General features: G+C 41.4%; 3 protein-coding genes and 1 long non-coding RNA gene across 7 annotated transcripts; 1 reads left to right on the plus strand and 3 right to left on the minus strand.

Annotated features, from left to right (window-relative positions):
- Positions 1 to 23,899: 23,899 nt before the first annotated feature.
- On the plus strand, positions 23,900 to 40,423 carry eva1ba (eva-1 homolog Ba (C. elegans)). The gene is made up of 4 exons (XM_049583034.1): positions 23,900 to 24,209; positions 37,282 to 37,445; positions 38,905 to 38,999; positions 39,112 to 40,423. Exons 3-4 carry the CDS (start codon positions 38,933 to 38,935, stop codon positions 39,534 to 39,536), a joined length of 492 nt encoding a protein of 163 aa, XP_049438991.1. The 5' UTR covers positions 23,900 to 24,209; positions 37,282 to 37,445; positions 38,905 to 38,932; the 3' UTR covers positions 39,537 to 40,423.
- LOC125892801 (uncharacterized) lies at positions 24,228 to 37,186 on the minus strand. The gene is made up of 3 exons (XR_007449787.1): positions 31,745 to 37,186; positions 31,477 to 31,640; positions 24,228 to 28,916 (listed from the first exon to the last, which is right to left on the minus strand). It is a non-coding gene; the product is annotated as an uncharacterized LOC125892801 (long non-coding RNA).
- Positions 40,424 to 49,195: 8,772 nt separating the features above from the next.
- Positions 49,196 to 66,806, minus strand: sh3d21 (SH3 domain containing 21). Its single transcript, XM_049583017.1, has 17 exons — positions 66,642 to 66,806; positions 65,902 to 66,059; positions 65,739 to 65,796; positions 64,709 to 64,818; positions 64,125 to 64,215; positions 63,982 to 64,043; positions 63,863 to 63,902; positions 63,301 to 63,395; positions 62,818 to 62,919; positions 62,399 to 62,450; positions 56,976 to 57,026; positions 56,761 to 56,878; positions 55,655 to 55,820; positions 53,171 to 53,251; positions 52,853 to 53,049; positions 50,122 to 50,185; positions 49,196 to 49,986 (listed from the first exon to the last, which is right to left on the minus strand). Exons 1-17 carry the CDS (start codon positions 66,643 to 66,645, stop codon positions 49,954 to 49,956), a joined length of 1,482 nt encoding a protein of 493 aa, XP_049438974.1. The 5' UTR covers positions 66,646 to 66,806; the 3' UTR covers positions 49,196 to 49,953.
- Positions 66,807 to 72,329: 5,523 nt separating this feature from the next.
- Positions 72,330 to 94,061, minus strand: thrap3a (thyroid hormone receptor associated protein 3a). 4 transcript variants are annotated; one of them, XM_049583000.1, is made up of 11 exons: positions 93,831 to 94,051; positions 87,578 to 87,722; positions 83,857 to 84,786; positions 81,375 to 82,058; positions 80,965 to 81,134; positions 78,722 to 78,833; positions 78,325 to 78,409; positions 76,776 to 76,957; positions 76,470 to 76,650; positions 74,883 to 75,029; positions 72,330 to 74,746 (listed from the first exon to the last, which is right to left on the minus strand). In XM_049583000.1, the coding sequence occupies exons 2-11, from the start codon at positions 87,697 to 87,699 to the stop codon at positions 74,507 to 74,509; spliced, it is 2,853 nt and encodes a 950-aa protein (XP_049438957.1). In that variant the 5' UTR covers positions 87,700 to 87,722; positions 93,831 to 94,051; the 3' UTR covers positions 72,330 to 74,506. The 4 variants fall into 4 exon arrangements, with proteins under 4 accessions (XP_049438957.1, XP_049438958.1, XP_049438960.1 ...); XM_049583001.1 differs by lacking the exon at positions 93,831 to 94,051 and adding an exon at positions 87,817 to 88,017; XM_049583003.1 differs by lacking the exon at positions 74,883 to 75,029 and having other exon boundaries at positions 93,831 to 94,061.
- Positions 94,062 to 123,885: the final 29,824 nt, after the last annotated feature.

Genomic DNA, 123,885 nt, shown 5'->3' on the forward strand with positions numbered 1-123,885 from the left:
GTGGTAGGACGGATGTAGGAAACAGGACTGAAGTCTCCAGATGTCTGTCGTTAGGGCAGATTATATCCATGTTTGGAGGTGCACTGTGTCTGCTACCTGGCTGTTCTTACAGACTGTTTGGGTTTTTGGTCACATGGTTGCTGTCAGTCATCCTGGAGGTTTGGTTAGTTAGAGATCAGTCTGGAGTCTCTAAGAAGCAAACAGTGTGTTTACGTTGTGCTGCTTTATCTAGAAGATGTAATAAAACATAATCTTTCCTGTCAAACTTTGCTAACATCACAGTTGTGTTAACACTTCCCTTACACGCATCAAGCTGTGTTACATGTATTATTCATAAGACACACTCGCTGTTTGAAAATCATTTAACATTTTGACAGAAATAGCTGACAGCATGAATTACAGCACACACAGGGTGTGTACTTTGGCTCTGTTTAGATTCAGAAAATTAAGACCTGCTCTTTTCATGCCTTTATAAAAATGGGCTCTGCCTTTTGCACACTCTTTTAAAGGCAGCAGCGGCTGAAGGTCCTGACAGGCTATCATTTCCCCTGAGAAAATGAATGTATTTGAGAAATGTGGCAGCAAAGCTATATCATTTCTGGAAGTGACGCACAGTGTTCTGTGTAATGTACACTGAAATAACATGGATAAAGGAGTAGTTTCAGAAGCCTGAATATTACACAGATAACATCTCTTCCTGTGTTAATTGAATTCAGATACCAGCAGAACCATTTCAACTCTGGGAACACTTTAAACTCTAATGTGCCCCTTCTTTGTGTATTTAGTCTAGATGCAAATGCTTTAATGTTGTAAACACTGATGTCACCAAGTGACTATAGTCTCATACAATTACAGAATAAGCGTATAGAACAATGATTGGACGTCCAGAACTTCAACACCCAGTTGCCTAGATATGTTTCTGCAAACAACAAATACTTTACATTTGCATGTTTCATGTATATTATATCAACATTTATAAAGTGATGTAGTATGTGAGCTGACTTTGTCATTGGGGGTGGAGGGGATGTAGGATGACGTGGCATTTTAAACGGGATTTATACTTGTGCGTCAGCACAATGCGTGGTAGCGTACGCACGTGGCCTATGCCATTGTGAGCATTTACACTTGTGGTGTGTCTGTGTCACTCTGCAATTACACCTCCAAAACACTGATTGTCATTGGGGTTTCTGTGAAGTGCCGTCAAGTTTAGTTGATTCAAAACACACATTACACATGGCTTAATAGAGACTATTTAAAACACAAGTACACAAATCGACTTCACTATAATTTGCAGCATTCACAGACTTCTGCTGAACACATTTTCCCCACAAATACAATATGCTAATGTTTTTAGCTCAAGCCTATGGTATTTTACATTGTATAAATTAGCCTAGCAGCTAGCAGACTTTTCCTCTACTCATATGAATCCAGGGACAACGGCAACATTTAACAAAGGTAACGTCACAAAATTTGGCTCCATTACAACTCACAAGGTTCACTGACAAAACAACTGTCTTATACTAAACATATTTTCCAAACACATATGATATGCTAATGTTATTAGCACAAGCCTATGGCATTTTACATTGTATAAATTAGCCTAGCAATGAGTGGAGATTTCCTCTGCTTGTATGCTGCCAGGATAAATCACGCACAAGACTTAAAATGCTATTTTGTGGAGGCTTTATTGTCTTCACAATTTATTGTTTCTTATCCGTGAAATTAAAGTCAACAAAAGCTTTGTCTCCACTGAGGGAAATGGTTTCAGTTTACAAAAATAGAGGTCTGTGTCGCCACAACGTGTTGTTACACTTCTCAGGAGGTGCACGTCAGGCTACAGCATAGGGTACGGCATTGATTCAACACACAAGTATAAATCCCGCTTTATGCCCACCTTTGACACTGTCGTTTCTTCATAGCCTCAGAGTTTTGCCTGAAGTCATGCACTGCTAAATTTGTTGGCAATGCAAAGGCTTATTTGGAAAATACTGGTAAGGCATTGATTCAACACAGTAGCAAGTATAAATCCCGCATAAGTGAGACCCCTGCCAAGCTGCAAACCTCTGCAGACCACTGTTCAAAACCAACAAACAATAAAACCAGTTGGGTTTAGCAAGTCATTGTTTTCAGTGGCTTTTTAAGCTCAAGTGGGTTTTTTGTAGCCACCCATCAATGTTTTGTCAGCTTGTTTTTGGGCTTCAGATGTGGGTGTTTTGTAGCAACCTGTGGGTGTATTTCCACCAGCTTTTTAGGTCCCAAACGTGGGTAGTTTTGTCATTATTTTTTCTTTAGTGGCTTTTAAGACATCACTGCATTTCCTGCCAAGTTTGTGCCTCCAAAACTAGGTATTTTAAGCCAAAACATGATTTTTCCTAACCGTAACCAAGTGGGTTTTGTGCCTAAATCTAACCACACGTTAACCACTGCATCATGGAAGTTTTAATCTATAAACTACATAATAATGTGCAAATATAAACTATCTGAGTTAAACTAAGATTAAACAGAGATAACTGCCAAAGAGCTCCACTTCACTCGTCTTCCGAGCTAGAAGTCTCAGTGTACTCATGGAGTCAGACCTAAATGTTCACATTTAGACAATTACAAAATTGGCCTACTATCATCTTAAGAATATGCTAAGAAAGGACTGATGTCTCAGCAGTAGGCTTGACTACAGTATGTGTCTTTACAAGTCTCTCTAAAAACCCCATCACTCAGCTGCTGCTAGAGTTCTTACATTGAGTAAGAAAATTCATCACATCAGTCCAGTTTGCAGCGGCTTCCTGTGTGCTTTTAAAACATTACTGTTGTGTCATAAATCACTGAATAGTTTAGGGCTGAAATATGTTTCAGATCCGCTCCTGCATCACAAACTGTACAGACCTCTCAGGTCATCTGAGACAGGATTGCTGTCTATCCCCAGAGGCAGAGAAGCATTCGGTTTCTCTCAGCGCGGTCTCATTCCGAAGTCGTCACACTGACGAAAAAAGCCATCCTTTCATGTCGGCATGATGCGTGGCTGGGTGACATCAGTGTGCCTGAAGGTGCCAGGGAGAAATGCAGTGGGAAAACAAACTACGTTCAGAGGGTGGAAAGTCCGAGTTGGTGGACAGGTCCAACAATCACCGACTTTCACCTGGGAGGCTGGTGTTCACTTCCCATATGAATGTAAAGCCGAGCCAAGTTGTTCTATTATTATTTTGTATGTTTTATTCCACTTCAACTTCCTTGCCTTGATTGGTAAAGAATGCATCAATAAATCAGAAACTGTAATATCTGAAGTCTCCCCACACAGTCCTAATGAAACTTGGACTCCCATTTTGACCTCAACAGTAACGTCTCCTCCATCTGTGAAAATGCTTTGCACTAAAGCCTAGAGTGCATTTTTCCTGCAGCATTCTTGTTGTAAATGATCCCCAGTGCTGTAAAATAAGCTTTAAGAGGGCCTGACTGTTATTTATTATAGGCTCCCACTGATCCCACTCTTCCATCATCTACACACTCGCCACCGCAGCAGCAGGTTAAGAGGCCTTTATTCCAGATACCTGGAGCATCAGAAGGAGCAGCAAGGACCGGGAGAGATTAGCGTCCAGGGAGAGTGGTGTTGGTTCAGTTACACAGAGAGGAGAAAAGGAATAACTCAATGGGCAACAACTCAAGCATCTCTCTGAAGATCGGTTGAATGGTTTCTGAACTGGTGTATGCATTTAGGCATTCATATTTCAACCCTTTTGCCAGAAGAAATGTTGTATCAAAGGGGTTGTATGTTTCTGCAAAATGCAGATGTGTTAAATTTGCACATTATTATGTAACTGATACACTGAAACTTTGCATTTCAACAATGCTGTGGTTAATGTGAGCAGGTTTGGGCTTAAAAACCACTTGGGTATGGTTAAGAGGAGATCACATTTTGGCTTTTAATACCTGGTTTAGGCTGCTATCCAGGCAGGAAACGCAACAATGTCTAGGTAAAAAAAACAAAGGCTTTTTGTGCCACTATCCAGGCAGGAAAAACAGCAATGTCTCAGTAAAAAGCAACAGCTTTCTGTGCCAAAAACGCTGCTGAAAACACACCCATGACTCACTAAATCAGAGCCGGTTTTGGTGTTTATTGGTCTCAAACAGTGGTCTGCAGCTTGGCAGGCATCTCGCCCAGGTGTCAGCTCGTATACTACGTCACTTTAGAAATATTGATATGATGTAACACATAACACACAATGGCAACATTTTCTCCTGGCTACTGGGCTAAATATTTGCAGGATAATAATGTATTTTAACTGCTTAACTGGTGGACCCTTCAATCGACATGTTTATATTCACAGGGTGAGTGATGTGCTGGCAAATTAGTTGAATTTTTTTCCAACTCTGACAAGGTGTCAGCTGTGTTTATGTCTCAATATCTATTAAAACTGGCACAACACTCTGTGGTTTAGAGTTCAAGGCTTCAAGCTGTGTTTATTGTTCCCACTACACACTTGTATGCATCATCCCTCTCACCCTCTCTCACACACACACACATACACACACACACAAACTGCCCCAGTGCTTCCAGTGAATACTTTGTGAGCCTGTAATGGTTTATTTTCTCCCCTCATATGTCCTGGGGTGAACTCAGCAGTCGAGCTCTGCAGATTGCACGTCTGGCTTCACTGAGCCTCCAGGCTAAACATTACCTCCTATACTGTACTGTCCAACCAAACAGTCGTTGAGTCTATTTCTGGATGCTGAAAATGATGCGACGGTGAGTCAACCTGAGCTAAGAATGCTCAAAATACACACTGGCGTCGACCAAGAACGCGCTTTCGATTTTAGGTTAGTGTAAGAAGTATTTTTGAGCCCATAGAAGTACATTTGGAAGCTGAAAAGGAAGCTGGCATTGGGAACAAAACCCACACACATTGTATTAAATGGAAGGTCTTTTTTATCCAATTAAGATTCAATGAAACCTAATCAGAGGAAACTGTTTGCTTTGGAATCCATATGAAGGCATGCTCAAGGTATAGTCATTATTCTTGGACGCTGAAGGCACATTTTACTCCATCCATTTAATTTCCCGTTAATATACCGGCTTCATACTCACGTTACAGCCAAAGCTGCAGCTACTCAGATTGGATCCAGGAGAATTCAGATCTGAGAGTGAGTGGAGTCCGTGCTGTGAGAGAGGTGAATCGTCTGGGGGGGAATCATGCAGTCTTGCCCTGCTTGCTTTGTAGTCGATCGCCACAGCTGCAGTGCTGGAATGTCATTCTCTCTGAGGAGATGTTTATTACATTTCAAGAAATGAGGCAAAAAAGCAATATCCTTAGATTGAGTGCGAAAAACATCTGCATTTTTCATAAATCTGTCACACTGTTACAATACTATAGTGTTAAACACACTAACAAATCGTCGACCTGTCAGGGCTCACCATTTTATTTCTTTCTACAAACATCCGGAGGACACAAAAGCACCTAAAAGAACCAGTATAAGTGATGTGAGCAGCTTTTAAATGTGGGCAAAACATTTTTTTTGGCCGTTCCCCAGATTGCAGGTCACTCATTACATGAGCGATAAGCATCACACTATGCTGTGGCTGCGCAGGCTCTGGGGGATTGAACAGGAAACTGATTTATGAAGTCTTGCCCGTTAGTTTTCTTCCAAGCATGCAGCCTCAGTGTAAACACCCTGACACTGCACAAGCTGATTACAAGTGAGGCAGATGGTTTCCACTCCAAGGGAGTCATGTTTTTGCATTCCCCTGTCATGGGAGAGCTGAAAAATGCCATGCAGCGCACACGCCTGCACGGACACACAGTGCATTCATAAGGATGTGAGCACAGACTCACACTCCCTTACACTACCTGGACTCTCAGGTGTTGCTATCGTCAGTGTGCTTGAGGGGACTTTATATTAAAAAATAATAGCTGCGAAAAGAGATTGCCAGGGCGGATGTTTTTGGGCGTTCACAAAGTGTTGGGTGTGCAGAAATTTGAATCCTTTACCGTAAATCACCAAGGTTCAAATCTGAGCCTTGAAGATGAGTCTTTACATTCTCTGTAAATATATCATCTTACTCTGACCTGTCTGTGCGACAGACATGCTATCATGCTTAGAACAAATGGTTCATGAACTCTCTGGCTCTTCATTTTGAATGACAGTAATATATTCTCGGCTGCGCCTGAAGGAAGCAATAGATTATGGTGCTTTGATATGGTCTGACTGTGCACAAAAAGATGAGATTTGTCATGTACATGTCAGCTCTTGCTCTCGCCCCTCACAGGGAGGAGTAAGTCATTAAGTACTTCAGCTGCTAACTGGAAAGGTGTGCACAGCTCTGCTGAAGATCACGACTAGATGCTGATGGATGAACAGTTTTCAGAGCTCTTTCATTTTAACATGCAGCCATCGGCTTGCAACAAAACAAATTTCCTGCTGCTCTTTTATTTCCTTTCAAAGAAAGGAAGGTCACACTTATCTGCAGGGTAAATATGTTCTCAGAGAACAGAGCAAGGACGGACACCTGCTTCCCAAAACCCTCTTGGGCTTGAAAACAGAACTTGTGACAAACTTGTTCTGGCACATTTACAAGCTGTTCATTCACTTTTTGACACCATTTTGCTCCACCGACTGAGCGTCGGTGTCAAAGTGCTTGTTTTCCAATGAAAAGCAGCTCAGCTTGTTATCACAAGTGTCAGTGTGTGTTGACTATAGCTGCAGGGGTTTGTTCCGGTGAAGAGGTAAATGACCAGCAGGCCACAGCGGTGACCACAGTCCAGATGGATGCCTCTAACCCGAAACTGTTGATTTAGCCAACCATGAGTCAACAGTTCCCAGCAGAGGGGGACGACAGGATGGAGGGGACAGAGGAAAGGAAGTGCAATGGTGATGAACAATTACATGGGGCTTAAGCTCCTGGGGTGAGGGCCAACAGGAAGCGGATGCCTGAGTGATTCAGAGGCAAAAAAGCGACCAACTGATGTTGGTGTGGACTGCTGTAATTATTATGGTGTTGGTGGTTATTTCTGTGTGTGTGCAGGATTATGACTGTGTGCGCAAGTGCTTGTGCACATAGGAAGGAATACTTCACTTAAAATCTACCAAATATGCAGCCTGCAGGCTTGCAAAGTTTATAGCCTGCTCTTTAGAAATTAGTTAATGAATAAATTGAACAAATACTCAGTCAGCTTAAAATGTCATGGCAGTCTGAACACTCATAACTTTATGTTTAAACAGTTCGATATTTTTAAGGTATAATGAGCTCCCATAGAAACTTCTTAGACACCTCTTGCAGTTGACCAAAATGTTTTTGTCAACTGCATTTTCCAAATAAGCCTTCACATTGCCGACAGATTGAGGGGTGTCTGACTTCAGGCAAAACTTTGAAGCTATGAAGAGATGATAGTGTCAGAGGTGGGCGTAAAGCGGGATTTATACTTCTGCATGTGCACCTCTGCAAGGCATGTAACAGGCAGAACTTGTGTTCCAGAACATCATCATCCAGCACACCCAGTGTACCTTGCACGTCGTATCTGGATGTGGAAACTCCATGACCAAACGTTGATATTTGATGAAGTCGGAGTGAGAATGTGTTGAAAATAGCAACATCTCTGAGCTTCTGAGTGTCTTACTGTATCTAACTTTCATAACACCTAGGTGACTCAATTGGTAAGTCTAAAGTGTGTAGAAACTTACACACAGTGCAAGGCACTGCTGAGTCGAGTCTATGCAGTGTCATTATGTTCTGCACATGGGACGCAGGAGATCGCTCAAATCTTCATAGAAAAATACAGCTGGCCACATTGATTTTAAATAAATAAATCTTAAAGTCAAGATCATAAAGTAAATTTCTTTGCATTTATTTGATTCCCAATCAAGACACTCTGTTCAGAATTGCCTCACTGTGTAACTATGGACTTCAAAACAGTTTGAAATTCAAAATAATGAAATTTTAAACCTGTGCTGGGCATAGCGTTAAACAGCCCAATAAACTGATGGAGCAGCTGATTGATGGAAGGGAGTCAGCTGATAGATCACATGATTCCTTTCAATGCAACCAATTCAATTCAACTCATTCAGGGCGCCCTATTTAAACTGCTCTGGTCTGCCTACTGTCGCTGCTTCCTCTACAAGCCACTTCCTCCTTTTTGCGTTGTGTCTGACTTATCAAAGTCATTTCTGTTTGTCATTGATGCTGCTCTGTTCTGTTCCTGGGGGGTCTTTGCTGCTGCTCTCCCTGCTTTGGGCTTTCCATGTAGGCGCATGGAAGGGCAGGGAGGTTTGCTCTCTCTGCCTCAAGCTTTCCTTATTTGCACACAGAAGGGCAGAGAGGTGTGCTCTCTCCGCCTTAGGCTTTCCACCTAGGCGTGTGGAAGAGGCTTTCTGCATAGGCCCAAGGAAAAGCAGAGGGGCCCCAGAACAGAGCCATACCTTCAAATATAATACTGCAAATGGAAATTAAGTTTTCTTTGACTAAAGTGTTCCTGACTGAAATGTGATTAACCCCGACTGATTACTAAAATTCAGCAGTTAATCATGATTTTAAAAATTAATCATTTGACAGCTATAGTTGAAACTATGTTGGAGAACACACTGAAGATATGGATGAATGGTGGGGAAGAGGATTATGCTGCAAGAATGGCTTCAAAATGTTCCAATGGAAGTTTTAACGTGATTTTGTTGTACTTCTGTACTTCTTCGTTGGGATTCTTTGTAACTGTTGTAAATCCAAGCCGATCATGGCTGCCATTCTCAGCGAAGAGAAAAGCTGGAGTCTTTTCAGAACCAATGTAAAACCTAACAGGCAGTGAATATTTTTGGATATCTTTCCTTTATTCGTGCACCGCCATCATCCACCTTTCACATCTGCTCTTTCATTCTCCTGTTTCCCAGCCTGTTGGGTCCTGTCTTCAGAATGTGCTGTCAAATAAAGCTGCACTCTGACTTTCAGCGGTGTCGACTTCCAACCTGTCTCAGCTCTGCAGTCCCCATCAGCAGCTGTGTGTGCAACTGTGTTATTATCTAGATTACACTCCTCCAGCACACTCCTCCGGGCTCCACCTTAATGAGAGGGAGGCAAAAAAGACAGCATCTAATGGCTGCAGCACACATACTTTGCATACACACATCCAGGACACATACTTGCATGTATGCAGATGGTATACACTTATACATGTGCATAAACACACAAATTAAGACACACACAGACACTCACATTTGACTCAGGTGTTTTTTTAATACCCATCTTCGTTGTACAAAGCATGTGCTCACTGTGCATGCCGGTGCGTGTGGTACAAATTCATAGCAGCCCCAGTTAATGTTAGACCCCTCACTGTGGGAAAAGCATGAATGGAAACATATTGTTTGTTGACATATTATCAGTGCCAGTTTCTATGTCATTATGTGCAGGCTTTTGAGAGTGCTATGCTCCCAAGGCTGTACAATTGCTTGTGGTTTACAGAAAGAGCCGACCGACCCCACATTTCTGCTTGATGTTTCACTTCAACTTGTTCTCAGCAGTCATAAATACCAGTAAGGGCTTGTATTTTTAGTTCATGCCTGTGGGATAGTTCAAGCTCAATTCTGAAAAGTCTATCTATCACCGTGCGCGCGCGTGTGTGTGTGTACAGTGCATGTAAGGATAGGAGTGGCTGTTTTTATAAAGTGGATGACTGTGAGGCTTGGCATCCTTTGGGAAATGTGGGGTTTCAGGATGTATATCATGGAGGCACAGGCTCACAGGGGAAGGGGCTGTGTGGGTTTATTTGGCACCTGATTGGCAGGTTGAATCCCAGGAGTGCGACGATTGGTCAGAGGGGGAGACTGGCAGGGTGAATGAGGGTACAAATATTGTCTGTTTTCACAGTCAGGCATTTTTAAATCTCCCTGCCATCGTTTTTCCGTCTGTGATAGCTCGCTTCAAAATGAACCCAGCGACCTCGTCGTGCACATACTGTAGTTATGCAAAAGAAAGAAAATCGATATCTCTTTCGTTCTGCAAGAAAAACAGAATCATCATTAGTAGTCTGTTTGTGCCATTAGCACTTTGTCATCACGAGATCCTCACAGCTAGAAAATACTTTAGCCAGGATGAATTGATGACACAGTTGCATGTGTCTGAGCCAGAGCCTTGAGGAGGATCGTTGCACTCCAACAAGGGACTCTTTAATTTCTTTTTCAGAGAACTTGTCAACAGGGAGACACTGGGCCCCATAAAATACAAAATCCTTTGATGATAACAATCAATAATGTAAGACAGTGGTCCCAGTGTGAAAATTTGGATGGCGGCACAAGATCTGACACAGTTAACCAAGGCACAGTCTAATGGCACAATGTAACACTGTGTTTTTGTATTTTTTGCTTGTAATGCTTTGACCCAACTATGAGTAAAAATAAATAATGTTGCTAACATGATGTAGGGTAATTGGCTCCTGTTACCTACCACCCATACCACCATTTAGTAAGTGAAAGTAGCCTAAAATTAAAATGAAAAACTATAGCAGGAGATTCATATTATATAATATTATATCACACTATAGGACAGTTTAATATTGTAGTGTAGCAGTGACTGGTTTCATGTTGTTGCTAATTGGTCCGGTCTAATTAGTGGGAAGTGATCACAAAGTTTTGTTTTGTCTACCTGATACTGTCAAGTACAAATCTATGAAACAAACTGTAGCATCTTAATCATGCTTCATACATCATACTCCACCTGAACATCTAAAAAAAAATAAGAACTGTGCTGTAGCCTCCTCAAAGCACTGGTCCACCCCCCTGGTCTCACCATCAAAGGGGAGAGTCTCTAAGACACTGTAGCATTACACTGGACAATAACTTCAGCTTCAATCAGCATGCCATGGATATTTACAGGCGTTGTCAACAGAGACATACAGCCATCCATAAATTAGATCACCTGTCTGTCCAACCCCAGCTTCTTCTGTACCGTAACATTATCGAGGCAGTTCTGTACGGTGCCATCTGTTTTTGGCTGGACCGCAGCATGCGGTGTTAGCCCTATGAATGCAAAAGTCTGTCCATGAGTGATGAAGTTACACAATTGGTCAGCGTGAGTGATTAAGTAAGTAAAGGTATTTCTCCATTGGCCGTCGCTCTTTCCTAACAATTAGGCGTTGACAGAGCTGTGGGCATTGACAGTCCTGTATTATGTCCTTAACGGGGTGTCTGTTTACAGTCACACTGTTTAATGAATGCTGTTATTGTTTAGTATATCCTCATGGGGAGTATACAGCTGTTCTGTGAGTCCGTTCATTCAGAATCTACCACACGCCACAATGGTGGCTGATGGCTGTGCAGTTCTTTCATTCCAAATATGTTGCACTCTATCAGTGCAGCCCCACTATATGCAACCAGAAATTCACTCTCATTCATTGTGTATTTGAAACGACTAATTTGCTACACAAAGTATGCTGGGATACCTGTGATGCAGACCAAGCTCAGGCCGCCCAGACAGTTTTTGTAGTGGCCAAACAGTGTAATGACATTGTCAAATGAAGCCTTAAGGCTCAAAAATACCTTTTCCCATTCATTTACATGGCCTAAGAGACGTCTGTAAATCAGTTGGTAATCTTTTTTGAGCTTTACTACCTCTGCAAAATGACTTGTTTTGCGATCAGAATTTGATCCATTTGGTCTGATAACATTTGGAAAGTCTAAGGGAGCTGCACGATTGAATAATTTTTGCCTATCTAAGTAAATGGAATGCTAAATTGGATGTCTATAGCTTTAGTCTTCAGTGTACCTGCTCTCTGGGCCACACAGTTTGGATGCAGTGTTGATCATCCAGGTACTATACACAGCAGTTGAACTTTAGTGGCTTCATGCGCTACTGAGCAACTTTCATAGGATTGACAGTGACACTGTATCCAGTTCTCTTGATACATCCAAGACCAAGCTGGAGGTGCAACAAGAGGACGCAACAGCTTGAAATATTCAAACGGTGCTCAAATCAAGGCAGTCAATCAAACTGCAGCCTAAAGCAACCCATTTGGCAGGGCGGGGGTGAGTTAAGGCGAATTAGTCATGTATAGCCACCTGAGACCTGCACTTTTTTTTTTCTTTAAAGATATTTTTAGGGCATTTTTGCCTTTAATTGATAGGATAGTGAAGTGTGAAAGGGGGAGGGAGAGAGAGAGAGACATGCAGCAAAGGGCCACAGGCTGGAGTCGAACTCGGACCGCCCCGACCTGAACTTTTGTTTGATATGCATTTTTAATTTCTCCTAGCTATTTGGGATCAATAGGACCCGATAAGTATAAAAAATGAAACCTCGTCAATCATAATTATGTCCCAATGTCCTCAAACAGGACGATAATAAAGTCCCAATGTCTTCAAATAAGTACTTCCTAACAGTGTCTTTCAGCCATAACATGTGATCAGGTTTTGGACCTTGTCGACTTTTGTGTCTGGATCGGCTGCAGGCTGACTTTGCAGAGATGGTCGCCATCTTGTTTTTACATGCATTAGTGTACAGTGCTCTTACTACCACTAGATGGTATAAAAAAGTGTCCATGAACAAAGACAACAGGTCTGAGTTAAGTAGAATGAAGTATAAGGTTCAGTAAACCCAAGATGTGATGTTGTGATGTCCTCATATTAGGACAGAAGATCTCAGGAGGATAGCGGGTCTACACCGTATGATAGTGGCTAATACCTGCGCAGCCTCCACAAGTCACACTGACTGGAGCTGAAGAGTGGAGGACTGTTAAATCGAGCAAAAAGGAGGTTTAAATTTACATTAATTTGTTTGGCTGGACAGCTGCTACTTCCTGTTTCAAATTAAAAGCATGCATTTCAGATTCAGCCCTCTGGCATTTCATTGAAGGTCCAGCCATATTCTAGGTTTTGATGTGTTGAATGCCAATCCAAGTCTTTGACAAATAAACTTTCTGCCTATACTTAAAGGATAGGTAGTTAATGCTGTCACTGAAGTTGAATTTAAGTTGGTTTACAGACGTTTATGTTTTGTACGGTATGAGGTTGACTCAAGTTGCAATATGTTACAATAATATTAAAAAGGATCAGAAAGACTGAAGGCATAAATGGATAAGAAAAACCTTCTGTTGGAGCAGTGTGCAGTTGCAACTGCTTCTTTTGTACAAATGTTTACCAGATGTGTAACAAATGTGTGAACACCTCATTTATAATAAATTGGTGAAACGTGTAAGGCAGTCCAACGTAATAGTTTAACATTCAGAAATGAGTTTTGAAGCGTTTAAGTACCATTTGCTCACATCAACAAATTATTTCCATACACATTAAGTTACGAGGGGCCTCTAAACTAATCTAAACTAATCTTTGTTTTTCTACTTTTCCTTTTAAAGGGTGTTACATTGTGGAGCAGAAACAGTTAAGTGTTCAAAACAGGCTGCAATTGCAGTCTTGTAAATTGGCCTGAATTGTTTATGTGTAAACTAAATTGGTACCTCTGAAAAGCCCTGCGGCACCTACACTGCGGAGTGGAGCTTCCACTTGCAGCATGGGTGGTGTTCAGCAGTGCCTGGACATTGGCAGGGACAGGAGGGTGACAGCATGTAGAAACTGAGGAGGCCATTTTTTTTAGGCTGTATCTAAAATCTACAGCAGATTCTCATGTCTCAAATGTCTTGACCTCAGAATTCAGTCAACCATGTAGACATTGTTAATGTAACACTTAGAACATGCTTCTTCTGTGTCTGTGTCATCTGATGTTACATGAAGTTAACTGAATTAAGACACATGATGTCAAAGGTCAGCAGAGTAATCCGAGCTCCTGTCCATTTTTCTTTGTGTCCCTGTTGTTTTTCCTGCTCGGCCAGTTTTTACACTGAGAGATTTGTCATTGTGTTTCTATTTTTCTTACGAATCCATCCGTCAAAGTGTTTAGAAAGTGTCTGCTTTTGTGATGCCAGAGGGAACGGGGAGGCAATGGTGGGATGGAGGCCAGGTCAAGGGTGGAGGCAGGGTTACAGATGATAGGCTGGGGCCGAAGTAGCAGAATGCTCTGAAAGTGGCAGCCAAACAACAGCAGTGTCATTTTGATAGTCAGCAGCTGCTTGCTTGTTTCCTCTGCCTCTCTCTCTCCATCGCTGTATGTGTGTGTGTGTGTGTGTGTGTGTGTGTGTGTGTGTGTGTGTGTGTAGGACAGACAAGCAAACTGGCTCCAGCTTGCTCTGGGACTGATGCCTTTATCAAACCATAATCACTACTCTCGCCGTTTTTAGTGTCAGCCTCAAATCTGATACTGTAAAAGTGTTAGTGGCCGTGGTTATGCCTCATAATATTCTCTGCCGTTCTGTTAAAACAGCTGTAATCTTTGGAAATAGGCAGGCTGCGATTTTCCTGCCATGGCAGCTCAACGTTTGATTTCAGTGACGTCAAATGGAGCTACTGAAAAGTGTTGTGTGTCACAAGAAATGTCAAAAAAAGAGAGTTCTGTAAAGGGAGTTCAGAGTACGTAAAGTTCCCTTGTCATTTTCTAAGCTTTTAGAAAAGATAATCACAACACTTTCATCTCTTTTTGAAACAATAATCCATTATTATAATGTGCGTACAGTGTTTTATATTGTTGCTGATTTTTCTTTTATGACTGAAAAAGTGTAACTAATATATTTTAAAAAGCTCCACTGTTTTTGTTTCCATCTAAAAATGTAAAGTAGTGTTTCAGTAACCGAGCGTCACCAGTCAAGTTTGAGCAATTTTATGAAGGAAGACATAAACACAGTGCAACATTGTTCATGCTTATTTTGGGGCATATACTTAGCATCACTTAAAGTGCCTTGTAAAAGAAAGCCAGTCATTATGCCTCATGTGTAAACAGATGGGGATTTTCGGTGTTGCTAGGAGTGGTGCTGCTGGCAGAAGTGGCCAGAGGTGGAAATAATTATTCATTGTCTCTGCAGCTGACCGTTTTTCTCTTGTCTGGATGTGGCTCTCTCTTCGCTCCACGCAGGCTGACAGTGAGTTAATGTGACTGGCCGTTAATAAACCTGTTGTTCGGGACCTAATCCGAGCTTATAGAGGAATCCACTGCAGGGCTTTACCACTATATCCGCTATATCCACCACTTAAAGGCGGCCAGAGGAAGCTGGTCAGTCACATAGTTTCCACGTAGTACGTACTGTAGTCGCATGCACACAAAGAGCTTTTCTTAAATATGCAAAGAAGGAGACGGGTTTGTAAAAGAGCCATTTCAGCTGTGGCCTCCTGCGCAGTCGTGAGGTTGTTCAGATGTGCACAGCTTCAGCAATAGAAACATTGTTTGAGAGGAATGCCAGTCCTCTTTTAATCAACATATGCACTTATATAACATTTGCAAACTGCATTTATGTTTCACTACATTTAGCAAGTCAAAACAGGGATTTAGACCAAAAACAGACCTGTGTTAAATCAATGCAAGGGGCTGTATTTCTTTAACAGTCAATCTGAACGTAAGTGACTCTGTGAGACTATAATAGTCATTGCAAAGAATGCTGAACTGTGACAGATGAAAGTTAAGGAGAAATTTGTTTAGGAAAGCAGTTGTGGTGAAATCAATTCTAATTTATAATTGGTCAGAGGGTGGTGTCACAGTAAAAAATGGAAAAGGTCCAGGTCATGTGCTTCTACTGTTGAATAAGTCTTCAAAGATACTAAATAGAATTTAAATCAGTAAGAGAGCAATAAAATAGACAGCTCAGATAAAATCAGGATATACTTTCTGAAAGAAGTATGTTTTTAGGGGAGACTTAAACAAAAACGGTGACTCAGACAGCCTTATATCCTCAGGCAGGTCTTTCCAGAGCCTTGGGGGCCCTGGTTGCAAAAGCTCTGTCCCCCTTAGGACGGATTCACACTGGCGCTATTTGGTCTGCTTTAAACAAACACTGGTCCGCTTCCATGGATAGTTTGGTTCGTTTGGAGAGGTGTGAACGCTCATTCGGACCAAACAAGCGAACCCTGGTCAGCTTGAAATCTGGGGGTCTCGGTTCACTTGCAAGTGAACCCTGGTGCGGTTCGCTTACAGTGGGAAATGCAAATGGACTATCCAGTGAACCAAAGAGAGGAAGTGACGTATAGCACGGTGCATTTTGGGTAGAAAAAAAAACAAAGCCAACAGCGTAAACTGGGAGAAGCAGAGGTAAAAAAAAAAAAAAAAAAAAAAGTTGGAAAACGTCACGTGGGAAGACATGGACGAGTGAGGAGGTGCATGTGCTTATTGATATTTGGTCAGAGGACTATATATTGCAGTTGCTGGCTGCCAGCTGAAGGGGATGGATATCTGTTTTTGGTCTTGGCCAATCACTGAGCGGGGTTTTCTTTTTCCTCATGCTTTGTTTCTTCCTGGTCAGTGGTCGTTTCAGGCAATTGCAGTGTAAAAGTGAACTGTATCAAAAAAGTTATGAAATTTTTCAGCATTTGACTCCTAATTGATCCGAGTCCCCCAGACTATTCTGGTATGAATGCACCCTTAAGGTGCGGACACACCAAACTGACATCAAAGAACTAGCGGCGACGAAAGCCAACTGTTGGGTCGTCTACGTCACCTCATGTCGCCCTGTGTCAGTTGCATTTGAACACACTACACAGACTACATCCGACGGCCAAGTGGCACGTATGTTCTGCCCCTGCGTGAGAGAGAGCGGAGTGATAGAGTGGTACATCCTGTCAGTAGCTGTGCAGCCGGGTACCGCAGCACCTCCACGGACTATTACATTCAGACGGCCCCAGTGTTTCCTCCCCAGGCTCCACTTCACTCAGCTTCACTCAGCTGCCCGATAAACCCGCTGCTTCTTCCCACTTTAACCTGAATAACAAACCAGGGCTCGGTGCTCCGGTTGGATCCAAACGGAGAGCCAGGGCTAGCTCAGAGACTAGCGGAGGCTAACTGGCTGTGCGTCCCTCCGTCATGCTGCCGCTCTCAGCTAGCCCCGGCTCTCCGTTTGGATTCAAACGGAGAGCCAGGGCTAGCTGGGAAGCTAGCGGAGGCTAACTGGCTGTGCTTCCCTCCGGTCCCAGCTAGCTCCAGTTTGTTATTCAGGTTAAAGTGGGAGAGGCAGCAGATCTGTTGGGCAGCTGAGTGAAGTGGAGCCTGAGGAGAAGCACCGGTTAGCCCCGGTTTCACTACAGGCAGATTCACTCACTACAGGGGCGAGGGAATAAACAGCCAATCAGAGTGATCTCTTTCACCGACTCCGCCGCCGATTCAACATGGTCAGTTGGCCAAAAAGCAGCCGACACCGAAGGGCAGACGGTGCGGGACACACCGCAAAAACTAGGCCGATGGATGCTGATGGCCCGACTTTGGTCGACAGCTGACTGTTGGCTTGGTGTGGCTTGTTCAGGTATTGAAATGAACAGCTTTATACATATTTACACACTGGTGACTATTTAAGATAAACCAGTTGTTCCCATACGAGGACATTTTTTTTCATTAACTGCTTACTGTTCAAGTACTATGCTTAGTTTTTCATACATATCAGGTCTAATTGATGCCAAATAGCTGGAAATTTCAAAATGCATACAACAAAAGCTCAGGTCCCAGGAGGCTAATAGTAAATCCCTATATATTTCTCAATATTATGTGAGGAACTATTATTTTTTATGTAAACTTTTTGTTTATCATTATCATCATACCTAACTTCAGTCTTTCATTTTAGCTTGTTAGTATGTTACCACTAGATAGCATACAAAGTTGCACATAAATCAGAGATTTCTCAAGTTATCAAAGATCATGTATGTCTGCACTGTAATACATCCAGCTGCTGAGGCATTTCACTGTTAACCACAAATGTCAACCTGCTGTTAGCGCTTGAGGAAAAGGAATCACCCTCTGGGCACCATGAATACCTGTAGAAAATTTAATGACAATCAGTTTAATAGTTTTTAAGATATTTTAGTCTAGTCTAAAGCGGTGGCTCAACAAAACCACCAGCCATCTCTATCCCTCGAGCAACGGCGCTAGCAAGACTATGGTAGAAAAAGCTTACATTCCTCCATTATCACCTCCACAAGCATTTAATAGCAGAGTACGGACTTTCAGAAATTCATCTTCATATGCAACATGACACTGCCTTACACTGTCTCCTATTTTGCAAGGAATGCTCAGCACTAAAAAACATAAAACTTCACTATTTTGATTTAATTTAATAGCACCTAACTTGACACCGGGATCATCATCACGATAAGATGAGCAGGAGGAATGTGAGAGGTTCAGCTAAAGTACTTGGATCCTCATGACTTTTGGCAACTCACTGTCACGCACTGAGGCAAAAGAGTTGGAGAGGAGGCAGCGAGGAAGGGAAACTATGTAAGTGAGGAGGCAGGGAGAGCCACGATGAGTTGCCAAGGTGTTGAGATGTTTATGTAATCTCACCCCTCCTCAGTTTTTGCAGCCCCTCCGTTCCTCCTCCACTCATTTAATCTCTGTCAGCCCCTCTGTGTGGAGTGACAGAGAGTGGGGTTTGGGTGAGGGCGAACACTAGAGCCTTATCCTGGCCCTCATGGTGGATGGACCGCCTCTGTGAAACCCTCGACCATTTCCTGTCCCAGGCTTCCCGCCTAATACCAAACAGACCTCTCCCTCAATCTCCTTTCTATTCAGCACACTGCATGGGTGTGCCGGAAGTGAGGTATTAAACTTTTTCTTGACATGATTCCAAAAGCAGATAGTGGACAATATGATATACTGTACTGCCAGGCTTCACAAGTCAAATGCTTGGAGAGACGTTGACAACCTAATTGCCACTTGGTTCCTAACCAGTTGGATATAGTTAGGAAAAGATCATGTTTTGGCTTAAAATACTTGGGTTTGGTGCCACATGCAGTCACAGCTGGAAATGATGCAATGTATCACTAAAACACAATCATTTTTGTTGTTTTAGTCAAGAACAGTGGTCTGCAGCTTGTCAGCCATCTCACGAAAGGGGTGATAGGATATTTATGAACCCTTTAAAAATGTAACGTATCTGTGGTTTGCAGACTGTGACAAGACAGGAGTCGATGATACAAAAGCATTAGAGTAAACTACCTGATTTCATTGTTCTGTTGGCAGCCAAGCTAGTGAACTTCAGCAGATAGCAAGCTTTTTAGTTTGCAAAGCTTTTCTCCACTTCAAAACAAATCTCTTAATCAAATGAAATAATGTATAATTCCAAGAACAAAATGTTGGGGGGGTTGGATAAAACTTTGGGGAGATATTGTGGCTGATGAGTATGTTCTGGCTGCCTAGTATTTTAGCAGTCAGCTCGCCAGCTAACACACACATGGTTAGGTTTAGGAAAAAAGAACAGGGTTTGGCTTTAGAATCTTATGGGACATGAACACCACTCTCTTGGGTGAAAGTCAGTGTTTGTTGGACCCATCCACCACCACTCCCGCCCCTCCAGTGGGAATTTAGCCACCTTAACTTTCGTCCTTGTCCTGCCGCGTCCCCTGACGCCGCCGGGCACTGTTATACTATAACGGCAACTGGCCGTGTATCATGCAGTCATTAAAGGACGCCTTTTTGTCATTGGTTTCTGATGCTGCAAGTCACTGCCCAAGCGCCGGATTTTGACGACTCCAGAGTGAGACCAGGCTTGTGTCTCAGCCAAAAGTTGCACCTGAGAGCCAACAGCCTACTAGCACTTCTGTTCTGTGCCTGCGTGAGAGACAATAACTCTTCATACCAGCAGGCGGCGGTAGTCTGTATTCCTCATTCAAAACAGGAAAGGATGGACAGGATGGCTTCAAGATGCTAGTTAGCCAGTTAGCACATTAACAACACAACTCAGAGCTGAAAGAACAAAGCATATTATTATTATTATTACCATGCGCTAACGAATAACAACACATTGGGAAGCGCTCAGCGGTTTAGCAAAGTAATCTTACCTAATATAAAAAGTTTGTTTTGTTTGCTTTGAACGCACTCTTGCCTTTAGCTAATTGTTTGCTTCCCTCATTTCTCTTCTCCTGCACTGAGCTGAACTGCCAATCAGAGTGATTTCATTCACCAATGGGCTCCGCCCAATCTGACGCTGATTTGGCAGGCTAAATTTGCTGAAATAGAAGCTAATAAGAGCTGACAAGGGCCAATGGTGCGGGAAACTAGGGTGTTGCATGGTCACCAATGGCCGACCTTTGGCTTGGTGTGTCAGAGCTTTTATGAGCAGTCTTAAAGTCACTTAACTATTATATCATAGAGCTGGTAGCAAAACGCTCAGAGACCACTATCCCCAAATCTGAGCAAATAAACCAAAACTATCTGAATGGCCACTAGAGGTAAGTAAGAAAATATGTATTTTTGTAATTTGGGCGCACTGACCCTTTAAGCTTGTCATTAAGGGGGATGTGGGTACAGCAGGCATCACACTGAGTCAGTCCATATGTACAGCACATCGTGTGTGCTTTGAAGTCTCTATACATGCATGCTGGTGTGTTTCTATGAGCCTTCATATGTGCATGTGATTTATTATTCATACATGCAGAGTGAGTGGAAAATCACAGCAGGAAGAAGATCAGACTCATGATCACAAAACAAGCCCCGTGCACAGGAGCTCCCCGCTCTGGGATCCCATCTGTCCCATAAAGAAGCTACTGCTGGCAGATGCCTCCAGTGAGCGTTTTTATGTGGGGGCACCAGGGGCCAAAGAGACATGTGTTTTCATGCACTGGAAAGAGGGAGTGGAGACTACCTGAAGGTGAAGACCGAGACAGGATCCATCTACAGGTTTGCAGAGGAAGTTTTAATGAGCAGTTAGCGAATGCCAAAGTGTTTGTACTTTGACAAGCTTGTTGATAACCTACATTAAAGAGTGACAAGGAAAATGTTTTCCCTCCTCTCTCCTTTTGTCTTCGCTCAGTTTAGTTTTCTGTGTTATTTCCTCATCAACATTGTCACTTGACGTAAAATATCTCCTTAGCAACATGTGGTTTGCAGTTTGATATTTCAGTATGTTTTTGATTTAAGAAAGAACAATGCTAATTCTCCCAGGGCGCCCTCCGTGGTATTAATTTCGGTGTGCAGAGTACAGATGAGTCATCTATGGGTGGTGTTTTTTTTTCTCTCTCTCAGAGATTGAGCAAGCAAGATAAAACTTTAATTATTATTTTTCCACGTCAATTATCAGATTATTAGCTTTCTTGAGAAATCAAAATCACTGGTTTCCTCTAAGTGGATTGTCTGCTGTTTGCACTTCAGTTTTTGTTTTTTTTTTAGCCTGAGCATTTCTATTCTTGGATCTCCGTGCTTTGTGATGTGTCCTTACCAGCTTCACATCAAAGGTCTCCATGCACCATTCATTCACACGGCATCCCTACAGTACCAACAAAGGCTCTGTGTGGCAACCTTTGGAAAATGAGTGGGTGAGGCGACTGTCATGAAACGCCCTGCAAATATTAATCTAGGTTAACAGCGGTAGTTAGCTTTTGTTCCTATGAAACCAGCTTGGAGCGTATCGCCTCGCTTCACCCTGGCAGCGAGCTTTGTAAACGAGTGCTATCTTGTTTAAAATTTCCCTACCATCCCCCTCCATCTCCACACACACACACACACACACACCTTCACTGCTTGTTTCATCCTTTCCCACCTGCAGACAGACCCTCCCCGGCCATCAGCTGCATATCTCCCCCCTGCTTCCGCCTCCGCAACGGCTTATCATGATATACTGTGTATTTACATCGAGCAGCGCACATGCTTAGGTCTGTCTGACATGATCCAAGAAAAGTCTGCCTTGAAAGCAGTAGGTGCCCTGTAATTAGACCGCTCTCATTTCTCTTTAAGCCTCATTTTCACCTCCTGTCTCTTGCTTGCATTTTCTTTCTTCTTCTCTCAGTCTCTCTCCATTCCCCTATCCCTTACTTATCCACCCTCATCAGACCAACCCAGTGCTTGCGTATAAATCAGCCCCGGGGACAGGTGGACATCTGCCAGCCATGAGGAGATCCAGGCAGGAATGTGATCACTGATACAGCTCAGAGAAACATTTAAACTCTGGCACTTAAGGGACTCAGCTTCTCCCAAAACCCCTGCTCCATCCCCTACACCTCATCCTCATTGATTGAGTTGAAAGGGGGAGATATTGGAGAGATGCCTTTTGCTTTTGTTTTGTTTGCATCCAGGATTTTTTTTAGTGAGGGGATAGGGAAAAGCAGAAATTTGAGAAAGAGGCAGTGGGAGGATGTTTGATTTGGAGTGATGAGCCCTGAAGTCCAATGGGTCCAATATGCAGTACAATTTCAACTGAAGAGAGTCTGCTCAGGTTAGCGAGCGGGTTTATGAGCGAAATATGTGGGATAGAGACCAAGATGTTCTTTCACGTCCCAGCAGGGTGTAGCACAATAACGGCTCTGCTCTAAAGTTGACCCTCTCGGAGAAAAAAATGAACCCTTGATTTCACTGCTCTCGGCTTTTCTTCCCTATTTTCCCATGAAGAGTAGGGGCAACGCTAATGGAAAGTGTCACTGTGCCCTCCAAGGAGTATGGCTTTAATAAAATTTGGTCGAAACGGGGTTTAGTGGCCACCGAGATTTACGACTAAGCCCACTGAGATGGTATACAGCTCTCGCAAGAAACTTTGGTTGTAAAGCTGGTTGCAAAATATGACAGTGAATTCAAACATATGAGACATATACAGCATCCAGCATCCAGAAACGAGCAAAAGATCATTATCGTCAGCGTTGAGTCAGCTGTGTGGTCGATCATTGATGCAATCTAGAGGAGTTTTTTCAACTCGCAGCTGTTAGCAATTAGCATGTCATCTCCTCCAGCATGGGAGTTTGACATATTATTGTGATTACATGTTTACCATGTTTTGTGCGAGGCTGCTTTCACCAAAGCCATATTGGCCTCTCATTACAGCTGCACACTCTAGTTCTTGGAGGAACGTGACTCTGTTAATAAGTAAAATGCTCCTAACATTTCTGAGCTTAGATTCAAAATGTAAAGTGACATGAAACGTAAGAGAATCTTCATGGTATTGTTTGCGTCAGGGCAGCATAAGACTACTACTTGCAACTTCAGACATTCTGGGAAAACTCCTCTGTCAGCACATTGTAGTTTATACTGCAGGAACACACTTGCATGAGACTGTATGTGAAATATCTAGAATGTGGGCCATAGCCAATGCCAATACAAGAAACCTGTCAGCTTTACAAAGTGTTCTCCGCTTTAGCAACTAACAGGAATAACAAGCCTCTGCCAATCACAGGTGGTATCTCACACAGATCACTGTCATAGGTGCTAGAATTGACCGACAGGCTTTGTAGCGTCTAAAAACACACTACTTCGCTGGGAGTGACACGTTCACTGACATTATGGAAAGCTCAGTAACTGCCATAACAGACCTTTTTACTGTAGCTGAACATAAAACATTCTCAACAGTGGCAGAATCCGTGCAGTTAACATCACGTCAGCAGGAGGATAAATATGTTCTCTTACTTAAAATGATTGCATTTTTCATCCACATTAAACAGAACCATGTATTTTTTTAAAGTTCATACATGATAAAATGTCCATTTTAAAAGGATAGATTGACATTTTGGGGAATACAATGCTTTCTTGCCAAGAGTTGTACAAGGAGATTAATATCATTCTCACATCTGTCCAGTAAATCTAAGGCTATATCCAGCAGTTATGTAGCTTAGCATAAAGACAAAGCATCTCACTTGTTGTAAAGAGATGCACAGCTACACATCAGCAACACCTTCACAATACTGGTCAGTTAGTTGTTGATGTTATTTTCCTGTCACGCTGAACTGTGCATGGAAAAAACTTGCTTTCCTCCGTTTCCTTAACAACAGAGAAAAAGCCCCCCCACCCACCACACACACACACACACACACACACACACACACACACACACACACACAAAACCCCTGCCTTCCTCCCTCCCCTCTTCCCCGAGCTTGCCCTTTTTAGGCTGTTCCTCTTTTTTTCCATCTGAAAAGGGGGATAGTATGACAGCTTTTCCTGCTCCTTGTGGACTGGAGCCGGGAGAGAGAAAACTCTGTTACTCACTCCGTCTCCAACTTTGAGAGGAAGTTACCACCTCTTCCCCAGACTCTGTACACACACACACACGTTCAGGCAGACACACACACACACTCACACACGCTCTTTGGGACTTGACCACAGCAGAAACAGGGAATCAACTGAAACAGTCAGGACTGCTTGTAATGCTGCGTCTCTTTTCAAAATTTGGAGGGAAAGAAGGGCAGTTTGCCTGAAGCTTTCTGTGTGGACTGAGCACTTTGAGAGAGACGTTTCTTGTCATCACAGACCGGTGAGTTTGACAGTTTGTTTCAGTGTGTGTGCAGTGCCACAGAAACCCCAGTGAACCGCTGCTTCTCTGTCACTGTACTTTTACAAAAGAGGAACTTTCTCTGTTGTTGTGTGTCTGCAGTTTTAATGCTCTGCATCTCAAGTGAACTAAATCATTAGTTTGGCAGGCTTGTTTAGAGGTGCATGTGTTTGGGAAAACTTCAATGTGCTATAAACTTTGATATCTGGTTTCCATCACAGTCGCTCTAGTAAGTTTTTACTCCACCTGAGCTTCTTGTGTAAGTGTTTATATTATTAAATAACCATGTGTGGTGAAATATGACAGAGAAGTGAATGAGTTTTGGTCACAGCAGCGTTAACACATTGATAAAGCTGTTTTATGCATGATGTTGACTTTCTTTTACAGTAAAAGTCCTGTCTTATTGCAGCAAAGCACTATGTTTTTGCCACCCAGTCCGCATACATCTAAGCAGAGTCGGTGCATCATACTGTAGTCCTGCTAACAGTGTGTGTTTATCATGTTTTTAGTGAACTGCTGCCAAATAGGAGCTGATGCAGCACTTATAGTTGATACAGGACAGGAGAGCCTGGGTATGGCTTTCCTGTGCAGCTGCACATTATTGGCTAACCTTGTGGTGATGAATTAGTTGTCACCTTGCTACAATCAAAGCAAACATCCTGTCGCTTTTTGTATTTTTTCGTGCGGCCAAAAAGAGCAGACGTCACATAATCAAAGTGAACTGAGGTGGGAGACGTCACATGATCTCAAAAAGAGGCATGAAAAGTGCACACATGTTGCATATGGCTCTGTTTCTTTTTCAGCTGTTCCCTCTCTTTTTGCATGAGCTCATAGGAACACTGCAGGACAGCAGCTGGCCATATGCGCGAGCTCCCATAGCGCTCTCTCTCTCTCTCTCTCTCTCTCTCTCTCTCTCTCTCTCTCTCTCTCTCTCTCTCCGCTGGACGTTTGTGGTTGACACCTCTTATCAGGGAGAACGCGAGGTGATGGGTGGAGGCAGGATAAGGCTGGGTTGCTCTCAGGGGTCTCCTTTAATTTACACACTCTGAGTGGGCTGGCAGCACTTTAGCTATGCCTCCTCTGCTCATCAGATAACCTTCCATAGGATGAGTGTGAATGCTTGGTTAAGTAACCCCTTCAAGTGCGGCTGGAAAGAGCTGACTCCTGTGTGACCTCTCTGAACTATTCATACCAGCCAACTTTCCTTCTTCCACTGAACTCACTTATCAGTCGGCCTGTCTTATCTGTCCTGAGGATGGTTGTTAACTTACTCTATTTACCCAGGAGTCAGAGGTCAGACTGTGCTTGTCTAAACTCCCAGGGTACCAATCTGTTTGCAGAGGGGAGATACAGAAAGTTTCAGCCTACACAAAGCGGAGATAAGTCAAGAGAAAAGAACCCCATGTAGACAGATTTACACAGTGACAAGGAATGAACACAATTGCTCACAAGAAAAGAGGTGAATGTGCTCTTATCACAAGAATAATGAAAAAAAAAATTGGTACACAGTGATGCCATATTGTAGAAGTCCTGGAGCAGCACCACAGACAATGACTTTTGAAGGCTTTCAAATGAGTTTTATTCTGTAGCAGTGCTGTCTTATCATAAGTTAGTTCCACAGGAGGTCCTCATACTCACACTCATACAGCGGCTCCTTTAATTCTTCAGTTTCTCATTTAGTGTCTGGCTTAACGAGAGGAAAACTTTATTAAAAAATCAATCATCTTGGATTGTTATTGACCACAGAACAGTAATAACAACAAGGTTAGTTGAGACTAAAGTGTCAGTTCAGCAATTTAGGTTTTAATGTACATATATATATATATATATATACAGTATAATGTGTCTCTTATGTACTTAGACACGCAGAAAATTCTGCATCTAGAGTTCACCGCTGGTAGGTCAGATTCTGTGTTGCAGCATTGTTCAGAAAGCTAGTGCAAACAGAGTAGATGGAAAAGCTTCGCCATACATAAATTAAAATGATTTGTTTACTCCCTTTCACCGAAACTCTTCAAGGCTAGCTACAGCATTACTTACAGTTCAGCTGGGCTATTTGCAACACTGTAACCAGGCTCACTTACACACCCCAGCAATTTGTGCTTTTGCAGAATGTAACGGCTCAGTTTTCACCACATCACACTGACCTTAACTGACCTCTGACTCTGATTGGCCTCTACTGGAGACAAAGGACAGTCATGACAGGTCATACAAGAACGATCAAATGCGCATCACAAACAGACTGTGAGCAATTAAAGCATGAGAAGTTAAAATACAGTGATAATAGATTTCGTGGTGCAAACTCAGACAATAACATGCAGCCATTCGGCCAGATCAGCTTATCATCAGCTGATCTCTTTGAAGCATCTTCCTACAACAGAGGGATCCATTCAAACACATCTAATTGACCCTGCAGGTTTACTACTGGTGCTGCTGACTGTTATCTCTCACTTAGTGCTTTGGAGTTGCATTTTTGATGTATGAAAGGCGCTATATAAATAAAGTTTGATTGATTGATTGATTGATTGATTGATTAGTTCCTGCGATGAACTGCAAACTAAAAGGGCATCCTCGTGTTCTTTTCTTTAAAGCTCCAGTGTGTAGGATTTAAGGGGATATATTGGCGGAAATGGCATATAATACAATAAATATGTTTTCTTTAGTATATAATCACCTGAAACAAGAATTGTTGTGCTTCTGTTACCTTGGAATAAACCATTTTATATTCACATAGGGAGTGGGGACAAACCAAACACTGCCTTTAGTATTTGGTTTGTGTTTTCACGTCGGCCATAGTAGTAAGCAGCCCCACCATCAGAGCCACACTGATTTTTTTATGTGCTTTATTCTGTGTTTTTAACGGTTCAAATCACTGGGTCTGTTTGTTTTGGAGAGTAAAAACCTCTATGATTAATTCAGCTCTCAGTAAAAACCTCTTGAACAATGAACATTAAAGGAATTCTAACCAGAAGTTTCAGCTGGTTGCAATATGCAATCCTCGCCACTAGAGGTCACTAAATCCCCTTAAAACACTGCTCATTTAAGGGGATTCCTGATCTTTTGAACCATGTGTCTTAAAACAAAAGGTATTTGCTCATGGCACTGGCTTCCATCATGCAGCAGTTGGGCTTGATTCATGCCTTGTTCAAACCCTTGTAAATATACAGTGCCACGGTCATCAGAGAGTTTATAGATAGCAAAAGATTTACTCAGTGCACTTCCCTGTTCGTAAATGTATTGTTCAAATATGAATGGTGACGTTATGAATCTTCACAAGGACATAAATGACAAGAACTTATGTTCTGCTCACCGCAGCTCTAATCTCACTCACATTAAGTAACCAGGATACTATTTTAGAGTCATAGCGAAAAAGGGAGTTTGATGAATGACTTGTCTCAGGAACTGTGTTTAGCAAAGCTCCCGTCAACCACTGATGCCTTACAGAGCTCAGGGCTTATTGCTCTCTTTTAGGAGCTTCACTGGTCCAGACACTCCCCTGTTTAGGCTCGGGCAGATGTTTGACATGCTAAGTCCAGTGGGTTTGCCTAAGCTTACAGTCCTATCTGGGCTACACACATGCACACACATATAAAGAGGGGCAATAGAAACTAAAACACACACAAAAATGCGCTTGAGCATGCACAGAAGTGGTTGCCGTTTATTTTGTTTAAGGGAATACTTTGCCCACAAAATGGTCATGTATATATCAATTAGTCATGCCGTGTTACCGTTGAGTTTGTGAAGAAAACTTTGTTTTTCTTTCATGCCTCTGGTGGATAAAGAATCCAAAAGTGGCAAACTAGAAGTGGAAGCACTGAAAGTTTTCACTTTTAGTCAGAAAGGGCTTAAGGCAAGGTAAAGCAACATGTTTGGGAAGCACTAAGCAAGCGACTGAATAAATGAGACCTGGATTATACTGTAGGAGTTGTTTGAGAGTTTGAAAACAGATGTTTTGATTCAGTTTTTGCCGTTGTTCATAATGGTCCCCATTGACTTCAGTTTATCAGCAATATTTGCTGTTTTTGGATTCTTGTTCATCATGGTTGCATGTGATTTAAATAAAGTTCTCTTTATTAATTCAAAGTAACACTAATAGTGTGTTAAAAGCAGGCAGGAGTCAGCACCTCCAAATCTGAGGCCATGGTTCTTTGCCGGAAACCAGTAGATTGTCCCCTCCAGGTTGGGAGAGGGTTATTACCTCAAGCAAGGGAATTCAAGTATCTCTGTGTCTTGTTCACGAGTGAGGGTAGAATGGAGCCAGACTGTCGTGGTGAAGAGGGAGCTGAGCCAGAAGGCAAAGCTTTCGATTCATTGGTCTGGTTAGTGACAGAAAGAATGAGATCGTGGATACAAGCGGCCAGAATGGGTTTCCTCCGTGGGGTGGCTGGGCTCAGCCTTAGAGATAGGGTAGGGAGCTCGGACATCCGGAGGGAGCTCGGAGTAGGGCCGCTGCTCTTTCGCGTCAAAAGGGGTCAGTTGAGGTGGTTCGGGCATCTGATCAGGATGCCACCTCCCGTTAGAGGTGTTCCAGGCACGTCCCACTGCTAGGAGGCCCAGGGGCAGACCCAGAACACACTGGAGGGATTACATATCCCATCTGGCCTGGAAACACCTTGGGGTCCTCCAGGAAGAGCTGGAAGGCGTTGCTCGGGAGAGGGACATCTGGGGTGCTTTGCTTGGACTGCTGGCCTGGATAATCCGATGAAAATGGATGGATTGATGGCATGAGTAATTGTTATATATAACAATATATATAGATCAGAACTCCATGTGTTTGGTACATTCATTGTTTAAAATTATATTAGCAAAAGAGAGTTGACCCAAGAGTAAGTTAGTCACAGTCTGGTGGTAATATTAAATAGACGATCAGAAAAAAAAAATCTACAATCTACTCTAATTTAATGTCCTCAAAGATAGACAAAACAGCAAAGAGATCTCATTTTTCCAGACCGTACTCTTGTTTTGGAACAAAATCTCTCCAACCCCCAGCTCCACAAGCTAACAGCCATCACACGACATTTCACTCGCAGCCACAAAAAACAAACGACAGTATGATCTTCCCATGTGATAAAGAACTTTTCAGTAGACATTTGGATCTGCTCTGAAGAGTGTATTTACTTCTCTCTACTATAAAAAATATGATGACATTGTAATTCAAAGGGTATTATTACAGATGACAACACTGCTGATGTGTTTGTAATTACTACTGGTCACTAGCAGAGGTCGGTAGAAGTCATACAGGCCACTCAAAGGCCTTTTAAATAGCTATAAAGATACACCAGCTTTCCCTTTTCCAGCACAAGCTTAGTTCCTGTCACGACAACATCTCCTAAGTCTCATGGAGCCACCACGTTCTTGAGCTGTATAGAGTAAATGCTACGGAGCCAATCATACAAAGGGCAAACACATGTTTTGTGTCACAGAGTAATCCGTAGGGTCCATGTAATTGATACAGTATGCGGCGTTGGTGTGCTGCTGGATGGTGGCCCAGATCGATGAGAAGGGTGAGATCATGACTCTATTTCTGGAGCTCTTAGTTTAGAATGATCTAAAGCCCCCTGTGCTTTAGAGAATCATAGAGGAATGTTCATACAAATCAACACCAACATATAGGAACATACACAGACAATCAGTAACTACCAACACACAGACACACACAAACAAACCCTTCCAGCAAACACACACAACTGTGGTTCCAATGTGGCTTCCTACTGCCACGAGCGCTTCTGGATTTGCTTGATTGAAGCCGTGATAAAGCCAGTAGGAAGATGGTACATGGGATATCTCCTCTTAATTTACATAGTAAAGCATTCGGACTCTGCCTCACATCAGGAGCACATCTGGGTGCTATTAACCACTTGCCCTAACCCCCAACCTGGTCCCGTATCTCCATTACCCTCCCATTACCTGCCAGAACCCACAAACCATGCTCTTCACAGGGCAAGCAGTGCACTGCGGTTCACGTTTTATAACATGAGGATACACAAGGATTCATCAGGGCAAGGGTTGTAGTTACTCTGAGCCAAGCTGGCGTCAGATTGGCATACTGAGTCATGTTGAATTTACAACCCTTGTTGAAAAGTGCAGCGTGTAAAGTCAAATAATAACTCGCTGACAATGCCTGACTGGTTTGATTCTGTGTTTACTCCTGGAAAAGTTTTTTTTTGTCTTTGAAAGAAAAGCTGTTGTTCATTGAGTCTATGTCAAATAAAGTGCATGCCCAAAGCCAAATACATCAACACATGACTAAACAAAGCTCTCTTTCAGCTCTATATCAAACACTAAACCATATTCAAGGCATTTGGATAAGATCGAGTCGTCTAATGGGAAAAAAATGTTCAAGTTTGAATGCCGAACAAACACCACAGGTTTAATTCTGTATTTATTCCCAGTTAAGACCCACTTGAGAGGAAACTTAATAAAAGTTGGGCAAGTTCTGACTTTGCATTTGTTGGAGCTGTTTGTCTCCGCTGCTGGCAGAACACTATAGTTCGGATGAGGGTCAAATGTGATTTCAAATGTTTGTTAGTGTTTACCTGCAGAGAGCGTTACATGGGTGCATGTTTTTCACATCAGGATATTCAGTATCACAGTCTCTTAAACGAGAAACCAATACACTGTCTCCAAAGTTCTTTTTGGGCAATGTGAGAGTAATGAATAGCTTCTTTGAGGTGCTGACGAGACAATCTTCTTCTTGTGAGACTGCAGATGATCAAACTTCTCACGATTATGAACATCTCCAGACTTTGTGTCCTCGTTATGTGTAACAGTTGAGACTGACAGTTGATTGTTGAACTTGGAAACAGCAGTTGATGAAAACATCTGCACTCTAGGATGTCTTGTTATCTGTTCTGTGCTTGTCTTCATTAGCAGATGTCTCCGAGTTCTACAACAAGTGAGCAAACTTCATCTGCTGACGAACACAGTTTGATATGTTTGAAAGCACCAGAACGAGCGCCCGGACCTTTGTTTGAGATTGTTTTTTCAACTGCTGTTTTTAAGTATTTGAACAGGCACGATCTGCGTCACCCAATTTTTATGACCTTTCGCCGAAGAGGGGAGAAACGCAACTGAAATCTGCATCACGATCTGGAAAATACTTGGCAAAAATCTGCTCTGAGTGTTTTTTCTCCTGCTTCTCATCCCACCTTTAGTCTTCAATCTAACTTGACTCTTTTTACAAAATCAAACAAACTCTGAAGGTATTCCAAATACTCTCTGACCCAGGTCTGCTCAAGGTCACCCTCACCTGGTGCTCCATGCCTCTGTCCTGATGGCAACCACATGCCTGTCTTGTGTCCAAATGCAACAGTTTTCCTCTCAGTCAGATACTCTGGCAGGCCCTGACAAGGGAGGAAGCAGCACTAACGGTCCGCACAGCTTGAAACCCAAGATCTTCATGTCAAGAGGAACCTGGGGAGAAATACACTCTTACTTTCTCCAGAAATGTGACATGTCCTTTGCAACCTTCTTGGATGTGAAGAAAAGAAATTGCTGCAGCTTCAGCAAGAAATTACCTTCATCCTGTGGAGCTTCGTGAATGCTTTCACAGACACTGCGAACACAGATCTCGGTTTGGACAGTGTTTCTGTTTACCGAGTGGAAAGTAATCGCCTGCACCTCTGCTGTTTTGGGGGGAGCTTGAAGTTCCATTATGTTTTAGTACTTGGAGACTGTTTTCTGGCTTGATTACAGGTATGTGATAGATAGCTGGTAGAGACATCCAGCAGATACTTTTGTCATACAGTTTCAAACTCTTTGGCTGTTTGGAGGTTACTGTTAACCTTTCATCAGCTACTGAAAGAATTTCTTCATCAGCGAGAGAATAACTGAGCCAAGACTGAGCTTTGAATCAGTATATTTATTTAAGGGGAGCACAGAGAGTTTCAGAATGTGCTCTGTGAGCTGAAAATAGTGTCTAAACTACCCAGATTGGCTTGTTTGATGTTGTGCATCATTAAGTCTAGACTTTTTTTCAGTAGCAGCCACAGAATCAAAGCAGAGACATTTAATGAACACAATCAAGAGCAAAGACACTATGTAAGATGCCATAAATTCTAATGGCAGCCTCTGTGATCTCCCTCACCAGAGTCTGTGTGTGGACTTAAGTATGAAAACAATGAAATGTGATTACATTCAAATCTGGCTATTTTCATTCTGTGAAGCTTTGTCCTAGGCGAACCACAAAAAGACCATTCGTTGTGCCAGGAATTGTTGCGGCTACGGTGAAATTCTAAGTATTAAAAACATTTCTTTCCCTCTGCGGTTCGGCGTGTGTCATTACAATGAGGAAATAACACCGACTCGCTCCCTTGTGTAATCTGACCTTTTCATCTTCTGTGTATAAATCAAATGTGGCTTGACTCCCCGCATAAATTCCACCGAAGGGTTATGACTTTGATTTCTTCATTGTGGAAGAGGAGTAGTGTGGTCGGATGGTTTATGAAACAAGTATTACTGCTGAAGTATCTGGGGAAAAGTGCATCTATTCTGCGACGGACTCTCGCTTTGGAGGTCTGGCCCTAATAGGGCGCAGCTGATGAATTGGCCAGCTGACATCTGTGTACAGAAGCCAGCTCAGTCATTCTGTCATACTTATCTTAGACAATGGCGGTGATGCTGAAGGAATGCTCTGACCTGGATGCTGTCTCTGCGGAAAGGGACAAACTGTGTGGGAAGGAAGGGCCATTGTGGTTATCTCTAAGTTGATAACGAAAATATCACACTACATGATAGTTTGGAGCTTTGCTTCCTCTCAGCTCCTCAGTCCAAACCAAAGTAAACAATGCTCAGTCAGAAATAGTGTTTGACCGCTTCTCAGGCCACCACACCATAATGTGTTTGTGCTGGCGTCTGTCTGAACACATTTTCTGCTGTGACCTTATATAAATAACTCCTCGCTGACTGACAGTTTTTTGGGAAGACTTTGTTATGCTAACCTTTATCACTTGTAACTGGTATTATATTTTGTTTTGATTTAATACGAGATAAAGAGATGTAGACATACGTTTCCCACACAGATTTAGCTACATCAGGATGGGTTAAATGATTATTAGATAGTCAGCAGCGTGCAAAGGACAGAGGAAGGGGATTCCTGAATGTTGGACCTCAGGATATGCGGCCAGGAAAGAACAAATGATGAGATAGCAGGGTCAAAAAATAGCACCAAACATTAACGTCACAGGAGCTCAGATGTGGCGCAAAGACATGTGCTGCTACTGGTTTGGCTGGGTCATTGGAAAATAACATTTTAGCTGTCTTTTATCTTTCGTTTCATGCATTTGACTCTAGATATGCAATTACTATTTGTAACTAAATAATAAAAGGCTGCGGAAAGCTTGTATTTAACACCGTACATGACGAGTTCCAACCAGAGTTATTATAGTTTGGTATTTTTTAGAGTGGGTTTGCTCATTTTAGTTTGTTTTTTTTAAAGATGTTTCAGTTTCAGTATGAGTTTGTTTAGTATGAGCGTTTTCTTTTTAATAATATAGGGGGTAAGGTATGGTGAGTGAGGTGAGGTGAGGTGAGGCGAGGTAAAACTTTAATGTCCTCGAGGGGCAATTTGAGATACAGACTGTAGTCATGAGTACAACAAAACAGACAGTACAGTACATAACACACATAATCCAGTATCCCACTCTATCAGGGGTAAATCAAGGACAATTAGGGATCACTGCAGGTTAAGATAAGCGATAGCAGACAGGACAAAGAACGATCTGTAGCGCTTAGTGCTGCATTTAGGGAGGCAAAACCTCCGCCCTGATGGAAGCATCTGAAACTCATGGAGGGGATGTTGCAAGTCTATGATTGTCTGGGGCAAGATTTCAGAAGCTCAGAACAGGTATTACAATACAAATACAATATTCTGTGAAGGCACTTAACTCCAATTCATGTAGACATCCAGTCTCACTAAAAGATAGTGATATTTCCTGTATATTTTTTATTTAATTTTAGTCAGTTTTGCAATCTTGTTCAAGTTAATTTTTGTTTTTTCTAAGTCCAGTTTTTATTTTCATGTATTTTATTTTATTTTTTTTATTTATTTTTATAAATATTTTTTTAATTTATTTTATTTTTATTTCAGTTAACTTAACACCTTATTTTAGCTGTTAGTTTAGTTTTAGTTCACTCCAATAACCTTGCATTTGAATTTTATTTTTTTTTATTTAAAATTTGTGCAGGTTTGCCACACAATAACACCATATGGTGCCTTGCTTCTTGAATATTCTCACATTTAACACAGAGCAGTTGGTGTGAACGCTCCCACCAGTCAGCACTCCTCAAAAAAATTACAGTTTAGAGTGTGAGAAGTGAAGTGAGAAGCTTTGTTTCTTTGTTTGTTTATTTGATTTATGCCAAAGTGCACGGTCTTAGCCAAAGTGACGAAAATATCATTTGGAGTTTGGTTTGTTCTGTTTGCTTTTTTGAGCCATTATTTGTGTCTCATTCATAATATTTACCACCAGGAAGTTTCTAATGCAACTCAAGTTTGAGGAAAACACGATGGGACAAAATGATACGTCAAATTGCTAATGCATGACTCTTTTGTTATAATTAAGGGCTCATATTCAAGGCTGTAGGGCAGGGCAACATCTGCAGTAGAAAAGCAAATTGGGTCACTTCGAGAAAATGACTGAAAGTTGAGTCATGGGATCAGTACAGAGCCAGGGAGGAGAAGGTCTGTTAATAATTTCCTTCTGGAGGTAAAACAAAAACACAACAAAACAACAGGGCAGGGTAATTAATGTTTAGGTAGGCTTTAAACAGGTCTCCAGTTGTCATGTACCACCAGTAACAGATGCCTGAGCTCTGAGGAAGCTCAAGTTTGCTGCATTCCAGTGTGAGAAGAGGCCCGTTCCTGTACTGTAGGTGTCCAGTCATTAGCTTTGACCTTGGCTTGAGGAAGGACTGTAGTCATTTGAGCCGTTCACTTTATTACCCTCGAGACAAAAACAAAATATCTCATTGAAAGCCCAGGTCTGCTTGGATAATGATGAATAGATTCCATTTGTAGGGAGGGATCAGGCTCTGCGGGAGGGTGGAGATGAACTTGTCCATAATTGAAAAGGAAGGAAGCTCGACGGGAAAACAGCATGTAGGTTCATCCCTACGGTGCGACTGCAGAAACAAAAGGCCCATCGTCACGCTCCCGTGGGGACCGAGGAGGTGGCCTGGAAAGCACGTTGCCATGGTGAGCGCTCTGTCACTTAGCTCCGAGTACTGTCTCGGTCAGGCGCTCTGTAGTGTACATAGGATCTGCCAAGAGTCAGCAAGATCAAAATCAGCCCTGGAAAGCACAGAGGCTCAGTTAAACCAACTACAGCTGGCAGAGGAGCTTTTTCCTAAACAGGGCTACAAGTCAGAGAACTTCACAGCGCAGCATTTCTCGCAGCCCTCGATCCCCCACCTGGCATGTAAAGCGCTAACCCCCAGCACATTATAGGCCCTTTATTGAGTAAAGGAAAGTGATTCTGGGGCTTGTGTTGTCGGATTTTTGGCAGATTGTTGTGCTTTGAGCTGCTAGAGATGTGAAGGAACTTTGGCGTAGCAGGGAAACTTCAGATTTTGTCATATTAAACCAGATGGGATGTTTTCCTCCCGTTAAATGGAGGTACATTATCCGCAGAGGTCTCTTCCTTTCTGAAACAAATGGACCAGGTGATTAAAACTGGTAAAACCACTGAATGAAGCAGTTTCACATTACAGTGTTTCTCCTATACACTGTTCGGCTCATTGCAGATGGGCTGCTAGCCCAACACCAGCTTATGTGTGCTAACCTTTTATCTCTGATAACTTAAGACTCAGACGTTCAGGAGATCTTTACCGGGAGCCGAATTAACTGCAGAGGTCTCTTCCTCTCCAAAACAAACAGAACAAGTGATTAAAACTGCTAAAACCACTGAATAAAGCAGTTTAATGTTACAATTTTGTGTTTCTCCTATGCTGTTTGGTTCATTGCAGACGGGCAGCTAGCCCAGCACCTGCTAATGTGTTGCTACCATTTTATCTCTGATAACTTAAGAACCAGATGTTCAGGAGAGCTTTACCAGGAGCCGAATTCTCCGCAGTAGTCTCCTCCTTTCCCAAACAAATGGACCCGGTGATTTAAACCAGTACAAACACCAAACAAAGCAATTTTACAATGAAAATAATTGTTTTTCCAGTGCTGTTTGGCCCATCACAGAGAGGCTGCTGACTATGGTGTCGAACGCAAAAAGTCGAAAACAAAAACGTGAATGGCCCTATCTAGAGCCAGTGCTCAGTTTGTCCGTTCTGGGCTACTGTAGAAACATGGTGTTGCAACATGGCAGACTCTGTGGACAAGGACCTGCTCCAAATGTAGATATAAACGGCTCATTCTACGACTTGGCTCTTCAACGAAAACACGACAATTCTTATACTCAGGTGATTAAACACCAAAGAAATTATACTTGTATTCCATTTCTGCCAATTAATCCCCCTAAATCTTACACACTGGACCTTTAATTTCCAATCCTGCTGCAAACAGCATTTTTTAAAAGTCTCACTGAAATTAACTTTTTCCATGAGAACATACAAACCACAATGAAACAGCAGCTACTAGGCATATTTTTTCAAATTGTTAAAAGAGGACAAAACTGTTCTGGCGCTGTCATCTTCAGTGATATGCTACTGATTGTGGCATAATGCAGTCCAGCACAACAACACTAACTACAGCCTCAATGTTAAACATGTTCTGACAGTGTCCTAACTGGCAGATCCTTTGTATTAGATTGCAGTGAATTGTATAGGTGTACCTAATAAAGTGGCCATGGAGTGCACATTCCTGTGTTTTTTGCGGTATGTGCATTTTACCCTAAAGACATCACAGTCAAACCAGTGAAAACGGAAAAGCCTGCCTCTAGTCTCTAGCTGGACCGTGTATCCTGCAATAGGCCTGTCGCTGTTTGCATTGCAGACGCCTCACCGAGTTTGGATCTAATGTGGCTTGACGTCTGTCTGTGTGTGTGTGTGTGTGTGTGTGTGTGTGTGTGTGTGTCTCTGTCTGTGTGTGTGTTTGCTCTTGTCTCAGGGTGGCCAAATGAGCTGTTTAGCCTGAGGACCAAAGATCACAGGCCCTGATTCAACAGCGAGGGAGAGAAAGGGAGAGGAGTGTGATCATTTCGCATCCATTCTCCAACTTCTCATTACACTATGAGCTGGGACTGAGGACGGGCTTCATAGTTTCATTTTGTGGTAAGTTTCATACTTGATCTTGGCTCCACTTTTTGTTTACTTCTGCTTTTACAGGAGAATGTTTGTTGTGTTGTAAAGTTCATTAGTGTGCCACAATACATATGGCTTACATGTGTGGTTTTATGCTTGAATTTTACTAAAGGCAACATCAACAAATATGCACAACTGTTGCATAAATCACATCATGATACAAATCAGGCACTGAGGTTATCAGTGGGTGCAATTTGGAGGTAAACGCAAACACAAACATTGTGCAATTTGAGGACATCCATACGATCTGTGTGTAGGCTTCGTGACATGTGGTTCGACTTAGCGAAAAGTGCGCACACGTAAGAGTGGGACGGCTTCAGAGTTCATCATCTCACATGAACGGCCAGCCACAACACAAAGCACATGTTAGAGGGGAACAGCGCTAACACTTAGCTGGAAGGATTAAAGGCACCTCCTTTTTATTTTGAAGCGGTCTCTCCTCTGTTGCCATCAACACTCTCTTATGTGTCTCAGGGTGCAACACCGTGATGTCATCAAGCCAGGGAGATGGAAAATGTTCACAAAATGGCAAAGCAGAGGGGAAAAGCACGAGTCAGCAGGAAAGGGCTGCAGGGTGGAGGAGGAGGAGGAGGAGGAGTGGAGCTAAGAAAAGGTTGACGGAGGAAATACAGAGAGACCCAGCAGCAACACGACCCTGATTTGGTATTTCATGCAGGCAAATCCAATAATAATTTATTTTTAGATGAGAAACAGACTTGCTTCTTTTGAAGACAAAAGCTAGTGAGCGAGGAGGCAGCATGAAAGAAACACAGCCAATGTAGATAATAAGGAGAATGACTGTTCTTGTATCTCATCTGGTGCACGGCCCCACGGATTTTTACTTTAAGAAAGACTTCCTTGGGAGTGTTTGGAGCCACGGCCACACACGGAATGGCTCAAAAACACAATGGAGCTCCTCAGACTGGCAGGATGCCAGGAGGACAGACAGCTTAAATGTCAGGGATACAAAGTCCAAACAATACAAGTCAACAACACACTGCTCTTTAGCTCCGTGCTCCACAAATTGATCTGGGAGTCCCATCAGGCAGGAAGGAGTCCTTTGTGGCTATTTGGAAAATTGACTCTTGACCTCGTTTATGGAGGGGCTGTCATGGTTCAGAGAGAATGGCGGAGGCAGTGTGCCATGTGCCAAATGCGTTATGATGATCCCAGATGAAGCCAGTACTTTAGGAGGACACAGAGGAGCTTTTGTCTGACACTTGGAGGCCTCATCCCACCCACCCGAGGGCATATGAAGAAGTACCGTCGTCAGTGGGTTTGACATGCAGGCGCTGCACAGAATGTGACACTGGGGGAAGACTGCTCGGGAAATATTTCAAAGACTTTCAGCACCTTGAAGAGTATTGATACGCTGTCTGGTTGCATTATACACCGAAGTCAGATGAGTCATATGTTTGTTGTTTTTCAGGTCTGAAGAAATAAAACGTAAGATCACCATGGATGTGAAGAAAAAAGAAATGGACCTCCTGAGCAACAGCATAGCTGCATATGCACATATCAAGGGTAAGTCACACCGCAGCCCAGTACGTCAACCTGTGTTCATGATTTCTACCCAAACAAGTCAAGTAACAACATTTTACTGTTTCTGAAGTTGCTCATTTTGTCCTTTCCTCAGCAAACCCAGAGAGCTTCGGCCTTTACTTTGTGCTGGGAGTGTGTTTCGGCCTGGTGCTGACGCTCTGCCTCTTGGTCATCCGCATCTCCTGCAAGCCGCGGACCAACGTGGCCCCCTCCACACCTGAGAAAAAACAATTAAAGGACATCAGTGAGGAGGACGAGGAGAGTGAGGATGATGAGGACGAAGACGGGGATGATGTCGAGGCACCTATCACTTTGCCCAGCACAGAAATCCCTGTTGGTAATCACACCAGCCAATCAGACGGGACACTGAGTGTGAACGTATTTACTTCAGCGGAGGAGCTGGAGCGGGCGCAGCGTCTGGAGGAGAGGGAACGTATCATACGCGAGATCTGGAGGAACGGCCAGCCGGACATCCTGGGGTCAGGGACAGGGACTATTGGAAGAGTGCATTACTACTAAGATAAACGAGGCTTCAAGGGAAACACTGTGAGCTCTGTGAAGGACGGACATAGACTTCTGGGTGGGCTCGATGTCCCTGAGGCCTGTGAGACTTGTGTTAGATACAAAGCAACATCGTGGACGGCAATGATGTGCCAACAGCTTGGACAGAGCTGAACTATGTGATATTGCACTTCCTATGTAGCAATATGTCCAACTGACTACATGAAATGAAACCAAGTGGTGTCTTAAAGCCTGATTAATGCGTATGGAAAAGATGCAGTATGAATGTGGGAGCTGATGGACACTTGAAGTCTATTGAAATGTATGGCGCTTATGACAAAAATGCACACATCTGTTTATGTATAAGTGGAAAAAGAAAGCATATATTTGGACAATGTATGTACTGTATTTTGCCATGAAGATTATTTGAGTTTGCGGGGAAGAGAAAACACTTTCAGGTGTACTGTTAAAGGAAATTACACTATTTGAACAAGGGTCAGATTACATAGTCTAACGTAAAGACAATTAAAATCGGAGTCTTTAATTTATGAGTACATTAACCCATGTCTGTGTTTTCAGGGATAATTCCACCAAAGGAAATGACCGAATTAAAGCATTACGACGAAACCGTTTGCTGTTGTTTCTCTTCGTAACCCCCAGATGTCAGACAAATATACAGCAGAGCTCATTTTCTGTCTACCTTTGGGCCATGGATTTATAATCAAGATAAAGACAGAGGGAGACGGGGGAAATTTTGCTAATAAGATTAATGGAAAGGTCATTCTTTGTCATTTGTTATTACTGCTTAATGTCTCCCATGTGTGCCTTAAAAGGTTAGAAATACAGTTTTCTAATAAAATTTCTGGGAACTCCAAAATGACAGCAAATGTTTTTACAAGGCTCTGGTGGAGTCGGACATTAGGGTTGTTAGAGATGTGTTGATAACAGAGAGGATGGGATAACTTAGAGTGAAATTAATTTCCTCTCTAAAAAAGTCTGCTTCAGGTAGACAAATCAGATTCTCTGACATATCATGATAAAACATATGGCTGAAATTTCTGTTTCTGTCACAGATTTTGGTGTAACACTGGCTGTGATGTACCCTACTGTGTGTTCCAATACCCATACTACCATACTATATCCTCCTGAGACCCTGTGTCCTCAATTGAAGACATCACATTTTGGGTTTACTTGACCTTCTACTTCATTTTACTTAACTTAGACCTGTTGTCCTCATTCGTGGACACTTTTTGTGCCATCTAGTGGTAGTAAGACCACAATACACTAAAAACAAGATGGTAGCCATCTGTGCCAAGTCAGTCTGTAGCCGATCTCGACACAAAAGTGGACAAGGTCCAAAACCTGATCACATCTTATGGTTGAAACTTGTTTATTTATGATAAATAACGTTTGTAGTTTCATACGGCAACACTTTGACCAATTTTAGCAACAGTAAGCTAAGACGATGTTAATTAGGAAGTACTCATTTGAGGACATTGGGGCTTTATTATTGTTGACAATGTGTAGCATTTTGTACTTACTGAGTCCTACTGATCCCAAATAGCTAGGAAAAATTAAAAATGCACACCAAACAAAAGTTCAGGTCTCTTCAGGGTCAGTCCAGGTCTGACCCACAATCCTCTGCACAGCGAACGTTACGTCACATCGACTGAGCTGCAAACATATGACAGCTGATTGACAGCTGATTGACAGCTGTCAGAAGTCCCAGTGATGGATGACAGGATATTTAAGTAACAGTGGGTAATAAGCAGGCTACAACATTTGTGTCTTTCTCTTCGTTTCATTTTTACCAACATGGCAAGACAGTACTCACACATCCCACCTTAGGGGTACAGCAACTTCACTTCACTGTTAAGCACAAGGCACCCACTCTCTCTCATGTCTCACTCATACCTGTCCCCACAAAACAAGGGCAGGTAGGAACCAATTAGCTCATCCCACTGCACATGAAAATGCAAATGAAACAATATATAAAGTGCTTTAAGTGACAATGAAATAATAATTTACCACCGACTCAGTAATGCTGAATTCATTACTGTCTAAATATAAATAATGTACCCATTAATGAATAACACAGTAACTTGTGTAATAAAAATAACCCCAAAACATAGTGTGTGCAGGAATGATGGTTACAATGGGAATATTAATTGTTTAAGTGAACAAAATAATCATAAATATTACAAACAACAACAGGACTTAACTATGAAAACAACAATGACAGATGTAATTTGACTGCTGCAATTATAATATGTTAGAATCTAGAGTCTGTGCAGTTATAACTTTAAAGTTAAACTAAATACATCACAAAGTACCAACAGCAGAGGTCTTCAGGTTCATCTCCAGCCTCTGAAACTCTGTAAGTGGCGTTTGTTTAATCACCATGGTAACGTATATAAAAGCAAGAGGGTCACAGTTCAGGGCGTAATGTTATGAGACAGTAGTGTGTCCCGATTGTGCGTATACTGCATGCAACAGTATACATTTTAAGGGCAGCTGTGGTACCTACTCAAAGTAAAAAGACAAAGTAAGATATTCGGAACGCACCCCGACAGTCTATGACGCGCACCCTCTGCATGACGTCGGCCCATCTAATCTGCAACACCTGCTCACAGGTTCACAGCCTCTACTGCAGCCTATGTAGTGTTTCCCACTACAAGTCCAGTATTGTCACTTTAAAACGGTTTTATGGATTAAAAATGAAGTAAAGCAAATGCCATGAACATCAGCTGTCAACACACCACTTCAAGCCTGAGTTTTTCTTCACCAACAGAGGACCGCAACGCCTCCCTGGTTCCCCGTAAGATAAGTTGCTGCTCATTCCAACGTGTGTATTGTGAAAGATGTCTCGCCTGTGTTAAGTTATCGTTTATGTGCTTGGAAAATGTTTTTAGCCACGCTAGCAGCGACCGAGACTCCTCCCTAGTGCTGGGTCAGTATCTTAACAACTATATCACTGATTGCCATGATATTTCGTACACATATTAAAGGGGGGCACCACCTAATTTAAGAATTCCAGTGTGTTATTAACGTGGCCCAGGAAAGTTCAGTCAATATCTGTGAACATGAGTTTGTCTCTCTGAAAGCCAGAAACCATTTTTTTCATAGATCCTTTTTTAATTGAGAGAAATTCATAAAAATATGAAACCAATTAAGTATGACAAAAGTTAATGTGAAAAGTGTATGCAACAGAATGTCAAGAGAATTGCATGAGATTAACATACAAAACAACAACAACAGCAATAAAAAAAGAAGAAGACGATAAACAGAGGTAAAAAAGTCTACTCAGTCAGACGATACCTGTAAAACTTCAATTAATAGCCCGGGCTATTATTTGCTTAAATCGCTGAACTCAACAGGCCAGTATTTGGGACAGGCGTTAAAATCTTTCCAAGACCCTGTGTCTTCGAATGAGCACATCACATTTTAGGTTTACTTGACCTTATACGTCATTCTACTTAACTTAGACCTGTTGTCCTCGTTCATAGACACTTTTTTGTGCCATCTAGTGGCAGTAAGAGCACAATACACTAATCCATGTAAAAACAAAATGGCTGCCATCTCTGCCAAGTCAGTCTGCAGCCGATCCCGACACAAAAATGGACAAGGTACAAAACCTGATCACATGTAATGGTTGAAACTTGTTTATTTATGATTAATAATGTTTGTAGTTTGATATGGCAACAAATTTGATCAATTTAAGCAACAATAACAAGCTTAGACTGTTAATTAGGAAGTACTTATATGAAGACAGTAGGACTTTATTATTGTCTTGTTTAAGGACATTGGGACTTCATTATCGTTTTGTCTGAGGACGTTGGGACTTGATTATTGTTGACAGTGTTTAGTTTTTTATGCTTATTGGGTCCTACTGATACCAAATAGCTAGGAGAAATTAAAAGTGCATACCAAAGGAAAGTTTGGGTCTCAGGAGGATATGGGACAGGCCTTTAATTTCATTGATGCAAAACTGCTCAGCAAAAACTGGGAATAACAATCAAATTGTTAATTTAAACCAGTATGAATATTACTTGTGTCGTTAGAGGTGTTCTGGTCCCCTTGGTGTCCCTAAGGAGGAGCTGGAAAGCATTGCTGTGGAGAGGGACGTTTGGGGTGCTTTGCTTGGCATGCTACCCCCATGACCCGGCTCCAGATAAGCAGATGAACAACAATGGAAATGATTATTCCTGTTCACAATGTGAGGATATTAGTTTGCTGACATTAGCAATTAGCATTTAAGTAGAGTTGATAGCGTGGCTATAAACTGGTTGTGTGTAGATGGTAACCACAGATTTGCGAACCCTAACCAAGTGCTTTAGGTGCCTGAACCTAACCAGACCAAAAACTGTAGCTTTATAACACCATAAAACAATGAGACAAGAGTGTTTTGAAGCAGCTTGCGAGAGTTCTGCAAATCTAGTGTTACCATTGAGCCATGACCCAGTAAACTTTACGCCTTGCCAAGTTGTCTGTCTTTTGACCCTGCTGTCTGTTTGGCATGGTTTTGAGTCTGCTGGCTGCTAACTTCCGCTGCTATGCTGTTGATATTTGTCTGCTGGCTGAATTTGCTCTTGTCTTGTTCAAACTGTGTATGCCTGCTTTCTTGTCTTATGCTGTGTGTATTCATCTGCTGACTGAATTGTCTCTTATACTGCTGTACGCTGGCTGTTAATTTCATCTTTATCCTGCTGAAATGTGCTGGTTGTTAATGAATGCTCTTATGCTTTTGATATGTGCTGGCTGTCAATGTCTGATAACTATGTGCAGTGTGTTTGCACTGGTAGTAGTTGTGAATAACTGAACCTCTTCCCTGATGTGACTCAGTTGGTTTTTGCTCTTAGTTGTTTGGCATGTGCACTGCGAGGCTTTGATGCTTTTTATAGGGGCTTAATTGCTTTTGTGGCATATTTCCTCCTGTGTTGTTGACATTATTTTTGTCAGTGCCTTCTGGCTTGTACATGTAACTGTTGTTTTGCACACAGCCTATTTATATAATAATTTCACTGGCTTCATGAGAAACACAGCACGGCTTTATCACGCACAGGACAGCCATTTTCACATTTTCGTCATATCTGGCTTAAAGTAATTTTTCAGTGGGGTTTGTGTTTGTTTCATCGTCCAGGTCAATTAGACTATGATCGCCATTCGGTGGCTGGTGTTTGGGGCAACTGGCTATTATGTGTTCCACAGTTTATAGCGTCGGTGAAGATTCTCAGTCATCCAGGTCATGGTAATCGTAAAATCGTAGGCAACTGGACTTGCTTGCGTTTCTTGAAGACGTTTGGCCTCTCACCCAAGACGCTTCTTAAGTTCTAACTGACTGGTACGAAGTTGCAGGCTTTAAACCCTGTGTGGGTGGGAACCCTTGCAGAGTCGTAGGGGTCACGTGAGCTCTTAGTTTCAGAGAGTTTGTAGTAGATCCCTGTATTGTCCAAGAGACCACATTTTTGCATTGCTGCCCCGAGGCGTCCTTTGCCTGTCCTCAGTCGAGCAAGGCTTGCCCATCGCTTTCGGGGCAGGTGCTGGCCGGGAACATCTGTGGGGTCTTCAATGTAGTGGTTGAGTCTTGATAGTCCTGCTAACTTCCACTGGTCCCACCTTCTTGCCTTGACCGGGCAGGCTTAGAGGTATCAGATGGTGTTGTACGGAGCAGTTCTTGGGCGTGTGTGGCAAAGGGGTGCCAGGACTTGAGACTGGCTGCTTCTTGTCTGCAAATGGACTTCAATCACCAACAGTGTTTACGCACAAATCTGTGCCTAAACCATGTGTACAAACGTTTTAGTAAAATTCTGGGGTTCATCAATATTTTCTTTGCTGAATTTGTTCTGCTCTACAAACAGATTTAGAACGTCCTCAGACCATATGTACGCACAAATGAAAACTAAATGATGCATGTAAACATAGTCAATGCTGCTACACTCAGCTACAGTCGTGATACTGATGGTAATCTGCTGTTAGCCTCTGCTTCATAACATTTCAAAAGAATGCTGTCTCAGTTTATTCACGGCTTGGAGGTGCTTTGTTACTTAATGGCCACACAGGAACCAGGTGCTCACTAGATAGTACATTCTCTTCATTGTGTGTGGTGTCTTGCAGGGGAATGGACCACACAGAATAGACTCCACATAATAGCCGGTGTCAGGCTCTGTGTCTAATATGGTTTTATGGGGAGTGTATTATCCTCACTTTCACAATTCTGCTATTCTGACTTTGGTGACAGGGTCACAGCTTAGGTGGCCAATATCAACTCTGCATTCACATAATATTTCTGTTCCACTTCCATGTGAGATGGAGGATGGAAATACTGTTTGGTTGCCAATAAAGACTCACAGAACATTGATGGTTTGCCCACACTGGGTGAATGTTTGTGCTAGACATTATCACATGTCAGTCTTTTAGTGGTTTGAGGATTTACAAGTTATAAAAGTATGAATTCTTGGCATGTCAATAAAGCCTTACAAAGCAAAAAATATACTTAATACTCATCAGTGTCTGGCATGTGTTCACATTCTTTCTGTTGGCCAATGTGGAGTCAGAAACGGCTGGTGTAGCATTGCTCAAAGGAAAGTCTTGGTTGGAGATGGAGGCAGGCCAGGAACTTCCGCTAGAGTCGTCCTCAAAGTACAAACTGTGCTGGAGGAGCAGACAGGCTTCAGGTTTGCCTTGGGCCCCGCTCTGTTTTCAGATGGAGCCCACACTGAAGTCTTCTCTGTTGAGGTCTTGGAAGAGCCTCTCATGTGGTCACGGGTTTTCAGAAATCAGTGGCGCTGATGGCGTGGACTCTTTGAAGCAACTGAGTAATTACATTTGTATAAACCTCTTGTGAATGGCGTCAACCTCCAAAATCGTAGGACCCAAAATATGTTTCGCTAGACCCACGATTCACTAATAGTGTCTTTTTCATTTTACAGGATGTAATTAGGATGTAATTAGAAGCGCATATCTCAGCCTTATTGTAATTACAGTTATGAAACAATACATCAATAAAATTAAATGAACATCATCATGAGGAAAATCCAGTTATGGAAAGCCATAAATCTGAACCACAACACAGCGTGGGAAAGACGAACATAGTACTTCAGGCTGTCTTTTGTGGTTCTTTGGCTGATTCCAGAAACCAGCCTTTACAGATAATAACATCTATTGGCTACATTCATGCTGCTGAACTACCTCTTTAATTAATCACATTTTGTTGAAATGGCCAAAATCAAACCTTTTTGAGTCTAACATTGCACAAACCATACAGTTCTAAGGGTTATGATTCCCCTCAGTGAAAGGCTCCTTCTTAAAAAGCATTTTAGATATGCGGCAGATTTATTGCCATTTCCGATGAGGTCACACACATGATTTGTTTCTGCATCTGCCCAGCTCTTTTCTTTGACAGAGGCGAACTGTTCTTCGCCAGTTCAGCTCCTTTTTCTCTCTTTCTATTTTTAGCTCAGAGGGGTTTTTTTGTATTTGACCTCTGAGCTCCAAAATGCTTCAGTTCTCAACACTCAGTGTTCCCAACAGTTCCATGTTACTTGTCTTACATTCCTCCCATATCACAGTACACTGAGTCTAATACTTATGCAAGCACTGTGTTATATTTTATAGGAGAGCCTGTAGTGTCTGTAAAAATGTTGGTTCCTTAGCAGTTCTTGGGCATGGGTTGAGGTGCTTTATAACACTGCTGGGGCACAAAGAACTGTTTAAGCCTCACTGTGGTTCTTTAAAGGTTTCTCCAGTAGAGAACCTCTAAAGAACAAGACAGGCACTTAAAATGTTCTCTACAGGTTCTTCAGCTTAGTTTAGTTTAGTTTAGTTTACTGGGGAAAGAATAAAAATGCCACATCAAAGTAGCCTACAAACAGTGTATTTTCAGAGGATACTACATTAATGCAGTGGCTGTCAACCTGTTTGTCCTCATGTGCACAGAAATATTTCAGGATTTAAAAGGTAATGTATTGTGTTTTTCAGTAAGTCTTTTGTACAAGCATGACAGAGACAAGTAGGACATGCTCCTAGATCAACATCCCACATTCCGATCCCTGACCAACGATGCGACTAACCAATCAAAATGGCAGGGATCACGGATCAACACTAGCACTGCAGTCTTGCAAAAACTAAAACATGTTTTGAATAGTCTACAAAAATTGCAAATCACCAACCAGTCTTTGCAATTGAAAAATGTTATTATCTTTAGTCTTTAATATTAGTGAACAATATTCTAGCCTATTAGCAAGCTAACTTGTTAGCATAGCCTACCTACATAACTTATGAATGCTGCAGTGGCACATAAAGATTTCGTTCAGTGTCACTGAGAATTTTGTTAAATTGTACTAACTTAAATTTGGAAAACGCAGCTTAGCTCTGAATTAGCACGAAGGAATTTTGACATGTACAGAAGCAGCACGCTGATGATGTCATTGGGGTGTGATTGGTTGATCGCAATGTTGAAGTTCATGGCTAAATCATGTTGTGCTTTAGTGCACCATTCTGGTTCTGGGTCAAGATTTCTAAAGAAATTACTAATGATCATTCACTTTTTAAGAGTGTCATATAGAGCAGTGGTTCCCAACTGCTGGTTCGCGGTCCAAAAGTGGGTCTCGGGCCCATTCTAAAAGGACCCCATGTGATGTAGTTTGTAAAAATCACACTTTATTTTTAAGTACAGTGAATTTCCGGCACAGAGCTTTTATTTTGAAGCTACTTGACAGAGACAGCAAACTAGCCTGATGAAATGGCCAAACAGACCTATGCTGCTAAATGTATTAAATGTGTGGACCTTGAACTAATGACTAAAAAGAAATCTGGACCCCGTGGCTGGACCAGTTGGGAACCACAGATGTAGAGGAATATTGACTCGTCCAAGGAATTATCTGACATCATTTAAGAGCCCGAAGGCGTAAAATTTTAAAGCATTATACTGCTATTCGGTATCTTTCAAGGGTCTACATAGCACTATTTGACAAAGGCACCGTGTAGCACCTGTAGAAGATGTGTGCCATATAGTACCAAAACATGATTACAAGCCAAAGAATCACTTTGGGGTACTTTATAACCCCATTTCTGTTAAGCTCCCTCATCATTACTGACATTATTAAATATTTTAGAGGCCCTTCAGTGAAAAAAATCTTTGCTTTAGTGTGCAGATCTGTGCAGAAAAGGACATTGACACTTAATATCTTGCAAAAATTGTGCAATATAAACTGACCCTTTTGTTTGTTTAGTTTCATTTATTTCACCCCTCGTCCGAGAGGGAATGTGCCTGTAATGACCATTATTCAACACAGTTTTTAAAAATAGTATGTTCCCATGGAAGTTTCAGAAGCACCCGGTCCCTGATGAGCTCCAGATGTTGTCCAGATGTGCTCCACAGTGGGCAACACTAGTAGGCTTAGACAGGAGCGCACTACCACCGCCACCGCTATACCACTTGGAGCCAAAACCGGATTCTTACTGTAAAGATGGCGTGGTCAAATTAAATAGCCCTCCCTCTGGTGGGTGTAAAGAATTTGTTATTAGTTCTCTTCCCACGTTCTCTGCATCCATCGCGATGACTCACTGTGTTCAGAGTTTTCAGTGTGAGTCAGTTTTTCTCAGAGTGACACAGGATGCCTTTTCCACTTAACAGCAAAAAAACGCAGCTGACCACAAACTCTGTTTAACCCCCAAAGTGTTTTCAAGATTTTGTTTTATAAAAGCACAGTCCATTAACATCAGCCATTTCTGTATATCTCAACACATTCACTCTGTTGAATGAAATATGTTTTACTAATGTGAGGTCAGTATTGCCTGGTTACGTCCACCAACACTGACTGAAAAGTTAAGCACTTCTCTTTATGTATCATAGTCATACACTACCCCCCAGTGGATTTATGCAGCATTACATTCTGGTGTAGAAAATCACCTGCATGTCAGCCCATGTTTTCGACAGTAGTATCTCAGGTATGAACATTCATGTAACAATGCCCCTTTGGATGACTTATAATTATATTTTAGTTCTTTGCAAATGACATCACAATATATCCTTCTATGTACAGCTGCATATATTACACACTCTGCCGAGGCATTAACTGTGTAAATGTTAAAAGTACAGTAATGATAAAAGTAAGAAACAAAACAATTTAAAACAACCCACTTAGGACCAATATTTGTGATTTCCAGCATTCACATATGTAAAAACTTTAACAGTACATTAAAAAGTCTTTTGAACAATCAAGTTTCTCCGGTCCAGTGCAGGATGAGCTTGATCCAACTATACTTTCTAATTCAGCCCTCGCTTTGGAGTCTGCGGTGGGAGAGCTCGCTTGTTTTCTCCATCCCCATTCCACGTCAGAAAAATGTTCATCTTGTTTAAAATTGCAGAGCGAGAGCCTGCATGGCACAGTGTCAGACAGACAGACAGACAGATGGACAGCTGTCTGCAGTTGGATTAATGCTTCATCCTCAAACTGTGAACTTCCTCCTGTATGGGAAAGACATTTTTCAACGATCAATTATACCACGGTCATGATCATGATCTGAACCACAGCTTCTCTATTCTTTTCTTGTGGCGATATGCGGTAGGTGTAAATCACGAATGCATGCAAAACTCTCTGACCTGCAGTGCCTCTCGTTTGCTTCTCTCCTCCCTCAGTTCTTCTTTCACTTCCTGCATGTCTCGGCTGATCAAAAGACATAGAGACAGAGACGATGAGTTTGCAGACATGTCTAAATAGGTCAGGATGCACACTTCCTGTAAAATGAATGTTTATTAATGTAGATTGTTGCTTTAGTTGTGTGGATAAATGAGATTGAAACAGAAATGACCTTGATATTGATAGCTCTAATGAAACACCTGAAATAGAAAATATATTTCTCTGCAATCTGCTGCTCATTTTAGCTCGTTGTTTAGCCCGGAACTTTTCTGTTGTGATTCAGTCTCACCAATCTTGTAGCTCAGTTTTCAGCTGCATCAGGCTGTACTCACTATACTGGAGCATTGAGCAGCTAAAGAGCCAGATATTTCCCTTAGGATTTAGTAGATGCTAGCATCACACAAGAGTTATAATGGACTTAACTTCATCAGGTGGCCAGAAACATGACTCCAAATGAATAATAATTTTGTTCTGTAAGTGCCTCATTTGTAAATAAGTAGTTATAATAACAGCAGTTTACCATATCATCTTAAAAGGTAAAGATATGTCATCATGTGTTTACAACTTGTTGCTGATGCCCCAAGTGGCCAAAGAAAATCAGTTATTTCAAGTTCAAATACAATCATTCAGGCCTGATGTGGCATATGCAGACACTCACAACATAGAAAAATGCACCGGACTACACTGGGTATCACTGTGAGAAATAAACGATTGTTTTACAAATACCTTGCCAAAACATATAAAGCATTGTGCCTTGACCAGCTACAAAATCAGATGATACATTTATAAGGGTCTCTAGCTTGATTAACATCAGCAGACTGTCTGTTCCAGACATTAGAAATAGTGTGATTCAGCAGTGCAGAGAGGACATTAGGTTTGTGTTTTGGGTCATGTGGCATCTCAGAAGCTTTATAAAGGCACAAAAACAGAAGATTGACATCTCCAGACTGAATCACAAATCCTAATTGAGCAAAAAAAATGTGAGCTTGCAGACTCGTCTGGTTCCCAGGCAACCAAAACAGGGCACAAGAGGCTAAGATTGGATTCATTTTTGTTTTTTCAATAAGATAAAATTACAGTTCATCTCCAAAATGTTAAAATATGTTTGAAAATAGGACACCTAGAACATATCAGCATGTATAAATGGATGTCCTCATGAAACATTGACATGAGGAAATAGCTACGTCCATACCTTTTTATGTAAAAGCCCTTAAGGCCCTGCAGAGTGCACACATCATCACAGGTGTTATGGTTACTCTTGATTAGAGTAACTGATTAGACCTTAGTAGAGCTTTGTTCAGCCCCAACGAAATGTGTATTTAAATGGGAACGATGGTGCATTGAAAACCCTGTTGTGTTACACAAGCGCACTGCCTTTTAATATAACAGGGTTAAATTGAATTCAGAAGGGCTTCACATGAAGTAGAACCAAAACTGTATGTAGAATGAGTGAAGATTTACTATAATTCATTTTATACGTGTCTCTGCCGATTGGGTAATGCCTCTAACACACCCACCAAACGAGAAGAAATGTACCTCAAAGCCAGTTGCGCACCATTTTGAGGAAATATGTCGTTCAACCTAGAAACTCTAGCAAAACGATGCACACTGTTTTGAGGTTGAACATGCTGTAATGAGGATTACATGCTGTTCCAAAACTCTACGGGCCAATAAGAATGTAAGGGTACGTTCACACGTGCAAATTAGCATTAGCGAATATTCGCCTCCCATTCACTTGCATTTCATGCGAGGGAAGGGGCGAATAAAACATTAGCTTTCGATTGGCAAAGCAAATTGGCATCTTCACATTGCGTGGGCTCCAACTTTGGTGACCTTTGACCAGTGACATTGCAGCCTCAACCAATAGCAAAGAAGTCTGTGTGGATGATCCCACTTGACTGTCACTGGCTGAAGGTTCAGAGAGAGCCAAGATGGAGGAGACATTAATTGCTGACGTGTCTAACCAGACAGTATTGTATGATATTGGTCAGCAAAATTACAAACTGCTCCACATTAGAGAGACAGGCACGGAGTGTAAAAATGGTGACTGTACCAATAACATCATATTGTGGGGTATTCATGAGCAAGCTAGCTACCATTCATTTGTCATTTGTTGCAAGCTAGCCTTCCGTGTGAGTCACATCTGGCACTGCCCACATTCAGTACGACCTGGCCTGCATTTACTCATGTGTGACCGTGCCCTTGGTTGTGACACAACGGCACTAACAAGAGAGTAAGGGGGAAGTCACTCAGGCCCGATAAGCTTTTTCAAAATACATGAGCCTGTGGATTCACTTTAAAAGCTCCTCTGGTTGTAATCACATGTTGACTCTCTGAATAGCCTCAGAAGTTCAGTTGCCAGTGAATCATACGTCTACAACTTCACACAGCACGGCTCATGTTTAGCAATCAAGCCTCTGTGATGTGTCATATCAAAGCAAATCAAAGAGATGCAAAAGATCTAACACAGTTTTTTTCTGGATGGAGCACTTATGTTTGTACACAGTTTGTATTTCTGTCTTAGGTTTGATTAGTCACTTCCTGTGTGTGCTGGGGGCCACAAACAACACCCAGAATTTATTTAGGATAGAGGGTCTGTCTACACGTCCTCCATAAGAGTTCAAAAGGACAAGACAGTTTTATTCATATCGTTAATGTTCTCAAATGCTCACTTTAAAAATGAGTAATACTCACTCGTGTCTTGTCTGTAGCAGCTCCAGAGCCATCCTCAGCTCTTTGATCTCAGCCTGCAGGCTTTCCATAGTTGCTTCTCCTTTATGGGTCACATTCCTGCCATCCACAACTACTTTGGGTGGTGTTGGTCGAACTGGGGGTGGTGTTTTGGGTTGAGGATCAGGCCTTGCAGGCGATGGCAGAAGATTTTCTGTACCCTGCAATAAATCGGGAGGTTTTGCATAACGTTGCACAGACCTTTAACATCTTGTATGGGTTTTTTTTAATTGAATAAACAACACTGTGCTGTGTTGTATCTAGAAAGTCGATGTCACAAACCTTTTGCAGTCCAGGTAATTTCTCTGTCTGGAACTTTTTTGGCGATAGTTCTGGTTCTTTCTGGTCAGTGGCGCCCTGGGCCTGCAAAGGAGCATAAGACATACTTTAATGGCAATTATCGCTAAAAGACTTGGATGGTATCACAGAACTACGGTATACCTGGGTATTTAGAAATCCCAAAGCTTATGATTTTTAGTACGGTCAAAAATATAGGTGCCGATGTCTCTATGAAACTCATTGTGTAGTGCACATCAGGTGCCACCAGAAGTCAATCTCTGGTCTTTGCTGGTAGAAAAAAACAGGCAGGTGCTGACTGACACTGAGTGGTGGCAATAACGTCACAGGACTGTAAACAGCCACTCAGCAACAGCAGAGAAAGAGAAACCACGAGCAAAAACAGCATATCTTTACATCTGCCTCTGTGAATTAAAGTTTTATTTTGATCAAATCAGAGTTGGTGATCGTTGGAACAGAGGACTTAAGCCCCGTTTCCACCAAACACTTTCAGGATGGTACCTTTGGAACCAACAGTAACCCTTCAGACATGGTACCTAGACCCTAGTGTTTCCACTGCAAACACTACTCTTTCATGTGGGCAGTGTTGTTGTCACTCACTGCTCCGTCCAGCACTCACTGTGTTTCCGCCTTTTTCAGTCTGCAAGTTGTTTATTATCCACAGAGCGAGGTTACACACCGACATTTTCATAACAAAATAAATCAGGCTGCAGTGAGAGTCTCTCTCCATAGGATATTTAACTGTAGCAGGTTTGTGAATTTAGTCCTTCCCAGGCAAGCTCAGGGGTTTAGTGTTGCTGGAGCCCACAGCTTTTTGTAGAGATCCACTCATTAGTAAAAGTGTATGTCATCCAAGAGAGACAATAAAAACGAAAGTTATAGTCAAAGTTGTTGCATCAAAATTTAAGGTGTGCTGATGGATTCACGTCATCAACTCATGCATTGAGTAACATTACAAGTAAACATTCCACCTTAAAAGTTGCCGGCAGTCAGCCCAGTGAATTAAGTTATTTTTTCTCAGACCCCAGCTGCTGTGAGAGGCAGCAAAACATCCTTTCATTTTATAGTTACAGTTTACTAATAAAAGTCTCCACAGTATGAACAGTGGTTACATGAGCCTCAAAACCAGCCACAGCTCAGCCCTGAGCAGAGTGACCATCCGCCAGTGAACAGACTGCAGTGTTCACAGCTCCACCTTTTAGTACCAGATCTGTGTGCTAGGTACTCCAACAGAGGGGGGGACCAAAAATGGCGACAGTAAGGAACGTTTCCATTGGTACCATCCACAACTTTTCACAGCATACCGAACTGAACTGCACCGTACTGGACTGTTTGGTGGAAATCTGTTTGGTGGGCTTCATTAACTAGATGATTCACAAGACTAACTAAGAAGGTTTTGTTGAGTTTTATTTTGTCTTTGTCTGGTTTTAGTGAAGTGTTTTTCACGATAAGTTAATGAGGCAGTGAAGCTAACATTAATGGTTTGGTGAAAGGGAGAAATGTTACATCAGAAGGTGTACTGTTGTATGTCTTTGTTTGTAAGAACCGTAAGTGTAAGAATGTTAACTTTCTTGTCATTATGTGAGCTTATATTGTCTATTTATTACACTGAAAAAGCTAAGAGAGTGGGGGTAGCATAGCCACACTAGTAAATACCATATTTATATACCAAGTATCCCAGGGAAGTTTCAGGAAGCTATGAAAAAAATATATACCGCCCAAGCCTAATTGCTAATAATCATCCCTCACAGCCTGCCTTAAATACTTTTCTTCTCCAACTATACAAACTTAACATCTGGCTCTGTCTTCTGGGGCAGCCAAGTACAAACCATAAAAGGAGACTTTTGGGAATGAATTCTTTCATTTCCCAGAATGACTTTTGATAAACCCCTAGAGATCAGGCCCAAACTTGTTGCTTCCAGTGTAAAAATGGCCTTTGGGGCAGCTCATGAAAACTTGGGACGTGTCTATCACTAGGGCCTCTTCTCTTGCACAAACACATCTTATCTCTCTCTTGCAGTGATTTCTCTGCTGAACCTTTGTGCAAAATGGTTGAAGAAAAGCTCCTTCTCTAGCATTTACTACTCGTGGCATAGTTTGGAAATTATACTCAGTTATTGAAGTTGTGCTTGCAATAAGTTGACACAGAAATATGTCACCACAGAGAAAAAAGAACCACAAAATGTGTTCAGTTCCATTTGAATAAAGTAAGTGCCTTTACCTTGCAAGTATGCACAAGATAAAGTAGGGAGTTGCCTCATTGCTGCAGTGATAATCTTAAGCTGCAGAGGTCATCTACAGAAATGACGGTTAGCACCACCAATGTGGTTTAGCTGGTTGTCGGCAGTTCTTGCCTCACTCAGGCTTTTATTTTGTAACTCCTCACCTCTATATTGTTTATACCTCAGGCAAAAGTTGCCAAATTAGAAGTGATAAATCAATATTAGTCTTTCACTAATGTGAACATACTTGTGTTGCTGAACCGAGGCCTGATGGCGGTCTCCTCTGCGGCGGTTTGGCTCTGTTTGCTGTAGGATGGCACAGCTTCTCCGTCTGCACATCCACTCCATCAAAGCTGTTGGTTTCTTTCTCCTCCGCTTGTTTTGGGGCAACAGGAGCCACATCACCATTGGTTCTGGTGAAAATAAGAGTTTAATGTTAAAAGATTTAATTTTTGTTGACTTGTTATTGAAGTAAATGGAAAGTGGGGAACATAAGGGGGGAAGTTCTCTCAAGAATTCTCTCTTGGTGGAAGAAAAGTGGTGCACAGGCTGCAGTTCACGTTTTCAAAAGTGGAAAAAAACACTTTGAATGCGGTTTCCAATTTCCTAAACTCAACTGGGTGCAGGTGCAAAGCATGGCAGCTGAAGGCTTGAAGTCTCTCTGTATGTCTTAGTTTGTACTGGCACATGTTTCACTTTCACAGCTTATATGCAGTTATGGCAGATCCCCAGAGTCACAGCTCAACATCAGTCACCTTTTATGCATTGTTTAAATCTGATATGAGGTTTATAAATAATCAGCCTTGAGGTAAAGGCCTCGAAGATTGAGCTTTTAAAAAACATTAAGAGGGAAGCTGGATAGTTGTCCCGTTAAGAGCTATTTACTTGGAAACAATTTTCAGAAAAAAGCTTGCTCTCCATTAGCAGCCCCCTCAAGACAGGGCTGTTTTTGTTTTCCCCATTTTGTGTGAGTGTGTGTGCCTATTTGTGTGTGTGTGCTCAGGAAACAGGAAATGGGCTGCTCTCGTCTGTTTAGGCCCGATCTGACTCATCCCAGAGTTTCCACTGAGCTGCTAAAGGTCGGGCATCCTGGCATTCTTCTTTAAGGACACCATGGCAACCGGTGGCGGCAACCAAAACCTTTAACATCTAAAGGCTCAGCTCCTGGTGCCAGACCAAAGAGGAGAAAGTGTTCCTGACATTTCCTAAAGTCCTTTTTCTTTAGAAAGGTTGCAAATGAATCACTATTCAAGTCTCTGACTTGGAAGACATATTCCCCTGGTAAGTCTTTGGTGGCTTTGCATGGAGATTAGTCGCGAGGCACGACATCAGAGGTGCTTTGGCATCACTCACTTGGGTAAAACCTTGGTGGGTTTGTCTTTGACTGGAGGCGGGGTGGGCTTGTTGAGTGTTGGCAACTTGACTTTGGTTGGGGGGTTGCTTCTCAGGTCCTTAACCTCTGGTTTATCATCTGTAAAGCAAATTCAGCATGTTACTCCACAACACTATTTATCTTTCCAAAGGAGTGTTATATAATGATTTATGATAAAAGCGAATGCTGTTTGTACCTTTTGTCTTTGCTGGCCCACCTTTCTCCATCGCTGAGACTTCTGTCTTTACTGAAAAAGCAGCAGTGAGTGAGCTGTTACCACAAAGTTGCATCTGATGTGTAAATAACACAGCTGCACTTTGGACAAAATATAAAGTAGTAGTATTTTTATTTTCTATTTAACCTTTATTTAACCAGGAAGCCTCGTGGAAATTGAAAATCTCTTTTACAAGAGAGATCCAGCCAGGGGAGCAGCCAATTACAAGGCTACAAATAAAAATACAAATAAAATCATCAATGGATATAAGTGTTTTTGATTTTAGATCTTTCTGAAGATTGTTCCATCTCCAAGCATATGTTAAAACCGGGGGTACATTAAAAGCAACCACTAGGAGGAGCGTAGCTGGTAACTACCCGAGCTGACAAACAGAAGGATGCAGAAGTAGGCCGGATGTTTGCCCAATATTGCTTTAGTCATTTATTTGATTTGCTGCACCAGAAAGCAGTGGCATCCCATGGAGTGCTGCAGGGATGACATTCTTTGTAGGTTGACGCAGAAGTTAGTGTCACTCTGGTTCCCCCATCAAAAAGCCAATGATTTCCTCTCGATTTTGGACTCACAGAAAATAAACTCTGTGGCAAAGAAGAGTTTATGTTATGTGAAACTTCGCCACCCTCGCATGACTTAAGATTGCCACTACAACAAGGGTGTAAAGCCATGTTTGATGTGATGATTACGTTCTGTAGTCTCATTTGGCAACTTGTTAGCAACCACCTTTTAAAGATGCTTTAAAGCTTCAAAATTCTTGAGTGAGGTATTTACTGATGTATTTTATGTCATAGAACAAAACGGGAAAGTCTCTTAAGCTTGTGTTAACCACAGACCTTATTTCAAGCATCTAACCATTCAAAAAACCCAATGACTCCAAGAGGAGGTGCGAAAATGTTAACTCGTTTCCGGATTTTGGTGCTCACTTTTGCACCATCAGGCAAATATTGTCACTTTGAGTCCATCGGCCAGCTTAAAAAATGTTTCCCTAAGCATCTACTTTGAAGGTGCTCTCAATCTGCAGGGTCCCAGCTGTCATTGTGTGTAACAACATGAATATAGAGCAGGCTGTTGCTAAAATAGAGTATGCACACTCAGCAAATCTGCCTTGGATAAATACAACATAGCTTTCGCACCTAATGCAGGTGTAGCGTCTCCTGTAATATATGTAAGCACTGGAACACACTACTCATTCTCCTTCTATAGACAACACTATTGTTAATGTAGTATTGTCTTCATTGTCATGAGTGAACTATAACGCAGCTGATGTATTATAGTAGTCAAAGAATTGTATATGTTTACCCCAGAAATGTGGCGGAGAAAAAATACGACTAGTCTTATAATTAAGCCGGTATCTATTTCATGAGCAGTTGGATGGGAAGGCAAAGATGTGCACATCACTGGAGCAGACCCAGTCACAGCACTACAGCTCCCAGGGGTCTCAACAAGTTCAGCAGGGACAGTCACTCTGCCTCAGCTCATAGAAAATAAAAGAAAGACAGCCCTCGAGAGGACTCTGCTGTGGAGACTGCAAGAATAGATGCTTGAATTATGATCTTCAGTGAACTGAAGTTAATGTGAGAGACTCCTGTTTGCCATGCAAGTCAAGTGTTTATCTCAAACACAGGAGGCTGAGGGACCTGGTTACAGCTCTACTGAATAAATATAAACACAAATCTGAGACGTAAAACTGCTCTAATGCACAGCACCAAAACAAGCACAATACTTTGCATAACGCTCAGACCCAGAGATGAGTAACGAATACAGGAAGCCTACCTTGAGTGTTCAAAGCATTGTGCAACATTCCCTCTCAGCCAAACCATCCACACAGCAGTAGTAGCTCAAGTGCTGCTTCTTGTGCTGGTTGTGAAAATCCCTGTGACAGAGCTCTCCTCCACCTCCCCCCCCTCCACCCCCTTGTTTCCTCCAAGACTCCTGAACTGTGTCACATGACCAGTCTAACCATCCCCCATCTCACTATAGTCTGAGACTTCCTGTGAAATTCTTCTGTGTGATAAAAAAACCACGCTGTAATGACTTTAATGTGGTGGCAGCACAAATCATGAGACTGCGTTGATGTTCGGTTAGTTCAGGTGACATCTGTGAAAAGCTGAGCATGTTGTACAAGACTGTTTCACTGACAGCAGATGTTTTGATAAGCATGTATTTTCAGTTTCCAACTGAGTTAGACATCTAAATTTGTATTGTAATCTGAATTTGATAGTAAAAAAAAATTGCAGAATTTGCAACTTGCATGACCCGCAACACTCCTCAGCTGAAACTTGACAGGAAGCCACATCCTGCTTTGTGTCTCACAGATTTAACCTCTACATCTTCTTGTTATACGTGCTATTAATGTTCCTTCACTCTTTTTTTATCACCAAATTTAAAAAAAGTAACATACTGGCTGCAATAACTGAGAATATATAAATAATTACAACAACAATTTGTTATTGTGGGTCATATCTCCATTTACGCAGTATAGTAAAATTTTATTAAGTTTTTTTAGTGGATCAAATTCTTTTTAAACTAAAACTGTGGGCTCGACGATACTGTCTATCTGGTTTGAATAAAAACAGCATTGTGTTTTCAACTGTTCAGTTTTTCTGTGAGAATTCTCTGAGAGGCAGCACCTGATGTATGGTGAGTTTACTCATCATGCACTGCAGGACAGAGAACGTCTGCCGACCTAACATGGTGACTGGGTGAATACTTGTAGTCATAACATCTGAACGGGCAATATCACAGACAGCTTGCTTTCTTAGTCAGAGACATGTTGGCGCAACTCTTGAGTTCGGATCATCCGCATGTTGGGTGAAAATCATCTTTCCTATTTAATTTTTTTTTTGCGTTTACATAATTTTGTTTTCGACACAACTTGCAGGTATACATTAACCAATACCTGCTGTCAATATCACAACACATGTCGATATCAGGGCAATGACACACAGTCAAATAATTTGAGAAAAATTTGAAACAAAATTGTCTGTCCGTCTCTCAATAACATCATACCTCATAAAACACAGCTCTGCTGTCATGTCAAAGACAGTAACACACATAAAGAAGTGGCACTACATATACACCTGCACCTTTTGATCATTCATCAACCCTGACCGTCCCTGTCCCCATGAGTCTTTCTCTAAATTCTACTATAAAAGTTCTCAAACGTGCACTGTAGGGTAAAAATAAAGACAAAATATAGATAGAAATTAATTTTCTAGCTAAATTGAGTGCCTTAAGCACAGTGTAACCTGCCCCCTTAATCCTAGCAACAGAGAGCTCCACAGATAAAATCTCTATTAAAGAGTGTTTCCACTGCGAAAAGAAAGACAGTGTGGTTGCTTCCACATAACATCTTTTAGCAGCACTGCATGCTTATAACCACTGCTGCCTTTGAGTGTGATTAAAGTTCTGCCCTGAATCATCATTAAGTAGCGTACATGCTGGAGAGCAGTCAATCTTTACACCCAAAATCTCAGATAGACATTATTAGTTATTTGCTCCCAGGACCTTTTAACTGATGGACACTCCCACATGATATGTAAGAAAGTCCCCAACTGATTCAAATCACACAAGGTACAGTTTGGAGAAGTAGATATACTCATCATGTAACGCCGCTCTGGTGTCAAATAAGCTTGAAATATGAAATTCAAATTCATTTATTTATGATTAAAGTTTTGTAAGGAATGGGAAACATTAAAAATAGTCTTTTCTCACATGTAATGAAGAATAAACAGGGTGTAAAAACTCAGTTATTTAGGCCAAACTGATGCAGTGGTGAGAGAGGTACTCAGATCTTCTACTAAAATATTATTAGCAATACAACAGTGTGGAAATATTCTGTCACAAATAAAAGTCTTAAAAAATCAATAAAGTAAAAATACATAAGTATTATGTTAATCAAAGTGTACTTAAAATAAAAGCGCTCATGCAGAATGACCCATTGATGTGTCAGCATTACTTTAATGTAGCTTCTGGTGGAAGTGGGGTTAATTGTAACTACTAAATAGGGCTGCAACGATTAGTTGACTAATTGATGACTAATCGACTATTAAAATAATCGGTGACTATTTTAGTAGTCGACTAATCGGAGTCATTTTTCATAGAAAAGTACAATAAAAGTACCCCAAAATACTCTTACTGCAGCTTCTTAAGTTCAAATATTGGCAGCTTTACACACTCTCCCATGACGGTGAACTAAAACCCTTTGGCGTGAGTACGAAACAAGACATTAGATGACATCATTTTGGAGTTTGAGAGAGACAGACCGACATTTTTCAACATTTTAACAAATTTTTCGATAAAATGACTAGTTGACTAACCAAAGAAATAATCGACAGATTAGTCGACAATGAAAATAATCGTTAGTTGCAGCCCTACTACTAAATATCAGGGGTGGGAATCACCAGAGGATCCACGATACAATATTAACATTATACTTAAGTCACGATACAATATTATTGCGATTTAAATTTGTTGTGAAATGCTGAGTATTGCGATAAAATCTATTTGGATTTATTACCTTTTTTTTTTTAAACTGTAAATTATATCACTGAAGGGAAACTTTGTCAACATCTGTTTTATCTAATAAGATAAAGTTTTCACTTAGTTCATCTCACTTCAGTTCACCATTCACCTTTTTTTTTTTTGCAGTAAAATGTATGTAGTGGACTGAAAGAGCAATTGATTAAATTATTCTAGTAGGCTACTTAAAGTATAATTTGTATTTGCCATATTAATTATTTATATAAAAATATATAAAAAATCGATACTTGGCACTGTGACAATCCGATATTGCCACACAAAAATATTGCGATACTATGCTGTATCTATTTTTCACCCCAGCTGAATCTATAATAGGTCATCATATTTTGTTTGTTGATAATATTTTGTAATAATAAGTTGAATCTGCAGAGTAACTAAAGCTGTTAAAGTACAATATTGGCCCATTAGTTAGTGGAGCACAAATATACAGTTGCATAAAATGGAATAACTCTAGTACTAAGACGTCAGAACTGTTATGCAAGTGAAGTTGATGAAAATGGCACAAACATAAGTATCATTAGCCAACGGTGTGAACTGACATGTTGAATCATACTGAAACAGCTTCAAGTTGCTTCAGCAGAAGTAATGACAATGATCAGGGGACCATTTTGGCTGCTTTTACACCACATGCTGAAAATGACCCAACCAACGTTGCAGCCAATTTCTCCAGCTGCTAACAAAAAAGTATCCATCGCGGTCCAAACTGTCAACACACTGCCAGGCTGAACACAACAGCAGTCAGTGAGTCAGAAGAGAAGCTCTAAAACATGAAGTCTAGCTCAAATGTCAAACAGCGCTTGTTCCTGTGCTGCTGTGTCTGATCTGTTCTGAACGTGCTGTTCTCTTACCTGAGAGTTTCTTCCTAATGGTCCGTGCAGGCGGTTGGCTTGCGGTCCCAGACTAGAGGAGGAGAAATGGAAAACTCAACAGGTTGGCAAGTACGTCCCCTTGTGAATTAAAGGCATCTCAATTATATACACTCTTTCCACTCAGGGAATTTTCAGTGAGTAATTCCAAAACAGAGGATGTTAAAGAGGATCCTGACTCACTGCACGTGGGCTGCTAAAGTAACACAAATACCAGCCAGCTACAGATAAAGTGGCAGTGTTTACTTTGCATTTTAAAATAATAAAAAGTATAGAACATATTAATTACTATAAAGCATGTCCATGGTTTCATGGCAGCAAAATGCAGTTGTCAGATCTTGAATATGGAGAAGTTGCCGTCCAACAATGATATTCTTGAGACTGTGTGTTAGTCCACTCACTTGCAGGCCGTCCATTGGTGGTATCACCATGACAAAGTTATCAGGAAAGAAGCCACAGCATCCATTTAGCTCTCCCTCCCACCAGCCTTCATCTTCTGTTTCCTTCAGATGGAGATTAAAGAGTCACATTCAAACATGCCAGTGTCCTGTGGGACGCCAAATTGCTGCACAAGAGGTTACCCAACGGTCAAGCAAGATGTGACTGCCTTATTATCAATCTCGGAAATCTTTTTTTTTCTCCTCTATGATACAATATGATTTGGCCAACTGCCCCATGTACGTCACTAAAACACGCGCGTCACCTTGCACACATGATTTCCTTGAAAGTGACACAACTGGTTTGGCTGGAAGAACACCATAATACACCTGCAACCACTTTGTGAGAGAAGCAACTGCACCCGAAGGAGTCTTTTAAAAGCATTACGTCATGGGAAAACATGTTGAAAACAGTGCCAGAAAAATAACAATAAAATGTGCTCAGACCTTGTTCAGTATCACAACAACGTCGCCTTTTTTCAGATCCAGCTCATCTGCTGCTTTGGCCTTGTAGTCAAACATGACTTGGCAGCACTCGGCCACTGAGGAGACATAGTTTCAGAGATAAGAGGGTTACTAACCTTTTAGAAAGTATTACAGAACAGTGTGACGGGATTAAGAGGTTTCAACAATGATGACTCATCTTATCAGCCTTGTATACACCCTTTACAATACTAAGTCAAAGACTAATCAGATGGAGGTTGTGACGAACTGGAGATAAAGGCTGTAAACCTTGATCCCTGTGGGATATTTCACTCTGATGTAATCCTTTGTGAAGTGATTAATCAAGCCACATTGCTGTAAGTATTTAAAGTAAACTCCACCCATGAACCTTTCAGGTAAAATTACAGGAATAACCGCATGTCTGGGTATAAACAAACCTGTCTAGTTGCCTTTGAAATGCTGTTAAAAAGCGAAAGTGTCTGAAACGACTCAAGCATTCAGTCCATAAATGTGCAAACAGTTTGAGAAGTAACAAAGCTTTATAGCAGGTTGTTATATGACTTACCGTTTTTTGCTTTGTTCCTCACACTTGCCCTTTGAGATATCTTTTTGAGGACAGAAAGTACATTAAGTCAAAGGTCAACAATTCGTAGGTTTCAGAAACGTTATTTATGCGTGACGTACCTCCTTGTTGAAGACTGCGTCAGTCAGCTTGGGTCTTGCCTTGCTCTCGTTGTACTTGCCTTCTGTAAAAGCAGTAAAAGAGTGTTATCGGCAACTGTTTTTTTAAGAATAAATAAACAGAAAAAGGATTTGGCTTCACCGACCTTTAGGCGAAACAAAAATTTCTTTGACGAAATTCGACGGAAATGCTCCCACTTTGCCACATTTCACCCCCATCCACCATCCATCTTCAATCTGTCATGTAGATTATGTCAAGGAGAGATGGCAAAAAAGTATGTGAGAAAACATTTAAGAGAAAAAGTACAGACACACTGTGCTTATTAACACTCGAGCTAAAACATTTAACACCCAGTATACATTCCAGAGATTACAATTAATCTGATTCAGATCTGTGATCACATGTTGGCATGAACGTCTGCGAGAACTCTCAGAACTAGTCAGATCAGTTCACAAGTTGTAATATGTCTGGGACACATGCTTTGTCAGCCTGGCAGCATGATATAAAGAGAGAGAAAGACCCGAACAATCAATGAATACCTTATGAAAAAGAATCTTTGTTTACCGAGGGCAGACTGGCAGAGCAAACATTTAACCAACGCCCAGATTTACATACAATACTAAGGTTTTGGCTACTGAGCAGCTTTATCAGCCAGCAGGAAGACGCCTGAACCGTAGGGTATCACAGCTCGTTTGCAGAGTGTCACTGTTTGGTAAGAGGGGACTCTACCTCTCTGATGATCTCTATCGTCTCCCCAACAACCAGATTCAGCTCATCTTCATTCATGGCGCTGTAGGCGTACGCCACCTCGCATTTCCTCGTCTGTTTCATCCTCTTCGCTGGAAAGACAAAGAATCACCACATCAACACGCAGATGTAAAGTTTATAGTCTACTTTGAGAAGCCAGAGCTCAGTAGTAGTGTGTTTAGCTTGATACGGAGGCAGAAGTGGTCAAGTCTCAACAGGATAGTGCTGACACTGCAAAGCACTTGACGCTTCTAACAAGTCTAATCCCTCAAAGACGCAGTTTGTTTTTATCCGCTCCTTTTTCATACATTGTAATTATGATTTGTGCAGCGAGGATGTGGTAAACATACATTTACAGTTGGCTCGCTCGCTGCACTGTCTTGCTGAGTGCATGCACCACACCAGCCTCAACGTTTAACACTTCTGTTTTCAGACCAAGAGAGTGAAAATAAAAAAAAAAAACTACCTGTTTTGAATGTCAAATATTTTCATGGTTTATTTTGAGTCAGCTCAAGCTGCAAGCTGAGATAAGGGCCACATGTTGCAATATGTGCAGATGTTTCAACAGGATGATCATTCTTTGTATCTGCGTGACTGACATAATGTGCCTCATACAGCGCCAGAAGGCAATTACCTCAGGATCTTTTACACATACAAATTTAAATAGTGTAATTATATGCAAATAAGGTGCGTCAATCCAAATTGAGGTATGGACCATTTGAAGTAATTGGTACCATTTCCCAAGAAATTGATATGAATCAAAAGTTCACTCCATTGTGGGTAAGGGTTAGGGTTACAGTTAGGTTGTTGTGTTTTTGTAACGTTTGAATAATTGGCTGATATATTGGATCCAAAATGCTACAATAATGCTGCAATAATAAAACAACATTTACAGGACTTGACAGAATTCCAAAATGAAATCTTACACATGCTATTCGGCTATTTTCTGATTCCAAGGCTGATAACAGAGAAGAAAAGACAAAGTGCTGAGACTTTATACTTAGCATCGTACTTTTTCTAATGCTCCGTGGTTCCCTATTGCTGTCTCCCATCAGATACACCGGCACCTCCTGTGATGAAAAACCAAAATGAGGCATATTTTAGCACACGTGGATGAACATAAACACACAGCATAGTAAGAGCACACTGCTTTGGGCTATAAAGCGTTAGCAGACCTTGACAAAGTTGGCAGGGAAGATGCCTCTCTTTCCCCTCAGCTCCCCCTCCAGCCATCCCTCCTCGCTGGCTTTGGTGACGTTTTTGACCACATCCCCCGTCCTCACTGTGATCTCGTCTCCCATGGTGCCCTCGAAGTCGATCAGCACCAGCACCTCTGCAGTGGCGATGTAAATGGGGCAGAAAATTAAATTCTTTGCACAAAGGCTGGAGTGTTTGCAAGTGATGTGTCCTGACATTTCAAAACCAAGACAAACCTCTACGTTGTGGAGGCTGTGCCCTGTGCGAATGTACAGTACAGTATGACAGATAAACCATACAGTTTTATTCTGTCCTTAATCATTTCTTACAAGTGGAGAAATATGTTTTTTAAGTCAGTGTTGTCCTGCAGTGTTTCAAGAGCTTAACAGAGGAGAAAAATCAACAAATGTACAGAAAAGTATAGAAATAGATCTCTGGGTACATAGAAAAAATAAGATTACCCTCATGTTTCAGCAAACGCAAATGCATATTAATGCTAAGTTATGCAATGGTATCCACATACCAATACTTTACTTTCAAATGCATGCCACATTAAAATACTTTTGGGAAGACACATAACAACTCAATCTTTTTCGATATTTCACCTTTACACTTTGTTTTACCATCAAATCTCCAGAATCTCAGCAAACAGACAACCAAGAGCATTTTTTTTTTAAATTCCACCAGTGTACAACAAACAGCGATAACACCAACTCACCCATGGTGTCTTTCTGTCTTTCTCCCTCGGATTTGATGTAATTCCTTCACAAAGCAGCAACAAGCTCCCAAGCAGAAAGAGAACTGAAAGAGTGTGGTTGTGTTGTCTAAGACTGAGCGAGATATGGCAGCCAAGGCCCTTCTTCCTACTTGTCAAACATTAACATTGGGCAACTTTTCCTGAGGCTAGTCACGGCAAGTCAACAGCAAGGAGTAGGATGGGTCATACAGTGGAGAGAGAGAGAGAGGAGGAGAGACGAGGAGAGAGGGGAGGGAATGGGGGAGAAGAACAGGTAAGACAGGTTTATAGTGAAAGAACAAAGCATATAATGAGTAAGACTTAGAACGGAGCCTAACGACGTAGCTTATCACAAAAATAATAAAAGATAAAAGTAAGCATTCACAAGCACAACAATGATATTAAACCCAGATCTGCTGCGCTCTGTCATACACATTGATGCTGTGTGGTGTGAAACAGCTACAGACTGAAAAATTCAAACACAGTACCTTGTGTGTGTTTGTTGGGAGGAGTTTGTTTGTGTGTGTTAGTGTGTGTGCACGCATGTGTGTGTGTGTGTGTGTGTGTGTGTGTGTGTAAGGTTGTTTCTGTACACCCCTTGAGGCGGAGTGGCTGGCCAGTTACAGAAAGCAGAACCAGGGAGTGCAAGACTGAATTTCACAAACCAAAATAATACGTGGCCAAAAACAGTAACAACATCCGTTTTTATTTTTTTATTTTATTTTTTACATAGAGACAGAAGTTGTTGTAGGGGAGACTGACTGTGGTTGTAACAGCACCACTCTCACCATGAAGGAATGAACTAAGTGTCCTATACCAAATGTTCTTGTATGAACTTTCATACATAGCTGTGTGAAGAAGTGTGCAGATGTTACCACCAAAAGACTGATTATCAGGTATCAAAGTCATGTATGGAAGCAAGTTTATATTTTGATCAGTACCGGATACTGTTAAAGTTATTTTATTTTTAATTTGTTTTAGATTAGTGAGTAGTCCTTGGGTAAAATGTGAGGCAGTTTATCTTCGTTCAGTTCATAATCCAAGTACTTTTGTTGAGCTAAAGATTAAATGGCATATCAGTATCAGCACTCATTCCATTTTACATAGATGAGTTTGACATAATAAGTTCACAGATGCAGGAAAACATGAACATAAACATGGAAAGAAGACAAAACGTAGGTGCATTACATCCTCCTGCGACCCTGTGTCCTTGTATGAAGACATCACATTTTGGGTTTACTTGACCTTATACTTCATTCTACTTAATTTAGACCTGTTGTCCTTGCTCGTGGACACTTTTTTGTTCCATCTAGTGGTAGTATGAGCAAAATACACTAGTCCTTGTAAAAATAAGATGGCAGCCATCTCTGCCAAGTCAGTCTGCAGCCGATCCTGACACAAAAGTGGACAAGATTCAAAACCTGATCACATGTAATGGTTGAAACTTGTTAATTTGTGGTTAATAATGTTTGTAGTTTGATACGGCAACAAATTTGAACAATTTTAGCAACTGTAACAAGCTAAGACACTTAATTATTGTCTCGTTGAGGACATTGGGACTCTAATGTCGTCTCATTTGGGGACATTTGGACTTTATTATCGTTTTGTTTAAGGACATTGGGACTTCATTATTATTGACAATGTTTAGTTTTTTATACTTATCGGGTCCTACTGATCCCACATAGCTAGGAGAAATTAAAAATGCATACTAAACAAAAGTTCAAGTCTCAGATGAATATGTGCATAGCGTATCCTCACTTGGCTCAGACATCAGACTTGTATTTTCGCACTAAACATCTGACCGTTACAGGTTAGTGAGTTAGGTCTTGGTAGGAGCTGGTTATTAGTGTGTAACTTACCCTGGTATTGTGGCAGCTTGTAACAATGGAGCTGCTTGTACTGACATTAGTACAAGTTGGAGAAGTTAGAAACATTGCTGTTGGTAGTAAACAAATAAGGTTACTTTGTGTAAAAATTACTGTTACTTACTATTAAATTACTTTTGTTCTTACACAAAAAGTCAGCGAGTCATAAGTGCTGAGACAAAATGTGTCACGACCTTACTGGATTTCCCCTGACTCAGGCTCTGTCCAGCTTCCCTTTGCTCAAGTCAATATGTTAGGTCACTAGGCCAAGACATTACTCAAGTACTTCCTCATACTCCCTAATAAATGTTAGGGAGTGCTCTCAGTCTACTCTGTAACATTGTGTAGAATAGGACGTTGACCTTTTGTCATGTAAAAGTTTTTTTGTGGACAGAGACTGCTAACTGCTTTCTTATAGAACAGCTCAAATTATAATTTGATAAAGTTGAAGTAGTTGGAACAGTCTTTCTGGGCCTTAAAAAGCTTTTGATACTTTAAATCATGATATCCTCATTCATAAACTCTCCAAACAAAATGTTACAGTGTTTTCAGTTGTATCTGTCTGACCAAGAACAGTGTGTTATCATCAATAATGAGGACTCTTCTCTTTTACAGATGAGAACAGTACCTCAGGGTTCTGTTCTTGATCTGCTTCTTTTTAGCTTATACATTAATGACTTACTACAGTCATGTGTTGGAGCAGGTTTTAAGATGTATGCGGACAAAACAGTCATACATGTATCTGCTAAAACTGCTCTGGCAGCTTCCATCATGTCACTTTCAATCCATATCAGCATGGTTTGAAAAATCATATCTCACATGTTAGAAAACGGTGTCAGTTTGCTTTTCTGCCCGGGCTCGGTCATCAACAGAAACTATTGTGTTAAACTAAATATTAATAATATTGGACAGCATGTCAAACGGGTCTCAGAAGTCAAACACCTCGGCCTCATATTAGATTCACAACTTAAGTTTGAGAAACATGTTAAGATGGTGAGCAGGGTTGCAAAAACAAATTTGCATACTTTTAGACTTATCAGAGGCCGTCTCCCATTTCATGCTACAAACAGTTTCATGCACGCTATGATTTTTTCCACATTTAAGTTTCTGTGTAACCTCTTGGTCACCAGCAGCATCTACAATAACTAAGCCTCTTATGATGATATGCAATCATACAATTAAAATTTTGGACAGGAAACAGATAACAGCACATCATTGCCATGTTGTTCAGAAACTAAATATGTTAAGTTTTGATAGTTTGATTAATTTTGCCAGTTTCAAACTCATCCATAAATGCCCACACAATCAGGCTCCCCAGGTGCTCAGTGACCTCATGGCTCCACTTAGAGTTTCTGGCTCAGTAACACGTGGAGCAGCCGATGGGAATTGTGAGGTTCACATGTGTAAATCCTCATTTGGACAAATAGCTTTAACATGTGGAATTCTTCACCTACAGAGCTCAAATTGGATCCTGATTCAGATCACTTTAAACTCTTTAAAAGAGGACTCAGTAATGCAGTCATGAATAATGTGGTGCTTCCTATTCTGTGTTGCTAATTACGTATTGCAGTTTTATGTCTTCAGTTTAATGTGTTCAGTCTGTACTTTTATTGTTGGTTGTACTTTGCACTGTTACTTTTATTCTTGTTGCTGAGTCTTTTGTATCCTAAGGCTCAACTAGGGACGGGCATTGCAAATTTGCTTAGGCCATAAATGATGTGGTGTGTGGCATTTATGTATGCTACATACTTGTCCCTATACAAATAAACATTAAGTAAATAAATAAATAATACATTAAGTTACCGCTGTTAAAAAAAAGTAAAAAAATACACAGAATATGTATGAGCTAGGTCCAAACTGCCCCATTACCTAATTAAAATTGTACAATGCAAGAAAAATGCTTTTACATAATAAGACATTTAGGACCAGAGGCTTGGTGGACAGAGTAAGAAAGTTTTTTTTTTTTCAATATAATTTATGTTTACAGTAAGTAGCCCAAAAATGTGGGAGGGCGGAAACTGCAAATCAGGGTGGAGGACATGCACAGGTTCTGAGATCATCTGTCTGATAATCGTTTAATTAAAGACTACCTGGAGACTCCAACGACTTTCAAGGCTCTGAAGCAGGTGAACTTGGCCTTCTGTTGAACAGAGTGGTAACCAAATCAGGATCACTTGCCACACCCCAACATGCTCTGAAGTACAACATAAAAAAAAGAGGAGCTGCACAGTGTGCATGGTTCAGAATACCTTTGTCAAAGCCTCTAGCAAGCTCTGTGCAGAGATTTGGCTCTTCTTGCTGTTGTCTCATGCACAGGTATGTACATGAATTAACCTAAGCTGTAACATGTTTAACATAGCTGTGGTGAGTGATCCTGCAGGGTTAAGAAAATACTGATTAGGGCCAACAAAAATGGTCTGAATCTCATAGTTGCATATGCAACTGCGTGAATGATTTTTTTAGTCCTGAAAAACAAGATGGCAGTATCATCAGGAGGCTTAAGTGTTTGCTGTGCAGCTGGGACGCATTCATGTAGTACAAAGTAGGGATGTCCTGCTCAAGTGTTTTTGCCCCGGATCCAGTTAATTTAACACTGAGTATCTGCCAACACTGAGTCCCGATCCTATACTTCTATGTTCCTAGATAGTACAGCTGCACAGTGCACACTGCAAGTACATTCAAGTTAATAAAACCAGTCCAATGTAGAGCCTGTGCTTGACAATTGAAAAGCTGTGCAATACATTAAGAAAAAAAATCTTTGCCTCCAAGCTGTTCCCTAATGTTTATTTATCTATTTATTTATTTGACAAAACTAAGTAAGTAAGTCTAAAACAACAACAAACCCTCCCTTGAATCTTTTTGGCCTTGTCACTGTCTCGAGGGAATGTATCTGTCCCTTTAAGAGAGTAGCCTTATCTCCAGTGTTTGTTGCTTCAGTGCAGCCTTTACTTGAGTTACCTGAATGAATAGTATTTCATTTAGTGTTCATTTTTATTGTCTGTACATCTTTTTTTGCAGATTAGGCTACTTAAATGTAAAACGGGGGGCTTTTGTTGCACTTGCAGTGGCGTGGTGAGTGTGGTTGTCCTCTGTTCTGCACCACTGTCTGTCTCTCCTCCACCTGCGGATGAACACAATGCACCACAAACACAAGACCTTTACAGTAAGCTGAAATCAAACGAGTTTTTGATGGGAAAAAAAAAAAAACAGTGTCATACTGATTTTTTGCTGTCGTATATGGTGTGTTGTGTTTTGCCGCAGGTGGGGCTTATCTCCTGCTCTAACACACACGTTAGCTGAGTAGTGAAGAAAAAGAAAGCGGAGAGTTGGAGATGACTGCACTCTGCGGATATAAACACCTGTGTGACAGCTGACGTTAAAGGATTGGATCCTCTATATAACTCAATACACCTGATCCTGATTACTTAAAAAATGCCTTGATAGGCCTGATCCTGATGCTTGAGATCAGATCAGGACATCCCTATTTCTTAGTTTGGCCCATGTCCCATCATTTAACATGAAGGGGTTGGGATTTATGACCTATACTGCAGTCAGCCACCAGGGGGACATTCAAATGTCTTGGCATTAGTCTTGGAGAGCTGTCATGTCGTCCATCTTTATACTGGACATAGCTGTCCAGCTAGCTGTGGACATAAATGAAGCTCATGTGTCACATATAAATAAAAAATAAATAAATAAAAAGAAAAACTACATTTATTACCATGAAGTGGCTTTTCAAATGATAAACCTGAAATGCTCTTATACCTTCATAGAACTTACAATAAAAAGAACACATCAAGGCGACTGGTATGGTAATCAGTGTCTCTTTAATTTACAGTCTAAGAAAAAAACAGTAACAACACCTATTTAAAAAAAGTACTCCCCAGTCCCAAGCAGGTAACCTTTAAACAATCAAATGTGACTCTCAATCTGTATTGTACAAATAAGACGAGCGGACGCACAGCAAGGCACAACAATTGTTTTTCAGCTGTACTGGCGGTTAGCCAAACAGACATGTCTAATCCTAGACTTGAAATAGTTCGAGCTATGCACTGACATTATAATCTTATTCTAGATTTACACATATGTAATTCTTGCTCTACAAATTGTCTTGTATTTCTGTCTTACAACTACAGACTAAACAAATAGTAACTTTAAGCCTTTTACAGTTGAACACAGCTTACGCAACAGATTAACCTCCTGTGACCTTGTGTCCTCATATGTGGACATTGCATATTAGGTTTGCGCCACCTTATATTTTATTTTGCTTAACTTAGACCTGTTGTCCTCAATCCTGGGTGCTTTTGTGTGCCATCTAGTGGTGGTAAGGGCATATCCTAATCCTGATTTAAAAAAAAAAAAAAAAACAAAAAAAAAAAACAAGATGGCAGCCATCTCTGCTGAGTCAGTCTGCAGCTGATTCCAACACAGGAGTGGACATGGTATAACACCTGATCAAATGTAATGGTTGAAACTTTTTTTTACGCTTAATAATGTTTGTAGTTTGATATGGCAACACGTTTGACCAGTTGTAGCAATAGTAATGAGCTAAAATGCTGTAAATTTTGAAGTACTCATTTGAGGACACTGGGACTTTATTATTATATTATCACAGCATTTTACATCGGCCAATTAAGTGTGACAGACTGTTCCTACAGACAAAAAGTACAGTCCTAACTTGGAGTATGGAGCAAGTAAAATTCATAGAGGTACAAGACAAACAAATCACAAGGTTTTTATGCTGCGTTATTTGCAATTTTACTTTTGCACTTGTTCAGACATTGAAATAAGCAGGTTTGAACAGTTTCTGACATGACCCCTAACCCATTGAAATACAAAACATTGAACATATGTTGCATTGTCTGCAATTTTCTTTTTGCACAACAACGTTCAGGCATTGAAATAAACAGTTTCAAAAATCCATCTTCCCCATATGAGGACAGGATTTTATTCCAGAACTGCTTACTGTTTAAAGATGAGTATTTTACACTCACCATGTCCATCTAATCCCAAATAGCTAAGAAAAATTAAAAATGTGCACCAAACAAAAGCTCAGGTCTCAGGAGGTTATATTCTCATTGACAGGAGACAAGTTTGCGAACAGCAATTAAAAAACACGTCAAAAACTATGGCAAGTCCTTTACAAACAAAGTCAAAATCCTGCCCAGCCAGGTACAAAAACTTAAATGAATGTCTCTGGAGAAAACAAAATACAATCACTATCAATATTATATATTGATTAGTGGTACCAAGATCAAGCAAAGAGCTACTGTAACATAGAGAAATCTTTGACGGCAAAATATTTAATGAGCAACATACTAAATGTACAGGTAGTTATCCTTATAATAACAGCCTCCTATGCTGCCAGCTAGTATCTTAGATCTGTTGGATGGTGTATAATGAAAGACTGCAGAGCATAATAAGCTTTGACCCCATACAGTTTGGTCCCATGTCACATCAGGGTCATTTGTAGGACTAGTTAAACAGTGACGTTTTATGTCAACATGAACTACAGTGTACTTATTGCTTTAAATCTAGACAAGAAAAGGCTCAAAACAAGCCTGCACACACAATATTTCTTCATTTGCACAAGTATAAGGCACAAGCTGATTTGATCTATGATGTGATTTTTTTTTTTGTTACTACTTAAAAATACAAGTGAATTTTTTTTTGATCATTCCTGTGACAAAAGTGTAAAATTTCCCTTAACCATAAAAAGCAAAACAAGCGTGTGACGTAAATCTGAATTCTTACGCGAAACAGCAATTCACCCTCAAACAGTGCTTCTACTGGTTATAGGTTCTATCCTGATTGGAAAATAGTTGTGTCAAGTCAGAGTGAGTATCCTACACTGAAAGTAAAGCATAATGAGAGTCTTTAAACGTTTTAATCTGCATTTATGAATCCACTGTGGCGGATAAAATCACTGAGTCAGATGCCGTAACAACACAGAAGAATATTAAGATTTCACTGCTTCACTGCTCAAGTATTCTCCCCGTCCATTTCTCCGTCTTTATGGTCCTGTTCTGTCTCCTCTTCCCGGGCGTCACCTTGCTCCCCGTTGATTTGGAACTTGTCATGCGCCCATTTGGGGCTATTGGTGTTGGGGCACCCAGTGGCTTTGCGGATCATGAATCGCGCCCTTCCACGCGAGAAGCCTCCCCGTCCTCGCCCTCGGTTGTCCACCCATTTGTGCTCCGCCTCCCGTTCTCTGTCATCATGCTAAGAGACAAAGGACAGAGGTGTGTCAAGAGAACAACTTCAGAAGTACTAACTTGAGCTAGATTAGACTGAACGACAACATGAGGCTAATTCAAACAGAGATGGGAGGCATAAATGGGAAATAGATCGACCCTACCAAGTAGTATTTTCTGCTTTTGGGTGTGTACTCTGGGTCCCAGTCCTCATTTTTTGGGTGCACTGCCATGTTTGCCATGTTGTTACTTTGTGAGCAGTTTCCCTGATAATTGGCTCTGTTCCAGCCCCTTCCCCGAATTCGGACTTGCTGTAATTAGACATAAGACATGAAAAAAAATTAAAGCTGCGAGCAGCGATGGACGGGCCCTTGCACCTTCTTCCTGTGTCCACACTAATCATATCTTGCTGTCCTTCATGTGGAAACCACACCATGTAAATTTAATGCCTGATGATCTCTGTCACATAAGGCTGACTTCCTGTTGTCAGTGGGTGGCACTATCAGTCAAAATGGGCATGTCGATGTCTTCAGACCTGGACTCCTATCCAACATGTGAAACTGGGACAGGTTAGACTATGTAAAGTCACGTTACAACAGTTTTGTGTCATGGCGAAACATGCAAATTGCTCACCTCTTGATGTGTTTTCACAAAAGCTTCACAATTAATTTGGCATTATGAAGTTCTTAGGATTCTGCTGCCCAAATTTGAAATAGACCCACTGAGTCCTCTTAGAGAAATCACATGACCTGAAATGACTGCCAAGCTATCAAGTATTCTAGCGAGTGTTACACCATCCAAATTTGAATCGAATCTGATCAACTTTGTAAGACGTGTTTGAAAAAGTTCGCAAAAATACAGGGAAAATGCACATAATTCAAAATGGCCAACTTCTGGTTGGGCGGAGCTCATTAAACCTCATGAGAAATATGTCTGAAATGATGAGAATAATGTGCATACCAAATTTCGTGACTAACGGAGCAACTTTGTCCCAACTGAGGCCTCCCACACTTTAGGGAACAATATGATGCCTGCTAAACACACATGAAGCCAGTGACTGTATATTGTCACAATGTTCACAGCTTTTGATGTGTGTGCCAAGTTTTGTGCATTTTCAAGTATACCAAGGGTGTCAAAAATGTGTTCAAAGGCTAAAAGTAATTATGAGCTCTATAGAGCTGACATGCCACACCCAAGCTCAATTGCACCACCAAATCGTAATAATTTCTGGTCTGAACATGGCTGCAAAGTTTTGTGAGTTTTTATGCATCTTAAAGTCATTTAAAGTTTTCGTAAAATGAAAACTAATGCAACAGAATCCAAAATGGCTGACTTCCTGTTGGCTGAAATTTTTTTCAAAAAAACTTAACATGTTCTTAAAGATGAGAAAAAGGATCTGCTCCAATTTTGTTAACATCAAACACACTTTCTTCTAACGTTGTTTGGGAACGCTATGGAACCCGCTAGCCTGAGACCAGTCACTGCAGAACATTGCAGTTTTCACCAGTTCTGGTCTGTGTACCAATTTTAATGAGTTTCTGAGTATTATAAGCCCCTTAAATATGAGATTGTGCAGCATATAATAATGATAATTCCTACAACCAATGGGCCCTGGCGCTTTTGTGCCCTAAAAAGCAGCAAAATCACTGACACACAACAAACTGTGAAATTCAGTTGTACAGTGTAATTTGACAACAGTCATTGCTCCACACTATGCTCCCCTGTCAATCCAACATCATGTGTTAACTTACAAATCCTCCACGTGGCCTTCCTCTTTCAGGCGGTCCTGGTGACTCTCTCTGACCCAGTCGGGCCTTGTTAAAGCCTTTATCTTTGGGATCAGACTTGCCATGGGGCAAATCTTCTTTCTGGGACTTAGAGGACGAAGAAGACGAGGACGAACTTGAGCGAGAGCGCTTCTTCTTATGTTTCCTAAAAGGAGAAAGAGTATATGTAGAATCCATCATGGCCAGCTGTTAATCACGCAGGGTAAATAAACAACAGCATCAAACACATTTGTGGGTAGTTTGAAACAAGTACAGCGGAGTTGCACGTACTTTGATCTCTCACGGCATTTGGAGAACTTTTCCACACTTCTCTCTCTACTACAGTCTGGGGAATCTCCCATGTCTCTTCCCCGATCTTGATCATATTCTCTGTCATGGGTGGAGTATTTTTTACGGCGCTCAATATCCAAACGAAGGTCCATTGGATCACCCTTCATTTTTTCCCCGCCATCCTGAGCAAATCAAAAACAGAACACAGCGTCGTGGACAGACTTTGGATTAGCATGAAGATGCTATCAGTCTGCTTTCAGCCAAGCTGATCTTAAAACTAAACAGCGAGGTCCATGGGTAAAAAAGGTGTGTGTGGGGGGGGTAACAGCCAGCTGGCATGAATAAAACCAAGCCATTCTGGAGTGAATTTTCCAGTGCACTTAAAGGGCCAAACCAGTAGTTTTGCATGTTTTAGGATTAACTTCAAATGTGAACCATTCTCCAAAGCATATGTTTTTATATGCCTTCAAAGCAGCTTTTGAAACATGTTCAGAAAATCAACTTGAAACGACTCAAAATTTGTTTCAGATAGGCAATCCATCACCGTCAGTATTATGTTAGCTGTATTTTGTGTAATTTCATGGTCAGCGGTCAGAAGGCTGCATTTTGAAAACCTCCTCACAGGTGCGTTCAAATGCTTGTGGGAAAGTCCAGCATTCCAGGGCTTCAAGAATCTGTTGCACCACAGCAACAAACAGCACAAGCATATTTCACATTGGCTTCCATATGTCACATGACGTCCAGCAGCCAATTCCCACATTTCAAACATCAGAGGCTCAGAGACGTGGTGCTTTCAGGCTCTTAAAGTGTTTTCAAAACAATCCCTAAATGTACACAGTGATGTATTTCCTATGTCAAACAAGTTTCAAGTCACTCTAAGCTGATTATCATATTGTCTAAAATCTGTGAGGTATGCTTGGGCGAATAGTTGCTGGTACCTACTATACAGTAAACACATTTCGTAGTTGCGGAGCTACTGGCAAAACGACTAGTATGGTTCTTTAACAGTAGTGAAGAAAGAGAAGATAGGACTGTTCATGCTAATTTACTCAGTTTGATGTACTTAAGTAGTATTTGCGCCTCATTTTTTACAAATGCTTGACCATATGTGCCCATGCGCATCAATAAAGAAACACTATGAGGGTTTACTGAGAAAGTTAAGCACATAAATATAAGCACAAGTGCATAAAGTGCTTGCTGTTGATTATTTCCGTTCCTTATTTTTGTAAAGAATACTTACGAAGACATTTGCTTAGAGTCCCTTGAACAGCTTTGGCACAGTGGCTTCCATTTCTGAACTTATATGATTCATTAGCCTTGGTCAGGCTTGTGCCCACAGTCTAAGCAATTCACCATGTGTGAAGGCGATATATAACAAACAACAAAGTCAAAGTGCCTTATTTTGCATTTTCATTTCTTAGACTGTGCATCTCCCTTCAAGGAAAGCCGAAGGCTTCCAGAGAGTGCAGTGTAAAGGCATCTGGCTCGCTCACTCGTCTGCTGTTGTTTGTTTTTCCAACATACTTCATACTGCAAAATGTTCAGTCACCTTGTAAGTGCCATCCTCTGAGCTTTTCATCGCCTCAAAAAGTTGAGAGTGTTTCTTAAAAGCTCTTGGTGAAACATCAATTCGCCTGTGAGAAAGAATCACAGTTAAGACAAGATGATTAAATGCAGAGTACAGCAACAACCATGGTTACAGGTGCCACAACGACAAACTGTGAGCTACATTGAGCTGCGAGCATGACACAACACAGACAAAAGAAAAGAAAAAAATGGTGGGAAATTAAAACTGACCTCCACCGAGCATGAGAACAAATAAGCCAAGATAGTCTGTTGTTGATTTTCAGGTAGGAAAGGTGAGAAAAATACCTGAAAGCTGTTAAAAGAGGAGGTGAAGCCACAGCACACTGAAGGTGAGAGGGTCACTCAATAGGCGACTCTACCTGTGTATCTCTGGGCTTTTTCTTGGCTTCATCATTTCCTTCTCAGCAGCTCGTCTTTGGTACATGGTGAATCGCTCGTTTAGAGTCATTCCACAGGACGGAAAGTGCTGAGCTGTGCAGGGAAACAGGAAAAACAGCTGTTCAAGTTGTTAGTGCTTCTGGTGTCTTGTCATTTTTCCATCCCACTCTGATGCTGCATTGAACTGAATATTCCCATGTGCCATATTCCTGTATTTTATATAGGAGGTAAAACATGAGTGAGTCCTCACTTGTTTTACAGTCGCCTCAAAAACATAATGATGTTTTTGCAGGGAAACTGCAGCTTCTTTACATATGATGTCGCACATTGGTGCACTGTCCACTGAGGGCAGGCAACTGGAGGCAAAGACTGACAACACCTCACTAATGTCTATGATTTGTCCTGTTTACAGATGTTCCAACTTCCACTTTAAGTCCTAAAAAAAAGGATAGTACGGAAAGGGGAGATGTGAAAAAGAAAAGAAAAAAAAAACTCAAGAAGATGTGGATCAAAAACCTCTTCAGTCTGTGGGAGCAAAACTGGCTAAAGTCAAACATTAACATTAATGCCAGGTGCACACTACACCATATCAGCCCGACTGTAGATTGACGCAGCGTCATACAGTGTCGGCATGGATCGTGAACGGCAATGAGATAATCCATCGTTTCATTTCTTGTACTGTGTCACAGTAAACGACAATCGACGCTGTGCCTGGGACGCCTCACGACTTCCTGACATAAAGTCCAGCATGTTTGATTTTCTTTTTGTCGTTGTATGTAAACAAACCCCAGGCTTTTAGAAATTTCCGCTAGGGATGTTACCACAACAGAGTAAAACGGGGAAATGATGGTGTGAAACAGCAGAGGCACTTTGTCAACCTGCTGAGTACTTCCATTAGCATCAAGCTAGCAAACAATGGTACATCTCTAGAATGGAGATGGACATAAAGTAAGAAAATTTAAAAAAATAGTGGCGGTCTTTTACTTACCACAACTGCAGAGGCTACAAGCTTCATGTGAAACAGACTACATTAGAAACGGGCCGTTATTTATCATTCCCTCTGTATTTTTATATTTTTACTTTTTATCCATTCCTGTTTGCCTTGATAAAGTTAATGTATTGCGCCATCATTTCAAACTCAACACTTGTATCTCTTTAAAATTAAAAGCCCATTATAACTGTGGTTGAGAGAATCCCTTCATTTATTGAACAGGCTTTTATTGTGAAACATTTGCAGGAACTTGTTGTGGAGGATTCAGTGATTTGTGTAGTTTGCATGCGGTACTTCAAATGTAGCTCCTGACATCTGGTGGCACTTTTTTATATTCCTATACAATCACAGTTTGGCTGGATCATGAACAGCCACAGTGACTGAAATAATAGTAACAATAAAAATAGGACAAGAATAATGTGATGACGTCACGCATGTGAAAGACGACCAGCGATGATTGGTTGTCGACCAATGGTGTAGTCTTTCATGTCAGTCAGCTGTGTCACAGCAAGATTTTAGGTCTCCATAGTTGCCTAATCTGACATAGTGACTGTCAGAACAAACAAAAATGTCATGTAGTGTGAACCCGGCATAATGCGCATTAAACATCCAACATGCAAGAGTTGGATGCAATTACAGTGTGCTGTGACAACTTCTTTCACCAGACCTCTGAGAACGGTTGACCTAGTAGGTAGAAAATGGTAGCTGAAGTTAGCTAACCTTAGCTCGTAACATCAGCCAGCGGTGCATCCATGTACAGATTTGAAAATAAAAGACAATTATACTCAAGCACACTCACATGACCAAAAAAAAAAAAAAAAAAAAAATAAGATGGCAGTTGTTTCAGTTGTCACACAAAATACTCAAAGTCCACCAGACTCTTGAACGCTTTCATTCGCTCACCGTAAAACATAAGTATTGTTCGGAGGTCTGAAGGACGTGGTCATTTGTAATGACGATTATGTCCACACTGTGCCAATTGGTCCATTACTGGGAAAAATCACTTTTCTTCATTTTGTATAGATCACATTCAACATGAGTTTCAATTTTCTGATGATACCTGCTGCCTGCAGGTTCATCCAACACCACAGTATGTGGCTTTATCAAGCCTACTAGCTTCCCTTAATCTGAACTTCACACGTCATAATAATCATGTGATTGTAAACAAGCTGTTACTAGATCACTCCACTCTGCTGTTAATAATGTGAGGACAGCAAAGAGGTGCAGACTCACCTTTAATGTGGTGAACGATGGTGACAATGTGCTGAGCAAACAGCTCAGAGGGACTCCTCTGTATCTGAGCAGCCTTAACATGATCAAAGATGGAGCGGAACTCCTGATCCTTTTTAGAGGCCTGCACAAGATCCTGAGACAACTGTCGCTCCTCAGCTAAAATATCAGAGCTGAAAATGACAAAAACAAAATCTTTAGTCTGTTGCTTTCTTTTTAAATCGAAAAAGGATAAAAGCAAAAGACATATTCTTTGATCACAGGAAACAAACATTCAAACAAGGAAACTGTTGGAGAAACACATTATATATGTTAGCTACTATTGCAAAGTCTCCAGCTGGATGTACGATATGACTCCTTGCTAAATGAGGAAAGACCCAGTTTGGGACCAGAAATCGTTACATGATGCTCACCTTATCAGGCTATCTCCGAGGAAATCCATTCTGACATTTAATTTAGTTTCCTGTTTTCTTGAGGACATGAAAGGCGAGTCCTCTCCCCTGAGCTCTCTGTCAGAGTTCCTTCTTGGTGGTGGTGTAGCAGATTGGATGGAAGGAGATTTTGCAATCTTCCTGGCTTTACCACCCATGTCTGGAGACAGTTCCTCACATTTTCCTGCTAACTCCCTCTTGGCGAGGGCAGCAGCAATGGCCGCTGCTTTATCCTGCTTACGACTGAGATACATGTCCTCTGCCATGGTGTCAAGGTCACAGTTAGCTACCTGGGAGTAAGACACATTCTGCCATTTGCCAAAGCGTTCATCAAACAGTTCCCGGGCTGAGTTAGTGACCTTGATCTTTGGCTTAAAGGACTCGTCTCCATTGTGCCAGTCTTTGTGAAGTGACTTTGACTGAGGCTTGATTACCATCTCCTCTTCTTCCTCCCCGTCAGCAGACAGAAAAGGGGACGCTTTCAAAAAGCTGTTCAGAGACACTTCACCATCAATGTCCTCTTTGTGCTTTCTTGACACCGAGTCAGAGTGATTCACTGGTGCTTTGCCATTCACTTTTCCTTGTTCCATATCCACATCATTGGCTTCTGTGTTCTTGCCATTTTCCAAAGCTTTAGCTTTTTTATTTTGCTGCTCCTCCAAAAACCTAAACAATGACAAGAGATAAAGAGCTGCATCTAACTGGGCATGCAACTTGTGAGACAACTGCGGTAATGAAGCCAACAGACTATCTGACAGGATGTCATATTAGAGCCTCGACAAATAAGATTTCTAAAACAGAAAAAACAATTGTGTCAGATTAGTATTTCATCTATAAAACCAAATTAGACATAAAAGTATAAGGAATTTCAATTTAAGTTCCAGTGCGTAGGATTTAGGGGTATCTGTTGGCAGAAATGGTATTATATTCTTAACTAGGTTGTTTTCATGACAGTATATATTAACCTGAAAATCTGATTCATGGTGTTTTTGTTCATTTAGAATGACAGTAGCTCTGCGATTGGTTTAAAAGTGTGGAGAAAATGTAAGGAGCCATACGATTGACTGAAAGCAAATACACCTGATTAACTGATGAATCTGTCAATCAGAATCATAAATTTGATTGACAGATTCATCAGCCAATGGTGATGTTTGTTGACCTGCGACATCAGGGGAGTCTCAAAATTCACCACACAGATTTCTCTCACAAATGTAGAGAGGTTCACAAATGAGAAGCATTTTGTAAATGCACATTCAGCGATTCGCATGATCTGTGAATTTATATTACAAGTGTGCCTCAAAATAATATTTGTTAAGCATAGTGTGTGCATTTCTGAATTTATATTACAAGTTTGCATAAAAATTATATTTGTGAAGCGTGTGCATTTGCGAAACAGATCGTGTGCTTTAGTGAGTCCAAAATACAACTGCGAACCAGAGCATGTGCATTTGTGAAAAACCCTGTGTGAGTTCATTCATTATGAGACTGATCTGACCCCATAGAAACTGGAGGAATTCTAACTTGTAATGATAGTCAATGCATGAGATCGCAACGTGAATGAATCAACACACCTTAAATTTCACTGTGGTAACTTTGACCATTACTTTAGTTTTTATTTGACATACACTTTTGGTAATGAGTGGATCCTCAAGTATTTATATATTTATTTCGACCAGGGGTATTCCAGTCCTCACTTGGAGGGGAAAAAAAGCATTGTGGAGCATTGTTCCTGCGGGCTCCAGCAACACTAAACCCCTGAGCTTGCCTGAGAAGGACTAAATGCATGAACCCACTATTTTTAAATATCCCATGGAGACAGACTGTCACTGCAGCCTGTTCTATTTTGTCCTGAAAATGTCAGCGTGTAACCTCGTTCTGTGGATGATAAACAAGGTGCAGACTTTCATCTGTGTCACCGGTAATGAGGAAATACAGTGAGTGCTGGACAGAGCAGTGAGTGACAACAACCCTGCCCAAATGTAAGAGTACTGTTTGCAGTGGAAACACTAGGGTCTAGGTACCATGTCTGAAGGGTCACTTTTGGTTCCAAAGGTACCATACTGAAAGTGTTTGGTGGTAACAGGGCTAAACTGGCTCTAGATAAGGCCATTTGCATCAATTTCTCTTGTCGGCCACTGTAGCTCTCCTACAGGAAAAGTTTCAGTTCTGCAACCTTACTGCTAGATGCCACTAAATCCTACACACTGGACCTGTAAAACAATGCTATTTGACAGAGCAAACATTTTGAATGCCCCTAAATGACAACATTATTGTTTTAGTCTGTTATGACAACCACACTTGACTACCCAACGATTACAAAGCCAATGAAATGCCAGAATAAAATGATAAAAAGGCATTCAGGCTATAATTCATAACAGTTCATCTGTTTGGCTATAAAGCTTTCATAGTTTGCTGAAACAATGACAGAATTAATTTGAGAAAAAAAGAGTAAAGTCAGTCTTACTGTCTGAAGGCGATGGAGATTGCTGTTTTATCTCCATCCAGGTATTCCTCGTTGGAGAAGAAGTCAAAGCTGGACAGCATTGGATTTAGACCTTCGTGTGAGGATTTTTTTGTTGTGGATGAACTAGACACCGTCTTCCAGGAGGGGGCGCCATTGCTGATGTCATTTGTGATTTTAGGGGACTCTGTAGACTGGTTAGTAGTTTGGCTGTTCTGATTAACAATAACAGCAGAGCTTGCCAGAGGACTCGCTCTCTTTGGACTGCTGCTGCAGTCTGTCAGGCCCTGCCAGTTCCCTTCAGTTTTCCCACTGCTTGTGGCTTCTTTGGCATCTCCTGCCAACACCCCGACAAGCTCAACTGCCTCTCCATCTCCCCCTCCTCCTCCTCCCCCTCCCCCTCCTCCTCCTCCTCCTCCTCCTCCCTTTTGGACCTCCTTGGAGGCTGAGAGCTCCTCTTTTACATCTTTGGAGTTTTGGTTAGTCAGCAACAAGGCTGGCGTGCATTTGGGAGAGGAGGAGTGTGAGGAAGAGGAAGAATGCTGCGAGTGTCTGGATAATGGTGAGGAGGATCTGTCAGAGTGGTGAGCATGACCACAAGGGGGACTTCCTGAGCGTTGCTGGACGTTGTGAGAGCGTCCTCGTGAATAATTCTGCTGCTGTTGCTGTTTTTGAGGGTACTGCTTGTAATTCTTCCAGTTGGGGCGGAAGTTGTTGTTGTTGTTGTTGTTGTTATAGCCACCACTACCACCACCACGCTGGAAGCGTCCACGTGGGAAGTAGCCCCGCCCTCGGCCCCTAAAGTTGTACGGCCTCCGGAAGCCGCGGTGCCAGCCCCGGAACTCACGGTTGTTCTGCTGGTATCCCCTTGGATATTTCTTCTCCCGGTTATGAGGTGGAGAACGAGATCTTGACCATGACCGAGACCTAGAGCTGTAGATGAAAGCGAGGGGAAAGAAAGCACATTGCTTCACTTCCAAAAACTCACTGATACACAAAACTAAAATGTAGTTTTTGGGAGTTTTTAAGGAATGACATGGAATCTAATAGAACACTAGCTAAAACTGCAAATCACAGCCTCAACATTTAAAACTTAACATTTCTGACACTAGATGAATATAGTACGACCTGTATAGTATTTAAAGGATGTGATGTTGGCTATTATTGGAATAAAGGTTAATGAACATTGTAGAGCACTGTATGCTTCTATAGCTGAAGAGATAATCATGATACCAGTACTACAGGAACATTTTTTGGGCAGTTAAACCAAAGTGATGACCACCTAAAGCCAAATGCTGTTGTAGAAGCAGTTGAGAAACAACAGAAATATACTTCTTAGACTTCCACTTAAACCTGTCTGCTCAATTTCCTTTAACAGACTTCAACCATTTGACCTAACATATGGAAAATGCATACAACCCTAAAACACATGATATATATAGACATGCAGTTGCATCCGTTATGCATTTATCATTTGGAATAGACAAAACATATGGTAGTATAAAGGAGGCCACAGGAGGTGTACTGCATGGGAGAGGAGCAGAGATTTCACAGTGTGATGCCGGGTCAGGCTGCAGGGTCGGATCAGGCCACATGGTGGCCCTGCTGCACTTCTGATACAAAGCCTTGAGTTGTTCTCTCGCCTGAACCTTAAACACAGTCCACAGTCTTAAGATCATAAGCATGATACAATATGTTCTCTTCTTCAGAACAGTGCTTTAATCAGCCCAACATGCTCCTTTTAAGCCTAACCACATGTCAACGCATCTGCAGCTTTCCATGGACAGCTTTGAGATTGTGATTGTAGCAAATCTACTGTAAGACATCAAACAAGTCCTTTATTGTCTCTGTAATGGTCTCTTTTCTCTACAGCAAGATCTCTACAACTATCAGTCAATGCAAAGTAGCCGCTTCGCTAGGTTCCCTGTTAGAATTTTAGTGATGTATAATATAAAGACAGCTGAATTGTGGAAGTATTTTTTTCAAATGCATACAAAGCTTACAGTATCTTGCAGAACAATGTCCTAAACGGACCAAGCAAAGCAGTTCCACACTACATGCAACACCATGCTAAAGCCAAATAAAAAGCACAGGACTCACCTAGTGTGTTTTTGCATTGGAATATAGAGTGAGTAAAGAAAGCAGCGCACTGAGCAGCACTGCACACTCACAGTGCGAGCTACAGATACTACATCTCCTCTAGCCAACTCTGTTGGAGCAGGGAGTCACATGGACCAGTGTGAGGGGGGAAAAAAACTTCTACTTCAATCCTTTGACTCTATGTTTGCCAGCTACACTGGCTGTTCAACCTCTATATTCTGACTTTTCCATTAAAATACTGCAGATATCAACATTTTAATGTGGTCTTAACGTAATATTTCAGCAAGATACACGATAACCTCTCTCATTTAACATGAGATTAGTCACTGAGGAAAATCCAGAGGGAGTGTTTTACTGCATCTGTGGCTCCTTTTACAACTGAGGTGAAGAAATAAGCTCCAACTTGGAACAGTTAGTCTGTTTTTATTCGTCAGGCTTGTCAACATGTTGAAGGTGTTTTGCACAGACATAGGGAAATAAACTGTGTGTGTTGGTCTTTTGGTTTTTTTTATTTGAATCTGTGTTTATACACAACTTGTGCAAATGTGTGTGTTCAGGCTGTGTGACCACAACCCCATTTGCACACATGCAAGGTGGACTCAGGAAGAGCACACCATTAGATTCCTTCCATGTCTCTTCTTTAAGCCAATTTTAATTCGTGCTGCAACACTGCCAGGAAATGAGCCGCCCTGCCATTTTTATTGCCATGCCACAGTCATTCTGCCAGAAAAAGCAGAGCCATCGCAGTGAAGCCTCGCTTTTCCTTCACATCGTGGCCAGCAGATAACCCCACAACCAGGGCGTTCCTATTTAAGTGAAACAACCAACAAAAAAACGCTGCCTTCTTTATTAAGGCTTGATAAAATATTTTCATCTACCGCTGAAGTTGACTAATATGGAAATTTTTGCAGGGAGTGCAAACTGCAATAACATTCATGCTAACTTAAGTAAATTCTCAAACCGGCAGCTGAACTCTTTCCCAAACATCAATTTCCTCTTGATACAGAAGCCGAATCCAGAGCTTGAGTCAGACCCAAATCCATTAATACTGCACCAGCTTTGTGAATTCATGAGAACCAAAGTCAAAAAGTCCAAGACAAGACAAGGTCTTGCAGATGGAAACCAACGAATATGTAACTGAGACACAGGTTATAACAGAACACAGAGCTGCTTCCTGACATCCCCACTGCACAATCATTAGCATATATATTTTCTACATGTCAGATCTTAGCAGCACATTGCATGGTCAGTCCTTTCAGATAAGATTCACCAGATACAGTTTGAGTGGAAAAGGAGCCTCCCAGGAAACACAGGATGATCAAAACTGTCTGTGTATATCATGGCAGCACTTTGTCTGCTGCACCTGCTGCTGCTTTTTCTTTTTTCATGACAACTGACTTTCTTGGGTCACAATCACTCATACTTTAATCATGCAGTGGGTCAATGCATTCTCCATTCATATGAACTGAATATTAACTTTCAGTAATCAATTAAACCTTATTATGATAAGTCTGGCCTGGCAACAAAGAGGCCTCTTCAACAATAGAGGCAGTTGATCTCAAGACCTCAAAAATAAACAGCCAGTAGAAAGGAAAGGAGGATTGTTTATAACAGGGCACTGTACCGGTAGTGACGCTTCCTGGACCGGGATCTGGAGCGACTCCTGGAGCGAGAGGTGGAGCGGGATCTTGACCGGGACCTCGAGCGGCTCCGAGACCTTGAGGCTGATTTCGTGGATCTGGACATCACTGCGGCCAGCCCACCTCAAACTGCCAAACAAAAGAGTCGAACAGCCGAGTAAGGATTGTGGTAAATCTGACACGGTAAACAGTGCCCATAAAAAATGATTGGCAATTCAATCACCTGTTCAGGCACTGGATGCACAGAGTGAATATTAGTCATCTCAGCGAACAACTGAATGAACAATTGTCACATAAGAAAACTAAATTTAAAAAGAGCCAAGACTTAAAAACCCACGAAATACAATATCTGACAGATGAGTCATCCGAGAGTCACTTCAAAAGCCGCCTTAACACAAAAGCTGAGTGAAGAAACAGAACAGCTGTGAAAAAGGAAGAAGGCAATAGAGTAGGGCATCCAAACACAACCAGTTTTATTTAGTCACTGATCATTTGCATAGAGGGCAGGCTTACGTTAGTCATCTGACTACTTTACTGTTGAGCCTACCATAAAATACAAATACAAGAGACACTCATCAGTAAGATATACCATACAGTACTTTTCTCCCACTACAGAACACAGTTAATCAGCTAAAACCATAAAAAATGGTGGCAAAAATGTTTTTTCTGTCACTTTACTCAAAAGAGAAGACAGTTTTCAAATAAGGTCAAAAAAAGGGAGAGCCAGCATGTCTTCTCTAAGCCTCACCACCTGTCCACATATTCAGTATCTTTAATATCTACACTATTGCTGTGTCTTAAATCGAATGCCTTTGTTAGCACACTTACGCTGCATACACTATGTGCTAACTTGTGTAGGGCATGAATTCTGACCAGGTAGTGTTGTCTCAAATCAATCATGGACATTGCACACTTAATGGAAATGATGATTGCAAGACGTGGCAGCTTTGGAGCGGAGCATTTATGCCAACATTTGACGAATGATTGCCACTCGCCAAGGTATGCTTGCTATATCTGCTTGCTTACTCACTTGGTGTCTTATCTATCTAATTGTCTATTTATGTATAATGAACAATCTTTCATGGCATGTTTCTATGTCTATGAACGTCTGAGGCCTATACTGGCTGTCCCTGTCACCAATGGTTCTTCTGAGGTAATGATAGCTGCCACATTTTGCGAATATTATACAGCCCGTCAAGCATCTGACCACAAATCTAATATTACAATCTTCTGCAGTGAAGAAAACAATTAATCATGCATGATCATGCGACATAACTTGGTCACACTTTAGTCGTATAGCTTACTCCACAACACATCAGTGCCTCATAATAAAATCTGCCGCTGTTAGCTAGCCAGCAAGTTAATGCTAGCATTTGCATTATTATTTGAGGTACCAAATTATTGCATAATTAACCCAAAAAGCAAAAGGATGGCTTATATCCAACAACAGCATAGTAGTAATGAAAAATACATGTGTATAACTGTATATTGCTTTAGTGTTCATTTCACAAGTTTGAGAAGTGTTAGTGGACCCTGCCCTTTTCGTTATGTTGGCAATGATGGTGACCACTGATTGTGAGAAGTGTCCAACTTTCCACACTCAGCTTTTTGACTGAATATACCATGTCTGCTGTATTTTGCCATCCTTCTCAGTGTGAACCCACCCATGCACTTAAAAAAGTGTAAGTAAGTACATTCCCTTTAGTTAAAACTTGTGAACTTCACCAACAACCGTTTCAACATGACAACAAGTCAGAGGTAAATGTGTGAACAGATCTGACATAATATATTTAGCACAACTGACTGAGGTGATCATTTTAGGGAAGTAGTGGAAGACCACAATTTGCTTGTCGGACAGAGCGGGCCTCCCCTCAGTGAGTCTTTATAGAAAATTTTAGACTAGTCTCATCTAGTCGGTTGATTGTTTTCATATATCTTGGCATTAATGATGCAAAGCTTTGGCTACTGTTAAACTCACCCCTGACTAATCTGACAAAGTTAAATACTTTAAGTTCACCCCACTAGAAGGGAAAACGGTGCATTTCCTCTGTAGCCACTTCACCATATCACATTTGCATGTGGTTAATGATCTGTTAACAGAGAGATGCTCACTTTAGACTGCGCGCTCAGTGCACTCAGACCTCAGTATATTTTTCACCTCAAAGTTTTGTCTCGACTCCTCTCTATAGTAGGAGCATCTAGTTCTTTCCAAAGTCCACAAGGCATTATCTACGACATATGATCCTCGGAGCACAGTAAATGCCAGGGATCAAATAATTGATCTTTCGTTATGAGAGTCATCTTCAGGGACTTTGCGAGGAGGAAATTGCCGACTACACATGACAGGGATTTCAAAAACAGCGCACGCTATCACATGGTGGTCCCAGTGTGCATCCTTGCTACTATTTTGGAGAGGTTTGAAATGGATCCATCTTCCCACCGCCGCCTCCTCATGCTCTATGAACTTCCCACTCTCCTCACTCCTGGCAGCATGTTGTTTTTGGCTTTCAGGGGATAATTTCCTGAAGGTCCAGCCTCAACAGACTGTCAATTTAGCTTACTCGGCACATTTCAAGAATGGCATGTGGCCCTTTCCAGCACGTGGTAGCTAAACAGTAAAATGAATAAACTGTAACAAACGTCTTAATTTTGCTCTGGGAATTTGGCCTTGAGGTTGGAAAACTTTAATTGTAATGGATTATTCTACATTTGTTGTAAAAGCTGCAATGCACTTATTAAACCCAACGAATATGTGTTTCAGATGTCTTTGTATAGCTGGAAACGGTTTCTATGAAACTTTTGAGTTTCAGCAGAAAGTGTATGCAAAGCAAGGTTTCCAAGCCAAACAGTGTTGCAGTAGGTCTGTATCTGCAGTGTGTGTATGTGTTTAGTATTCACTATGAAAACTAGCAAGAGATCTGTTTCGATTTCTTTGAACACTCAATTGATAACCAGCTGCAGCTGTCCTGGCTCCACACTGTGTGGTCGGCAGCCTAATCGCTGAGATTTCAGCCTCTCAAAAAGGCAGGGCAGAGCTCGGCCTTTAATCACACACAAACGCAGTTACTGACACACACACACGCACCTATCTTTGAATACTTGTGAGGACCTGGTTCTCAAACATCTTCTGTCAAGCCCACCCTCAGAAGCCAAATAAAGTTCATGCTCCCTCGCCTCATCAATAATCGGGTAAGCAATGAATAAAAAAGGTAAGCAAAATAGCATCAGCGCCCCTTCGTTTCACTCTGTATTTGCCCCTGGTCATCCATGCCCCACCATGAACCCCCTAGGGTGGCCTGCCCAACACTTTGCCCTAATGTCTGCTCACACACATTTGTGTGGAGGGAGATAGTCGCACAGTTGCAGCCACACACACACAAAAATGTTTGAATAATTTACCTACGTTTCGACATGACAATCACCTTCGGTTTCTCACCTTTACCACATCCTAACAGCGAACTAACCGCTGAAATTACGTAACTATTAATATCATTACACTCGTCAACCCTGTACCAAATCCTGTACTTACACAGCGACACAAGGAAAAACAACATCTTTCCTGGAATTTTATCACTGGATCTCCTTGTTATTGATTATCTAATGCTTGTATCATCTGGTGTAAGATTTAGAGATGAACAGACTCATCCTAAAATAGATGATATTAGTATTTATACCAACCAAAGACAAATGTCCCTCACAAAATATTAACTTGAACTTCTCTGACTGGTCTCTCAATGGACAATCTTGGTGCTAGTTTTACCGGGAACAACACAGTGTTAACAGGAACAGCATGCAGAACCAGAAAAGCAGGTTGTGCAATAGAAAACAAATCAGAGTGTGGTGAAAAGATCTGTTTTAAATAGTGAAACAGAGTTAAACTGACAATGGTCCTCACATCGATAGAAGATCAAGCACTGGCGCACACACACACACACACACACATATGATTAAGAGCCCCCCTCGGAGTAGGGAGTGACAGCTGTGTAATCCTCATCAGCTGTTTATTTCATGTAACGGCAAAAGTAGCTCTGATCAACAATGGTCTGGCAACTCGATACATAGCTGAAAGCGTACGTGAAGAAACGCTCCGCTCAATCAACAGCCCTATCATTAAGACTTGGATGCCGCAGGGGCAGCTGGAATCACATTTGCTATCTATATGTGCCCCTGAGACACCCCGCTCGCTATTTCAGAAAAGCCACAGCAACTGTCATTGGCACAATCTTTGGTTATTGAAATGCTGCATTCGCTCATAGTGTTCCCACAAGATACTTTACATGCTGTGGCAGTTAATGGATAGCCACTGGAAGAGCTGTTCAAGACCAGATAAACCCCTCAGCTTCCTCCGTCGCTATTAAGTGAAAAAAAAAAAAAACTTCCTCTGAACAGCCTGATTGATTCAGTTATGTCTGAATGAGTATTAGCTGACTTTTGTTTGTCCCAAGGGAGCTACTGTAGCTGCCAGAGAGACAAATGGATGACCTCATGCACAGATTTCCTGCATCATTTTTCTTTGTTAATTGCCTACAGTGACAGACCAGAACACCACTCAGGCTGGCATTGAACTCGGCCACAAGTTTAATGATAACACGATCCCACTTGCAGCCAACTTTCTACAAGCTAAGGCGGGTCAATATCACTCTATCCTCTGCGGGTTTTTGGAAGGATTTGTGCATTTCGTCATTTAATTCTATTTGAAGAAGTTCCCAGAACAATAATGAACAGTTTACAAAAGTAGCACCCGCGAATGAATGGTTGCTAGGATGTGTAACAAGGCTACATTTGCCTGGAAAATGGCACACAGCGGAGTGTCACTGAGGCATCTTCACACCGACATGCTTCTCAGCCGTCTGTCATCACCACGTTTGTGGAACTCAGCTGCGCACAAGAGGGAACTCATCGGCTAAAGGTCCTCTCTATTTTGGTCAGCTGGGAACAGCCTGGTCGACGATGAGATATAGTGCTATATGCCCAAAATGTGCATGGTTGTTATTGTTGTTTCCTGTGCTCTTAAAGTCTCTGCACGCAGCTCCAGACGCAGTTGGTGTTAATGGTGTTGATTATGGGTGGAATGTTGTACAACCAGAATACATACATTTCTTCTCCAAACAAATGGCACCTCCTGTGTTGATACTGAAAGCAACTCTCAGCCACGTACACATAGCCAGATGACTAAATGATTAGTGTATCATTAACACAGATGGTGGCCTTGAGAAGTGAAAACAAAATTTCTACTTCAGTGTGTGCCAGGGCACTTAAATACGGGCACACCTTTTCATTGTGTACTTTAGTGCATGTAATGTTTGTTTAAGAGGATTAACCTCAACCAGGATCCAACAGCCCAACAGGAAATTGCATGACAATATTTTTAAACTTCTTTTTGCCTCACTGGACACTAGAAGCAGTTTCACGTTGGACCATGAAGCCAATCTAGATAAGCATTTACAGTAACCAAGGGTCTAAGAGACAAATCTTGTTGCTATACACAATCTAACTTGGGTTAAACTCGTAGCTGTTTACAGTAGGCGGAGGACAACTTGGTGAAACCTACAATCGTAACAGTCATTCACAGTCATTGGGCTAACCACTAAAAACAACTGGTAAAGTTAAACAACTCTTCGACTGAGTTCCCGGTTGAACCCTCTGGTGGTCCGAGGGTGCACTTTGATAAAATATCTGAACCATTAAACAATGTTCAAGATATAAATGTTGACTCACTATGGCTGTTGAGCTCCGAACAAATTATCCAAGCCTCACTTCACAGATATTTTCACTCTACTCAAAATGACATCACTTGGAGAGCATATCAAAGCTGGTGGGGTCATGTCCTGGATGAGAGACAGTGCATCCTCCTGGAGTTTCCTCCAATGCGCAATGACGCATCAATCATGCACGACGGAAAATTATAAATCCATCAATAAGGCACACTTTCCATCAATTAACAGGAGAGCATTGAGGACGATGGCTCCCTCTGAGGGTCAAACAGCTTCCTGAGCAAATGTTGACACATTTCGGTTTGTATTTGAGCCCAGAAATGTCATTTAGAAACATGATTTGGCGGAAAATAAAATATCAAGCTGTGTTTTTTTGCAAGGGTAATCTCTGTGCTGCGCAACGACTGGAAGCCTCGTTTCCAGTGTTGCTGCCATTATAAATACATTATTTTCCAAACATTTATTTCCGCTTTCGACCATATGATTGGCCGATATAGGAGAGGAGGAATAATAAAGTACTCACCGGACGGCGTTGTGGTTCAGTGTCGTCGCGTCACATTCAGACAGCACGGTGTAATAACGCACGGTTAAAGACAATTTCTCCCTGGTCTTCTGTCTGTCTGCGCTGTTGTGCCCAGCTTATGTCAAGTGTGTGTGCGGGCGTGTGTGCGTGTGTGTGTGTCTGGAGTCTGCGGTGTTCAGAGAAAGGGGGTGTGACTGCTGCGTGCGGCTCAGAGGTTCAGATTTCCTTCCGCCCTCACCACCGTCTGCCAGGACTATGGGCGCATCGGCAGTGAACGGGAGCGGAGTTCACTAAACCGTATAGAGACACAATAAGCTCCGCCAACCTTTAATGACATCATCCTGCCAGAGAAGCGTAATAATCCCTGATGAAAACTCACTGTAGTAACCGTGTCAATAAAGGGAGCAGCTACTGGGCACAGCTACTGTGTCTGTCCAAGGCTACATGGTGTTATAGGGGAGACCGGGGTTGGTTGTCACACTTTTACTGCTATGTGAATTGCTTGTCATCAAAACATATTTCAATAGTCATTCCTACATTAAATGAAAGCTTATGGTCTTTGCTTGAAATGGGTATCACTTTCGTTTTTACAACTTATTGTAACAGGGGCGGCACGGTGGTGTGGTGGTTAGCACTCTCGCGTCACAGCAAGAGGGTTGCTGGTTCGATCCCAGCCGTGGGAGCCCTTCTGTGTGGAGTTTGCATGTTCTCCCCGTGTCAGCGTGGGTTCTCTCCGGGCACTCCACAGTCCAAAGACATACAGATTGGGGACTAGGTTAATTGATAACTCTAAATTGTCCGTAGGTGTGAATGTGTGAATGGTTGTTTGTCTCTATGTGTCAGCCCTGCGATAGTCTGGCGACCTGTCCAGGGTGTACCCTGCCTCTCGCCCGATGTCAGCTGGGATAGGCTCCAGCCCCCCCGCGACCCTCAAGAGGATGAAGCGGTTAGAAGATGAATGAATGAATGAATGAACTTATTGTAACAAGAAGTAATTAACCATCAAAGACAGTCTGACATGGGATTGGTTGTCACTGCAGGTATCACTGGGGTTTCAGGGAAAAAAATTTCTAGTTCATAGTTTTGAAATGAATACCACATCTGTAATAGTACTCATCAGTGCCCCTTTTTCTGTGTATTGTTTTTTGCAGAACAGTGTAAATACAGTAAAGAAACATACCAACAGCAAAAAAACAAGACAAAACAAAAAAAGACTGGTGGTAAGACAAAAAGGAAGATTACACATAAGTTATCCGACAAGTTACAGATAACTAACATATGACATTATACGACAGTTAACCTTTTAAACCATTACCCATTCACTTTAATTCTTGAATCAAACTAACGCCAGGTCTTCTTAAAGAGTCCCTCTCTGTTTGACAAGGTGAATCTAATTTTCTCTAAATGTAAAAGATGACCTAATTCCCAAAGCCACATATTAAATGTTGGGAGCTTCTCAGGTGTTCAGAGTTGAAGCAGCAATTTTCTTGCAAGCAGTGTGGACAGAGAGTTGACCTGAGCTTCACACCCATCCTTCACTCTACCTGTCTCCACCACCCCAGATAGTGCAAAAAAAAATATAGCAAAAAAAGTCAAATAAATGACCCCATAAAGTTTGCAACCTATGGATGACACTGAAGGAATTGGTGAGACAGATTTCCATTATCTTTTGAACATTTCACACAGAGAGGTGAAGCATCTTCGAATATGTTTTGTAGTCTAGTGGGAGAGAAGTACCATCTATGAACAACTGTGAGCTGTACATGCCCCTCGTGTTTAAACCTTGAATTTGAACCAGATGATTCTTATTTTGCTGAAAAGAAATCCAGCCTTTATTAAAGCCATTGTTTCATAACAGTTCAATATGAGTATAACATTAAATGAAACAGTGAGATTGGAACTGATTAATTTCCATCACAATATGAGCAGGAACTTTTGTTCAAATGTCAAACAGCCTGGGGTGAAGTTTGTAACTGTTTAGATACAATGCTGCTTTCTAATGAGGAACTAAAGTAATGTGTGTGTGTGTGTGTGTGTGTGTGTGTGTGTGTGCAATCAAAAACAAATGAGAACATATAGACTTTAACATGTTTGCCATGCTGACTGTCTTTCTGAACTGTCACACATGTGACAACCAACCCTCAGAGCAGTGAGACCGCCATGTCTCTTGACAAACATATTAAGCTAGCTGCCACATGGCTTTAGCCTGCTAGCTGAATTTGGACTCAAATCAAAGCTATTACCTTTGACTAAATGACTAATAACCTACAAGCTTTTACAAAAACAAAAAAAAAATACTCTCTATTGCCTCACCTCAATGTTTTGTGTTTGTTTCGCAAAATGAGCAGGATGTCAGGCCAACTGTTTGATATCAACATAATGTCACGGCGCCCCCAAGTGTGGCTGTAATAAGCACTGTGACAACCAACCCGTGTGACAACCAACCCCAGTCTCCCCTATGACATTTATCATAGTGGTATTGTGAGATTATTGTACTCCCATTTGTTTATTATAAATGGAATATCATTCCTTCCTCATTCCTTCCTTCCTTCCTTCCTTGGCTGGTCACCAGCTAACCTAATTAACTGTACTGAAGTGTGTTTTTATCTGCCACTTTATTAAGTGGCACCCGGCCATCCAGTACAACAGCCCTGCCATAACATCTGTTTTTACAACACTCATAATCATCACATCGGTGGGAATGTGGAAATGTGATTACATGTTTGTCGAGGTCAGAGGTAAAGCTGGGGTGAGCAGAAATCCAGGAGAAAAAAGGCAGAATTTGAGAATACACCCTCCTCCTGCAGCTCGCCTCTCTCCCTTCTCGGTCCTAAGCCCCTCCCACCAGACAACCACAGGCATATGCACACACTTCATACAGTAGCCTTAGTGTTTTCCATCCATTTATTTATTTAATTTTATTTCCTTGTATAAGTAGCACTCGCTCAGCCCCTCCCTGCCCCGTTCTCTCTCTCTCTGTTTGAGACCAAAAATGAGACAACAGTTAGCAAGCTAACGTTAGCCACCCCACCTGCACCTCCCTGCACAACTGTCAACTGCTTCCTTGGTAGAAGAGCTGGTAGCAGTTTGGGAGACAGATCTTCAGTCAGCACCTATAGCAACTCAAATTTGGCCAGTGCAAACACCTCAGCACCAGGTGTCAGCGAGCTGGCAGCCAGCAGCAGCACCAGGTCTATACTGTCAACTGCTGGGGTTTACGTTGGCTGGATTTGTGTTGCTGCGGCTGCGGCTACTAACTGATGTCCGTCGCCTGCCTGCCTGCCTGCTGCAAGGTTGTCTGTAGCAGCTGGGAGTAGGGTGGGAAGAAACACTCTGACTCGAGGCTCTAACTCAGTGGTTTTCAAACATTTGCTAACCAAGGCACACCAAAGGCCACCCCAAAATCTCAAGGCACACCTGTATTTATATCTGTGCACAATAGCTTCTATGACGTGCGTTATCACTCTTATCACGACATGAGGCAATAAAGATAAGAAAAATAAGACAGGTAGCTTTCATGACACTGCCTACTGATAGTTTATTTTCTTTTTTCTTAGGGTGGAAGGTCATCTTCGCTGGTGCTTTGTTGTAATTTGCCTCATACAAGCTGTCTTTCTCCTTTTAAATGTTGTCGTCCCTCACACTGGCTGCCAATCAAGGCTTTTGATGTGTCACACACTTCTAATTCCCACGCGTTCAATTACATTTTTAAGCTAGAGTTAGCCTCTTTATTAGGATATGGATGCTCACAACATACTGATACAGTCAGTTAAAAATTCATTCCTAACTTTTTGTATAGGCCCAGTTGAATATTGCAATAATAATGTGTGGTTATCACAAAATTCCACGGCACACTTGGATTGGCATCACGGCGCACCATTTGAGAACCACTGCTCTAGTTAGCGTTAACTACATAAAGCTGCAGCTGTAAGTCTTTGGCTCCGTTTAGCAGAAGCCTCAACTATTAGCAACATTTTCTCTCTGTCTCTAAAATATTGACACGTTTTATTATCAGACTCTCTATTAGACTCTCTTTTTCAAAAATCCATCTGTCTTTTTGGGTTGCTTTGTCAGCAGTTGTTGGCAACGCTGGAATAGAGACTTCCTCTGCAGGGTTCTCGGCTGTTGGATCAGGCTGTCACTAAAGGGACGTGCTTGCACATCTGCATTTGTAGAACAGCCAAGAGGAAGCCCTCGCTCTGAAATGACCGGCAATTGTCCAGTCTCTTGTCACGGCCCTGGATTTTCTTAAGAAAACAGAGGGGAAGTTTTACTGGAGCAACTACTGAGAGGTGTTTATAATTTTTTGTCTGGCCTAAATACATAAGGGAGGCAGATTGTTATAAAACACCACAATACGATGCAGTCCAGTACAACATCTTCACTGACTAGGGCTTTAAAACAAAAAATTACTTTAATTAACAACCTCTTTGAGAGTGTGAACAACAACTGAACATTATTGACATCAAGAAATAGACATTTTATTGGAAGAGTTGTATTATATTTTTATACACTTAATGTCTATAAACAGGTATCACATATGTATTTCATCAGACTGATAGCCTATGGGTTCTGAGATTCCATCAGACTGCACAGTTTTATCTAATTAAGTGGCCAATGAGCGTATATTCCAGCAGCAAATGTACTTTTCACTCTACTACATGTATGTGATGGTCATAGATGTTAGATACTTGCAGATAAACTAGGATTTTTTTCGACTGCATCTCACAGTCTGCAGCAGCTCAGCTTTGCAGATAAACATTTTGTGTGCAAAACACAGATGGGGTCCATTTTACTACAAATTTGTTGTAGCACACAAAACATTTCATCATTCCTGGACATGCATTTTATAGTAACCACTGAGGCCAAAAAAACTTTTTGATCCATTCAACCAAGTGCCACAACAACTGTTTCAAGGTACAACTTCAGATCAAAATATAATTATGAAATATTAGCTTAGCAAATATAGTAATACCAGATATTGGCGTGTGATTAGTTCTTATGAAATCAGTTGAGCTGTGAGTATTCCTGTTTTGAATATGCCCACCACAGCTTCATCAGAAGTGACTGGCAATGAAAACCAAACTTCTAATAGATTGCAGACTATTGATGACTAATCCAGTGGAAACACTAGAACCATTAAACTCTGAGTGCTTATGAGTTACAGATCGTCTGTGCCATATTTAATACGAGTGTTTGTAATTCATTGATGTTTTTTTTTACGCATCTACATGGACATGAATACTATGAGTGGTTTAAATGTGAAATAGTTTGCAGCTGTATCTACAGTTGTTTCTTTATGTTCTGTGTTATCATGCTATAAGCTGATCTGAGGAGTTGGAAGTCAGAGCTGCTAGATAAATTGCTTTGGGTAGAGTTTCCTTTGTCACTTAGGGTTATTTGACTCTGACATCCAACATATTGCCTCTGGTATGATTCTTTGGTATGAACTCTGGGATCCTTATGCTTATCGTTTTGACTTTAAAGAGTTTCTTAAACCTTTTCATACTGGTGGCATCAGTCCTTAAAAAGCTTCTATCCCACCAACGTAATTCCACTGGTATGGGTTTCAGTGGTTCATGATTTGTATCAGAGGCTTTTCCATCCTGCCAAGAATAGATTTTTGGGAAAATTGGCATGTAAGTGTTCAAATTTACATTGGTATTAGTCTGAAATGCTGACATTGTTGCTGAGGTTTTGCTGCTTTTTCATCTTTTCATCAAAGCCTGCTTTGCAGAACAAGAAATCTTGGAGGACTATTTCTATTTGGGATGATGTGTGAGGATAATTTACCCTATAAACCAGGGGTATTCATCTTTTTTTTTAGGCCAAGGACCCCTTAGCTGAGGTATAGAGCAGGGACCTCCTACTACATATATTGAGTTGGACTTGAGATAAGTAGTCTTTGAATATATTTAGGTTGTTTCTTGTTTGTGCTTGCCTGTAGCTGTGAAGTTAACAGCAGTTGTAGCATGGCTAGGTGCGTTAGCCTCGCCCTCAGTACTTTTGCTGTTGGTTTCTGAGGAGGGCAATATGTCAGAGTCTCTTGCTCATATAGTTACTAAACCACTGTGGCTCACAGGAATGTCCTTGGTACTCTTGAAACAGTAATACAGCTAACTGGCCAATATGTTTCAATGGTTCGTAACTGTTAGCAAAGTGGTCCACCTGGCTGTGCCAAAGGTGCCACACAGCGATTCTGCATAAACTAGCTTACATGATTGGACAAAGATTTGTAGGTAACAGTAATCCCTTTATTAATGTTGTTTATTGTACAGTCATTTGTTTGTTTTTATGAAAAGGCTGACATATCATCACTAATTAGGGCCGTCCCCGACTAGGAATTTTCCTAGTCGACCAATAGTCATCATTTAGGGCCATTAGTCGACTAATCATCTGTATGTTTATGATATTAATTAATTATTAAATGATATATTTTGGGCGGGGCAACACAATGGTTTGAGTTGAAGGTCTGAGAAAGAATAGTATCAGTAACATTGTTAACACTGTGCTACATTACAGAGAAATACAAAACCGTACTAATGAACCTTCATTAATATAGGCCTATATTTTATCTACAAGTGCACATCACACACTGAGCGAGCCGCCTGTTAATGACGCTGTCGGCAAAGCAGTAATGATTGTGCTAAGTGGCTAATGGGCATGTAGCTACTTGTTCCTGTCTGACATGTTATTAACTAGCCTGTGTAATAACCACAGGTACCAGCCCTGGAAATTAGGGGCTGTACACATGCTGTGATTTTAACTCCCTGGAAAACGCAAAGTCGGGCTCTTGTGCCTTTTTTGTGCCAGCTTTCAAAAGCGCAGGAGCAGGTTGCATCTGAGGTTGCTAAGCAACTTTAACAAGCATTATATAGCCTATTTACCTGAAATCCTGAGTGCAGAGCTGATCTTCTTCCAGGCGCTGTTTATAAGTATGTAGACCTGTAGTCCGTGGGACAAATGTAAAGCTCTGGGTAGCCCTGCACAAAAATGATCAACTTTTCTGTATTTATCAGACTGAATATTTACAGAAGAAGGAAAACATATCTGTCAGCTGTGATTGGTTTGTAACATGACTCCTGTCTGAATGCTGAGCGTGGCCTCTTCCATTGTCTGTCTGATATATTTTGACAAGGAGCCCCTCCTAATAGAGTTTCATGTTTGTTTTTGTTTTTTTAAAAAAATGTATTTCTTTATTTATTTTCTGTGACTAAGCGACTAATGAAATCTTGGTGACTAATGACCTTTCTGGTCGACTAACATTTGGTCCACTATTAACTAGCAGCCCTACTAATAAGTTGGATTCATGTTGATATGTATTTTCAAACGCATTTTAATTTGTGAAAATAAATAAAACACTTACCGTAAATCAAAGCTTAAATCATCTATCAGTGATTTGCAGGCCCCCTCTGCAGTAACTATGAGGACGCCATAGGGGTCACGACCCCCCGTGTTAAAGAACTATGCTAAAGGCCTTAAAAGAATCATCTGTGTTATTTTATAAAGTTTCTCAATAATAATATTCCACTCATTTTACTAACATTTTAACAGTGTCTTGTCGAGTAGCTTAATGAGACAGTTGGGAGTCCCACAGGGCATAATTCTAGGATGTCTTATCGTCTAGTTTTCTTGGCTTGTTTTCAGTAACAATGTTGCACATTCATATGAGTCCAGGAGATAGAGTTCAGGCGGCTGCTGTGTACGGTGCACTTTATTTTCCTTCCTCTGGAATGTGCTCTGTAAAAAAAAAAAAAAAACTGTCTGCAGTACACAGAAGCCAACAAAAGTGTCTACCACAGAGTCACTCTTCTTTCTCACTCCTACTGGGAACAAAACTGCTGCTAATCATCCCGATAAGAGAAATAAAATATGACATGTTTATATGCAGGCATTAAGGTTAACATGGATAATATCATCTTAGGAAGATTGATATCCTCTACCATTTCTTCCCAGACATAGCCAGCTTACTGTCTGCAAAAACAATATACTTTGGGATTCCTGGACTTAAAGTAAAGACATCCTCTTGGATTTGGACCTTTGATCTCTTAATAATTGCCATAAATCTTAATGTAGACCAGACAACATTTACAAGGTGATAATATTCTTAAAAGCTGCACAAAGAAATACTCCTGTACTGGATTTACAGGAGCCGTATTTGAGACTTATGTGGCATTACAACTATCTGTACAACTGCTGGTCTTCATTGGGGAGGGTGAGTTTAGTTTGTCTAGACAGCACTTTTGTGACATGTAATCTTTTTTCTCCTCACACAGCCTTTATCTTATGGTTAGAGGAGGAAATGAAGATAGTATATTAAGTATACTTTGTGCTTTTGTCAGCCAGTGATCCAGTAGCTCAAACTGTCTATTCAAGCACTTCACCTTCACTGTTATCGAGGAAATATATCTTTTCATCATACATCGCCAACAGTGTGTATTTGCATTGGAAATATGTTCATCTATAAAGGGCTGTGCACGTGCCACTGATACATCCTGGAAGTTCCTCTGATATGCTCATTTGATTAATTCAAAATATGGTTACCAGGAAATAGACACAGTAGAATACACAAGTCAACGGATGTAGGCAAATGAAGATCAGATGTATGGCGGAAAGATGAAAGGGAGATTAGACAGGAAGTGGTGTGTTTATGCCAGCAAAAGACTAACCATGCTGACTTTGAAAAGGCCATTAAGCTAAGTCAATATACTATAATAAATGAGACAAAGCAGGTTACATTTGATTGGGGTTATTTATTCAAAACATCTAGTGCTGTGGTCGGCTCAAAGTATAAATATGTACAATAACTCACAGGCAAATTTCCTGCAAAGCTAATGAGATTGCTATCATCCTCGGCTGCACTTTGTGTTTACTGCTAATTTGCAAATATTTAGCATGCTAACACGCTCAAGTTAGATGGTGAACATGATAAACATTATACCTTGATAACATCAGCATCTTACCATGTAATGCCATTATTCTGTTTCGCCATCCTTTATAAAAGGTACGATACGAGTTTTTTCACCTCTGAGTCAGCAGTGGAGGTAGCAACAGCCCTGAGGTGACGTCTGCATAAAGGCCCAGACACACCAAACCAACATCAGAGAACTAGCAGTGTTGAGAGCCCCCTGCTGCGTCGCCTCATGTCGCCGTGTCTCAGCCAAAAAGTTGCACATGAACAAACCGATGGCCAACAAGCACGTATGTTCTGTGCCTGCATGAGAGGACAAACCCCTCCATATCAGAGGATGGCGGTCATCTCTAATTGTCATTCAAAAAGAAAAACAGGAGGTTCGACTTGACGCTAATTAGTCAGTTAGCACATTAACAACACAATCCAGTGTTTAAAGAACAAAGCATATTTACCGTGTGCCACTGAAAATAACAGAAACCATCAAGAAACGTTTCTGCTAAAGAGCTCAATGGCTAAAGAAAAATAATCCTACTTCATATAACATGTTTGTTTCGACCTCACTTCCTCTTGACTTAAGCTAACATTTCTCACTTTCGTGTATCTTCTTGTACGCTGTCCTGAACTGCCAACGAGAATGATTTTATTCACCAATGTGCTTCACTGTTGCCAATGCCTGTTCAACATGCTGAATCAGCGAGAAAGAAAAGCCAACTAGCACCAACCAGGACCAACGGTGAGGAACACCAAACAACCAGGGCGTCAGATGCTCACCAATGGCCCAATTTTAGTGGCGGCCGAATGTCAGCTTGGTGCGACAGGGCCTTAAAAATGACAGCCGATGGGACAGGACCATGGACGGGACAGGTGTCACAATGTGTTAAATGTACAACTCATTGCCGTGAGATTTTAAAACCAGCTAGCATCTGTTAGCAGCTGACTCAAAGATGAAAAATGTCCGCAAATTGGGTAAAGAGTGAGGTCTGGGAGATCCTTATCCTCAGAGCAGAGGACAAGATCCGCCAAAATATAAAAGGGTCTGTAAATAATTGGTATTGCCATGTTTTGCCAATACAGTGCTGCCAATATGCATGTTATATTTCACACTAGAGAACGCTGGCATGCTGTCTTAAATCACACACTGGGGGGACATCATGCCGCTGGTTCTGTATAAAAAAAGCAAAGGCTGCATAAAGAAGGGACTTAATAGTGGCCCAATCAAACAGTCTCTGTGTAAAAAAGACTAAGCATTTAGCATTTAGTGCAGACCCCCTGTCTCTAACTGACTCTTTTATCTATTTCTAAGAAGGGAAAACAGAGAAAATGTTTTTAATAATGTAATACACTCATAGATTCTCTTTTTTTTCTTTGTGAGGAAGTCTTTCAGAGCTCTCTGACTAATAATCCCATGACCCCCAAAATTACTCCCACAACGTACTGTATTGTGTGCTGCAGTTGGCCCAATTTTAGTGATTATTGTGTCAGCCATTTTTAAATTGGATTAGAGTATTTCCTCTAATATAAAATGTCATAACCTTTTCCCAGTCCACTTATTCTTTCAATGCAATAACTTTTCCTTAAGCGGAATACAACATTTACAAAACCTATCGCCTGCCAGTGTGTAACCTTGACCCTGTGTTTGCTGAAAGTCAGTCCTGGGATGGTCCCTACAGTTTGCCCTGTGGCCCCTTCCCATCCATCTCTCTCGCCTGTTAGCTCTGCATCATATCACCACTGTCCAGACACCAGGCAGGTTATTTTGGGCAATCCCTCTGACACCACTTTCTCCCTCTGTGCCTGGATAAAAGAGTTTGTACTCCCCCTACTTTATATCCTTCCCACCTGTTGGAGCTGTCCATCTCCTTGCTGACATGCCTGAACACACCGAGCTTCAACATTAGTTCTAATTACTGCACCTAAAATCCCTGTGGACCATGGAGGACCTTGAATCACATGTCACTGCTGTCCTCATAGGGAGGGACTGCACATAAGAAATTACATGGTTTCTCAGGATGTTAAGCTGTATTGCAGTGCCTTTTTGAAATGCTTAACCTGAAAAAACCCTGGATGTTGTAGTTTTTAAAAATATAATAACCAAAGTGGCTTTTCAGATATTCAGATTCTATTGTACAAAGATGTATTTTGTAAATCTTTTCAATCTCAGAAGTAGTTTTAGTTGAACAAAGACATATTGGCAGAAACAAACAAGCGGTTGTTAGGACAGTCCTTGCCAGTTCTTTTGCATAATATAGTCCCATCTGGTTGCGGTTACTGTACCTCTTGTAAAGAGCCAAACTCGTCTTAATCATGCTGTTGTTGGCTGAATCCTTGTATAATTCTTGTTTAGGGCACCGTGGTGGCAATTTTACCAATTAATAGTTTCAGAATAAAGCTTCAATTGTTCTAAAACTCTTTTTTGTCTTTCACAATAGCCATATGCAGATAAAAAAATCCATTCCACTCCATGCGTTAAAAAACATCACTGCTTGTGAACACACATGGCTGGATTCAGTATGACTCAACAGAATGAGTCTGTGTCAAATCCCCCATTGGTTCCAAGTTCTGTGTCGACTCTGTACGATCTACAACCCTGGCAGTGATATTTAATCACTGGTTGTTTTTACAGCTATTCTGCGGACCGGTGAGATCCAAAACTTCAGAGGAAAAGTAGAAATGCCTGCTTTGAGTTTAATGATCTGAGGAAATTATATTTTCTGGCAATCAAAAGCTCATATTTTTCACAGTGGTAGGAAAAGTATTCGGATCATTTGCTTAAAGCATCAATATAACAGTATAAAAATGCTTCATTACAAGTAAAAGTCCTGCATTCAAATGTAAAAATACATAAGTATTATCGGCAAAATGTACTTAAAGTTAAAATACTCAGTCTTCAAAATAATCGTCCCTGTGGGTGATATATTGTTTATCATTAGATTGTTACTACTGATCAATTAAAAGACACATTTTAAGGTTGCAGCTGGTTCAGATGAATCTAACAATAACAACTACTTGCTTGTTACTTACAGGTAGTTTTATCTTTATCGATATATTGCATTCATATACACGTTTTCTTATACAAAATCTTAATTTGAAATGAATTGTAACTTCACAGTAGCTGTCACATTAATGTAGTGAAGTTATTGCATCATTAATATTTACTTCTGAAATATAATGGAGTAGAAGTACAAATGAGATATTTAAGTAAAGTACAAGTATTGTAAAAAAAAATTGTACTTAAGTAAAATTCTTGAGTACAGTCCAGCACTCATACATTTATTTCTACCAGTGCTTTTAGACAAAGCAGGTCTCTCTGTTGACTATACTAATGACACACCGGAAAATCAGTTCATGGAATACAAAGTTGTTTTTCAACACTTATAAATCCTTCAACACTTGCATGGCTGTCAAATACACTCAGTGTTTATGATCATATATATTTCAGGGGTTAATCTCCAGCTCATTTTGGTGCCTCCATTCAGATCCAGCTTTCCCACCCTATAAAAGATCCATGCCACCACCATCTGCACTGTCCTTTACCGTCACCACAAACGTCAGGTTATCCGACACCTCTCCCGCACAACATGGATGTCTCCCCTGCCCTCTTTGTTGTCAACACAGCCGGCCCAACAGGGTCTGATAAGATGAACACGTAAGCAAGACAGCTGCCCGTGACCCACGTCCAGAGCCTGTTATCACCTTCTAGATGTTTCTGGGGGGCTTGAATCCCACCACTACTCCAGCAGACCCCCTGTAAGCAATAGGGGAGAACTGTGGGAACCCAAGATGGAGCTGCTTGCACAGGGGGTTTAATAGAAACTCTGATTATGAGCAAAAGCCTGATGTTATTAGTGGACAAATGAAGGGAGCCAGAAAGTCATTAAAATGTTGCACAGCTTTACAAGTGTGCATTTGTTTAAAACTACATGGCAGGGACAGCCTGCCCCTCATAATCTGTGACTCTAACACATGAAAAATAACATAATGATTTAATTTTACCCTTGTTTGCCAAAGAGGAGAGGTATTATTGTGTGTGACCAACAAATCTTTTTAGAAAATGGCCAGATTGATATACAGTTTGTCGTGCTTATGGACTCATTTATGCTACTAAGAGGAAGACTGATGTGATCAACCTATTGGCAACTGTTTTATAAAGGGATTGAGAGGCAAAAGACATATGGGTCATCACTGTAGGAAGTTGGGGTGCTGCAGCATCCAAAAATGTATTTAAAGCCTTGGTGTGTAAAAATAGTGAGTAACAGTGACATCAGTGGTCAAATTCTAGATTGCAGGGCTCACTCGCGCTCACTCGCTCACCCCTCCCGTCGGGTAAGTGACGGTGGCCTCGTAGGACAGAAAGCCTTGCGCAGACAGTTTAGGAATCTAAACCATGTTACGATATTGTAGTGACCCTGCAGTAAATGTTCTGTTACAATGTCAATGTTCTGTGAGTTAATGGCATGTTCGGGATTGAATGAGTATAGGTAGGGGGGCGGGGTGCGAGTGTGATGGGGATGAGGGCTGTGTGAGTGCGCGTGCTGCTGTGTGTATGAGCGAGCTGGAGGAGAGAGCAGGAGTGCACAGTTGGAGTTACAGCTAAGTTCTTGTTTGTTGGTTGTTTTGGCGTAGTTACGGCCAACAGTAACCTGTACTGTTCAGTAATAAACGGTGGTTTGCCGAATAACTGTGTCATCCTTTCCACACGTCCTGGCGGACGCTACAATATGTTATAGCTTACCAGTGACATATAGGTTATCTGTGAGACATAACGTTATGTTAGGAGTGTTTTATTTCTAATTGTTTTGGTAACACGAGCAAACATTAGCACAGTAATGCTAAAATAACACGTTATATGTGATAGTCACAGCACAGTGGAGCAAATATAGGTTGGTACGATTATAATATATGTGTCTCCAGAGTGTTCTTCCACAGGAGTTTTTTCCAACTGGAATAAGCATCGCCGACATTCACTCGCGTTTTGTCCTCTCCTCGCTTATCTGATCTTTTTCTTTTATTTGGTGGCGTGGTTTCCCTCTTACCGGGCAAAACATATGTGTGGTCCTTCATTTAAAGTGCGATAGAATCATAAAAGTACAAAGCAGGTTCACGCAGAAGCGCCCCGGATTGAGCTCCACCTTCTCTGTCTCCAGTGACAGCAAGTTCTAGGTAAATGTGAAAGGCGAAGCGCGTACATCCGAATCTGTATTCAAATATGGCGACGCAAGGAGGCAGCCTCCAGCATGCCGCGCCCTGCCTGTGTATATATAGAGAAATCATTCTAAGCCTACGAGAAGGCTTCCATTTGTATGTGAATTGCATTACACTTTAGTAAATATATATTTATTAAAGCAATAGTTGATATTTGCTAATAAACAACCACAATACAATACACATTGTGACTCTAAATAAAAATAAGACATGTTCTTTGTTTTGTTTTCTTTTCTTTTCTTTTTTAATGCTGCTGCTGTGCAGTATGCATTTGTTTTTGGAGATTGGGCTTCGGCCATATGTGTACACTGCTCCAAAAAATTAAGGGAAATGACAGGAAATGAAATCACAGGCTGATCTAATGTGTGAATTTTATCACGGCAACTCATAATGTGACTCAGTAGTGTGTATGGCCCACATGTGCGTGTATGCACTCCCGTCAACGTCTGGGCATGCTCCTGATAAGTCGGCAGATGATGTCCTGGGGGATCTCCTCCCAGACCTGGATCAGAGCATCAGTGAGCTCCTGAACAGTCTGTGGCAGTACTTGGTGGTGTCAGATGCACCGGTACGCAACGTCCCATAGGTGCTCAATTGGATTTAGGTCAAGGGAATAGAGGGCAGGTCAGTGGCATCAATGCCTTCATCATCCAGGAACTGCCTACACACTCTGGCCAACTAAGGCCAGGTCCTGCACCAGGACGAATCCAGGGCCCACTCCATCAGCGTTAGGTCTGACAGTCACTCTGACGGTTTCATCCTGGTACCTGACAGCAGTCGGGGTATCGTTGGCTATGACATGGAGGTTTGTGTGACCCTCCAAGGATATGCCTCCCCAGACCATCACTGACCCACCACCAAACGGGTCATGTTGGATGATGTTACAGGCAGCATTGCATTCACAATGGTGTCTCTAGACTCTATCACGCCTGTCACATGTGTTTAGTGTGAACCTGCTCTCATCTGTGAAGAAAACAGGGTTTGGGTTAGGCCAGTTCTGGTTTTCTCCGATGAATGCCAATTGAGCTGCACGGTGCTGGGCTGTGAGCACAGGTCCAACTAAACATCAGGCCCTCATGCCACCCTCATGGAGTCTGTTTCCTACAGTTTGGTCAGAAACATGCACACCAGTAGCCTGCTGGAGGTCATTTTGTAGGGCTCTGGCAGCGCTTCTCCTGTTCCTCCTCACACAAACGGGCAGATACCGGTCCTGCTGTATGCATGAGCCATCCTGGAGGAGATGGACTACCTGTGCAACCTGATTGGGCTGTAAGTACTGCCTCCTGCTACCAGTAGTGACAAGGACACTAGCAGAACACAAAACTAGAGAAGAATCAGTCCGGAAGGATGAGGAGAGAGCAACTGTCTGTGGCCACCACATGTAAAACCATTTCCTTTCTGTGGATTGTCTTGCTTTTGCTGGTCTGTTGTACCAAAGCAGATGAAACTGATTCACAATCCCTTGTGCTTCCTAAATGGACAGATTGATATCCCTGAAGTGTAACTGACCTGGTGTTTTACTGCAATGATTAAGTGTTCCCTAAATTTTTAGAGCAGTATATTATGTTCTTGTACGTGGTTATCAAGTCTGGTTTGTATACCTTTTGGATACTGCTTTTTTATGTCTAGGTTGGCAATAAGCAAGGTGCCAACCTAGAATGTTGCAGGTTGCAATTTTTTCAGTCGCTCTCTGTAAAGCACTGTACCTGGGAAAGTGCGTACATTAATACATATGCATCGTTAATACATATTTTATGAACAAGTCTTTACTGAGAGGGGTTGAAAAGATTCAACGTGCATTCAAAGCATTTGCACATTGCCAACCTAAAAAGGAAAAACAATTGCCTGATATCAGACAGAACTCTCAACTCGTTACACTCAGTAATTCGGTGGAGTGGGCAGACTCAAAGGTCTGGACCTGGGCAAGAAAAATGAATATCCAAGAGGTATACAGCTACTGTTACACATTGTTTACTGTTGCTCCATGGACAGTGTCCAAGCATTCCGCATAGTCAAGCCATGCTGTTTATAACATGTTTCCGTGTCTATGGGCAGACCTTACGATGGGATGTAAAATTACCTTAAACATAAACCATCACCTGTCTGGCTCAAAAACATCAAACATTATATGATCACGAAGGTTCTGTTTATTTCAGGACTGCTGCATTAGATTGCACACATGTTGATTTTATAGTATCCACCCCATTTAAATTCCCCGGCATCTGGCTCCAGAATAATGTTGACTCTGAAAGTAATAGCTCGTTATTTGTCCTCAGGGGAGTGCTTTCTTTTTTCAGACTTAAGACTTTTTTTCCATCCATCTTGTTCTGATATTCTATAGTTATAAACCTTAAACGTTGCCACTGGAGGAGCAATAAGTCCTTGTTTTCATTGTCTTATATTTTCTTTTTATATCCTTTATTTCCTATATATTTACATTGTTGAGCTTTATTGAACAGTTGGGAACCATAGACATTGTTTTTTGGGAAAGTTTGGCATTTATCTAGACCATGATAATCAGGTGGTTCATCCAATCATCTGCCAACTATTTTTGGCAGATGATTGTGCCAGATGAAGTGCCTGCTCTTTTCCAAACAGCCGGCTTCTCAGATGGTTGTGTGTAACAAACCATCTGGCGCATCAGGTTGATGTGGCACGGCTTCTATACTGTGAGTCATTAGCCAAACATGCACATCAAGCTCAGCCGCTTCACACATTACCTTGTTTTACTCTCACAAAAGTCAAATCTGTGGGTTCATGAGATATTCTCTCTGGGCTCCAAGTTCTTGTTTGACATTGTTGAAATAGAACAGAGGCCTGTTGTGTGAATTAACTTTATTTCATTTATCTGGAAGGTAATATTGGCCCTATCCATGACAGGTTTGTTTACTAAAGCGTGACATTATGTCAATAGACGGTACCTATAAAAATGACAGTTATTCCTGTATTCATTTAAAATAATAAAACATTCTTTTGACCTTGATACTGCCGAATTACAGTAACATTTGATATCAATCTCGATGGAAACCAAGTCAAGTCAGGAATTAGGCTTCTGTTTCAAATTAAGGGATCATGATCAAGCTACTAGATCTCAAATAAACACCAGAGCTAGAGAAAATATATTTTTGGAACAAAGAAGCCAGTGTGTTTCAAAGATACCTTTTGCATTGAAAGCACATGTCAGGCACAGAATCCAAAAGAAAAACACCAGCTACTCTCACTGGGATTCATTTTGCACATTTTTTTTCCTCCCGACTAAAGTACATACTGTACGTAACTTAAGCATCATGACTGGCATTATTATGGATTATTAGACATATGCAATTACCATATCAAGCAGAAATAAGCTTTGAAAAAAGTTGGGAGTTTTTCAACTTTCCTATTATGAGTCACTCATAGGTTTTTCCCAGCTACCCATCATCGTATTGAAAACCACATTGTAAGACAACTTCTGCATGCATGTCCAAATTTCAGTTCCACTAACTTATAAAATACACTCATGGGCTTCAGTAATTTCTTTTCTCTTTTTCTCAAGAGATAGTAGCTTTGGTTTTTGGAACCAAACCCCATCTGGCATCAGATCAGATCCTACCAGAACATTCTCTTCTGTGTCTTTACCCTCTCCTCCCTCAACTCCCACTGTCTCAACACAGACTAAAAAACACCAAAGATGAGTGGACTGCCCACACTCCTTTCTCTAGTGATCACTATCTCCGGCAGGGCTTCTTCTTTCAACTAAATTTGGGTCTTAAGCCCCTACTTAGAGTCCATGCCAGCAGCCTAGACCTAAATAGACTAACCCATATGATGCAGCACAGCAGTCTCATAAAAGAGGAACTCTCCCTGTGCATGTTGCTCCCACACGCAGCCCGGCAGCTGGGTCAGTTGGAGTTACAGTTAAGAATGGTCTGCGTCAAGTGGGGGACTGTTGGTGGGTGGGGGGGCTCAAGGTTTCCATGTATGAGGTTTTGATGAATCAGTACCTGGGGGACTCGGAAAATATTGTGTTTAAACTGCCAAATACATGACCGGTATGAACTGCCATGCAGCATCAGAGCCAAGTTGAGGGACTGTGGTGGCGCAATTTTTTTTCTCTCTAATGCAATTAGATTTATGATGGCTTCGTTTGTAACTCAACTCAGGAGGAAGGCACAGCAGGTGGTAAGGCCCTCCTAACAGCCAAAGTTGGCTTATAAATGACCAGAAAGTGAACTAAGTCAGGGTCTAAGGCCACATGACACCTCTTGTGGCATCCCCCCAAATACTTTGCAAACTGAGGAGCTGGATCCAGTCTGTCAATTGCCCTCTGCTGCTTTACAGCTTCTCAAATTTGATATTCTATCAGCCTGCTAAGGGTTAGCACAGTGGGCCTAGCTGTCTGGGTGCTTATTATGCTCTAGGTGTAGGAGGTGACTATGGCAACACGTTGGGAAGTCTGAAAACCTTTTGCCACAGAGATACTATAAAACAGATGTTGTGGTGGGACTCGGCTCTTGTAGCAGCTGACATGTGAAATTTCCATCCAAACTGTGCTGACAAAAGACATTCAGCAGTGCATCACACTTCACAGACTCTCGGTTCCAAATGATCTTAATTCGTCACAGATACAAGTGATCAAGTTAAAAGAGGAAGTGACCTCTACCAAGTGGTGAATGGTTTTGGCATCAGCTTGTCATTAAGTGCTGTCCTTTACCTCTGGTAAGATACGAGGCAAAGATCTATGACCTAGAACAAAATTAGCTACAACTGCACAGTTCTTCAGCTGGCGAGGTAACAGTGTACAGCAGTGTTGTAATCCAGTCCAGCTAAACCAAGACTAAAGTGTATCAAGACCAAGACAAAACCAAGACTCTTAGGGAATGAGACTGAGTCATGACCAAGACCAGATGAATTGCGAGTCCTACACTGCATTACACACTTAGGCTAAAATTTGGAACATGCAAACCATAAGCACTCCTCAAACTCATCTTAAAGATCCACATTCCCATTAAAAACACCCACAGAAAACAAATGAAGATTCCTCTTAATGTATCTCTTTGCTTGCATACTGTATATAAGGTGTGTATGTGTAAGTATACCATGAGAAGTGTCTTGATAAAATAATCAAAAGGCATTGCAGAGGTGATTTTATGTGTAGGAGTTTTCCTTAGTTTTCTTTGAGCGAACAAATACAAAGACAGACGAGGTGTGGTCCTGACCAGTCTTGACATTTAGGGTGCTTTCACACCTGCCATGTTTGGTTCAGCAATCGAACTTAAGTTTGTTTGCCTCCTAAGTGTGGTTTGTTTGGGCAGGTGTGAACACAGCAATCGCACTCGGATGCACACCAAAACAACCGCACTGAGACCTTCTTGAGACGTGGTCTCGGTCCGGTTACAAACATCTTGATCCGAACCAACTGCAGTCACATGTTTAGGTTAAACAAGCATGAGCACGTTACAGTCCTGGAGGATTATTAATGTGCACCTCCTCCTGTACTGCCTTAATATGCACATTCAGCACATCCAATGCATCAGAACATTGTTTTCTAGTTGGAGCCGCGCCTCATTTTCAAACTGTATGGTTTGACTAAAATGAACAATGACAGCAATACAGTCCACGATGACCAGCGCTAAAATCAACCTGCGTAGTTGTCCCTCCATTGTGACATTGAAAGTGTCACATTTATCTTGCAAGCTTACTCTTCTTCAACGCTTTGTTTACTTTTTGAAATTTTTCCTGCATGGAAATTGTGACCAATCAAGAGCAGCTGTCTTGCACAAGGCATTTGATCTGGTCCGCTTATAAATGCTACCGTGAAAACAAGAACCAACTCTAGGCAATTATGCAAATTTGTCACAAAATTAGACGCGGCCTTAAAAAAGTGGTCTTGAGACAGGTCTCAACACCAACACCCATCTCGAGTACTACAACACTGGTGTGCAGAGTGCATGAATTTGTTAACAGTCTACACCACATGTATTTGTTTTTGTGTGCGAAATTCACACGGGAGTTCATGGTGCATCAAGAAAAACACTTCAGCTTCCATCACAGCTGCACTTTCTCACACCCAAAGGAGGTGTCCCCAAGGGCAGCTAGATGCCCACAGGATGGCCTTTATGAAAGAGAGCAGCTGAGGCTGCCACTCTCCTCTGAGCCATCCAAGGCTTGGCTCAGTCCCATGGAGGGCAGTTTGTGATCTGCTACATCAATAAAAAACATTACAAGCTCCCCTCTCCTTGAGCTGCAGCCAGCAGGGCTCTGTGAGGTGAGAGGGCTATGAGCTGACCTGCTCTCACACTTTTACACACAGAATTTTCTACAAAGATGCTGAACTCTCATGCTGTGTGTCTTCTATCTGTGGCCTTCCACAGATAAAATTAGTGCCTGTGCAAATCCACCCAACCTTGGTGCCCAATCTTTTTGAGCTGTCACTCATTATTACATGCTGTCATCGGTGTCACTTACAGTTAGCGTTCCATTGGATCTCTGGTAACCTGAGAACATAATCAGGAGACAGGCGGCAGAGAAGGAGGCTCCAGATTCCATCATAAAACATGCATATAGCGTCCAAACACCTGAGAGGCTGCTCAGCTTGTTCCCTGTACCTTATTTTCACCCTGTGGTGGTCCGTGGGTTACACAACATGTTTAATTTACTTCTGCTGCAAAAACACATGCACATAGTAAAACCATGGATGGCAATGAAAACTTAAGGAGGAGCTTATGCAACCAGAGGGTTCAAATAAGGTGCAAATAAGCAAATGTTAAGCTTATGATAATAATTCAGAATGGTAGATTGCTTTCACTCACAAGCACTTACAGCACTAAGAACACTGTGATATATATATATATATATCTATGTTATGGGGCAACTGACATCAAATAAATTATATTTATTTGTTGGTCTTTTCCTGCTGGTATTTATAGGGGCCACATTTTTTCCAAAGGTCATCTGCTTAGCTGTAACTTAATCGCAGCAATGAATGGATGGCATTTTTTATGTCCTAGAGGTAGAGGCTCAGGGCGTTTTGCCAGACCCTTGAGGTCACATTTGCAACTGAGTAACATAATGAGTTTGGACACCCCAGTTCAAATTCATGGAGCTGAATCACAGCTTACTTAAACTACTGCCCTCCACATGTCCAGACACAAACACACCGGACAGACACATGGACGTCCTTCTATGAAAACTAGATTTTCACTTGGAGAGATGCAAATCTAGTATAAAAAAGTGAAAGTTGTTATGTTTACAAAGAGTGCTTCGTTTGATCGGATCATTAATTGCATTTATGGGCAAAAGCAGTGATTTCATGAGAGCACAAGTAATTACAGCCCTCAGTACTGTGAGTTTTTGTTCAGGTTATGAAGTAATACATCTACTATGCTTGTTAGTTCTTCTGCACTTGGAAAGACTGAAGCTGATCATATAATTCAGAGCTTAAGTACCGTACCCCCTCTGTTCTGTATGAGAATAACACTCCCTTTTGTAGTGGATTTAACAGGATGTTTGGTGCATTAAGTGAAGGCAGATGCCTACAGCAGGGTTTCATATCAACTTGCACTACTACTACCAGCAGAAGGAAAACGAGAAACAAACAGCACTATAAAGTAAAAACTCCAACAAATAAAAACAATAAATTTAACAGGATTAGATAAACACAAAAATCTCACTTGCATTTATGTGATTCCAAAAAAGGCACTCAGGAAGTGGAGGGCAACAGAGGAATGTTTTTGGAAGACCACAGTGAGTCACATTTGCTAAAAGAGAAAAACACGCTGCCAATACCGCTTGTGTAGAGACAGAAAAATGTCTGAAAAGTATTGCATGCATTCTCTTTTCCACATGGACAAGAAAAAAGCTGTAACTTTGTTTTACACATTTTATAAACACTTTATACCTAAAGACGTTGGATCTTTGACATGTCAACACCACAGATTCATACACACAGGCTGTTGTCCTGAGCTGCTATTGTCAAACACTTTGGATCCATTTAGCTTGCAGCAGAAATGGTCATAATACTTGTGGCCAGCACACGATGACTTTTTGGAAGCTTTGCCTGACAAGGCATGCTGTGTTCGCCTCCACTGTCTGGACACAAGATGCCTCTCATTGGTCCCGCGGCGAAAGGAGTGGTGAACTGTGGGCCTGCAGAGACTGTAGTTGCTGATGGGGGCTAAATTTTTCCTACTCAACATGAAATGGCTAAATGAAAAAAGGTCGGACTGAAAGCCTCAACATACTCATTTATGATTATGTCAGCCTCACTTACGCCTGGGTTAGCTTCAAGCAGCCTTTAAATTGCTCAGCCAGCAGGTATTTTGTTAATCTGTCAACAGCTACGTAGGATAATGTGTGCTTATAGAGGAGGTGCAACCACATCACCAAAAACACATCTTACTTACCTCTACTGGTATATAGTCATGCAGATAGTTTTGGTTTATGTGCTTAGGCTTTGATATTTCTTTTCTGCGCTTTCTTCTGCCACGCCAATACCATAGAAGTGAATGGAATTTGTTTGTCCTCCTCATCTTGCCTTATTGAAATAACTGTAGGAATTATCTTAAAATTGCTTCCTGGTAGATACTTTAGATGAATTTTTTAAACTCACTCACACTGACATACTTTGCATAATCCACAAAACACACTGTTTTAAAACAGTTCAGTCAGGAACACTTTAGTCAAAGAAAACTTTATTTCCATTTGCAGTATTATATTCGGCAGTATGGCTCTGTTCTGGGGCCTCTCCGCCTTTTCTAGGCCTACACAGAAAGCCTTAAAGGGATAGTGCACCCAAAAATAAAGATTCAGCCATTATCTACTCACCCATACACCAAGGGAGGCTCAGGTGAAGTTTTAGAGTCGTCACATCCCTTGCAGAGATCCCAGGGGAGAGGGGTATCAACACAGCTCCACCTAATGGAGGCTGACAGCGCCCCAGATTCAAGGCAGTTAGAGCTGCAGGCTACAATGAGGCTAAAAACAGAGTTCAAATGACTTTTTATGTCGGGGCTTCAGGACACTTGGATCACTACGGACAAGCAGTATGGAGATATTTTGTGGTTTGAATTATGTCTTTTTGGACGTTTGAATCTGGGGTGCCATAAGCCTCCATTAGGTGGAGTTGTGTTGCTACCTCCTCTTCCCTGGGATCTCTGCAAGTGATGTGAGGACTCTGAAACTTCACCTGGATGAGTAGATAATGGCTGAATTTTCATTTTTGGGTGCACTGTCCCTTTAAGGCAAAGAGAGCACAGCTCTCTGCCCTTCCACGTGCAAACAAGGAAAGCCTGAGGCAGAGAGAGCAAACCTCCCTGCTCTTCCATGCGCATACATGGAAAGCCTAAGGCAGGGAGAGCAGCAGCAAAGACCCCCGGGAGCAGAACAGAGGAGCATCAATGACAAACAGAAATGACATTGATAAGTCAGACACAGCATGAAAAGGAGGAGCTGTGGTGGAGGCGGGTTGTAGAGGAAGCAGCAACAGTAGCAGTTTAAAGAGGGCGCCCTGAATGAGATTTGCCAATTGCTTGCATAGAGAGGAATCATGTGATCAATCAGCTGACTCCCTTCCATCAATCAGCTCCTCGATCAGCTGATATAGCAGGGATGTGAGCTGAGTTTGACATTGTGTCCTGCCTGAACCAATGCTATGCTTTACTTTTCATTGAGACAGCTTTAAGTTGAATTTTTAAAAGTGACTTTGAGCACCGCAAACAAAATTCCATTTACCTCTGTTTCGATGTGGCAGCGGTAGAGAATGGAAATCCAGAACTGACTGCATATCCATCAGAACTGTATGCGTCCAAGCTTATCAATTCCTCTCAGCAATGCTGGCACGTTTTTCTGACTGTTGCAAAACAATGACAGCAAACTCCTGCATCTATGCCGCTGGGAACTTGCAACAAGGACTCATAGCAGAGAGGAAGAAACAGTCCAAAGCATGGCTTCATTTCACAAAGAAAGATGTCTTTTGCAGTAAGGGTGAAATCACCTGCAGTATGCTGAGACCTCTTTCTGCTCAACATGGGCTTAAATTCCAGGAATGCCATGTATTTGAGTGCCACTCCCAACAGGGCACAGGTTGTTACTGAGGGTAAATATGCTGTTATAAAAACATTAGCGCCACGCAGGCAGGGTGAGCAGATTTTTTCCTTGACCAGGAAATCGCTAAAAAAGTGGAGCTTTTGCACACCTGAGTCATTTGCATGGCTTTTTTCTACACTGTAAAAGCACTTTCGTTGATGCTGAAAACCTGTGTAGGCCCACTATTTTCCACACAGAGAATTTATATCAAGAATCATTAAGGGAACTGATGATCAATCGGATCGATGAGCAGGAACTATAATGGTATTGATATCAATAAAATCTTATCAACTTCAAACCCTAGGCAGCAGATATCTCAGAATCTGGGTTGATGAATCCCAAACTGTCTTCATGGCTAAATACCACCAGTGGTAACTGAGAAAATATTTATTTTTCTGTACTTTGGGTGAACCAACCCTTTCATTCAGCTTTAACATCACAGGTCAGAGGCTCTCTTGACAGTCGCTCTCTCTACACAGTGGGTGCATTAGAACATCCATTTCAGCTCAGCTCATTTCAGCTTTTTCCACTCTCATTAATAGTCTTTGGTGTTGCTGTTCCATTTACTTTGGCTACGTGAATGTTGCATGTGGCCGCTCACTAAGGACAAACTGTGACCCGAAGATAAAAGTGACGTTTGTTTCACCAGTCCAGCTGTTTCACAACCAAAATAAAGTTGAATGAATGGAAACGTATGGGCCAACTTAGCCTGTAGCTCACATACTGTAAGTTTGAGCCTTTCTATTGCTACTGCATGAAGGAGATGGATGATTCACAGATCTTGCATACATCTGTTACATCCGTTCATGCCAGTACAAGCTTGCTCTGCACACATGTTCCTTTCAAGTCATGTCTTTTCTTGAATAGTAACACAGTCATACAGTCATATTCAGAGTCTGTCCAGCAACCACAGACTTCGACTGTTTCCTGCTGATCAACTCTACCGGTGCAGTAAAGCTCCTTTCTTAAAGACATGTCAACAGTAGCTGGTGAAGAAGAGGAAAATTTTACTTCTTCATGTGTCCGTCCAGATGTTTGCAGCCAGTTTAAAGATTAAAACCAGTGACCAGCTGGTCACAGGCCCACTTCTCAAACTCAGAGGCCCTAATGGGATGCTGAGTGATTTGCGAGGATATGCCAGAGCACAACCTCCAACTGCAACCACGGAGACGTTAGTTCCAGCTGACTGAACTTGTTGTGTTACCCCCAGGCTACATTTAACTCAACGTTAGAGCAGAGAGAACATCCATCCCTGTCCCTGTAGAGGGACATGATGTTGTACAAATGGCCCTCGATGATTCATCTGTGTGTTTCTGGTGTCACTGGAAGAATTGTGTAACCTTCAGTAAGTCACTTCATATAATAACTATAGTTTGAGTGAATTTCAATACTGGGTATTATGGTATAAAAATACCTATTACACCAGACAAGCGCCTCCATGACTTCAAACATAGCAACTGACTGTAGATGGAGATTGACATGAGTAAACAAACACTACTGATCTACAGAGAATCCATTTACTCAGCAAGGGAAACAAAATCTGGTATGAATAATCTCCTTGGACGAGGTTCTCCAACACAGCTCCTATTCTGAAATGTCTTTACAAAAAGGCCAAAGAAGAATATGAAAACTGCTGCTGATTATACCAGTAAATTAAATATTTTGTCAACTGGCTTATATTCAAGTTGATATTTGGCTGTATTGTACATGCAGTTATTTGTTTTCGTAGTAACTGTTGTGCTCCAACTCCTCTCAGCCTTAGATGACCTTTTTATGGCTGCTGATGAAAGAAATTACTAACAAGGCACTAGCTGTGGGTTGTTGGGACAGAAGGAAAGCAGTTACTTTAATTAATGTCACGTGTTTGAGAGGTTTGGTGGGAGATCTGGCAGTGTGCATCTATGGCTTAATGGATATGTAGTAAATCTTGTAGATGATTTAAGATGCTGATGAGTCCAGACCCACATGCTCTCTAAAGGAACAGCATTTGTTGGTTGGAGAGCCTCAAAGGCGCACAACAGTTTGGTAATTCTGGTAATGTTGTACATAATTTTCACTAACAGGACTTCAGAAATGACAGCAAAATTTGAAGTTGTGGCTATAAGAAAGGGATGAAACTGTTTTCTTGTTTTTAAAGTGCATTGCTAACATGGCTGTTCACAAACATCAGCTGAGGGGAGTTTCTAAGTATCAGACGTGTTACCAAAATAAGATGACTTGTAATTGTTTTTCAGCGTGTTTAACCCCAGAGGAGAGGCACCTTAGTGCTTAGGACTAACATTTAATGAGTGAGGTCTGCGGGGAAATCATTATATCTGCAAACGTGTCACACAGTCATTCACATACACACATACAAGCACGGAAACACTAATTGCAGCCAATCGCAGCAGTCCTTTTAGCTGTCCTTTTTGGGTGCTTTTGCATTATAGACACGTGGATGTGTCATGTTTCATTTCATTATAAACTTTTTAATTTGCTTCATTTAAGCCATTTTTTTGCCACTTTAAAAAGGGCTGCACCCAGAAAGGCAAGATTTCATTAGTCGCAGAAAAATAGCAAATGAATGGACCGTGTGGGAATTTAATTTGAAAGACAGACACAGGAAGAGCCCACACTCAGTCAGACAGGAGTCACGTTACAAACCAATTACAGCCAACAGATATCTTTCCCTTCTTCCGTAAATATTCAGTCTGATAAATATGGAAAGGTTGATCATGTTAGTGCAGGGCTACCCAGAGCTTTACATCATCCCACAGAGGATAGGTCTACACACTTATAAACAGCGCCTGGAAGAAGATCAGCTCTGCACTCAGGATTTCAGGTAAATAGGCTATATGATGCTTGTTAAGGCTCTTTGAAGCTGGCACAAAAAAGGCACAAGAGTAGCACCCAGCGTCTGACCTTGCGTTTTCCAGGCAGTTAAAGGCGCAGCCTGTGTACGGCCCCCAATTTCCAGGGCTGGTACCTGCGGTTATTCCACAGGCTAGTTAATAACATGTCGGGCAGAAAATCAAGTGTGGGATCATTTTGAGAAGGTGAAGGATGAACCCAAGGTGACATGTAAACTCATCTTCATTGGTCGACTACAAACATGACGTATCATCTGAAACGTGGAAGTAGCTACATGCCCATTAGCCACTTAGCACAATCATTACTGCTTTGCCGACAGCGTCATTAACAGGCGGCTCGCTCAGTGTGTGACGTGCACTTGTAGATAAAATATAGGCCTATATTAATGAAGGTTCATTAGTACGGTTTGTATTTCTCTGTAATGTAGCACAGTGTTAACAATGTTACTGATACTATTCTTTCTCACACCTTCAACTCAAACATTGTGTTGCCCCACCCAAAATATATATCATTAATTAAACATAAGGGTGACTAGTCGATTAATGGCCCTAAATGATGGCGATTGGTGACCAGGAAAATTCTTAGTCAGGGGCAGCCCTAACTTTAACTCTCACAGAAGAGGGGTGGGTCCTCTTCCACAGAGTCCGCCATGTTGTTTCAACAGTAGCCCAGAGTGGACAAACCAAACACTGGCTCCAAATTTTGTATCAGCCACTATAGTTCTCCTACATGCTTGGCAGATGGTGGAAGTTTCAGTCGGTTGTAAACTGCAGCCTTGACGCTAGATTCCACTAAATCCTACACACTAGACCCTGAAGTAATTTGAGTGTGATTGTATTTTGGATGGTGTCTTCTTGTCATTGTCATCATTAAAGCTGCGAAGGGTGTAGATTTTTTTTCCGTCTCTCTCTGGCAGTGAGAGTTATTACATAAACACTTTTGACACATGCTTATAACTTATGCCTGCATGTGAGCTTGACGCATCTTCCCCGCCCCCAGCAGTGTCCTCTTTGAGTCTTTTTTATACTTTAATCATCCCTCTGAATCCAGAGTTTGTTTTTTATCTGAAGCATCCACTTCAGTAACTTTCCTTGGTCGCCTCTTAGGATTGTCCGTCGTAGCATATTCCTAGCTGCTGCTCCATTGCTATGGTCCTTCCCTTCTTAATCTTTATTTCAAACTGTCAGCATACGTATATAGTATCAGAAGAAAACATCAGAATCATACACATACAGATGAAGCATTTAGAAAACAAAAAGCAGCACAGGAAACAGGACAAGTCAAAAACAAAATAAATGGAACCAAAAATATGGTAAATTAATGAATCTCTCCTCCCCCTTTCCCTCTGGCTGTTTGACGTAAAACTCATCACTTCTAGTGCACCTGTGTGGGAGAGTCATCACAGATGGCTAACACCAAAATTCTGGTTTATTGAGAAATACAGAGAGCTGTGGTGGCGATAGGCTTGATCAGCATTGCATGAACTCATATGACAAAGGCTTCAATGTGACGGATGTTCATTCATATATAAAAGTCCTGCACTCTGGCTTTAAGCTTTAAGTCCTTATATGACCTTCATGAGGACATAGACATACATTACATCACTGCTATTTGTGGCTTCCAAATAAATAAGTGGGGAAGGGATCCATGCTTTTTTTGGGCTGGTCTGATATCACATTATGGTTTGCGTTGTATTTTTGCTCCAATAATAATTGTGTATCCAGACTTATATCAGTTAACAAATCCCAGTGGACCTCAAAGCTATGATGTTTTCAGAAGTGTATTTTTAAATGATTACTGCGTGCTTTATAGTTGGCATTCTGGGCCAAAATTCTTTTGATATTATGAAATGGAAACATAATCCCAAAACGTCAAGAGCTGGTCTACAAATGTCTACGACTGCTTGAAATGACTAGAAAAGAAAAAATGAAGAGCGGAGTAGACAAACATGTAAGTAGAGCCACAGAAGCTCAGTTTGTTTCCAGTCTTTACATGTTCACACCCATAATGGTCATGACAATCAATCAAGTCCTTTAACTTAATAAAGTGTGCTGATGTAAGCCCATTTGTATGAGAGCAGGCAGGGCAGATGTAGAGAGGAACCGAAAGCATTCAGTTTGGTGATCAGTTCTTTTCCTGGAGGTGCTCCCATCCACTGTGATGTGCCAGGATCCCATCTGGGTTTGATTCCCTCTCACACTGTGTTACTTAACTGAAAATAATTGTTTCCCAGAGAACTACAGCCTTCACTAAAAGTAAATACAAATGACAAAAGAAAGGTATTAATTCGAGGCAGATGCAGTGTAATTACAAAACCCTCTTATGAATTACATTTCTTATTCCTGAGCTCTAATAAATTGTTTTGAGACTAATTAACACCTAATTTGGCAGGTAATGGTGGAACACTTGATGACCAGCGTGCAGTCAGCTTGTTTAGTGTGGTTTCTTCTGAATAGCATTTCAATTTTAGCCAAATTTGGATGTTAAAATGTAGTTGCAGAAGTGTATCAACTTTCAGAGCATGGGAAACAGTTATTTGTCATTTGGAAACTGATCGAGGAGTAGGAAGAAGAAATTCAGCTGCTGTCTTACTGTTTTCACATTTCAGTTTGGGCGGAGACCTTGTGGGAAATGACCTGGATACGTTTGTGTAGATGCAAAGGGTCAGGTTTTTCCATGTGAGTTGGCTAACTGAAGTAATGCTAATTTGAGGCCTTTCCTGATGTTGTGGAGCAGTCCAATAGACTTCATTCAACCATTAAGTTGAAAAGTAACTTTTGACCTCGATGGAAAATGTCCCAAGAAAAGATGTAAAGGAGAAGTTAGGAGAAAAGAGACACACTGCTAAAAGAATCTGATTGAACTTGGAACTAGGCTACAAATCATGCCGCTGAGAGTGTAAACACTCTACAATTAATACTACTAATTAATTAAAGAGATTTTAAAAATGTAAGTTGTACTGCAGTGATAAAGACCAAAATACAGCAGCATACAACATGAATGTGAGGAGAAATTACAGTTTCA

The sequence above is a fragment of the Epinephelus fuscoguttatus genome, linkage group LG8 (genome assembly GCF_011397635.1).
Source record: "Epinephelus fuscoguttatus linkage group LG8, E.fuscoguttatus.final_Chr_v1".
Classification (NCBI taxonomy): Eukaryota; Metazoa; Chordata; class Actinopteri; order Perciformes; family Serranidae; genus Epinephelus; species Epinephelus fuscoguttatus.

What these genes read in the sequence shown, in the direction of transcription:
- sh3d21 (XM_049583017.1), bottom strand. An exon ending in TCCCTGCCAACTTTGTCAAG is followed by an intron (nt 65,797 to 65,901) that starts GTCTGCTAACGC and finishes TTTTCATCACAG; the next exon opens with GAGGTGCCGGTGTATCTGAT. An exon ending in GCCTCGGTTCAGCAACACAA is followed by an intron (nt 53,252 to 55,654) that starts GTATGTTCACAT and finishes GCTCCTTTGCAG; the next exon opens with GCCCAGGGCGCCACTGACCA.
- eva1ba (XM_049583034.1), top strand. Translation starts at nt 38,933, where the DNA reads ATGGATGTGAAGAAAAAAGAAATGGACCTCCTGAGCAACAGCATAGCT. An exon ending in TGCATATGCACATATCAAGG is followed by an intron (nt 39,000 to 39,111) that starts GTAAGTCACACC and finishes TCCTTTCCTCAG; the next exon opens with CAAACCCAGAGAGCTTCGGC.
- thrap3a (XM_049583000.1), bottom strand. Translation starts at nt 87,699, where the DNA reads ATGTCCAGATCCACGAAATCAGCCTCAAGGTCTCGGAGCCGCTCGAGG. An exon ending in CTCGGAGATAGCCTGATAAG is followed by an intron (nt 81,135 to 81,374) that starts GTGAGCATCATG and finishes TGTCATTTTCAG; the next exon opens with CTCTGATATTTTAGCTGAGG. An exon ending in AAAAGCCCAGAGATACACAG is followed by an intron (nt 78,410 to 78,721) that starts GTAGAGTCGCCT and finishes TCTTTCTCACAG; the next exon opens with GCGAATTGATGTTTCACCAA.